A 139,644-nucleotide genomic window follows, 5' to 3' on the forward strand; every position below is an offset into this window, starting at 1 on the left:
ATGAAATGTAAAGGTAAAAGTGTTTTATTACATTAAATGCATTCTATGCTTTACTTTGCAAAGAATACCCAATCACATGCAAGGAAAATAAAAAAACAGCACGATTGGATGAAAAAAATCAGCAGCGTTTCCCCTTATTTCAGAGCTTTACACAGATCTAGAGCAACTGCATTTGCAGCGCACAGTATATTTGCCTTTAGTAAATCAACCCCAGTGTATCATATCCTTCTAATTTACTCTTAGTTGTAAACTTTGTATCACTGGGAACCAAGTCCTGCATCCATAATAAACCTCTAATCTGATATATGGTAAATACCAAACCACAGTGATAAATAATGATATATACCTACAATATGGAGCAGGCTGTTAAAATCTCAACATATCAGAAGGATGTTCAAACACCACCACCATTAGGGACACACAACATGGCTGGAGGAGCAGGAAATGGAGGCCAAAAGCAACCACTTACAAACTCACCCCCCCACCACACACTCATACACACACATAGCCCACCCACTAGCATCATAAATGGTGCCAATGTTGTCACTTACGGCAAAGGTGCCATGACACACATACTGGACCTCACCCCTCAACAGCATGCTTAGCCAAGTAAACAGAATGGCAGATTGATGATCCAACACAAGCATCTGAGGAGGAGGGAGTGGACAAAGCAAATCCCACCAGCTTCCTGTAGGTAGGGAAGAATTGGGTGCCCCAATGGCTCACTAAGTAGGAGCCAGCGCACAGGACACTCCCCAGCCTTAGAACCTGTCCTTCTCTCTATACTCCCTGTGGATCGCAAAAAAGATATAGGAGGAGGGGGACCAGGGGTAGAGTTGCCACCTCATCTCTTTAAAACTGAACACATAATAATTACACAGGTTCTATGGCTGATTAAAGTGTTAATTAAACTCACCTAGTGCCTTATCTGCATTACATTTGCCTCAGAACCTGTGTAATTAATATGTGTTTGGTGTGTTCATGTTTGTTTCCTTAGTGCACTGGTCTAATTTTGTATAAATTAAATGTTCTTCACCTTTGAGTAAGCTACGATCTATCTTTGGTGCTTCTATAAGGATTTAACAGTCAGCAGTAGGATCGGTTCAGGAGGCCTGGCTGGATATCCTAGCTTTGCTACCTATCTATGTACCCCTGGCTACCTCTACTTTTATTACCAGGTGAAGTATATGATTGAGAACCTTCCTGACTTACCTGTGTGGTACATATACTGTTGTAGGCTATGCTTTTTATATACAGGCAAGCTACCTGAGCATAGTATTTCCTGTAGCTGTAGTTTTGAGACTAAGAACATTTCCTTTAACCAACAATTTCATAGCAGTGCATACCTTCTGGAAGAATACCAGGGTAATTGGGGATAATTACAAAAACCTAGGTAACAGTACCTTGGTCCAGAAAGAAAAGCTGCCTAAATAGGACACGTGGCATGCAGATAAAAAAGTTGCAATAAAACATTACAAATTTAGCTTTATTGTATTCATAAATGTAAGAATAGTATCAAAATAACAAAATAAACATACCAATACCCCTCTAATTGTCTTAGGCATAACTATATTAAAGATGTCAAGCTGGTCTTATATTGAGACAAAATATATGGGATCAATGTATTATGAACCTGCAGGTTCCAAAGCCATGAATGCCCGTTGTGTTCCAACCACAGATCACCCCAGATAACTGGGTAATTGCCAGCACAAAACATCATGATCAAATGTAGCATAGAAAACCAGCTATACCTAAGTAAAAAGTAAGGAAACCTTGTATAGTAATAAATATGATGTCAATACTGGCCCCAATGTGCCCTGCAGCACATCATATGACACACATCATACAATCCCACATATATTGGACAATAGGCAGCAATTCTCCTCCAAAGTGAAGTAGCAGCTCTGATTGTTAATAATAAATGCCCCCTATGGCATAAGTCCAGATTTGTGGAAAAGGCTTAGTGGAATATTTCCCTTATCCAACAGATCTGTAACCGTGCATACCTGCTGGAAGTCTACCAGGGTAGGAAGAGATAATTATCATCCTTTAAAATATGTGTATTTAGGTGTGGGGTAAAGTTATACATGATCGTTTATACCATACCTTATGAATAAGTTGATAGAAAAATATTTCTTCTTGTATATAGGTTATATTATGGTAGTAATTTTGTCTATTTTGTTAATTTTTAAATTTCTCCTGAGGAAGCAAGTTTATGCAAAACATGTTGGGGAGAAGGATGCTGGAACTCCCCATGTAATATACACATATACACAGTGACATCAGCGACTGAATGTTACTGAACATCAGTGATATGGGAGTTCTCCTTTCTGTTATTTGGGTGTATATGCATTATGTATTATGTCCTGCTGTTTTAAAATGGTTGATATGGTTTATATTATATTCTTGATGTGAACCATGGGCTGCTACTGAAGTCCTGAAGCCTTTCTAGTAATTTTGTTTCGAATCAAAGTAACCAACTGCTCTGTCCTAAATTTGGGCCATAATACTTTAGGCAGAATCTTTGCAAAGAAGATGGAGGAAAAAAGAAAGGTCACCAATAGGTCTATTTCAATTTAGTGGCGCTAAGCTGCAGTCAGTTTTACTGAATAGATAGTTCAGATTTCTTGGGTTTCTCCTAGGCACTGGCTACTGTTAGTTTCTGTCTGCTTCCAGTAGGTGTTGCTGGTGCCTTCATCAATAAAATGACAGTTGTAATAATCAGAGGTAGGAATGTTTCTCTTTCACTGTCCAACCACTAGGAGATTTTTTGCTGGCGGTTCAGGTTGTGAGAGGGTATAAATATTCTTGGAGTGGCTTTGGGAAGTCAGTTCTACCCTGGGCCTCCTGCCTAGGTGAGGGGTGTGCTTGGCTGTTGAATCCTCTTAAGCCTGCTGCCTGAAAGGGTAACCATGTGGCTGGGGAAAGGCCTGGCTTTGAGACCTAGCTTCTTCAACCTGGGGATTGAGGAGCCATGGTGGAACTCCAGATGTATTCCAGAGTAGCTTAGAAGTTAAGCTTGGACCTCACTGGAGTATGGTGTCTTCTCCCCATGGTGTTGGCAAGCAATAATTGCTTTGCAGTTAAGATCTACAGTCAGGTTGCTGGCACCAAATTAAAGATTCTCCAACTCTGAAGACTGTAAGCACTTTTGTTCCATTTATCTGCTGTCTACTAGTCCATGGGTGTTACCTAGCCTCTCTCCCTGGAGGGTTAAGTGAGAGCCAATAAATGCCTAATGTTTTGCATCTACAAGTTACTGGCACTGTTCTGAACACATTGCTTCACTATTGCTGATGTCTAGATTTTGAGGTGAAATGCTAGACCACCCTGTACCTAGGGGTTCCATCAGCCTTTGGGGGTGTATGATTAAATACAGTATATTCAGTGATCAGACACATAAAAACTGTGAGTTCCCCAAAAAACAGGGAGAAATGGTAATTGTAGCTTGGGGTGCCTTGTTCATAAGGGTAGCTGTAGAGAATCAAAAGTATGTTAGTAAATAAGGTGGCTTATATAACTTCAGCACATATGATTTCAATATATAGCTGTTTGCTTGCAGTTCAGCTTTGAGCATCGTAATACAAACTAATGCCTAGCTAAGTTGCTTCACTTTAATTCCTCCAGAGTTTGTATTGTTCTTTTCTGTATTGTTTACCTCCTTTGGGAAATGCTCTGCAAGCGATGAGGGATTTAGTGAACTCTCATACACAGTTCATGATTAGATGGTACCGCTGTTTGTCCATTTTAAACCATACTCTTTGTGAAAGGTTTTCAGGTGCTTCCAAGAGTTTAAGGAGATATGAGTGTATTAAACGAGGAAAATCAGTTTTGAAATATAATTTTATCTTTGACCAGGTTTTCAGAAATAAATACAGCATAAGTATTGCTTTCAAGTATCTTAATTTTTGTTATTTCAGTCTGATTTGTGTCAAAAAACAATGTTCTGACTTGCAAGATTTTAATATTTTTAGAAAAGCAGGATGGGGTTGACATATTTATGGGAATAATTATTTTGAAGGGTATAGGAAGAGAAATAGACAAGTAAATATCATTAGCAAGTGAATTATATATTTGTTTGTATTCCTTGGCCAATATTTGTTTACCAGGTTGTCATCCTAATTCCAGTCTTTTGGGAAAAAACAGAGAATAAAGAGCAGACAGAGGTTTCTCTACAATCCCCTTGAATAACTTCAGAGTGAATCTGTGTCATATTTTCACATTTAGCAGTTTACTGGCCTAGTTGACAGGTAAACTAGTTAGTATGGAACGTAATTTAAGTAATTGACACCGTATTCTGAGCATATTGATTCATAGCTGAATGCTAGCAATAAAGGAAAGATATGCCTCTGCCACTGACAATTTAGAGAATTATTGTCTCTTGGCTGTCTTACTAGCTGCAAAACTCTTGTAGCCAACATTCAGATCAGAAGTTCTCCTTTTAATCTGACCTTAGTTGCTACATTCTTGTTCAGAGTCAGTGGCTACTGAAGCCAAAGACAGGTAGGCAAGTGCCATTTTTAGAAAGTTCAGCAATGGTGATCTGAATAATTTTCTCATGACATGATTCCTTTAAATTCCAACTCCAGGCTTATGTCTCACCCTCTGTTTGCCTTCTATCTCCCTTAACATTTAAAAAAAAAGTGTGTATGCATACTTTTTTCTAGGCGGGTTTTGATCCATTGATTTCACAGGTGCTCTTCAATGTGAACTCACACTCTGCAGCTGTAGTGCTCACCCCTGCAGGAGCCGCTGGGTATCAGGTCCTTCACCCTGCATGGCCAGGCAACAAACATTTTTCCACTTCCACTCAGAGTCAGTGACCAGTCCACGAGCTTGTTTTTGTTGTTTTGGGGATAAACAACTTGGATAGGGTCTATCGGTATATGGGATGCTCAACTTGACATGCAGTAATAACTTTGAGGACAAACTTCCTAATTCTGTACAAAAAGGTAAGATCCTGGACATTCTACTCCAGCTGAAGTGGCACAGTCTCTTGATAAATCAACAGCACAGTCTTTGTGAGGAACACCTTGTCCATTCTAAGTGACATCTTTTCAACCTGAGACCGGGTAGGAAATACTCATCCACCTAGCTGCCTTGAAGAGTATCCTAGAGCAAGAGATTCCAAGCCAGGAGCAAATGTTTATGTGACTATTTCAGGAAAAAAACCTCAGACACAATGATGAGCCTTCATGTCTAAACGGGTTGGATTTGTTCTGCTATTAATCATTGGTATCAATAAATCACTTTGGACTCTTCTAACTTCAGCTTGTGCAATTAAGCTTTCGCAATAAAACTTGGAAACTGATTAGTTTATATGCAAAGCTGCTCCAGATTTTGCACTCCTCAGTTTTAGTGAATCAACCCTAGAATGTCAGCACTGGGACTAACTACTAGTTAGTGAGACCTTAGACAGGAGAAGTTTCATATAAAAATCTATCTCACCTCTACAATCTACTGGCTGTGAAAATGTTTATAATACTGTGCCAGTGGTGGGAACACCCTCAAAGTTCACTAGATGGGCATTTTTAATAGATACTTTTTAAAATAATTTAACAGGGAACAGCCTTCTTTATAATTGATGTGGGTAATTGCATTTAAGGACCTAAAGCAAAATTTGCCAGGATGGAACCACTGAGATCACTAGGACATACCATGAATATAGCCACAACAGACCATGCAACTGGGGCCAACAGCACAGGGGAACCAGAGCTGTTTGGCTAAACAGTGATGTATGCAGGTAGCAATAGCATTTGAAAGATATATTTTGAATAAAATTAACATGTGTGTACATAGTTTAGAACCCTCTGTGCGATTGCAATTAAAATAGTAAGTGTGTACCACTTGAGAAACTGCTTTTGAGCGGGGATTTAAAGAGATGGGGGAGGGCCTTCATGGATTAGTTATAGGGCTCCATCACACATACTTGCACACCTATGTGAATTGCTCACATCTCAATGATTTTAACCTTGTGCCAATTTGTTAGTTTGGATGATTATTGCTTAAAGAGAAATTCCGGGACAGGCAAAAAAATCACCCATTAGTACACCTACACAAAATACTAAACCGTTAACAAAATGTTGAAAATCCTTACCATTTAGTAGAAAAGTCTAACTGAATTTTTATGCCCTCATCTCTGTAGTTCCAAAGATAACAGTATATGCTCTGCCAAAGAGGAGGTGTAACAGCAGGGATTACATCATATCCTCTCCTCTCTCTCTCTGCAGTAAAAGAAAACTACAGTTCCCATCAACCACAGGGAATTGTAGTGAATGTGGGTGAGTACACTAGGCCTGTACATGTTGAATGTGTCTGACAGTCTCAGTCTGCCCACCACTGCAAGTGGGACTAAATTACATCACTGCTTCCTGGAGAAAGAACTACAGAAGGGACGTGCCAAGCCTCGGGGAATAGGAGGCATAGCAGCCACTGATCTTACAAACAGGAAACCAAAGAGAATTAATGGTTTGATTTAAAAATGAATAGGCTATTTCAGAGCAACTACTGAGTGAACCAGAAGACGGATGATATATTCAGCGAAGGGAAGGAAATCAGCAACAAGACATCTAAAGACTTTTTTGCCTAGAGTTATGCTTTAAAGAAATTGTAGACCTCAGATAATGAAATATGAACAAGGTATATCCCTCTATAGTGTGTACTTGTCTCAATTGAGAGCACTAAGTGTAATTTCTATCAGCTGCCTCATTCCTCTGCTATCTGCATGAATCCCTTCTGACAAGAAGATTGACAGCCTCAGCTCTATCTGCAGATAAATACAACCTATGTAGGAGGATTTGTTTCATCTGTGTATATCATCACCTGAGGCCAGTCACTTCACTGAGGATATGTAAGAGTTTACAACCACTTCAATAGACATCTGCTGTCTTCACTGGGCATAGGTATATCTTAACATCATAAGCTAGTTACACAAACACAGGGACGTGGCCTTAAACCAGAAGGAGGAAAGCTCAAAATTGATCTTGGAAAATATTTTTTTTTGGAAAAGAGTAGTTGATGCTTGGAACAGGCTTCCAGCAGAGATAGTGAGTCAGTTTAATAGCAAGTATATAACAAATATACTGTAGGTCTATGTTCAGTCAAAAAGGTTAAAAAAAAACACACGTGAAAAAAATGACAGTCTCGATGGACCACTTTTTCTACTCTCAATTTTCCAAGTTTCAAAGTGCCAAGCAACGAGGAGAGAATCAGTTCACATATAGTGCAAACTGGACAACTGAAATTCATTATCCACTTGAATGTATGCTCTCTGGTTACACCAAACCAGGGGCGGACTGACCATTCGAGCATTCGGGCACTGCCCGAGGGCCCGGGGTCAGTAGGGGGCCCCATGAGATGCCCCTGGTACCTTTAATTGGCTTTTTCATAGGCTTTTTTTGGGTGTAGGCGAGGACACAGGGGCCCCATGTTCCCCTATTGCCCAGGGGCCCCATGCGTTGTCAGTCCGCCCCTGCACCAAACATAGTTTAACCACTTCAAGTCCAGACACTTTCACCCCCTTCCTGTCCAGTTTTCAGCTTTCAGCGCTATCACACTTTGAATGACAAATGCGCGGTCATGCAACACTGTACCCATATGAATTTTTTAGCATTTTTTGAGACAGATAAAACTTTATTTTGGTGGTGTTTATTCACCACTGGGATTTTTATTTGATTGCTATATAAATGAAAAATTCCAAACATTTTGAAAAAAAGTGTTTTTCTTATAACATTTTGCAAATAAATAATCTTTCTTCATAAAGCTTGGCCAAAATGTATTCATCAATCTTTTTAGAAAAAAAAACCCCAAATTAGTTTATAACGAAAAATGATAATTTTTCAAAAATTATTTTTACATTTTTATTTTTTTTTTTAATTATTTATGTGTTTTTTTAACATCACCCTAGCAGTACAGTATCACCATAGTTACACTGTACTACTTGTGGGGGGTGATGAAGATTGTTTTTTTTTTACACTAATTGCTTTTACACCCATAAAGGCTGTAAATGCAATAATTTCTCCTCTCTGACTGCATTCTTGCAGCCACTGAGAAATACTGTGTGAGCTGTGATTGGTCACAGCTTGTCACATGGTACAAGGCTGTTGTGAATAGTCTTGTACCATGTGACCTCTATGATCATTCACAGATTTCACTAGTAGTAAGCAATGATGTCAGGAAGTGACATCTTGCTTACAACTCTTCATGTGATCATTGATTGGCCAATCAGTGATCACATGATCGGGACCTCACACAGAGGTCCCTTACAGCTACTGGTGTTCTGCTGTGTCCGGATTGCAGTGCTGCGTGCTCCCAGGGAGCACGCACAGGCGGGGAGCACGTTTATAAACTGCCACCTGCTCCTGCAATGCTCCCGTCCGGCCGTTTATATACATGAGCTGGATGGGAAGTGGTTAAAGTTGTAGTAAACTCATTTTTGTGATTTTTACCTACACGTAAGCTTAAAATAAAACTTACCTGTAGGCAAAATGGATATCTTCTAAATGTGCACCGCTTAGGAGATATTCCATTGAGCAGCATGCACTCTGGAAGAATGGCATACCCATGCTGTTCCTTCAGAGCTCTCTGTTGTGCCGGGGGGTCCCACGTATGCGCAGGAGTGACGTCATCATGGCTTGGTCAGTCAGATAGCCGGAGCCTGCGAACCCAAAAGGAAGGCCAAGTGACTGTATTAATTGCTTATTTGTAAAATAAGGATTTTTTGTAAATTATAATACAATTGTGTAACAGAATAAAAACTTAGAATCTCCTATAATGTTGTAGCCATGAATACAGAATAATGTTTGCACGTGTGCTCATAAATATGCACAGATCGCATTCACCTATTGTGACCCAGAACATGAAAATAATCAGCTTTGTGAATAGTACTTATTATCTGTTCTGCTTGTTAACACCGGACAACTTTATTTCACTTATTTATATAGAGTTAACACTTTCTTGGCAAGGATTTACAGAGAGCATCCAACCATTCCTATTAGTCTCTGCTCCCAAAATAATTTCCAATGCAATGTCTCTGCTACAATCATACCCAAACAATGATAATAATGGGCAGAAGACAACAAAAACTGAAGTGACCTTAAGTTTGTGTGCGTCTGTGAAATGACGACAAGCTTCAGTACCCTATATTTTCTATAGGTGACAGTTCAAAATCCCCTGTAGGTCATCGTTTTAGCATTACAGAGGAGGTCTTGAGCTAGAATTATTGCTCTCACTCCAGCGTGCGCAGTGATATGTAACGTGTATCGCAATTGCAATTAAAAAAAATGTACGTAACTTTTTTTTTCTGTCTCCTATGTGATCATTTTTAGGTGACAGGTTCTCTTTATTGGGACACGCAGAGTCTAAAAGACCTTGCATGTCTCCTCTGGGCTCCACTCAATGTATTGCAATGCAGACCGCATTGCAAGCTGGGACAAAGCCTAAATCCTTTTTACTAAGAGAGGGGGACGGTGGCTATAGTGCTGACTATACCTCCTCCACAGAAATGCATGCAAATTGGGCTTCAGATTTGGGTGGTGCTACAGCCAGAATTAATTCTTTCACTGCCAGAGTCAGTTTTGCATTTTTTTTTTTTTTATACTAGTCGAGAAAATGAGAGGAGTGACCCAGAAATGACGTCACAGACACCGCCTTCTGGGTCCCAAAAATAAGTGGAGGAGAGTGGACATTCATTTTGCTGCTAGGGCTCACTGAGGGACAAGCGGGGGCCAGATACATGGCAGGAGCTCGTGTGCGGCGGGGGCACCGATAGCTGGGGCTGTGGAAGCAATCGGGCGGCAGCACAGCTGCCCAACTGCTTTCACCTGACAGGTGGCAGTCTACCTGTAATTTTTTTTTTACACAATTCTGGTGGTTGCAGTTATGGGATTGTGTACAAAACCCCCCACTGTGAGGTCCATATGATGTACAGACCTGGCAGCGAAAGGGTTCAACATGTGTGCAAAAAAAAAAATTGCAAAACAGGCTCTAATCTAATATTGCATTTGTCTCATGGGCACTGTGGTTAGATTGCAGTAGGGGGAGGGGATGAACTGTCCAACCACATAACAGATCAAATTGGGATCATGTGCTTCTATGTCTTTGGTCCCTAGGGGGATTCAGCTAGGATGATTAGAATGTAATGGTATTTCCTTTTTAAATCAGGGATTAAAGTTGTATTAAACCCATAGTTGGTCCAGCTACATCTCAACTCTTCAACCTAACCTCATCTTTTGCATTAGCACAGTGTATACAGTCCTCCACTCACTCTGATGGGAATACATTAGACCTTGTTTTCTACTGTCTTTGCACTCACTACAACCTCACAAACACCCCCTTTCCTCTCTCTGATCACAATCTCATCACCTTCACAGTGTCCTCATCTTCAAACACCTATCCCTCCAAGCAGCAAATAATTACCCGCAGAAACCTTCACAACCTGAAGCCTGCTCCTTTCCACTCTGACCAACTCTATGACAGAATCTCTCCCCTGTCCTGCCCTGACCTGGCCACTACTGTCTACAACAGTTCACTTTCATCCGCATTAGACTCACTTGCTCCTCTAACAACACGAAGCATCAGGCCCCGACTGTTACAACCTTGGTAGACTGACGACACCAGAAATCTTAAATGACATAGTCATGCGCTTGAGCAATTGTGGCGCAAAACCAAATCCCAGCAAGCATTCACCCGATATAAATCTGCTTTCTTAACATACAATTCCTCCCTCCATGCTGCCAAACAAGCCTACTTTGTCACTCCTATTAATACCTTGTCATCTAGTCCTCATTGTCTCTTCTCTACTTTTAACTCTCTACTTTCTCCACCTCCTCCTCCACCCAGTACCTCACTCACTGTTCATAAGATTGCAAATCATTTCAAAAACAAGATTGACGCAATTCGTAGGGGCATCGCCACTGCACAGACATCCATCCCACTTAGCATACCTTATACTAAACCTCCCTCAACACTTTCCTCTTTTGACCTTATTACTACCGAAGAGGTCACAAAGGTTTTCTCAGAAGCCCGTCTCACTACCTGCTCCTGGATCCTGTCCCCTCACAACTACTACAGTCACCCTCTTCTTCCATTCTATGCTCCCTCACTCACATCTTCAATCTTTTCCTCTCTACTGGTGCCTTCCCCACCCCTCTAAAGCATTGACATATCACTCCCATACTTAAAAAGCCCTCCCTGGACCCCACCATCCTGAACAACTTAAGACCCATCTCCCTGCTCCCATTTACCTCTAAACTCTTGGAACGCTTAGTCTACAATTGGCTGAACTCCCACCTCACAGACAACAACCTCCTTGACCCTTTACAGTCTGGCTTTCGCTCACTCCACTCCACTGAAACTTCCCTACTAAAACTCACTAATGATCTAATAACAGCTAAAACCAATGGCCACTACTCCGTACTCTTACTACTTGACCTTTCTGCAGTTTTTGATACGGTTGACCATCCCCTCCTCCTCAAAAAACTCCACTCTCTTGGTCTCAGAGACTCTGCTCTCTCCTGGTTCTCCTCCTACCTATCGCAGCGCTCCGTCAACGTTACCTATAACACTGCCTCCTCCTCTTCACTCCCTCTTTCTGTAGGGGTCCCTCAAGGTTCTGTCCTTGGACACCTTCTCTTCTCCATCTCCTCCTCCCTTGGTCACTTGATAAACTCCCATGGCTTTAAGTACCATCTCTATGGTGATGACACACAAATCTATCTTTCTACCCCTCACCTCACCCCTTCAGTCTCCTCTCGCATTACTAACCTACTAAGCGACATATCGGCATGGATGTCACTTCACTTCCTCAAACTCAATCTTTCCAAAACTGAGCTCTTAGTATTCCCCCCATCCCGTGCCCCCTCCCCTGACTTCTCCCTCAAGATCAATAACACAATCATCAGTCCCTCCCCTCATGCCAGGGTACTAGGTGTAATCCTAGACTCCCATCTGTCCTTTCACCCCCAAATCCAATCACTGTCCAAATCTTGTAGACTTCACCTCCGCAACATCTCCAATATACGCCCGTTCCTAACCACGGAAACCACTAAGCAACTTATTCATTCCCTTGTTATATCTCGCCTTGACTATTGCAACTCCCTCCTCATTGGCCTACCGAATCGTAGGCTATCCCCTCTTCAGTCTATCATGAATGCTGCTGCCAGACTTATCCAACTTACTAACCATTCTGTATCTACCACCCCCCTCTGCCAATCCCTCCACTGGCTTCCCGCTGCCCAACGGATAGAATTCAAAATAGTAACAATATTGTATAAAGCCATTTATAACTCTGCCCCAAATTACATCACCGATCTTGTCTCTAAATATCACCCAAACCATACTCTCCGTTCCTCGCAAGACCTCCTACTTTCTAGCTCCCTTGTCTCCTTCTCCCATGCTCGTCTCCAGGACTTCTCCAGAGCTTCTTACATCCTCTGGAACTCTCTACCCCAATTTATCAGACTATCGCCTACTCTGCTTACTTTTAGGCGATCTCTGAAAACCTCTCTCTTCAAGGAAGCCTATCCTGTCCTCAGCTAATAATGGAATATTCTACTCTTCCAACCAGTCCATCCCCCATAGTTACTACCTTTTGTACCACTAGCCCCTCCCTCCTAGATTGTAAGCTCCAAGGAGCAGGGCCCACCTTTTCCTCTTGTACTGAACTGTATTGTTGCTGTATTGTCTCCCGTTATATTGTAAAACGCTGAGCAAACTGTTGGCGCTATATAAATCCTGTATAATAATAATAATAGTTGAAATCTTTTCACTTAAAGTGGTTATAAAGGCTGAACCTTCTGTGTGCTGTTCTGCCCACAGCCCTATCTCTATCTAGCGATATCCTCTCCTCGTTGACAATCACAGCCAGTGAGCCAAGGAGGAGGGAGTGGGGGAAGGGCCAGTTAGAGCAGGGCTCGGGAGCAAGTATGCACCAGCGCCCCCCTAGCAAGCGGTGTGCTATTGGGGGCACTGGCCAAGGGAGAGGAGCCAGGAGCAATGGCAGGGGACTCAAGAAGAGGAGGATCAGGGCTGCTCTGTGCTAAACCGCTGCACAGAACAGGTAAGTATTTCATGTCTGTTATTTAAAAAAAAAGCCAAGTCTTTAACACCATTTTAAATAAAGCAGTCTTAAACCCAAGAGCAAACATTTATTATATTGTAGCTTACCAATTCTTAGATGAGAAGACTACATTTTTTTTTCTTTAGGCTTTCTTTCTTTTATTTTCATAAGGTGATTCATCCACTAAGTCAGTTATTTCTTAGCAGAACAAGCTTTCTTGCACATGTAGCAGTTGGAGTGTTGAGACAAACTATTTACCACTTACAGGGGTTCTTACAATGATCAGCTTTTATTCATTCATGTAAAATCTTTCACTTTATATAAAGGTTAGTATAGTGTCACTCTTTCATAGATGGTCATTGTAGTGCCGCTCGTCACATTGGTAGTTAGTGTAGTGCCCCCAAGTACCTTGTCAGTCAGTGTAGTGCCCTCGTCACTTTTGCAGTCAGTGTAGACCTTGTTACATAGGCACACAGTGTAGTGCTTCCTGTCAGTTTATGGGTCAGTGTAGTGCCCCCATGACATAGATAGTGCAGTGCCCTCAGCAACGTTGTTTGTCACGTGGTAAGTGTACCAGAGTTAGGGTTAAATGTTAGGGTTAGGACTAGCGGTAATTGTTAGGGTTACTGGTAATTAGAACGCTAACCCTAACAATTACTGCTAACCCTTAACCCTAACCTTAACATTTAACCCTAGCATCAATACATTAGTGGTCAGTGTAGTGCCCTCTGTTACATTGTTGGTCAGTGTAGTGCCCCCATGTACATTGGTGGTCAGTGTAGTGCCCTCAATAACATTGACAGTCAGTTTAGTGCCTCCATTTGCATTGGCAATCAGTGTAGTGACCCTTAGTACATTGGTGATCAGTGAACTTCCTTTCTTGAAATTGGTATACAGTGGTTTGGTTCCCTCTTATTTGGGGTCATTGAGAGCAAAACTAATCATTAGTGTCATTGGATTGCTTATCTGAGAAGTAGTATCACCCCAAAACTATGCAAGCATCACTGGGCCAACCTGCCTTTGGTACCCCACTGAAGTCAAATCATACAAATTCCAAGCAGATATTATCTGTGACAGACCCAACCAGGACAGGGGCTTTTGGGGGGGACTGCAGGCTTGCCTCTTGCCTACTGGCCATGGGCCCTGGCATCTGAGGGGGCTCTATTCTTTTGGAGGTGTGTGCCTGGGGGGACCTTTGGAGTTTCTAGCCATTCAGGAATGGGAGATGAAGATCATCTACAGATGGCTGCTAGACTCTGCTCAGCAGCTGGGCTAGGTTCCCTTTGCCTGGGACTGTCAGAAAGTACCAACTGACAACTCTAAAATCCCAGCCGAAGTGTTGGCAATGGGGCAGAGTAACAGAGTGCTTTGCCCACATCCATCTGCAGCTATGGAGACGGAGCTCTTATGGAGGATGCAGCAATAGATGACTCACCTTGACTAACCTGTTTCTGCACAGATCGAGCTTGGATGGAGGAATGTGTCTGTCCAGCAGCCAGAGGAGAGTATGGGAGATGAAGCAGCTGGCTCATCTCCCCAGCGGCAGTTCAAAGACCTGGGAGAGGGGGGAACCATCCTCACTCTCCAGTTTCAGATCCACAGTCTGGGAGAGGAGGTCGCAGTCCTCCCTCCCCAGTGGCAGATCCACAGTCCAGGAAAAGAGGTGGTTGTCTTCCCTTTCCAGCAGCAGTGTAGAGACTTGGCAGCACAGGATATCGTCCTCGCTCCATAGTGGGAGTCTGGGAGACCAGGAGATGGAGCAACCTGCTCATCTCCCCAGCAGCAGTTCCACAGTCTGGGAGAGCAGGTGGTTGTCCTCCCTTCCCAGCAGCAGTTCCACAGTTTGGGAGAGCAGGAGGCCATCCTCCTTCTCCAGCAGCAGTTCCATAGTTTGGGAAAGGAAGTGTTCACCCTCCCTCCCTGAAGTTTGCTTACCAATGGCTGCTAGAGTGCTTTGCCCTCCACCATCTGCAGCTACAGAAGCGGAGCTCTTATGTGTCACTCTTTCATAGATGGTCATTGTAGATGCAGCAAGTGTTGACTCATCTTGACCTGTTTCTGCACAGGAAAAGCTTGGATGGAGATATGTGTCTATCCAGCAGCTGGAGGAGGGTACGGGAGATGGAGCAGCTGGCTCATCTCCCCAGCATCAGTTCAAAGACCTGGGAGAGGGGGGGGCCATCAATCCCCAGCAGCAGAGGAGGTGGTCGTCCTCTCTCTCCAGAGGCAGCGTAGGGACTTGGGAGCGCAGAATATCATCCTCACTCCATAGTGGGTGACCAGGAGATGGAGCAACCTGCTCATCTCCCCAGTGGCAGTTCCACAGTCTGGGAGAGCAGGAAGTCGTCTTCCCTTGCCAGCTGCAGTTCAACAGTCTGGGAGAGGAGGTGGTCGTCCACCCTCCCCAACAGTCTGCCAGAGTGGAGGATATGGGGTCCCCAGCTGAAGTGATGGCAACAGAGCAAAGTGCTGCTGGCCTCTGTCTGGCACCTACCCTGTCTTCACAGCTCCAAGCAGTTGGACCCTCTCCTTAGCAGCAGGCTGAGCCTCGTAATGGTAAAGACCTCCCAGCTGAAGCACTGGCAACAAGCCAGAGTGCCACTGGCCTCTGCCTAGCACCCCATGTGTCTTCACAGCTCCACGGAGTTGGGACAGCCGGCCCCTCTCCTCAGCAGCAGACCGAGTCCCGGCATGCTAAAGACCTCCCAGCTGAAGCGCAGGTAGCTGAACAGAGGGTCCATAACCTCTGCTCCACACCTACCAACGACAAATCTTCCCTGTGGCCAAGAATGGAGATTGTGCGGATTGACTATGTGGGTCCACTCTGCCCGACTAACACATGTACACACCAGTTGGAGGAAGTTGACCTGGTTCATCTACCTTTGAGGGGAGAGAAATGTGACAGACCAAACCAGGACAGGGGCACTTGGAAGGGACTACAGGATAGCCTCTTGCCTACTGACCATGGGCCCTGACATCTGAGGGGGATCTATTCTTTGGGAGGTGTGTGCCTGGCGAGACCTTTGGAGTAGTTTTACTTTGGATTCAAGTTCATGTCTCCCCAAAACACACAGACTCTGAGAACTGGAGGATCTGGATACAGATTTGGAGTCTCTGTGCCCAAACTAGCATTGACAGCTTCAACACCCTGCTAGACTCAGATACTCAGAGAAGATGCAAATATAATCAGCTCAAAACAACCTGATACTGAGGTCTCCTTTTGTAATCTGTTTATTAAGGTATTATGTGTTTATGGTTGTGTCTTTCTCCCATTGTAAATTGAGTTAATTGAGTCACCTATTGTTTCTGTCTTTTGGCTAGTCCTCCTGGAGATCCTACATGATGGGATTAGTCTTGTGTCAAATTTGCTTTATTATGTAATCATTGTGGGATGTTTATCCCAATATGTAATATTTGTTTATATTGTTCAAGTGGGACTCCCACTATTTCTAAAGTGTATAACAATCATGTATTTCTGTTCAATACAGTAGTTCCTGTTTGCACCTAAGCTAGTGTCGTCTTGTTCTTGGGTGAAATTCCCAGCTATGTTACCTTGTTTCTGTGTTCCAGCGGTGAGGAAGCAGCTCTTTGGTGGATGCACCCAGGTGAAGTGCCAGGAGGTCTACGACAGTGTTCTTTGGTGGAATCTGGACTCAGGACTTCAGTGCTGCAAGGTCAAGCATACAAATGACTTAACCACTTGTAAACTCATAAAACCCAGTGCAAGCCTCCTATACATTTTAGATAAATGCAGGCTGCCAGCTAGAAACAAAATTTCAACATATTCATTGGTTATAATGGACATTTTAAATGTCTGCACGAGCTTGTTGGAACAAGATAACAAATGAATAATATTTACAAAAGCTAGCGGTTTCAAAAATAGCACAATTTCACGTTGCTCCTTTTTTCGCAGAAAAAAAGCGACTGTTTGGTACAGGGATATTACACCAGTCTGATCATGCATAACTGGAATATATCAGCAAGATTCTGTAGTATGAGTGACCTTTTCCCATGCTTATTTTGCCACTTAATCATAATAAAACTTTAACAAGTGAAAGCTATACACATTGCTTGTACCTGGATACACTATTTAGTATTTTCTGGCACTAAAACATTAATCAGTAATATGCAGTGCTCACGTTCATAACAAAAAAGGTTCAGTAATTGCCCCTTCAGTAACTATTATTATTAATTCAGTGTTAACATGACATAAAGGGGTCGATTTATAAAAAAAATTGCTGTGCGAATCCCTCAAACATATGCACAACTGTCAAAGATAGGCTCTGTATTCTGTATTTTTATTTTCTATGATCCTCAGTTCTATCTAGTGGTCATAATGCAGTACTTTTCCTGATTAAGGTATTACAGGAAAATACTGCATTCCAGCCACTAGATAGCGCTGATGTTCATAATGTGCAAACATATTAGAATATTGCTTTCGTACAAGGACATTTTTGTATACACTTTCCAAAGTGTATGATTATTATTATTATTATACAGTATTTATATAGCGCCAAAAAGTTTGCTCAGCGCTGTACATTAGAGTGGGAGACAGTACATGAGACAATACAGTAACAATACAATACACGAGGGCTTCGAGGGCCCTGCTCCTTGGAGCTTACAATCTAGGAGGGATGGGATAGTGGTACAGGAGGAAATGGCTGTGGGGGATGGAGTGGTAGGAGGAGTGGAGGAGTTTGGCAGTTAGGTGAGGGCAGGGTAGGCTTCCCTGAAAAGATGGGTTTTCAGGGTGCGCCTAAAGGTGAGGAGGGTAGGTGACAGTCTGATGGATTGGAGTAGTGAGTTCCAGAGGATGGGGGAAGACCTGGAGAAGTCCTGGAGACGGACATGGGAGGAGGAGACCAGGGAGCTAGAGAGTAGGAGGTCTTATGAGGAGCCAAGAGTACGTGTTGGGTGGTATTTGGATATCAGGTCGGTGAGGTAGTTTGGGGCAGTATTATGAATAGCTTTGTACGTCAATGTTAGTAGTTTGAATTTTATGCGTCGGAAGCCAGTGGAGGGAATGACAGAAGGGGGTGGCGGATACGGAGCGGTTGGTAAGGTGGATGAGTCTGGCAGCAGAGTTCAGGATAGACTGAAGCGGGGATAGTCTGTGATGAGGTAAGCCGGTGAGGAGGGAGTTGCAGTAGTCGAGTCATGCGATAATAAGGGAGTGAATGAGTTGTGTAGTAGTGTCAGGGGTTAGGAACAAATGTATTTTGGAGATGTTGCGGAGGTGGAGCCTGCATAAATTTGCCAGCGATTTTGGCTGGAAGGACAGATTGGAGTCTAGAATGACACCTAGTACTCTGGCTTGTAGGGTGGGACTGATGATGGCGTTATTGGTCGTGATGGAGAGGTTAAGGGGGGGGCGCAGGCTGGGGGGAAAACTAGGAGCTCGGTTTTGGAAAGGTTTAGTTTGAGGAAGTGGAGTGACATCCAATCTGATATGTCGTTCAGTAGATGGGTAATTCGAGACTGAAGGGGTGAGGTGAGGGGTAGAGAGGTAGATTTGAGTGTCATCGGCGTAGAGGTGGTAGTTGAAGCCGTGGGAGTGTATCAGTTGGCCAAGGGAGGAAGTGTAGATGGAGAAGAGAAGGGGCCCGAGGACAGAGCCTTGGGGGACCCCAACAGAGAGGGGGAGAGAGGGGGAGGTGGCAGCGTTATAGGTAACACTGAAGGACCACTGGGATAGATAGGAGGAGAGCCAGGAGAGAGCGGAGTCTCTGAGGCCAAGGGAATATAGTTTTATAAGGAGGAGGGGGTGGTCGACTGTGTCGAAAGGCCGCAGAGAGGTCGAGGAGTAGGAGCATGAGTAGTGGCCATTAGCTTTGGCAGTTAGCAGGTCGTTGGTGAGTTTGAGTAGGGCAGTTTCGGTGGAGTGTAGGGGACGGAAGCCAGACTGTAGGGGATCAAGGAGGTTGTTGTCGTTGAGGTGGGAGCTTAGGCGATTATAGACTAAGCGCTCGAGGAGTTTGGATGTAAATGGCAGCAGGGAGATGGGTCTAAGGTTGTTCAGGTCGGTGGGGTCCAGGGAGGGTTTTTTGAGTATGGGAGTGATGTGCGCGTGCTTTAGGGGGGAGGGGAATGTACCAGTAGAGAGGGAGAGATTGAAGATGTGAGTGAGGGAGAGTAGGATGGGGGAGGAGGGTGACTGTAGGAGTTGTGTGGGGACAGGGTCAAGGGGGCAGGTGGTCAGGCAGGCTTCATAGAAGACCTTAGTGACCTCTTCAGTGGTAGCAAGGTCGAAGGAGTGGAGTGTTGGGGGGGTTTTAGTGTGTGGGATGTTAGGTGGGGTGGGGTTCTGGGCAGTTGCGAGGTCAGAGGAGGGGAGTGTTGAGGAGGTTATCATGGGAGGGAAGCTAGGTGGGGTGGAGGTCTGAGCACTGGAGATGTCCCTACGAATTGCATCGATCTTGTTTTGGAAGTGATTGGCAATCTCGTGGGTGGTGAATGAGGTATTGGGGGGAGGTGGGGGGGGTTGAGTAGGGAGTTAAAGGTAGAGAAGAGCCGGTGAGGACTGGAGGAGACGGGAGATGAGAGAAAACAAGGTCCAGGGTGTTCCCGTTGGAGTGGGTGGAGGACTGTGTACACTGTGTGAGAGCAAAAGAAGAGGTTAGGTGGAGGAGTTGGGATGTAGCAGTGTTATTGACATTGATAGGGATATTGAAGTCTCCAAGGATGATGGTGGGTAGCTCTGAGGAGAGGAAGAAGTGTAACCAGGTAGAAATCGTCGAGGAAGCGGGATACGGGTCCAGGAGGCCGATAGATTACTGCAATCCTCAGAGGGGTAGGAGAGAATAGCTGGATGCAGTGGGGCTCAAAGGAGGACAAGGATAGAGAGGGGGAATTTGGGAGGACCTGGAAGGTGCTCAGCGGTGACAAGAGCATGCCGACCCCACCACCTCTACGATCGCTGAGTGAATGGGTCCAGACGAGACCTCCATAGCAGAGTGCCGCAGGGGAGGTGAAGTCAGTGGCTTGGATCCAGGTTTCGGTGATCGCTAGGAGGTTGAGGGAGCGGGAGATAAAGAGATCATGGATGGCGGTGAGCTTGTTGCAAACCGATCGGGCGTTCAGGAATGCACATGAGAATGGAGGGGTAGTTGTGGGGAGCAGGGGGACAGGTATTAGGTTGAGGGGGTTGCGGCAGTTTGTGGAAGTAGGAGGGTGCCTAGTGGATGAGTGAGGTGGTGAGGAACCAGGGTTCGTGGAGATGTCCCTGGCGGTTAGGAGAAAAAGGGTGAGAAAGGTGGCATGGGAGCGGGATGTGCAAGAGCATGTGAGTCTGCCAGTGGTGGCGTGTGGGTCAGTGGGAGAGTGGAGTATTAAGAGGAGGTGGTGAGAGCTGTAGTGGGGAGATGGAAACAGTGAAGGTGCGATGTATAGTTGTTTTGGAGGAGAACGGGGGTAGAGAGAGGAGATTTTGGGAATGGAGGAGAGGAGTATGAGGAGGAGGAGTACAGGTGGCATTTTAGGAGGGTAAATGGAGTGGCGGACAGGTCAGGGAGGTGAAAGGTTTCTCAGGGCGCATTGTTGTGGATAGTCCGTCGTGTAGTGGCGTATAACATTGAAGTAGCTTCTTGTAGCAGGAGTTCTAGTGATTAGGATCAGGGTGGGTAGGTATCAGTTCGGTAAGTTGTAGGTTGCAAGTTCCAGATTGTATGAATCAATAATCTCTAAAACATCAGTAAACAGTGCTCCTTATATTTTTCTAATCTAATCATGATGTCTCTTCACCTCAGATTGAAAACTTTTTCAATATCAGATCTTCTCAGTTTCTGATTGCCATGTATAAATCCCCATGTAAAAACACTTAAAGGATAAGTGAAGGTCTCCTGAAAAAATAATGAATGCACATATTTTTGCAGAAAACAAATTTTCACTTATTATTTTTTCCTGCAGGAGCCTGGAAAGCATTGCACCCATGATCAATGAATCAGGGGTGCAATGGTCAGACTTCTGCAGACAAGCCCTGAAGCTTTCTGTCTGTACCTTTATGTAGGCTTTCTGTTGAAAGCTGCAGGGTTTGTGAATGAACTATGAGAGGACCCATCAGTGCCCTTGAAGTTCATTCAGAAGTACAAGCCATCAGCCATGGTGACTGATGGTACTTATAGTTAATTCATTCACAGGAAACTGTGAATGAATGGCACAGCTGTGTTGGTGGAGCCCTGCACGGCCTTGCTTTTTTCAAAAAGTGACAGCGGGTGCGGGGAGAGGATTCCTTGCCCGCTGTCACACAAAGTGGGGGGATTGGGGGAACTGGTGGCAGGAGCTCGACCATGTTACATGTTCCACCCTAAATATGTTTGGAACATATAACATGTTTCAAAAGGTGAACTTAGCCTTTATGGTCTTAGGTCATGCCGGACTTCAGTTGTTCAGGTCCTACACAATACTCAGTCTATTTCCATGAAGTGTTACCTCCCTGTATCAGTTAGCATAAAAAGGTGCTTTCCTGACATTGAAGTACTGAAGACACCACTACTCCAGTGATCTCGTTTTGTTTCTGGACCATCTGCTAAGGGGCCAGCGTGATGGATTGTGAATACAAGAAGTTGGCTGCTTTGCACAGGCTCCATTTGGAGAATACTTTGCATTTTCTGAATGAATGCAAAACATTGTCTGATTGGACGAGGTGGACAGCATGACCTCACCGCACTGCCTCCACCTGATCCAATTAGGGAATGCTTTGTATTCATTCAGGAAATGCAAGGCATTTTCTTAATGGCGAGCGGCCATCCTCCTGTATGTACAATGTATCAGGCCAGCCGCACAGCACGGAATCTGGAAGCAAGTGGAAATCACTGAAGTAGGAAATCAGACAGGTATGGTAAATACATAGTTACTTGGTTCAAGGTGAACAAATGTAACCATTTATAAAATATCTATACCTAGAATTCTCCTTTAAGGTGGAACTTCACTCAAAATAGGAAGTTCTGCATCCCTGCCCCCCCCCTCCCCTTAAACCTTTGGATATTTTTTTTGGGGGGGGAGCGGGAACCTGGTTTTGCGAGCTGCTCCCTCCCACTTTCACCAAATTGCCTATGCCATACTAGCGGCAGCTGATCGCATCCCCCCACCCACAGTCTCCTAGGACATGTCAAAGGTCCCAGGAGTCTGCAGGACCATTCACACAGCGCAGTGCTGCAAGGAGTCAAAGCTGGCTTCCTACCATTAGCATGGTGGCTCTGGAGACCCAGCTCAGGTGAGGACAGCACTGGATCCCTGGACAGGTGAGAATCCTTTTATTAGTCAGTTACAGTAATTGTAGATGCTGACATTTAATTTTTTTTTTTGGGGGGTAGGGGAGGGAATCATTGACGTTTTGGAGATTGGTACATTATTGATTCATACACTTTGTGTCATACAATATATTAACATTGTATTATTTTAGTTATTGAAGGGGGAAATCACTGCTCAATTATCTGTTATGACTGAGAGCACTACATAGTTATTGATTTAGGTTTAGAATATATCTAGTTTATCTTGAAGAGTAATTGTAGCAGCTGAGTGTGTTTTCTTCACAAATAGGTGGATGATTAATAAAATAAGAAAAAATATGTTTTATATTTATTTTTTGGCAAGTTTTGTGAATATATGACCGTCAGAGCTTTCGGAAAGATTATTCATAGAATGCTTTGTACGGCCAAGCTATCTGTGGAACTCTACCTCCTGTGTATGTGAAGGCTTACAACATTGCCTTGGTTTAAAAATTTTTATTTTTTTTTCTATTTTATAAGCCAAGACCTAGCGCTGATCCTGCAGCCTCCTGAAAGATGTGATTAAGTATCCCAGGAGGCTGCAGGGCTAGATACACATCATTCTGGCCTAGGTGGCATAGACCAGAATAGCAGCAAAGGGTGGGGCTAAAAATAAAAACCAATAACATTTGCCACAACTCTGCTTGGGGGGGTTGAGTGTTAAAATAGAACAAAATCTTTTTTGGGGTTAATTTCCTCTTTAGAGTAGATCTAAAGTTAAACTTTTTTATCGTAATGCGTTGTGTGCATTGCCCCATTAGCTGACTTATTCCACTCCTCCCCCATGCCATTTCTCCTGCTCCAGTATTGTTCCCCTCACTTCCTGCTTTCACTGGAGAAACTCAGGGCAGTAGAGTAATAGGCTTCTGCTGCTGTCTGTCAAACTCTAGTGAGGAGGGAGTGGAGATGTGGCTTACTGCCGCTGTGTGTGTCTATGGATGCACACAGCTCAGCACAGTGCCCAACAGAAGCTTGCATCTTGCTACAGGAGACATTCAAAGAAGGAAGGAACCTACAGCGCTGACAGGGACTGCCAGAAATGGAAGAAAGTGACATTTATGTGCATCAATGTTGTACAGAGCAGGTATTTTTTTACTTTATTTTATATGTAGTCTTTAAAGTATAAGTTCACCTTTTAAAAAAAAAAAAATAATAATAAATGCACATCTTTACAGGTAAAAGAAATGTATATTTGTTATTTTTTTTTTACTTGGAACCTGTGAAGCATTGCACCTGTAGTAAGCAGATCGCTGGTACCATGCAGGCACCTGCAGACTTGTCTGTATGCTGGCACCTTGTATAGGCAGGCAGATACTCACTGGCAGGAAGAGAGAATGAACTACCACAGCGTTCAACAGTGCCATGGTAGATAATTGAGAACTATAAGCCAGCAGCCACAAAGTTCTCCAATTCACAGAAACATGTGAATGGAGAACACGGCTTGGCGTGTAGAGCCCTGCATAGCTGTGCTTTTTTTCAGATTGTAACAGCTAGCGGGGGAAGAATATCCCCCGCTAGCTGCCACCACGAGGGATTGGGGGGCAGGTGCATTTGTAACATGCTACATGATACACCCTGGATATGGATGTAACATGTTACAAAAGGTGGAGTTATCCTTTAATGTTACTTTAACCGTTTCAATACCGTGCAATTTTACACCTTCCTGCCCAGGCCATTTTTCAGGTTTCAGCGCTCTCACACTTTGAATGACAATTGCGCGGTCATACAACACTATACCCAAACTAAAATTTTATCATTTTCTTCACACAACTAGAGCTTTCTTTTGGTGGTATTTAATCACCGCTGGGGCTTTTATTTTTTGCTAAATTAACAAAAAAAGACTGAAAATTTTGAAAAAAAAACACATTTTCTTTGTTTCTGTTATAAAAGTTTACAAATAAATAATTGTTCTTCATAAATTTAGGCCGAGATGTATTCTGCTACATGTCTTTGGTGAAAATAACCCAAATTAGGATGTATTTTTTAGTTTGTAGGAAAGTTATAGAGTTCACAAACTATGGTATAGATCTGAATATTGATCAATCCTGAAGTACTGACGGCCAATCTAATTTCTTGAGGTCCAAGAATGTCAGAACAGTACAGATATCCCACAGATGACCCCTTTTTGCAGAGTAGACAGTCCGACGTACTTCATAAGAGGCATGGCGAGTTTTTTCAAGTTGTATTTTTATGTCATAATTTTTCGGAAAATGAAAAAATTAAAAAAATTATTTTCACTATTTTTTTTTTTACATACTGTCACCAGTGCAGTACAGCGTCATCATATAACTGGCATGGCGGTTAACAGGGACACTGACTGGTGACAGTATGAAAAAAAAAAAAATATATATATATTTTTTATTTTTTTTATTTTTTTATTATATTTAATTTTTTATTACATTTTTTTAAATTTATTTTAAGATTTTTTTTTCATATTTTACTATGACCAAAGTAGTACAATGTTACCATAGTAACACTGTACTACTTTGGGGAAGTGATCAGTATTTTTTTTTTTTTTTTACACAATTTGCTTATAGCAAAGAATTACTTTGCTATAAGCAAGCATTTACCTGAATGAAATCGATTCATTCAGCTTTTTTTTTTTTTTTTTTTTTTTTTTTGTGCTTAGCTGTGATTTGGTCACAGCTAATCACATGACATGTGCATGTGATTAGCTGTGGCCATTCACAGCTAGGCACTAGTATACAATGGATGGCATCATGAATGAAGCCATCCATTGTATACAACTGTCATGTGACCTGCTGTGATTGGTCACAGCAGGTCACATGGTACCAGCAACGGGAGCCGGTACTCGGATCTGTCATCGGCCGTGTCCGAGGTGCACGGCCCGTGACAGATCCCGCAGCTGCGCCGCTCTGCATTACCGCAAACGGCGCATGTGCGGGAGCACGCCAAATGGAGTGCACCCGGAATGAAGAGGCACATCTCAAGCCGCCAAACGGCCATTGGCCGGGCGGCTAATGGTTAAGGACATGATAGGTACAGGAAAAGTCTTAGGTTCCCCCTATAATTGGTACTTTAACCACTTGCCTACCGGGCACTGTCACCCCCTTCCTGCCCAGGCCAATTTCCAGCTTTCAGCGCTGTCGCACTTTGAATGACAATTGCGCGGTTATGCAACACTGTACCCATATGAAATTTTTATCATTTTTTTTAGACAGATAGAGTTTTCTTTTGGTAGTATTTAATCACCTCTGGGTTTATTATTTTTTGCTAAACAAGCCAAAAACAACTGAACATTTTGAAAAATTTTGTAAATTAGTAATTTTTCTCCTTCACTGATGTGCGCTAATGAGGCTGCAGTGATGGGCACTGATAGGCGGCACTGATGGGCATTGATGAGGGGGCACTGATGGGCATTGACAGGCATCACTGGTGGGCATTGAGAGACATCACTGATAAGCACTGAAAGGCAGTACTCATACATGGCACTGATAGGTGGCACTGATAGGCAGCACTGACTGGCACTGTTAGGTGGCACTGATGGGCACTAATAGGCGGCACTGATAGGTGGCACTCATTGGCAGCGCTTATAGGCGGCACTGACTGGCACTGATAGGTGGCATGACTGGCACTGATAGTTGGCACTGAAAGGCAGCTCAGATGGGCACTGATATGTGGCATTGATGTGCACTGATGGGCACTGACAGGTGGCATTGATTGGGCACTGACAAGTGGCACTGATGGGGCTACACTGATCATCAATGATGATTACTGGCTCTCCTCACGAGCTGTCAGCATAACAGCTCGTGAGGAGAGGAATGCCAATCACCAGCATTTCCTTATTTACATGTGATTAGCTGTGATTGGACACAGCTGATCACATGACAGAGCCAAAGTCATCGGCTCTTTCCGCTGATCAGTGATCCGCTATATCCCAGGGTTAAAGTGGAAGGATGTCTATGACGTCCTCCCAGCCCGTCCATCATTTCTATATATGGCGGTCAGGAGGTGGTTAAATAAAGCCTTATTTTGTTTAAAGCTGAACTCCAGGAATGATTTGTATTGCATAATTACATTTGTCCATGTAACATCCTGCTATGAGTGTCTAATGCAGGATTTTGAAGCCAATACAAGATGACCATGTCCTGCAGAATAGTAGCAGCCACATGTTGAAGAACAGTCATATAGAGCTTGTATGATGAATTGCAGGACTTTACTAAAGAACAATGCATCTGGAAACTAAATTTCCCAGAGGAGCTTGCGTGTGGGTGGGGGCATATATATCTAAAAGCCTAGGAGACTGAGAAGGAAGTGTAAGGGTAGAGATCGAGAGAGGAGGAAGTGTGCTGATGGCCGGAGCACTGGACCAGGCCACGGAACCAGAGTCAGAGAGAGAGGAGAAGCATAAAGAGTCTTGCCAAGCTACCCAGTGAGCCAATCTGTAAGCAGGAGGCCAGTTGGGATGCCAAACCAGGACTGGAGAGTCTGTGGGGGCTCCCATCTGCACAGAAAGATTGAGCGCTAAAACCTGCCAGACACTATTGATCGGGTGAGAGAGTCCCATACACCCACTAACTAAGTGAACACTGATAATTTCATCACATCTGCCATCTACTTGCACATACATTATATTGCCAAAAGTATTGGGACTGTAGCTGGCCAGCTAAGACCAGTCCTAGGTTGCTAATATGGTTCACATATATGTGTATACCAAACCTGCCAATAACCTCAGTACAGTGTATATGTGCACATGTTAAAGCCAAAAGCAGAATCATTGCTGTAATCTATGTCTTTGAATGTTATATGACATTTATATATTCATTGTGTTAGCAGAAGCAGAAAAGGAAAATATGCCTTTAAGAGTTAGTATATAGGTGAGCCAATCACAGCCAGCCTCACACTGTACAGAACCTTAACCAATCCCTGCCAGTTTACACGCACATAAACTTTAATGGCATCCCAGTCTTAGTCTGTAGGGTTCAATATTGAATTGGCCCACCCTTTGCAACTATAACAGCCTCAACTCTTCTGGGAAGGCTGTCCACAAGGTTTAGGAGTGTGTCTATGGGAATGTTTGACCATTCTTCCAGATGCGCTTTTGTGAGGTCAGGCACTGATGTCGGACAAGAAGGCCTGGCATGCAGTCTCCACTATAATTCACCCCAAAGGTGTTCTATCAAAGGTGTTGAGGTCAGGACTCTGTGCAGGCCAGTCAAGTTCCTCCACCCCAAACTCGCTCATCCATGTCTTTATGGACCTTGCTTTGTGCACTAGTGCGCAATCATGTTGGAACAGGAAGGGGCCATCCTCAAACTGTTCCCACAAAGTTGGGAGCATGAAATTGTCCAAAGTTTCTTGGTATGCTGACTCCTTAAGTGTTCCCTTCACTGGAACTAAGGGGCCAATCCCAACCCCTGAAAAACAACCCCACACCATAATCTCCCCTCTACCAAACTTTACACTTAGCACAATGCAGTCAGGCAAGTACTGTTCTCCTGGTAGCTGCCAAACCCAGACACGTCCATTGGATTGCCAGAAGCGTGATTTGTTTCTCCAGAGAACACGTCTCCACTGCTCTAGAGTCCAGTGGTGGCGTGCTCTCTATGCACTGTTGTTGTGCTAATCTGAAGGCCACTCAAAGTTTGGAGGTCTTTAGCTATTGAATCTGCAGACAGTTGGTGACTTCTGCGCACTGTGCGCTTCAGCATGTACCGACCCCATTCTGTCATTTTACGTGGCCTACCACTTTGTGGCTGAGTTTCTGTTGTTCCCAGTTGCTTCCACTTTGTTATAATACCACTAACAGTCAACAGTGGAATATTTAGTAGCAATGAAATTATAGGTGGCAACCTATCATGGTACCATGCTTGAATTTACTGAGCTCCCGAGAGCGACTCATTCTTTCACAAATGTTTGTAGAAGCAGTCTGCATGGTTAGGTGCTTGATTTTATACACCTGTGGCCATGGAGGTGATTGGAACTCCTGAATCCAATGATTTGGAGGGGTGATCCAATACTTCTGGCAATATAGTGTAATTGCAGACATTACACATACTTACCCAAGTTTGTGACCTAGTTCTTCCAGCTGCCATTGTTGGAACATGTTTGCAATACAGTCTCATCATCCAAGCTGACCTCAGGACACGCAGCTACAGGCCAGAATATAGCAGTGCCAACTAAAACAAGAATTTTCCCTTCCCAGCTGAACAGGATCTCTACTACTGTTGCCTTTGGCCCTTGTTACCAAGAGAGAGTTGTTCTTGCTCACAGACACTTATGCCAACTGTTACACTTCACTACTTTAAATCTGTCCTTGTTTCGTCCCCTAAAGGGAACCTTACATCGGTTCACTCCCATGAAGAGAAGTACTTATAAGCTATCATCTACACCTTAGATCATCTTCACACCAATTGGGCCCCAAATAGTATGGAGAAAACTCCATATTGTTCTTAAAAGGACATTGGTTAATTATAAATGAGAGCTCTCTCTCTTTTCATATCTAATCCTTGCCATCAGGTTCTGAGGACCCACAGTGAGCTTACTTGTTGATTGATAGTTGTTCTCGCTTGCTGGGGATTCAACAGTCACCTAAGATTGGAGGCAGTGGATTATTTGTAAAAGCAGGCCTGCTAACAGTTATTGGTACTTTACTGTGGATGCTGCTACTTGTACTTAAAGTCAACAAGAGTGATTATATTTGCTGCATATGCCAATGTTATTTTATGCTTTTTGATCAAGCTAAATTCAAATTCAACATAAACTTCAGAAGAGTACGGTGGTGTCAGCAGAGTTTGGGCTTTCAGATTGGCAGGGAACCCACAAATTACTATGCAACCCTAAAGGGGGTAGTGCTACATACATTACGGGAGCACACACAAATTGCATGCTTTCTTGCAATGCACAGAAGTACACTGTCCTTTGGCAGATATGCAGCAGTGTCATTAATTCTGGGCACCCCCATGCATCTGCTTGCACCATATGTTTCAGTGTGGCACAATTTCTCAAAAGGGTCGGGACTTATTTAGGGCACTTCTTGCATGTAGGGCAGCACATACTGTAGAAATAAATGAGTCGCCTTACATGCGACACACGGAACTGAAAGCATGCTGTGAGCGTGAACGGAGGCTTATAGTACTGACTACTACAGTGATTGGCAGCTTCCCCAGCAGTCTACATATATGAGGTATGCATAGTTACATTGTTCCAAGCTGAACCACTATAAGCATGCAATCCAAATAATTCCTGGAGCTCAGCTTTAAAGAAGATCTAAACAAAAATATAGAAGCTTTAACATGTTCATGTCATTTCAGAGGGTTTTTTTTCCATAATTTTTTTTTTAATCTGCAAATTTCATTTTAAAAAAACGTGATCCTTCAATGAAGGTCCATGTTCAGAAACTTCCTGATCTAGGGTGACAATGTTTCATCCCTGTCTCGAACCATGCCCCTGCTCTTCCACACACTCTCCCAAAGCAGAATACAAGTGTCAATGCCAATACACATTGCACAGGCATGTTACATTGTGGATCCCATCCGGAAACCTTCTCTGAGAAATTATGCTTTAATGTATGTAGAGAGGAAGTGCCAGCAAAGAGGCTGCAGGAGATCAGCAGCACTGAAATGCAACAGAGCAAGAAAAAAGTGAAAACAAGTTCATTTAAAAAAATGCTAATTGTTTATAATACACAGTCATTTAGAAAGCTAAATGTAATTTAGGTAACGATAAATGTATCTTATGTGCTCCTTTTATGCTACTAAATATACAATTAAAAGTGTTATTTCTGTTCAAAAAGTGCAAAAAATAGCTGTTCCTTCAGTCAGGAAGCTTGTGATCTGATAAAATCATCTGTTCTCTGCCTCTGTGGACAGTTATCAGTTAGTAAAGGTTTAGATATGAGGCTAAATTGTTGTGCCTCTGAAAAGCAATCTGCATTCAGGTCACTTTTCAGAGACGGTTGATAGACGGTGAGGAGGTGATATGATGCCTCCTCACCATGTATTTTAACCTTGTAAATGTTCCACCAAGGCGATGCAACTGCATGCATGGAACGCAGCTATGAGATGTTTGTGGCATGTCCCTATTTGCTTGAATGTGACAAGGGGAATCATTTTTGCTGCAGACATGAAACAAAGCATTGTGACCACAGAATGTGAGCACCCCTGTGTTTCCTTTACAACTTATTGGAGGGCTCCAACCACATAATGCAATTTTCTCTCCTTCCGTCATGGATGGAAGGAAAGAAAATCGCTCGATTTCCCCATCAACACAGTCAGTGTTGGTGGGGGAATCCCTTCTGTGGAGTTAAATAATATAATAGTGTAGCGCTTGATAACATATAAAAACTAAAATAAATAAATTAGGTACATAAACCTAGTGACAACGCACATAGTGTCTAAAATATACGTGCTCTTAGCAAGTGTAACTTAACTCATGAGTGAAAAAACCTCATAAAACATAATAGTGTAATTATAACCATACAACATACTATTGGTGTTAGTGCCACTCCTAATTAATGTAACATGTGATCGTGCCAAATCACTAAAGTAAATATATTGTCCAATATCCGAAAACACAAATTATAAAACAGTGAAGTCCAAGTGATGCTTAGATACACATGCAATGTGTTAACATGGTGTCACTCGTGAGATATCCACTCTTCCACTTTGGCTGCAATGCCTCCTCACCTCCTTTCTACGACCCCTAGGGGCCAACAAGCCTTTTGGATCAACTTGGATCCTCAGCACTCCTGGATGGTACCTCTCAGGCTATCCTTCTGTTTTGACCTCCTCCGCACCTTTCCGCCTCACGGAGACCTCTACTCCGATCCTCTGTAAATCCTCACTCTCACAATGGTGAGTTCAAGAAAAGAGATCCTCCATAGTGTAGTAGTTAAAACACCAGCATTTTATTTGTAGAATAGAAAGTCACTCACATTTGTGTACAGCGTTTTCTTCTCCCCTGTATGGGTAAACTGCACTCATGTAAGGCTCTGGGAAAATGGCGTCCCGTACCGGAAGTGCGTCACTCGGGACTCCGGAAACTGCGTCTCTGCGTGCCTACGCGTTACGTCACGTACCTCGTGACTTCATCTGGGTGAAGTCACGAGGTACGTGACGTAACGCGTAGGCACGCAGAGACGCAGTTTCCGGAGTCCCGAGTGACGCACTTCCGGTACGGGACGCCATTTTCCCAGAGCCTTACATGAGTGCAGTTTACCCATACAGGGGAGAAGAAAACGCTGTACACAAATGTGAGTGACTTTCTATTCTACAAATAAAATGCTGGTGTTTTAACTACTACACTATGGAGGATCTCTTTTCTTGAACTCACCATTGTGAGAGTGAGGATTTACAGAGGATCGGAGTAGAGGTCTCCGTGAGGCGGAAAGGTGCGGAGGAGGTCAAAACAGAAGGATAGCCTGAGAGGTACCATCCAGGAGTGCTGAGGATCCAAGTTGATCCAAAAGGCTTGTTGGCCCCTAGGGGTCGTAGAAAGGAGGTGAGGAGGCATTGCAGCCAAAGTGGAAGAGTGGATATCTCACGAGTGACACCATGTTAACACATTGCATGTGTATCTAAGCATCACTTGGACTTCACTGTTTTATATTTGTGTTTTCGGATATTGGACAATATATTTACTTTAGTGATTTGGCACGATCACATGTTACATTAATTAGGAGTGGCACTAACACCAATAGTATGTTGTATGGTTATAATTACACTATTATGTTTTATGAGGTTTTTTCACTCATGAGTTAAGTTACACTTGCTAAGAGCACGTATATTTTAGACACTATGTGCGTTGTCACTAGGTTTATGTACCTAATTTATTTATTTTAGTTTTTATATGTTATCAAGCGCTACACTATTATATTATTTATTTGAACACTGTTTGTGGGTATCAGCCAGAGTGTTAGCGGCTGTTAACTAGGGAAGGGGAGGGTGGTCCATAGCAGCGCAGGAGGACTCCCAATACCTTCTGTGGAGTTGTCGCATTCTGACAGTGGAAGGTTTCCCAGCCCTCTGAATACAATGATTGCTGCTTCAATGGATTGACTTCAGTACAACCAGTCTGTCCATAAATGGATCGAAATTTGGCCACTTCATGCTGAACCAGCAGAATTTCACACCATCTATGGCAGGCTTAAACAAGCCATTAGCATTGTTCCCAGCTATCTCTGGTGTCTACAAGACACCCCTCCTTATGTTATGGAGATAGGGAGGTGTTCTATAGTCCTAACATGCTTCCTTCCTAGGGTGACAACCCTGCTCTTCCTAGTTACTATACAGTTGTCACCCCAGAAGAAGTAGTGTGTTCCTAGCAGGATTAACCTGGTGAAAATAAAGAAGAAAAAAGTGTGAAATAAAAACTAACGCAGCCGTAACATCTAAGAATTGTTAAACTGCAATACATTACATTTTTGTCTTTGAGTTTATGTACACTTTAACAAGGCAAAAGGCAATATAAAAAGTGAAATCAAAATGAATCTATCAGTGGCAATTGAAATCTTCTGGTTGCTGTTGGTCCCGTATAATAAGAGCCCTTAATATATATGAGGAAGTATGCATTAACCATTTCTGGGCATTCAATAAACACCATTCTGCGTCTCCCTCCCTGTGCTCCGTTCCATAGGATGCAGTGCCATGAGACATCAGTGTGCGGATTAGCCTTCTTCTGGTGTTGTACATTCCTGTATCATGTGAGACTACTCTTGTCATCCGCTGGCACTTTACTAGCCTGAGCAGTCAGGGAAACTCGTGCAGTCTTAGTTAATCCCCTCCCTTCACTGAAGAAGGCAGGGTCCCTTAACTCCTTTTCTCCATTCTGTCAGGGAGGGATCCTAGTGTGGTGCTCTCCTACAAAACAGGAATATCTAGTGATGTTTTCAGCACTGCTGCTGTTAGCTTGGAGTGTGCTAACCTACTATACAAAGCTCTTGGACACACAGGCATGCATGGATCAATGGCACATGCACTTGTATATATAGCAGAGTACATGAGACACATATTTCCCTGGAGTCTATTGATCCTGCTTTTGACAATATTGTTCTGCACTCTGTCTGCATTTCTTAACTGACAATTTAAAAAGTAAAATGACTGGCACATTAGCGCTTTACCGTAGAGAGCAAAAGATGAACTTTAGCTGAAGCTGGTTAGTACCAAGCCGCACCAGCTTCCATCCAAGTGGACTTAATCAAGAACTTCCTAAAGGTCAAGATGCCAACTAATGACTCTTTGCTGGCAAGCCCAGAGACCTCTACGGAGTGGAGCCCGTTCCAGGGTCCCCTGAAGTCCATCGAGCTTTGGAACTTCCAACTTTTGACAGCGCTCATGTTCCTGATCACCATCTTGTCCATCGCCGAGAACTTTATTGTCATAGTTGTCACCGTCAAGTTTAAACAGCTGAGGCAGCCTTTAAACTATATCATTGTCAACTTGTCTGTGGCTGACTTCTTGGTGTCCATTGTTGGCGGCAGCATCAGCATCGCCACCAACAGTAGAGGCTACTTTTACTTGGGACCATGGGCTTGTGTTGTTGAAGGGTTTGCGGTGACTTTTTTCGGTAAGGTTTGGGCTTTTTAATCACACCATTTCATTGACTAGTTCTAACTCATCTTTGACCTATTGATAACATAAATTAAAGTACACCTGTCGTAGAAGAATTATGTAGGATGCCGTTGCTTTTGAAAATGTTCGTTCCCTGGCTCCTGTGCTGGTGCTTTGGCTTCAATACTTTCTGAGCCACTGACTAAGAACAAGCATAGAGATAAGGAATTCTGACACCTAGTTATGACATGCTTGTTCTGGGTTTGTGACTATTAAGTATGTTTGGCAGCTAGTAGTTTCAGAGCTGGGACAACTTTGGCAGCCCCTGTACATCTCTCATGGCACGTGTTCTTTAATTTGGCTAAACTCTTTGAGGCTGATTAACCAAGGGAAAAGAGAATGCCACTTTGCAAAGTAACTTCACTTGGAGAATAAGAGCTGTGTCCATTTTCAATACCCAGCCATGTCCAAGAGAAACAGGATTTTGGCTTCGCCATGATTGGATGATTGAAGTTTCTACCCCATTCATTCAGCCAAGTGAACAATCACATTGCAAAGTGAAAGTTCTCTACTCCCTCAGTGATTCAAGGCCCCCTTGTTGTCATGAGAAATTGGTGTTGTGTAGTTTAGCACGTACAAACTAGAACAAGTCCTTGTCTCATAATGTTAGGATTGTTAGTGATATAATTATTTATTAAGCTATATTTGGTTGATTCTATTTACATCATCTTAAAGTAAAATATCTGTTCACTCTGCATGACACAGTGGAGGAGATTTACTAAAACTGGTTCACGCCGAATCTGGTGCAGCTGTGAATAGTAACCAATCAGCTTCCGGGTTTTATTGTCAAAGCTTAAGTCCTCATGCACACTTGACATTTTTACAGCTGCTGTTTTTGGCTTTTGATGTTTTTTTTCCACAGCTAGTAAAATCCCCAGCATGTTCTCCTATGTGTCCATGCACACATAGACTGTAATCAGTGTTTTTTGGCTGGGACGTTCTTTGGGTGGGACGTTTTTTGGCTGGAAAAAAAACCCAGAACTAGTGGATTTCTAGAGGAGTTTTTTAGCTGTTAAAATGCTCTAATGCTGAGAAATGGTGAAAAATGCGGCAAAACACGGTAAAACGCTGCTAACCGGCGTTTGTGGACTTTTTTTGACCCAAAAAATTATTTTTGTAAAAATAAACGCTAAAAAACGCAAACGCGGGAAAACGCCGCTAAACACTAATGCAAAAATGCTAAAAAAAGCTGAAAAACTCAAATTTTTTAATGTCACTTTACACAGCTAACGTTACCAGCATTGTGAAAACGTTCAGTGTGCATGAGGACTTACTGAACAAGCTGAAGTTTGAAGTTGATTGGCTACTATGCATAGCTGCACCAGATTCTAAGTGCACCAGTTTTAGTAAATCTCCCCCAAAGAATTGAAAATGTTTAATGGTGCTGACTATTGAAAGGTAGAATCAGGTCTCTATACACCTGAGAGCTCTGCAAGATCCACTCCATATCAATTAATCATAACTTGCTCCAGTTTGAAAGAAGAAATGGCAAATAAAATATGTGAGTTCACATAGTTAATATGTCCATTGATGATACAGCCATTTCCTGATCTGTGCTGTACAACAAAATTGTGGACCATCTGATAGATATGATGAAGAATTTGTGTGTTCAGTGTTATTATTGCTGAAATCCACTGGGGTACTTAAAAAGTCATTATGTTGTCAGCTGCCAATCACTCAGATGTGGAATTTATATATTGCAGTTCAAATACTTCTACAAACAATCATCTATTTTTTTTACCAAGAGTGAACAAACAAATGTCTTGGGTATTACAAAGTTAAATTCTGACCATAAAAGGGCAATTCCAGCACTTTTTAGTTGATTTATAAGCCATTGCAGCAAAATGATGGGCTGTGTAATGACATTTATTAGCTGTTCTTTGTGAAATCTGCACTTCAAATAATGAAGAATGTGAAGATTTTGCTTGTTGCATGGGAACTGTAAGAAAAAAGTAATGCTGTGTCTATGTGAAATTCCATAATAGTTGTAGACTAACTCTGGTGACATCAAGGAATATCTTTAGTAGGGTGAATGGGATACTTCAGAACCATATATAATAATATAATATGATCTACGAAGTTGATTTCACTGCATTGCATGAATGATGTCACCAATGTAGATATATATATCAGATAGTTTTAAAGATAGATTAGTTAGATAGACAGATTAAAGTAGGATTTTGTTTTAATATCACGATTAATATTTAAATTAAATGAAGGACGCGGTACTACTATTATCATGCACTCCCACAATATAATTTGAATTAGATGGATCTGTCATCCTAAATCATGCATTTATGTTCATTTTTTAAAATTATATAAGACTATATATATATATATATATATTTTTTTTTTTTTTTGGTAAGATGACCATACACTATACAATGTGATTGTACAATCTTCTTTAGAGAAGAACTAAAAGTAATATAAATATAAATAATTTTAATATAATAAAACAATATATTATCTGTAATAATACAAATAAGAACATTCCGTTAATTTGATATCAAATCAAATAGGCCCTTATATTATAAAATTGATGGTAGACCTAGAGGTGATGGTTCAATCAGATTGTACAGTGTATGTTCAGCCTTAAGCTGGCTATACACTATACAATCAGAATGTATGCTTTCCATACAATCTTCTTTAGAATTACCAAAACTATGCAATATGAGGATGAACCTAAACAATCCATCCAATTTTTATCCAATCAGGCAGGCCCTTTATGGTAGATCTAAAGGAGATTGTACAATCAGATTGCATAGTGTGTATGGCCAGCTTTAAAGTGATTACTTGTTATACTACTAGTTCTCAGACAGTGGTAAGGCTTGTGTAGATGGCCAAATACAGCATGCTTTCAGGTACATGCAGTTTATATTTCAGATCAGTTTGAGACACTTCTAATATACTTCAGAAGTTTTCAAATGAGCTTCTGCTGTTCCATTCCCTCTGACTTATTTGGGAGATAAGCACACAAACAAAAGCACCCTTACTAGTACTGCTGACTAGGCAGAAGAAAGGGAATAATTCAGCAAGAGTTGTATCAGCTTAAAGGAGAAATCCAACACTTTATTCCAGAGTGGGAAGGGTTATAACCGTTGTCAGGTACTGCGAGTATTTAAGTAAACACAAAAAAAGAAAAATGGCACTAAAATCGGCTTCTATTGCAATCTGTGTCCCTGCTGGAGTGATGTCCTCAACTTTCCTGTCCTGGTGACGATAGTCAATGGCACCAGAATTAAAAGGATACCTTCACTTTTAAGGACACAGACAGTAATAGAAACCTGAGACTCTAAGCCATCTTCTAAAGCTAAAAGTTCTGGTCGGTGTTCCACTTTAAAAATGAAGATTCTTCTTGACTTTAAACCTCAGTGAAAAATGAAAGAAAGAAGAAAAGAAGAAAAATGTAGGCTGCCATTGCTGACTTCCTTCTGAAGATGCCGGTTACCTGGCTGGTTATTCCGACCCACTTGGTTTAATACTTTCCAAATCACTGACCTGGGACAAGTATGCAGATTAGAAAAGTCAAAAAGGTCTAAAATTGGCATGTGAGCCAGGCATTTAGCAATTTCAGAAAAAGTTAGCAATGATTGCCTCCATGGTTGAAATCACTTTACTTAATTAAAGCAGTATTAAACCCAAGAGCAAACAATTATATTGTAGCTTTCAAATTCTTAGATATGATGGCTGCGCTAATTTTCTTTTTTAGGCATTTTTTCTACTATTTTCATCTGATGATCCAGCCAGTAAGTCTATTGTTTTTCAAAAGAACAAGCTTGCTTCTAGATGTATCAGTTTACAGAGATGAGACAAATCATTTACCACTGTCAAAGGTGTTTTCAATGATGAGCTTTTAATTATTATGTAAAACCTTTATGCCTAAAGGGAAAAAAACTGTTTGCTGTAACTGATTATAAAGTGTGAGCTGGAGTTCAGCTTCAATTTCTTAGTGTATTTAAATCTGCTAGAACATCTAACACTCCCCTCCCCCCAGACTGACCATGCTGCTGTCCAAAGGTGCCCCCTGTGCTCCTTCATCCAGAGTGGGGGCACTCTAATACAGAAGGTGTGTTACTGGCCAGATCACCAGGTGAAAGCAGAGAAAATGGAAAAAGCCTCAAAAAAGAAAACAAATGCAGCCACCACATCTAATGATTGGTAAGCTGCAATATATTACATTTCACAAATGTTAAAGCATTTGTCTATGAGAACTAATGAATGATGCCTTTACATTTCCTGTCTGGTTGTGTCAAAGGGCACTAAAAAACTGTGATTTCAGTCTTGTCATAAAAGTAGTAGTCAAAGTTAGCTCAAAATAAAAAAAATAAATCAAAAATAACAATTTAATTTCATTCTCTAGCCCCACATTTTCTGATAATTCTAATATTGTGTAAAGTAAAGCCAAGGAGGGGAAATTGCTAATTTTGGAAATCAGAAGTATCATCCTTGTGATTGCATTGTACAGGCTCTTGAAGTACCAACTGCAAAAAAGGAGAACCATTAAAAATTGTTTTTATTTTCTGTGTAGGACCTGTAGTTACAGTTATCTGCAGTTATCAGATACTTCATGAATAATAATAATCCTATTAGATACCATGGATACTTAGAGAACCTGCACAAGTTTAAAGAGTAACTCCTCTTTTGTTGAAAAAAAAAGATTCCCTTATAGGGATCTATGTGCATTGCAAAGATTTTAACACGCTTTGTTGCAGATTCCTACCTTTTGTTATTCTGAAGAAATAGCTGTCTGTCTGTGTCCATGTGCAGAGGGAATGTGAATGGGAATGACTGTATAATTACCAATCACCTGCTGCACCTGCAGGGCTCTGATGAGGAAAGTGTCAGGGTCTTCATCCCTTTAGACGTGATTTCCTTTTGAGAGTATTTCACCAGATTTGACATTTTTGTTGCAGGGGATGCCCAAATCTGAATCCCAATTATTTAATTGCATTTTTCTGAAAATTACAGCATTGAGATTACAAAGGAAAGGTAATAAAAACATTCAATTACAATATTATTTGTGTTACAATTGTATATGATATATATATATATATATATATATATATATATATATATATACACACACACTGTTAGCTATTTTTTCCCACCCACAAAAGTGGAGTTACCCTTTAAGAAAACAAAACAAGGCATATATAAGATTTCAGAGATTAATAATTTTTGCTGTCAAATCACTGTGCTATTTTATATTGTAAAACAAAATGTTCCCAAAAACTGAAGGCGGTTCCTTAACTTAAGGGGTCATTTTACAAAACTGAGAAAAACGCCACATTTTTATCAGTGTTTTTTCTTTTACAAATCTAAATGCAAGAGTGTTGTTTTCTATGAGCCCATGCACATAGCTGTATAAAAGTCTGATTTTAAAAAAAAAAAAAATCTGCATCTGAGGTCCTGCTTTTAGACTGCATATAGACCAGGGGCGGACTGACAACTCATGGGGCCCCGGGCAATAGGGGATCATGGGGCCCCTGTGTCCTCATCCACACTCAAAAAAGCCTATGAAAAAGGTACCGGGGCATCTCATGGGGCCCCCTACTGACCCCGGGCCCTTGGGCAGTGCCTGATGTTCCAAATGGTCAGTCCGCCCCTGATATAGACTGTATTGTAAGTTGCACGTAGGTCAAACATTTGGTAAACATTAACATCTGCATATGTACAGTGAACAGTGCAAACCTACTCTATTGCAACAACTGGGAATGCTAAGCAGCAATAGCCGTCTACTTTCTAGCAACTGAAGATGCTAGGCAAAAATACCCTCCTGCGTCCTAGCAAGGAGGGATGCTAGGTGGTAATAGCCCCCTGCATCCTAAGAAAGAGGGACACTGGGGGCAATAGCCACCTGCATCTTAGCAAAGAAGAATGCTAAGCAGTAATAGCCACCTGCGTCCTAGCAACAGATGACACTAGGTACATAACCTGTCTGTGTCCTAGCAACGAGGAGCAATAGGCAGCAAAAGGCTCCTGTAATCTAGCATATGAGGATTCTAGGTGGCAATAGCTGCCTATATCCTAGCAATAGAGGAAGGTACTGTAGGTGACAATAGCCACCTGTGTCCTAGAAACCAACAGACTGCATTCACGCTATATGCCTGTGTGCCTGTACATGTTGCTTAAAGTGTTACTAAACCCACAACAGTAAAATCAATCTGTATACGCAGCAAAGCATGCTTGTTATACTCACTGTGGAACCTAAAGGATTAATCCTCTGCATTGTGTAAAAAGGCTGTTTGATCCTGTCTTCTCTGTCACTCCTCTTGTTGAAATGACCACCTGATGCAGACTGAACCTGTCGTCACATGTACAGGTGAAACTCAAAAAATTAGAATATCGTGCAAAAGTTCATTTATATCAGTAATGCAACTTAAAAGGTGAAACTAATATATGAGATAGACTCATTACATGCAAAGCAAGATAGTTCAAGCTGTGATTTGTCATAATTGTGATGATTATGGCTTACAGCTCATGAAAACCCCAAATCCACAATCTCAAAAAATTAGAATATTGTGAAAAGGTGCAATATTCTAGGCTTAAAGTGTCCCCCTCTAATCAGATAATTAGGCCATAACACCTGCAAAGGGTTCCTGAGCCTTTAAATGGTCTCTCAGTCTGGTTCAGTAGGAATCACAATCATAGGAAAGACTGCTGACCTGACAGTTGTGCAGAAAACCATCATTGACACCCTCCATAAGGAGGGAAAGCCTCAAAAGGTAATTGCAAAAGGAGTTGGATATTCTCAAAGTGCTGTATCAAAGCACATTAAAAGAAAGTTATGTGGAAGGGAAAAGTGTGGAAGAAAAGGTGCACAAGCAGCAGGGATGACTGCAGCCTGGAGAGGATTGTCAAGAAAAGGCCATTCAAAAGTGCTGGGGACTTTCACAAGGAGTGGACTGAGGCTGGAGTCAGTGCATCAAGAGCCACCATACACAGACAGATCCTGGACATGGGCTTCAAATGCCGTATTCCTCTTGTCAAGCCGCTCCTGAACAACAATCAACGTCAGAAGCGCCTTACCTGGGCTAAAGAAAAACAGACCTGGTCTGTTGCTCAGTGGTCCAAAGTCCTCTTTTCTGATGAGAGCAACTTTTGCATCTCATTTGGAAACCAAGGACCCAGAGTATGGAGGAAGAATGGAGAGGCACACACTGCAAGATGCTTGAAGTCCAGTGTGAAGTTTCCACAGTCTGTGTTGATTTGGGGAGCCATGTCATCTGCTGGTGTTGGTCCACTGTGCTTCATTAAGTCCAGGGTCAACGCAGCCATCTACCAGGAGATTTTGGAGCACTTCATGCTTCCTTTTGCAGACGAGCTTTATGGGGATGCTGACTTCATTTTCCAGCAGGACTTGGCACCTGCCCACACTGCCAAAAGCACCAAAACCTGGTTCAATGACCGTGGGATTACTGTGCTTGATTGGCCAGCAAACTCGCCTGACCTGAACCCCATAGAGAATCTATGGGGCATTGCCAAGAGAAAGATGAGAGACATGAGACCAAACAATGCAGAAGAGCTGAAGGCCGCTATTGAAGCATCCTGGTCTTCCATAACACCTCAGCAGTGCCACAGGCTGATAGCTTCCATGCCACTCTGCATTGAGGCAGTAATCGCTGCAAAAGGGGCCCAAACCAAGTACTGAGTACATATGCATGCTTCTACTTTTCAGAGGTCCGATATTGTTCTACGTACAATCCTTGTTTTATTGATTGCATGTAATATTCTAATTTTCTGAGATTGTGGATTTGGGGTTTTCATGAGCTGTAAGCCATAATCATCACAATTATGACAAATCACAGCTTAAACTATCTTGCTTTGCATGTAATGAGTCTATCTCATATATTAGTTTCACCTTTTAAGTTGCATTACTGAAATAAATGAACTTTTGCACAATATTCAAATTTTTCAAGTTTCACCTGTTCATGCTCAGTTTAGTGTATATTGCTAGAGAGGTTTTTTTTCTTGGGAGAGTGCATGTGATCAGCACAGGGCCAATCAGCACTGTCCAGACAGAGGTCAGGGGTTTTGCATCCTCCTAGAGCAGAAGGAAAACTCCTCCTACAAACTTTAACCAGCGCACAGCTGAAGTCACAAGACTGCTGTAACTGCTGATGAGAAAAAGTATTTAGCAGTTTATATTTACTAAAATAATTGCATTGCCATGTTGTGTGTACTGTGGGAGACCAGATATAGTGAATGCAGGGTCTTGGGTTTAGTATCACTTTAAGCATTCCATGCATACAGTGTACAAACCGTTGTTACACAGGATTTTGCTGCCAGCAAGATCAGGCTTACGAATTGCTGTGTTTTTATATAACCATGTGCATGCATCCTAAAGCAGAACTCCAGACCCAGAGCTTTTTGTTAAACATTCATAGAATACATGGTGCATTGTGAATGGCCAAGGGGAGAGGGGGGCAGATGAAAGCCACTAATGCTTCGATCTATGAAAAACGATGCTCTCATATCTGTATTTGGTGCTTACTATCTGACTTGAACGCCTGTTCATACCAGAACAAGCTGCAGGAAACATGTATTTCATGCATTCCAAAAGCATTGGATATGTGTTCTGCTGCTAGTGTCAGTAGATTCTCAAGAACACCCCAAACACAGTTCACAAACACAGTGCATTTCCCTGCATTGGATCACATGGGCAGCACAGTGGCTAAATGGTTAGCACTTCCGCCTGGCAGTACTAGGGTCGTTGGTTCGAATCCCAACCAAGGCACCACCTGCCTGGAGTTTGCATGTTCTCCCTGTGCCTGCGTGAGTTTCCTCTGGGTACTCTGGTTTCCTCCCACACTCCAAAGACATGCTGGTAGGTGAATTGGATCCTGTCTAAATTGGCTCTAGTATGTGTATGTATGAATGTGAGTTAGGGACCTTAGATTGTACACCCCTTGAGGGTGAGGGACTGAAGTGAATGTACAATGTATATGTAAAGCGTAAATTAGCGTCATATGTAAATTAACGGTGCTATATAAGTACCTGAAATATATAAATCACATGATACTGCAGCACCATGCAGTCCAGTTGCGGAGTGTTTTTAAAAGTAGTGCATGCTATACTATTAGCGTGATCAATTGAGTCACACTGAATCGCACAGGAACATGAAGTGCAATTCTGTGCATTTCCATTGTGAACCAGCACAACGTACAGAGCAGTGATTCGGACGCTGCTTACACCTGAGCAGAAGTAACTTGTTTTACAGTCCATTAATTACAAAAAGCTCTGTGTCTGGAGTTCTGCTTTAACTTTGGTGAATTTTTGTAGTTTGAAGAGTTTACAGTAACAATTCTAACATCAGCATTTAGTTTACTCATTCTTTTTCATCTCTTGTCACAGATTTGATCCAGTTGCATTTTTAATGTCTTAGAGCCAAAAAAATCAATAAGCTAAAGCCTGTTATAAACATTAAGTCAATATTTGATTATGACGTCCAATAATAATAACATATCTTTTTACTTCTAAGGCATCGTGGCTCTGTGGTCTCTGTCTATTCTGGCATTTGAGAGGTACGTGGTGATATGCAGACCGCTGGGAAATCTCCGTCTACGGGGCAAACATTCTGCTATCGGTATTCTCTTTGTCTGGGTTTTCTCTTTTATATGGACCATCCCTCCTATTATGGGATGGAGCAGCTACACACCAAGTAAGATTGGAACCACATGTGAACCCAACTGGTAAGGGATGACTAAGATTTGCTCTAATCATTAATAATCTTCATTAGTGTGTTACTGGTTTGATTCCATTTTGATTTTATGGCAGAAAATTGAAAATGTTCCACGGCATATCAGTAATTTCTGGGGGTCACTTAGGGATGCATATCTCATAAGGAAAGATGAGACGTTCACCAGCGCAACAACATGCTATTTTATCATATTTGTATTGATTTCCGGTTCTTTTTGTCAAAGCCTGCTTTTTTAACTACACCCCGCTGACTGACTTGGTAATACAAAGCTGGACAGTAAAGTTGTCAGCTTTGTAGAGGCGGCCTTTATCTTGTTCCGCTATGTCTGCTCAGGCTTTTAATGTATCCGCTGTTTCCAGTGGGATATGCTCAGATTTTACTCATTGCCATGGGGAAGCTCTATTATATGTTTAAGCTATCCATGGACTGTCCATGAGAGGTATTCTGATTAAGACTTAAGTATAGTGTATTTTCAGTTGTTACATATTTCAGCTACTATTGCAATGTACAACAAAGTTATTTTTGATTTGGCTTCCACATTTTTCCATTCAAATCTTTCAGCTTTCTATTATTGTATTAAACTAATTATAAAGGCTTACATTTTTATTTTAAATAATAAACATTTTATACTTACTTTCTATGTGCATTGGCTTTGCACAGAGCAGCCTGGATCCTTCTCTTCTTAAGTCCCCCGCAGGTGCTGCTGGTCCCTCCCTCCTGTTGGGTGCCTCCACAGCAAGCAGCTTGCTATGGGGGTACCTGAGTATGCCTACTACCCAGCCGCTGCTCCGTGTGTCCATTCACAGATTGAGTCGCAGCTTGGCACCACCTCCTCTCTCTTCTCATTGGCTCACTGGCTGTGATTGACAGCAGCAGGAGCCAATGGCCCCTGCTGCTGTCTCAGCAAATGAGAAGAGGGATCCCGGGATAGCCGAGATGGGGCTTATGTGAGTATCGGGGGGGGCTGGGGAGGATGCTGCACAGAGAAGGTTTTTTTACCTTCATGCATGGCATGCATGAAGGTAAGAAACCTTCAGCCTTTACAACCATTTTAAATTAAGAGATTTAAAAATTAGCTACTGCAGCCTTTCTTAAACAGGGTTTCATGGAACCCCAGGCTTGCTCCAAAGTAGTGCTGGATTGTCAAATAGGCAGAATAGGCACTGGTCTTTGGGCCAATAATTCATTTAAGGACCCCAGAACAATGGATCAAAATAATATTGATTTGATCTTTAAAAAAATTGCAATGAAGCATTCTTAAATTGTTTACAAAAGATAGAAAAAAATATATGAATTAATCAGAAAATAAAACTTTACAATGAAGGCTAAAGAGAGAAAATACTGAATAAAAGAGGATCTTCAGCAGCTACAAATACTGACCTTTCAAAAAAGACACTTACATGTCCAGGGATCAAGCACTGTCCTCACCCAGTCTGGTTCTTCACCAGTCTTGGCATGTTTACTAAAGCGTTGGCATGTTTACTAAAGGAAGCCGGCTGTGACTCCTTGTGGCTTTACAGCCAGCTTCCCACTGTACATGCATGAGCTGTGCTGCGCTGTATGAATGGTCCTGCAGCCACCTGGGACGTGTCCCAAAATGTTGCGGGCAGGGTTGGGAGGACTTCTGTTCTGATCACCTTGTTGGTTGCAGCAGGTACCTGCTAATACTAGGTACCTGCCCTCCCTTCAAAAAAACAAACCTCCAAAAGTGGGAGAGGATGGGGAAGGGGGTGTTAAAGCCAAACTTCCCTTTTAGGGTGAAGTTCCACTTTAATATGATGGATCCAATACAGGGGCGGACTGACCATTTGGAAACTCGGACACTGCCTGAGGGCCCGGGGTCAGTAGGGGGCCCCTTGAGATGACCCTGGTACCTTTTTTATAGGCTTTTTTGAGTTTGGGCAAGGACACAGGGGCCCCATGATCCCCTATTGCCTGGGGGCCCCATGACTTGTCAGTCCGCCCCTGATCCAATATCAACTTAAAGTACATAAACCATAGACATCAGGCTCACATTACTGTTTGTCTTTTAAAAGCTCATCTTCTTTCAGCTGTCAGTTTGTAAAAAATGTTGGTGCACCTTACCTACGCGTAATGTAGAGTATTGATGTCATCTCCATCTAGTGGCAGACATGCACACTAGTTAGTTCAATGTTATCCCACTAGATTGTACACAAGAAATTTCCAGGACCTTTTGAGGTGGGTCCCAAGGTTTCAGCTGCCTAGGTGCCTCCACAGAGTTTAGTCTGGCACTGCTCCAAAGGTTGCTAGGGGTTCCTTGAATGAGCAACTCTTATCTGTGCAGTATTCTTCCCAATGAGAACAAGTGTAGGAAGCATTTGTCTCATTGACCATCACACGTAATGTACTGTGAACTGTATAGTATACATTACAGTAGTCATTATTAGCAGAGGTTCCTTAGCCTGGAAAGTTATTTTAAGGGTTCCTCCATGTTAAAAAGGCTGAGAAAGGTTGATCTACTGAAACTGTTCTATGTTATAAAAAGGTCTTCAGTCTCTTGCAGAGCTACACCTGTCGAAGAATGTTTAGCATCTGAGGCACATCCATCTGTGTCCCCTGCTGTGCACACCACTATGGTGCTCCAGCTCTGCAAGGACACAGTAATGATGTAACAGCCAGCCAATGAAATCCACAGCAAATAAAGTCACTTCAAAACATTCACTTGTTTAGTCTCCATTGGGGGGCTCACCCTAGACCACATCCCTGCTCAACAACAATGTGTCCAGATGGAAGGAAAGGGACACTCAACAATGACATCACAGTGTTTAAAAACTTTATTCAGGTAGCACAGATACACACAATGACATCACATCCCACCTGTCATCACTTGCTCCAACACAATTCCCCCCAAAGGGATTAATCACGACTAAGGTTATTAAGCATGTGACATCAGCAGTATGCGTCTATTCCCAGCCAGTTTTATCCAGCAACTGAAAACGCAGCATTTGGCAAGGCAAACATCTGACACCCCTGGAGGTGTTTCACATTCTTAAAGTCCCTTTCATATGGGTGGTGTGATCAGATCTGCCAGGTAGACCTGATCAGAAGCTCCATCTGGCTGGATGTAAATAGACTTAGTCCATTTTCATCCGATTACCTTCAAGTCTGTCCAGATCTATCAATAGATAAAAATTTGAAAAGGTATGTGCACTTTTCTGTATTTTCAGACCTCAATTTGAGGTAGGTAGGCCACCCATAGATCTAACATAGGTGGGGAAAGCTCCAGTATTTAAATGCTGCAGAAAACTGAATGAACACAGGCGTCACAAAAGTGATATCCATTTCATTCAGCTCCGATTCAGCATGGTACTGTTCACTGATGCATTGCTAGTTGGACTGGATGGTGCCCATAAGAAAGAGGTCAAAGTTTTTCTTCTGGTGTAGCTCTGCAGCTCTGCAAGAAAGCATTCGGGCTTGTTGCCGATATAATTACTTATTGCAGGATGCCGTTTTTAGTTTGTTTTTTATTTTTTTTGTCTGTAGTCTCTTGTTTTTTCTACTGTTGAGTTATAATATTAGACACACAGAGAGTGCATTGTTTTCAGTTAGTTGACTGACTAATAGGAGTTTATTTAAGGAACAGAGACTATTTACTTAGCAAAGTAAATGCTGCTTCAGTGCAAAATGTGAAGCTGTGCTCACTTTAATTGTCCAAGCATGTGCCTGCAGGTATTCTGTTTTTATTTTTAATTTCCCATGCACATGATTTGGTTGACAAAGAAAACACATCTTAACTTTACTTACTGAGCTAAGTGAATATTCACTTTTCTAAGTGATTAGCATCTACTTTTAGTAAATGAAGCCTAATGCTTGTCAATGTAAGAAGGAGGAGTAAAGCAGTGCTATTGTTGTAGAACTACAAAGTAGGAAGCAGAACCTGCATATGCAATTAAATAACCACTTCCGGACCAGCGACATGCCCGTACATTGCTGCACTTGTTTTTTAGAACCTTATAGAAGCAATCCAAGCAGCTGTGACGGACCACCAGGTACCCCAACTGGCTGCCTCTGCCAACCAGTGCCTCCTGCCCTCCAAACCCTTCTAGCAGATCGATAGCTAATACCAGCCCTTTATCCCAAGCCTCATGCACAGACAAGATGTTGAGGCAAAACCAAAGGAAAAACTGCTTATTAAAACCTAGACACATACTTTATACTGCCAGGAGCTCATAACTCTCTTGGGGATATTAGCATAGATAAGATAAGACATAACAACCAGTAAAAACAAAGACAATGCAACCTTTATACAGGCCACAGATGGCTCGTTTATCGGCCGAATTTTCACCTGAACGAAAAATCGTACGATATTCATGCCGTTAGTGAGGCCAGCCCATCGGCTGTTTTTCACAGATCTCCTCATTTATTTTTATCAGTCATGCTGGAAAATCCGCAAAAAAATGGCCGTTTTTCATGGACATTGGTGGCAGCATCGGCAATGGGGCTGACCGATTTTTCATTTATCGGCCGAAAATGCGTCTATGGCCTGCCTTAAACATTAATCTAATTAACAGCTAGGCACCTAGACAAATCTTATCGGTCGGGCTAGTAGTCACAGGAATTCCCCACCCTGCCTCCCTTGTCTATGTGCTAGAAATCATGTCTACAATAAGTCTTGATTAGCCAGGGCGTGCCCACCAGGATATCCAGAAACAGTTCCACAGCCCCAGATACATAAAGTACATTACACCACTCTTTTCTAAATGTCCCACCCCAGATCCAGCTTTGATCTAGGTTACTAAGTGGCACATCTTTGGCAGAAATAGTATAAAAAGTTAATACTACAACGGTAGTAGCCCTGGCAAAATGGGCAAATGCTGCATTATGCAGCTCTCGAGGACCAGCCGGGGCAAGATAAGAAATATGCCTAGGAAAGGTTCCATATTCCCAACAGGTGAAGGTGCATCTGCACGATCTGTCCAACACAATGTTCCCACAGACATTCTAGGGAATTCCTGGCTGCATTATCTCGGTAGATACTTCCAGCCAGTCAAAGGGTTTCAGGACTCTGCTCTCCTCCGTGCTCTGACCAGGAGAAGCAGACAAAATCCCCAGTCTCCTCCATTGGCCATAATCAGTGGGTAGAAAGCTAGCCCATAGTCTCCTCCAAACGTATCTGTTTCAGTTGGGTCTGTCACAGTGGCTTGTTAGCAACTGGATTGCTTTTACAAGCAGCTGGAGTGGACGCCCCCCACCGCCATCCCAGCAGGAGACCCAAGCGATCAGCCAGTGCCTCCACCAGCTGATCATAGGAGAAACAGAGGCTGGACTGGCTCTAATCACCTCTATGATACAGGAAACCAGAAGAAATGAGCATTCATCACTTCCAGTTTTCCCAGATGTAACAGAGCCATTTTTAAAATGGTAAAGCATTTGATTGCGCCGATCTTGGTGTGATCAGACGCTTTTAAGGGCAGAGGAAAGATTTGGGGTTTAATAGACTCTAGATCTCTCTATAAAAAGTACCTGTCACTGCCTATTGCTGTCACAAGGGATATTTAAATTCCCTGTGATAACAATAAAAGTGATTAAAAAAAATTCAAGCAACAGTGTAAATAAATAAAGGAAATAATTACAAAAAATGAAAGCACCCCTGTCCCCTCGTGCTTGCATGAAAAAGGTGAATGAACGCATCAGTCCTGCGATCTTCCCACACATGTGAGGTAGCACCACAAATGTCAGATCGAAAGCAGTAGTTTCAGACCTCCTGTGTAAATCTAAAGTGGTAACCTGGAAAGTCTTTTAAAGCATTGCCTATGGATAATTACATTTACATTGTTTGTTGCTGATGCGCAGGCGTGCGCAGTTTTAAAGCATGACATGTTTGGCATCTATTTACTTGGCGTAACATCATCTTTTAAATTTTACCAAAGAATTGGGTATTACCGTATTTTTCGCTCCTAAAAAAGGGGGGAAAATGTCAGTGCGTCTTATGGAGCGAATGTAAAGTGGCCGGTCTGGTATTTCTGCCACTACCATGTCAGAATATCGGGCCGGCTGCTCAGCTCTTCTCTCCTGAAGGACCTTACCTGTTCCTCGCTCCAGCGCTGCAGTCTTCCCGCGGCGGCTTCTGTGACAGCCGGGTGCCCACTGCGCATGCGCGAGAAGCACTGCGCTTTGTGAATGGTCCGGCGTCTTCTGGGACACGACAGGTCCCAGAAGGCTCTGGGCCATTCACAAAGTGCAGCGCTTCTCGCACATGCGCAGTGGGCACCCGGCTGTCACAGAAGCCGCCGCGGGAAAAAGGAAGGGCAACTCTGTGGAAGTGGGAGCGGGTACCTGTCAAATTCAGGTACCCGTTCCCCCTCCCTCCCCAAAGGACCGCAGTCTCTGGTAATCTCCTTTACTGTCTGCAGTCTCTGGTCATCCCCTGCACTGTCTGCAGTCTCTGGTCATCTATACTATGTCCGCAGTCTCTGGTCATCTCCTGTACTATGTCCACAGTCTCTGGTCATTCCCTGTACTATGTCTGCAATCTATGGTCATTCCCTGTACTATGTCTGCAGTCTCTGGTCATCTCCTGTACTGTGTCCACAGTCTCTGGTCATCACCTGTACTGTGTCCGCAGTCTCTGGTCATCCCCTGTACTGTGTCCGCAGTCTCTGGTCATCCCCTGTACTGTGTCTGCAGTCTCTGGTCATCCCCTGTACTGTGTCCTCAGTCTCTGGTCATCCCCTGTACTGTGTCCGCAGTCTCTGGTCATCCCCTGTACTGTGTCCGCAGTCTCTGGTCATCCCCTGTACTGTGTCCGCAGTCTCTGGTCATCCCCTGTACTGTGTCCGCTGTCTCTAGTCATTCCCTGTACTGTGTCCGCTGTCTCTAGTCATCTCCTGTACTGTCTGCAGTCTCTGGTCATTCCCTGTACTGTGTCTGCAGTCTCTGGTCATTCCCTGTATTGTGTCCGCAGTCTGTGGTCATCTCCTGTACTGTTTCCGCAGTCTCTGGTCATCTCCTGTACTGTGTCTGCAGTCACTGGTCATCTCCTGTACTGTGTCCACAGTCTCTGGTCATCTCCTGTAATATGTCTGCAGTCTCTGGTCATCTCCTGTACTGTTTCCGCAGTCTCTGGTCATCTCCTGTACTGTGTCCGCAGTCTCTGGTCATCTCCTGTACTGTGTCCACAGTCTCTGGTCATCTCCTGTAATATGTCTGCAGTCTCTAGTCATCTCCTGTACTGTGTCTGCAGTCTCTGGTCATTCCCTGTATTGTGTCCGCAGTCTGTGGTCATCTCCTGTACTGTGTCCGCAGTCTCTGGTCATCTCCTGTACTGTGTCTGCAGTCACTGGTCATCTCCTGTACTGTGTCCACAGTCTCTGGTCATCTCCTGTAATATGTCTGCAGTCTCTGGTCATCTCCTGTACTGTTTCCGCAGTCTCTGGTCATCTCCTGTACTGTGTCCGCAGTCTCTGGTCATCTCCTGTACTGTGTCCGCAGTCTCTGGTCATCTCCTGTAATATGTCTGCAGTCTCTAGTCATCTCCTGTACTGTGTCCGCAGTCTCTGGTCATCTCCTGTGCTGTGTCTGCAGTCCATTGGTTCAGAATATTTTTTTTCTTGTTTTTCTCCTCTAAAACCTAGGCGCGTCTTATGGTCAGGTGCATCTTATGGAGCGAAAAATACGGTATATTGTGTTTTTATGCATTACAATTAAAAAAAATGTGTATTTTCAAAACAAATTGTGTTTGAAAAAAACAAATACCGTGTGACATTGCAAAATTGCAACACCCACCATTTTATTCTCTAGGGTCTCCGCTTTAAAAAATATATATATAATTTTTGGGGGTTTTAAGATTTCTACAATAAAACCTTTCCCATATACAATTACAGGTAATACATCAAAACAAGGTGATAAGCGCATTTACATCATCTTGATCTATTTAACCACTGTCCCGCTGCCCTATAGGAGATATACTGCTACAGGGTTGCAGGGGTGGGCAAAATCACGTATATATACACGATTTTGCATTTCCAGGTAGGGGGCACGGGCTGCTATTCGTGACCTCGGCTGTCACCCAGAGGGTCCCAGCAGGTGATTACTCGCCGGCACCCGGTGATCGACAAGTAGTACCAACTAGGGGCGAACTGACCATTTGGAAACTTGGGCGCTGCCTGAGGGCCCGGGGTCAGTAGGGGGCCCCATGAGATGCCCCTGGTACCTTTTTCATAGGCTTTTTTGAGTTTGGCCAAGGACACAGGGGCCCCATGATTCCCTATGGCCCGGGGGCCCAATGAGTTGTCAGCCTGCCCCTGGTACCGACAGAGAGAGAGAACTGTATGCAAACAATACAGTTTTCTCCCCTGTCAGCTCCTGCACACAGCAGAGCCATGCAAAGCAGTGTGCTTTCAATTGAAAACACTAACACAGCACATAGTAAAACAGCACACAGTTAACCCTTTGATCGCCCCACATGTTAACCCCTTCCTGCCCAGTGCCATTATTACAGTGTCAGTGCTTTTTATTAGCACTGATCACTATATTGGTGTCCCTGGGGATGTCAGTGACACCAAGCCAGTTCCCCCCAGTGTCAGAATGCCTGCCGCAGTCCCGTTATAAGTCGCTGATCGCCTCCATTACTAGTAGACCTAAAAAAAAAAAAATTCCAGTATATATACCGCCATTTGTAAACGCTATAACTTTCATGTAAACCAATTAATTTATATGAATTGGGATTTTTTTTTAGCAAAGACATGTAGCAGAAAACTTAGATAAAATTAGATTTTTAAAATTTTTTGCTGGACGTGTTTAATAGCAAAAAGTCAAAATTATTTTTTGTTTTCTCAAAATTTTAGAACTTTTTTTTTATAGTGCAAAAAATAAAAAATACACAGGTGACCAAATACTACCAAAAGAAAGCTCTATTCGTGGGCGTTGCATGACCGCGCAATTGTCAGTTAAAGTAAAGTAGCGCTGTAACGCAAAAAATGGCCTGGTCAGGAAGGAAGGAAGTCCTCTGGAGGGCAAGTAGTTAATATCTACAGTATACTTAAAAATGTTTGATAAGGCTATACATTCCCTTTGACCCATAATAGATACCTTGATAAGTCACCCAGTGTGCCAAATTTGACTTGTACTTTAAGAGTGCTGTCTGACCTGCACATTCTGTTCTTCTTCTTTCCTCCGCCATGACACCATTACCATCTTTTATGACAGCTTCCCCTTTACTCAGCAGTTGCCTTGCCCATCACACACTGAGGAAAGTCCTGTCAATACTCTGTACAGGAAAGAAGCTCTCCATGATTTCCACTGATTGGTAGGGTAGTGACTATCAACATGGCATCCAGAGCTCATCGCTAGAATAACCATTAAAGTAGATGTAAACCCTGAAAGGTGGACCAAATATAGTGTTCACCATTTGACAGCAGAGGTGACAATGCCGGAGCACAATTGGGAGACAGTGGTCACCCTATAACAGGAAATATCTGAACAAGAACCTTTAAAAGGGATCGATCGTGAAGTATTATTTCAACGAAAGCTGCAGAATATAAGGAAAAAACTCTTTTGAAATTACATTAAAATGTTAATCCTTCTGTGAGATTTCAGTGATTGGGTTCAAATCTTTAAGCAAAGTAAGCCCATATTTAGGGCAACAAAGGAAAAGGGTAACCACAACGTCTTCCTCTAGTTATCTTGCCATGAAAACCCAACTCCAGGAAACTTGAAATTCCTCCTTTGCAGTGGGACTGCTCCCCCATTGCAAGGGAAAACTGCTCATTTATGTCTAAGGAGCATTGAAAATTAGATTTACTTACACAATCCTCCACTATTTCATGCTACTAAACTGGTCCCCACAGCATCTTCTTCCCCATACTCCAGTGGCCAAGGCATTGATGTCATCAAGAGCAATGCAGGGTCCATAGCCCTGCACTGGACATAAGGATACCAAGGGACAGACCACTGCCGGTTCATGAGGGAGTGCTGTCTGCCAGGAATCAGGTAAGAAAATGTGCTTTTACTCTACCCTAAACCTAAACAAGCAGTTAAACCCTGCCGTGCAGGTGCAACCCTACTGCATGGGGGAATTTTCAGATTTCTTGGAGTTGGGTATAAACTCTTACACTGCATGTTTAACTTTAGTTTGTGTCATTGTGTCCTGTATTGGGAGGCATTGGGCTTGTGTCGATCGACAAATGCAGCTTTCTCTCATGTACATTCCACTTTCATTTGAGATCAGTTTGAAGCTTATTCCTAGTTCCTGTACTTGACACCCATTAAAGATACATCAACCTTTTTTTGAGCTTCTTTTGCATTCCTATTGACCTGAATGGGCCCTAAGAAAGAACAAAAACTTTTCTTTTGACATAAAGTTGAAAAGTTGGGGACAAATCTTATTTTGTCTTATATTCTTCGGGCTAATTACAAATAGCTTTCAGAAAGTTTTGTATTTGATTTTTTTTTTCTTTATAACATGTTTTAAATACAAAAAAAGTGTAACTTTCAAGTCTAGAATTTACATTTTCTATATGTTACGCTACTTATAAGTAGACTATTCGCCTATTGCTTTTTAGTGTTAAATAAATACAATTTTAAGTTATGTGATGCAGCCTGGAGGCTGGCCTGGAAGGAAACCGAATTTTCAGTTTCTTATTTTACCTTCAGCACTTACTGCCTTGGCAGTTCAGCAATGGACGGGTCAAGGGGGCACCTTTGCTGAGCTGTGCTTGGGGCATCGCTTGGCTTTAATTTGACCCTGTCAAAATTTCTATCTATGGCATCTCAGGAATGGTGACCACATTATCAGCAGGGCATAATGGGACAAACCCAAACTCTATCTGCTATCTACACTATACAAATAAATGGCTGTGCTTCTTTTACTGCATGAAACTTCTAAATTTCTCAAACACATTGGTCAAGTAATGTTTAGAAAAATGTATACATGTATGGCTATTCCATCAGTTTTTTAATCAAAGAGATTTTATTGAACAAAAACAGATAGAACAAAAATAAAATCCATAGTTCCTGAACAAAGAGAGGAAAGAATGCAATATATCCAGAACAAGTACAGACTCATTTTCGCCACCAAATCAGATTAAACAGTAGTACAACAGTTATACTGGACTGATAGTGGACTAAGCAATTAGTGTGTCATAGGGTGAAACAGCTGTTATCAAAAATCACTGCAAAGTAAACAGAGATAGACATAAATGTACAGTATGTCCTTCGGAGGTGTATATTATCCAAAGAGAGCTCTGTTCATTACCAGATCATGTGGACCTATACCTGGGGTATTCATCCATGGACCTCAGAGGTTCTCAAATTTATGAGGGCAACTCCTATGTTCAGAAATATATTTCTCCATTCCAAGAGCATCCCCCATACATTGTGACCATTACTTTTGGGTGGGGGTGGCTGATGACTTCCAGTGTCTTAAGAGAGTTCTACGTGCCTGGAATAATACCCTAGCCTTCCCTCACTATAGCAGATAGATGTAAAGTATTTAGGATTCCAAATAAACAATATTTGGAATAATAGGAAAAAAGGAGTGCCCGATGTTCAAAAGAATGCAAGTTTGGATTGGATCAGATCACTTTGGATTTGTCATGTTATTATTTCATATGTTTATGGTTTATGTATTTTTATTTATATGTGGTATTTAGATTAGCACTACACTAATTTATTTTTACATTTTGTGCTTACACCTATAAGGTTTAGGTTTTGGGTGTTAGCAGCTTATATAAAGTTCATCACTAATATAATAGGAGCGCAGGAGGATCACAACATCAAGCCAACATGTTTAGGAAGAAATGACTCTCCCTTCTTCAGGGCTGTTGTTGCATGCTATTAAATGGGAAGGATTCCAGCCACAGGTTTTGGGGAAAAACTGACAGAGTGACAGCTGAGGATCCAGGTGCAGCAAATGATATTTGGGATCAAGTGAAATGGTGACCTGGAATGTTGCGTTCAGGGTATGTACAATTCCCTCCCAATATAGATGCAATTTAGGGCATCTTCATTAAAGGTGAATTAAATCACCGTGATCTTGGCTGTATTTGCTACAGATCTATTCCTCAAGGGAGTAAAGGGACCCTAAGAGGCAAGTATAACTGCATACCTTTTTGAGTTACGTTCTACATTTTCATATTTAAAGATATTCTGTCAAGAAAAGAACCTGCTGCAGATGCAAAGTACGAGCATTTAGTGAGTCCTTCAGCCACCTGACTGTCAGATCTTTCCACTACCTCCTGCATCCACATGCCTATGATGGGTTGCCTGCCTGGCAAAAAGATGCACAGGAAGGGCTGGGCAAGCTTCAGCTATCAGGAATTGCTTGTCAGAATGACCCAGTATTTGACCCTTTCTGCAGGGTTTGGGAGCCTGTTGCAGGTGATACATTTATACTTGCAAAAATGTTTAAACCTGCAGAAGCATTAGTTTCCAAAAAAACTTCAGTGAACAACTGCATTTATTCGAAGAGGTGTTTGATCATGTGGACAGGGGAAGAGGTACTTTATTTACTCTCATTTTTACAGTTCATTTTTTTTAATGTTTTTAAAGCTTGTTTTTTGCGACCAAGTCACTTTAATTTTAGATGCCCTACATGCTTCGTACCCCTTGGCTGCAGTATTCCTAGTTCTCAGGAGCATATGGCTCTACCACACGCGATTCAGATTTCTAAAAGTAATAAATAATCCATAACTTTTTTTCTTTGTCTTTTTGCCTTTCTATATGTTCAGATAGGACTGAATCCACTTGTACATGAGCAGAATGGACAAATCCAAGCCACTGAGATAACGTGCTGCCTATCCCATTACAGTAAACACTACACTGCAAGTACATAGCCTTTTTTGACAAGGACAGGACAGTTAATTCGATTAGACACAAGCACCTAATACGGAACATTATACTGTCACTTTCGGATTTATAATACCTAAAACACTCAACTGATCTGATCTCGTACTAGAAAGTCATACAGCAAATCTAAATTAGATTGTACAATCAGGTTATAAAGTATCCGGCTCTTCCTATTCTGGTAGTGTTATAATTTATCCCAACCCTGTCACTTGACAGCCTGGTCTGCATGTACTGTTTATGTTGGGAAAATATATACAAAGGCATGTAATATAAAAAAAAAATGTTATTTTATGTATTATATAATTTTTTATTTTAGGTATTAAAGCTTGAAAAAAACTCCAACAGATGCAGCTATGTATTCAGTAAAATAAAAAAATTGTGATCATTTTTAAATGCAGCTAGTGTAAATGCCTGGATTTTGCATTCAATCATCTTCACAGCCGCATCGGACTAGGCAATGCCCCTTTACAAGCCGCATTGGGCTGGGCAGGGCCCCATACAGCCAACCACATGGGCCCCCCCATCCTGAAAATATTAAATTATATTTTTGCTAAAAAACACACTAAAATTATTATTAGTGAACACAAACACATCAAAATTCATGCTAAATGTTAAAGATAAAACTGCATTGAGTTAATAAATAAAGCTCTGTGTGTGAATGAGGTCATGGAGCTCACATGGGTGCTGTGGCCTGTACAGTGTAAATCAGTGGTTTGTTTATGTGGCTGGAGCCTCCTGGAGCTGTGTGCAGTTAGCCTATGTTACACTATAGGGATGCAGCTACTGTACACATAATTTCACAGGTGTATGGATGCAGGTCTGTGGCCCTGAACACAGACAGTGTGCATTCAGGGCCACTCACCCACACCTGCACACCTGTCAAATTAGGACCTGTGGCTCGTACAGCTTCCCCTTAGGATAATCTGTGGCTCCAGCTGCATGAACAATCCACTCATTCACACGGCCTGAGTAACTGGGAATCAGCCCTTAGGGCTCATTTACACGTGAGGTTGGGGAGGGTGGTAAAACCACACAGTTTACTATGCTTCAATGATGAATGGATACTGGAACAATTGTGTTCATTCAGAAAACAAAGGGACCAATAAATATGATATATTTACCGCCCCCTTCCCCCCCACTCCCAATCCTCCTGTGCACCACAACAGCTGGCAGGAGAGCGGAGAAGCACTATTGGAGAAAGGGCACACAGGGGGGCCCCGTTAGAGGGTGGGAAGGGGCCACAGATACTTGGGTGGAGGGAGGGAGAGGAGGAGAAGCCAGCAAAGCTGTAGGAGGATCCACAAGAGGATGGGTGTCAGGCTGTCAGCAATAAGGCAGTATAGCAGTCCCTTCTGCTCAGCAGGTGCGGGGCACCCTTTTTGAACTGATAGGGCCCAGTACAGGAGGGCTGTCTGTACTGCCTTTTAGAAGCCCTAAGCATGGGAGAGGTTAACCAAACCAAGCAGTCAAATGGGTGAGCTGCATGCACATGTGCTCACAAAGAACATACTGACAGGAGGAGAGATCAGAGTGAGCAGATGGGTGATCTACTGCTTGCCTTTTACTCTCTGATCTCAGGTCACAGATTGGGAGAAGGGACATGACCTAGCTTTATTGCTTAGCCACAGCAGTAATAAGTCAGTTCACAAGCTTTGCTGTAAATCTCAGGAATTCATATACTAAAAACAAAATCTAATCCTTTGGTAGGTAAAACAGCTTCAGTATTTGAACTGTGTTTTAGCTGTTAGCCTGGAGTCTGCATTAGCCACATATAGCTATCAAAATACAATACTTTAACTGCATCATACAGCACAAGCACAGCAGAGCTTTTGGCTGTGTCTTTGTTTTCTCCTACTGTGTGTTTTTCTGTTAACATCAAAGCATGTTAAAAATGTTTAAAGATCATTAAACCTAAATTATGTGAGAGAGCTGCTGCTAACATTAACAACTGTGCATGTGAGGGTGCCCAAAACTGAAAAGAAATTGAGATGTTTGCCACTTCCGTTCCTACGCTGTGCAACTATTGTTCCATGTTAGCAGGACAGCAGCGAAGATAGGCAAAAAAGCAACAGTTGCTAGTTTCTTGCTGTGGGTACTGTGCATGGGAAGAATTGCTCCCCAGATCCTACTATACCACTTTTATTTTATGTCTCTTTATATCATTTTCTGAAACTTTTACATATTCATGAACATTATTAAAACCTAATTTACATAAATCAGTTTATTGAAAGCTTGTGCTTTGGTCCGTGGGTCTCTTTTAATATTTTTTGAATATGGATTTTTTTCAGTGCTCTGGGTTTGAGTTACTTTAAAACCAATTTAAATGTTGGGATTAAAGAAGCTGTAATTACCTTTAGTCAAGAATAATGGCTCTCCTTTGGAGCCACCATAAAGATATTTTCAAGACTCTCAAGTCAAACTCTTTTCATTGTGTGCTTGTTATTGACATGATGTAGTTATGACTATGGAATTTAATTGATGTTAAAAAGAATCCCATATCCAGGATTCCATGTACCAAAAATGACCATGATTATAGACCAAGTGTCACCACAGCCTCAAAGTGGATCTATGAACAGCTGTTGAGGTGGACATTGTAATGTGCATGAATGCATGTTGGACACATACATTTTGGGTACCATCTTATTCATTTCTAATGGGCTTTCATGCACATTCATACATATAACAATGTACCTGGCTCTCAAAATAGCACAGTGCATACCTCAAAAAAATGTTTGTCCCTGGACTGGCATAAGGACTCAATGGGCACAGGTACAAAAATGCTGGGCAACATATCACACAACCTGTGTCAACATGTGTGATTATGTATGCATATACGTGAGATGGGGCTTTAAAGAGTCCAGGGCAAGTACCCCTTTTGCATCTCTTTTTTAAATCCCTGGTCTATTACTGAAATATCTTGTTTTTTTCTTTGCACTTCCTGGCTAACAGAGATTTCCCATACTTTCATGCAATGGGCCCCTAATATTTTCATAAGGTGGCACAGGCCAGCAGATGTTGAAAGTATACAGATCATGAGATCATGCAGATCAAAGGCAGAGAGGCAGTCTGCTTAAGCCAAAGAGATATCTGGCCTGTCTCAAAGTGTGTAAATGTATGCCCAGTTATTGGCAAAATGGACAACAGAAACAAACCTCATGTCAGGGTTGTCCTGCTGTGAAATCTGTTACAGGGTCAGTCTACCCAACAAGTGTATTGGCATTGTGGAAATTTTGTGCATTGGGTCACCTGTCAACGTGCATTGTGTTGAGGCAGTCCATTCATTTTGAATGTTCTGCCGATGCTCAAGAACGAATGCATGTATGTACGCACCCCCTCATAATGGTCTCAACAGGTTTAAAGGTCTGGAAAGATCATCAATAGAGCCCCTGATATATATATATATATATATATATCTATCAAATTTATTTATTTTATTTTTTTGTAAGGTGGTTGTCAGTCAGCATCTACCAAAATTTTAATTTGGGGAACAAGAAACATCAGCTTATTTCAAACTGGCACACTGGAGGCATGGGGATGAACAACACACTGTATGTATGTTCACTGATCCCTGTCTAGTGGACTTCTTAAAAATACTAATTTGACATGCTCCCTACTATAAAATTATAAGGATATCCAAGTTCCCAGAAGAGTTCCATGACCATAAAAAAGCAAGAGGTCATAAGCTGAATACTTTGAAACACATCCTGGAACCTTACACAGACATCTAATATACTTTTAACTCCACAGAGGAGATACATTATTTCTTATGCTTCACACTTCACATTGAAACAAAGATATTCCCTTTGTGGTTTGGTTTTGTCAAGAGATTGTAAAGCTTCTCTGACAACTATGAATTCCATTATAGAATACTTTTTTTTTTTTTAGAGTAGTATAGTTTTCAGGAATATATTTTAGAGAACATGGAACACATGTTATACAGTCAGGTCCATAAATATTGGGACATCGACACAATTCTAACATTTTTGGCTCTATACACCACCACAATGGATTTGAAATGAAACGAACAAGATGTGCTTTAACTGCAGACTGTCAGCTTTAATTTGAGGGTATTTACATCCAAATCAGGTGAACGGTGTAGGAATTACAACAGTTTGCATATGTGCCTCCCACTTGTTAAGGGACCAAAAGTAATTGGACAATTGGCTTCTCAGCTGCTCCATGGCCAGGTGTGTGTTATTCCCTCATTATCCCAATTACAATGAGCAGATAAAAGGTCCAGAGTTCATTTCAAGTGTGCTATTTGCATTTGGAATCTGTTGCTGTCAACTCTCAAGATGAGATCCAAAAAGCTGTCACTATCAGTGAAGCAAGCCATCATTAAGCTGAAAAAACAAAACAAACCCATCAGAGAGATAGCAAAAAACATTAGGCATGGCCAAAACAACTGTTTGAAACATTCTTAAAAAGAAGGAACGCACCGGTGAGCTCAGCAACACCAAAAGACCCGGAAGACCACGGAAAACAACTGTGGTGGATGACCGAAGAATTCTTTCCCTGGTGAAGAAAACACCCTTCATAACAGTTGGCCAGATCAAGAACACTCTCCAGGAGGTAGGTGTATCTGTGTCAAAGTAAACAAGCAAGAGAAGACTTCACCAGAGTGAATACAGAGGGTTCACCACAAGATGTAAACCATTGGTGAGCCTCAAAAACAGGAAGGCCAGATTAGAGTTTGCCAAACGACATCTAAAAAAGCCTTCACAGTTCTGGAACAACATCCTATGGACAGTTGAGACCAAGATCAACTTGTACCAGAGTGATGGGAAGAGAAGAGTATGGAGAAGGAAAGGAACTGCTCATGATCCTAAGCATACCACCTCATCAGTGAAGCATGGTGGTGGTAGTGTCATGGCGTGGGCATGTATGGCTGCCAATGGAACTGGTTCTCTTGTATTTATTGATGATGTGACTGCTGACAAAAGCAGCAGGATGAATTCTGAAGTGTTTCGGGCAATATTATCTGCTCATATTCAGCCAAATGCTTCAGAACTCATTGGACGCCGCTTCACAGTGCAGATGGACAATGACCCAAAGCATACTGCAAAAGCAACCAAAGAGTTTAAGGGAAAGAAGTGGAATGTTATGCATTGGCCAAGTCAATCACCTGACCTGAATCCGAGTGAGCATGCATTTCACTTGCTGAAGACAAAACTGAAGGGAAAATGCCCCAAGAACAAGCAGGAACTGAAGACAGTTGCAGTAGAGGCCTGGCAGAGCATCACCAGGGATGAAACCCATCGTCTGGTGATGTCTATGCGTTCCAGACTTCAGGCTGTAATTGACTGCAAAGGATTTGCAACCAAGTATTAAAAAGTGAAAGTTTGATTTAGGATTATTATTCTGTCCCATTACTTTTGGTCCCTTAACAAGTGGGAGGCACATATGCAAACTGTTGTAATTCCTACACCGTTCACCTGATTTGGATGTAAATACTCTCAAATTAAAGCTGACAGTCTGCAGTTAAAGCACATCTTGTTCGTTTAATTTCAAATCCATTGTGGTGGTGTATAGAGCCAAAAATGTTAGAATTGTGTCGATGTGCCAATATTTATGGACCTGACTGTACATACTTTTCAATGTCAATTATATAGTTTATAAGAGTTTATTTTGAGTGATGCAATACACAAGTCCAGTTTTAGGTGCCACCTTATTCAGGATTGTTGTATGAGTCTCCCACAATGTAAGACAACCCACAGACATAAGAAGACAGTCTTGAAGGATCAGTCTACTAAATTCTAAAATTTAAGTTTTTCATAGATGCTAGAAAGTTAAATCACTTAGAGGTGTATTTTATCTTTTATGGACCCCTAACTTGCATTTCCAGGTCTGCTTATCTGCTGTGGTACCATTTACTTAATTGTAGTGTATTACACTAATCCTTAAACTTTGTGACTCTTGCTTTAATCTCCAGACAGGGAAAACTCTTTATTGCAATTGCCAAAACTGGTATAAGTCATGCAAGTTTATCAATGTTTGCTGAAAAACATTGCTAGACACAAATACCTTACACGTTTATTCTAAGTTTTCCTTATATTATAGAAAATGCAAAAGGAGACCATGGAACAACAAAATGTGAACAGCTAGCACTACAAGATAGGCAGAAACACAGCCCAGAATTACAGCAGGCAGTTCTCTCTATCTGAGTCCTCTAGAGATTTAAGGTATTGAATGTTGGCTTCTACATATTACTTATATAGTAGAGTTCAGCGCATAAGTTAGATATACAATTTCTAATTTCCTTCCACAGTCACATGAGATCTCCTATGCTGGAAATGTCCATCAGTTCTTCATATGCTCTCACCAGAGTTGATCAAATCCTTCAATCTATGCATGAATGTGTAAACATGTGATCCCATCTTCCTCTTCTCCTAAGATGATTCTCTCTCCGCATGCAAAAATACATAAAAAAGCCCATATAGTGCATTATCTCCTTAAATCAAAATTTGAATTATGTATTAAACTCTCAGAAACTGTGCAAATAATGTGCCAAATGCATCCTTACTCTTACCCTCCAATCAAAATTATTTCTCTTCTATAAAAATTGGCCGTGCATCATACTTCCTTTTTCCTTGCTTCCAAAATGACTCTCCCAAAAAAGAAAATCGCCCACATAATGTAACATTTTTAAACACAGTGGAATGAGTTTAAAATTGTTGTATTCACACTCTTTCCAACTCTGCGATCACCCCAAACGTACTCCATCCACCAATAGTGTTACGGCACCTTATAAATTATGCACCTTACCAAACTCTCCTATGATATAGAGCATAAAAATCCCATGAACCCCCACTCTGACTCCTATGGTTATTTTTGCCTCTGGTCCTCCAATCCTCCAATGGATAACTATCCATGAAGAACCAAACAAAAATGTACCACAGTGTAGTAACATAAAATCAGAACTCTTTATTTGCTAAAAAGATGCTTACAGTGTGTGAAAGAAAGCCACCATAAAACACCTGGTCTTAGACCTTCTCCAAGATGGCCGCAGCTGTACTTCTGGTTGACGTGTTTGTGTAATTATTTATCAATTTATTACAGGTATTTATATAGCCCCATCAATTTACGCAGCACTTTATATATATATATATATATATATATATATATATATACAGTTGTGTTCAAAATAATAGCAGTCAGACATCACTAACCTGATCAATCACTGTTTTTGGTAGAAATGATATTTCTACATGGCAAATAATTTACTAGCAGGTGTAGTAGAGTAATAGAAATCCAACAGACCCAACAGTCATGACATGCATGCTGCTGATTCTGTGTAATTGAATCACTAATTGAAAGGGGTATGTTCAAAATAATAGCAGTGTGGTGTTCTATTATTGAGGTCATTCATTCTTTGAAAAACAGGTGGCAATTATTGCCCTTATTTAAGGAAGGAAGGCAGCAAATGTTTTACATGCTGGTTACAGTGCATTTCTCTCTGAAATTCTGAGGAAAATGGGTTGTTCCAGACATTGTTCAGAAGAACAGCGTACCTTGATTAAAAAGTTGATTGGAGAGGGGAAAACATATAAAGAAGTGCAGAAAATGATAGGCTGCTCAGCTAAAATGATTGCTAATGCTTTAAATTGGCAACCAAAACCTGAAAGACGTGGAAGAAAGCGAAAAACCACCATTTGAATGGATAGAAGAATAGCCAAAATGGCAAGGACTCAGCCAACAATCAGCTCCAGGAAGATCAAAGAAGGTCTAAAGTTACCTGTGAGTACTGATACAATTAGAAGACGCCTATGTGAAGCCAAGCTATCTGCAAGAAGCCCCCGCAAAGTCCCACTGTTGAAAAAATGATATGTGCAGAAGAGGTTACAATTTGCCAAAGAGCACATTGACTGGCCTAAAGAGAAATGGCGCAACATTTTGTGGACTGATGAAAGTAAGATTGTTCTTTTTGGGTCTAGTGGCCGGAGACAGTTTGTCAGACGACCCCCAAACACTGAATTCAAGCCATAGTACACTGTGAAGACAGTGAAGCAAGGTTGCGCAAGCATCATGATATGGGGATGTTTCTCATACTACGGTGTTGGGCCTATTTATCGCATACCAGGGATCATGGATCAGTTTGAATACATCAGAATACTTGAAGAGGTCATGCTGCCTTATGCTGAAGAGGAAATGCCCTTGAAATGGGTGTTCCAACAAGACAACGACCCCAAACACACCAGTAAACGTGCAACATCTTGGTTCCAGAACAACAAGATTGACGTTATGGAGTGGCCAGCCCAATGCCCGGATCTTAATCCAATAGAAAACTTGTGGGGTGACATCAGAAATGCAGTTTCTGAGGGAAAACCAAGAAATAGAGAAGAACTGTGGAATGTAGTCCAATCATCCTGGGCTGGAATACCTGTTCACAGGTGCCAGAAGTTGGTTGACTCCATGCAACACAGATGTACAGCAGTTCTCAGAAACAGTGCTAATACAACTAAATATTAATTAAGTGATTCAAAGGAAAGCAAAATCTTCAAACATTTTTCAGTTTATATAGTGAATGTTTTAGTTTGTATAGAAGAATACAAACACTGCTATTTTTTTGAACAGTCTAATATTCACTTTTCTTCACTTTTTTTAGAGGAACGACACAAATTTGTTATATTTTTCTTCATGTTTTGATTTAGAATAGAATGTGTAGTGTTCCCAATGCGTTTGTGTGTATGGAAATAAAAGCTATTAGAAGGATTTTGAGATTTATTCACTTTTTTCAACACACTGCTATTATTTTGAACACAGCTGTATATATATATATATATATATATATATATATATATATTACATTCACATGAGCCCCTAACCCTCAAGGTGCGTGCAATCTAAGGTCCCTAACTTACATATACTTGGGCCAATTTAGACAGGATCTAATTAACCTACCAGCATGTCTTTGGAGTGTGGGAGGAAAATGGATTACCCAGAGGAAAGAACAGGGAGAACATGCAAACTCCAGGCAGGTGCTGCCATGTGTGGGATTCAAACCAACAACCCTAGTAATGCCAGGCAAAAGTGCTAACCATTTAGCCACTGTGTTGTAATTATGAGTCAGTAGAAAAAAATGATTAATACTCTTACTCAAAGCTCTCTATCATCATATATCAAAACGTGATTAGAGTTCATGCACATAAAAGAGATGGGAGTGTAACACATAGAAAAGAGAGTGGAGGAGTCCCTCCAGTAAACATTATGAATAGGTATAGGTCACAACGATAAGGTATTTAAAGTGTAACTGAAGGCAAAATTTTTTTTCAAATTTTGGAAAGAGTAACCCCCATCCGTTTTTCTTTTTGCCATCTGTGTCCCATTGGGCACTTTACTTTCTGCCCCATAGCCAAAACAGGAAGTGAGAGGAAATCCCCCTCCTATGTGATGGAATCCCGATGTGTCACCAGGGTCACCAGAACTAGTGTCCCCATTGGAAGATTTCCTCTCTATTACTGTTCCGATGTCAAACCCAACATTTGGAATTTTATTTTCTCTTTTGACGATAACAGTAAACAGGACAAATAGAGAGAGTGAATCTCCTTAAAGGGGGACAGACAGCTATCAAAACTGACAGATGTTCTAAGTCCTCTCTACTCTATCCAAAATTAAAAAAAAATAAAAAGGTTTTGTCTTTGGTTACACTTTAACACAACATGAATTACTAATTCCAGAAAGCAAATTTAAAAATACAGGTACAATTAATTGGTAATTTGCGTAATTTAGGTGATTTTTAAGTCAGTTGCTGTGAAGGGATTTCCTATTGCAACTTTCCAATGGTCTGTGTCACTCATCTGCTCATTTAACACTACGGAGGTGCTCCCTCCTTCTTCCAGCTTCTATCTGTTAAAAAATGTTAGACTGACAGCAGTGAGCAGTGAAGATGAGTTCGAATGGCTTATGACACATGTCACCTCTACATAGTTTGATTTTTGATGTGTAGGGATCATGGGTGGATAGTATAAAGAAGGATTTTAAGCAGTATGCTAGCAGTGTTTTTTTTAACATCCATTAAAAGGTTTTATTTATTTGCCTGGAGATCGACTTTAAATCAGATGTATATTCTCATAACAACCCCCCCATCCTAAATCTCCTGCCCTAGTTTCCTGATATATGGAGAAAGTTCAGCTTAAAATACACCTGTCAGTCCTGGAACAGTACTGATAGGCTCTGGCAACAAAATGTAACTGCTGAATGATGCCCTAGATCTACTGTTCTGCAGCCCTGATATCCTAAAACCCAGACTGCTAAAACAAGCAATTATCATTATTTTCCATTCATTTTGATTTCTGGATCTGCTCTCTTCCACCTACTGCTTGTTTCTATTTGCCCATTACTATGATAAGCAACTTTACAGGCTAACAGGAACAAATGAGAGGCAGAATGGGATGAGGCCAACACTTTAACACTCACAGTGTCTAAACTTGCCTATTACAGCACCCTGCAAATCGGGCAGCAAAAGAATATACAGTATCTAGAGGTATTGTTGGGTACGATTTGGTTTCTGCATTGTAAAATCTCTCAGTACTGTTTTGGTAATGACAGGTGTACTTGTAGTAAAATGCAAGGTTTTATTTATATATTAGGGTCCTCCTCCCCAATCATACATAGCAGTGTATACTTACTGCAGGGCATGAAGTCAAGTTTTTTCCAGTGAGATTCTAGAAAATGTTGAGTAGCCTCAATCTCACAAGATGATACCACAGCATAGTGCAGGAAAATATTTTTTTATGAGATTTGGGATACTTGGTATTTACTGGGATCCTGACAGAGGGATGGTGACATTACTTCAGCCTAGGCAACACAGGTTTAAGTTTAGAGTATATCAAGTATATTTAATAAGTGTTTAACTTCCCCCCCCAACAGTTTTTTTTACTTTAAAATGGCTATTACTGATTGGTTAGGAGGCCCACATATATTCAGGCAGAACTTCAACCAAAAGGGGAAGTTCCGCTTCTCTGACTCCTCCCTCCTCTTTAAGTTTTGGCACTTTATTTTTTTGGGGAGGTAGCGTGTACCTGGTTTTGACAGGTACCCACTCCCTCTTTCTGTCAAATTGCCAAGGCGATCCAAGCAGCAGTTTTCCCTCCCTTCCCCCGCAGCCTACTTGGACATCACAGGTCTCCAAAGCCTGTGGGACCATTCACAAAGTGCAGCACGGCTCACATGAGAATAGTGGGAAGCCACAAGCAGTTACAGCCGGTTTCCCAAATGAAACATGCCGACAGCGGGGACCTGAAGAGCTGGATCGGGTGAAAACTGCACTGAATTCCTGGACAGGTAAGTGTCTTATTGTTAAAAAGTCAGAAGCTACAGTATTTGTAGCTACTGACTTTAATTTTTTAGTTTGTAGGGTGAAGAAACACATTAAGCAGACCTTGCTTTTATACTGCAAAGTCTGGTTTAAATATTTAAAGCAGAATTTCACCTGAAAAAGGGAGTTTCCCTAGTCCTTCTTCTCCCCCCCTCTTATTATAGCAAACATTTTTTTCTGTGATAATCCTCGCCCGCAACCTCCTGGGACACATCACATGTCCTAAGAGACTGTGCCAGTGCCATAGAGAAAGTGCAGTGTCTCTCATTCATGTGCAATGGGAAGCTGGCTGTGAAACACCAGGAAGTCCCAGCCAGCTTACCACAAACAAGATGGAACCCAAAGACCAGCGTAGAACCAGTCAGAGTGAAGACAGCATTGGATCCCTGGGCTGGTAAACGTCCTCTTTAACATTTCAAAATAACCTGCTGCTTTGGCGCTCCTGGTGTCAATGACATGACCAACTCCCATGGTCACTTGGCGTTCCTACCTGAACACCTACCTTCCCCTTCAGCTGAAACCACATGGCCATATTTAGCTGCTCTTCGGCAGGAATAAAATGTGTTACAGCTCAAATTTTGCTCATTCTTTTTCTCTGGGTTTCATAAATACAAAGGCAGCCTGCATAAAGTCAGTTATGAAACTGTACTGAAATTTCAGCAACAATAGCACTTTGTCAAAAATATACTTTTTGTGTTATTTATCTTCCAACTGATCAAAAGTATACAGGTATGTGATAAATAGTACACTTCAAAAAATGCACATGCTTGTAGAAAAAAGCAGCATAAATTGCTTCAATGCAAGGCAATGGCAGCCTCATAAATATCCTCCATGATCCGCTAAGTACCTGATCACTCTGTGAACTCCTTCCTTTCACCACTAAGTTTGACAGTCGTTATGTGAGCTGAACGAACATTCTTAAGCAAGCCCTACCAATTCATTAGGAATTGGAAATTGTGATTATCATTGTATTTAGATGATCCTTCAGGTGCATGTATTCATGATGTCGTAGAAAAGTGCACAAAATGATTGTTCAGCTGGAATAAATGATTCATCAAACCTGGCTGAGGAGGAGAAGTGTTGGAACGAGAGGTCATGCTCTGAAGCTGGAGGTGAGAGTCTCAGGGGAAGTGTTCTCTGGTGCTACTTCATGAAAATGGAAATAAGGTCAGGGGGAGAGGAAGTGCTCCAAGTACAGCAAATAACAGCACGCCAATAACCAGCTTTTGAAGTCACAGAGAAAATGAACAGATTAGGAGAGCTGACTATGGAGATCTGCTGGGAAGATGCCCTTATGTGTCAACTGAATTCGACTTTTCAATGGTTTCCAGCAGCATCAAGTGTTCTTATCTGAGTTTATTAGTGCATGCAGTGGAGTGAAAACCTTGAAAGGGCTTTTCTGTTTCTATTGAGCAATAGAAAATTATTGATCCTTTTTTGTAGTGGTTATGTATAAAAAAGTCCTAGCAATCCTTGTAATGATTGCAAATCATCATTACCTGCCATGGCTCTGGCTTTTTTTTCATTTAAAAAGTATCTCTAGCCCAAACTTTTTTTTAGTTTTGATAGTTTGGGGGATTGTTTGAACTCCTGACAGGTTGAACTACCATCTATGGCTCCATTAGAGATATTTCTTCACTTCCTCTCTGGTAAAAAGATTGCCCCCAGCACAGGAAGTGAGGGGAAATCTCTCTAACAGTTAAGCAGACAGAATTCAACATGGATTGACTATTAAAGTGATTGTATAGCTTTTTTTTCAATTATTAAAATAACAAACATGTTATATTTACCTACTCTGTGCAATGGTTTTGCACACAGCAGCCCTGAATCTCATCTTCTGGTTTTCCCCGCCAGCATTCTGGCCTCCATCACCCATAAGACACACAGAACAGGGCTTGTCCCTGCTTTCTCCCCCCGCTCCTCGTCACTGGCTCTGATGGCAGGGGAAGCTGTATGCAGAAGGTTTTTTTACCTTACCGCGTAGAATGCAGTAAAGTAAAAAACCTTCTGCCTTTGCAACCACTTTAAGGAGCATGTATGAAACCTATTAGGAATTTACTGTAGCCACTTATAAAATCCCCCCAAAAGACACTAAAACTGTTCCTTGTTTGAAGGTAAAGGCATACCTCCCAACTGTCGCTTTTTGGTACCAAATCCTCCTGTTCCTCTTTCCTCAGTTTTATCACTTTTTCGTCTAATGTAAAAATACATTTTAAAATGTTCTATTCAACTACTAAATGTGTTAATGTACACTATAACTCCATCACATATCTTAATAATCTTGTTTGCTATAAAGGAAAGGTATTTTGGAAAAATGTTGTCTTATTTAGGGGAAAACAACTTGGATAGGGATTAGGGGTTATGGAATGCTCAACTTGACTAGAAAGAACAGATGAGGACAAACTTCCTGCAACTATGTACAAAAACATTGTCAGCCCCCCAAAATACGTGCCTCAGCCCGATCTCAAACCAGTACTGTGCTTGAGAGTATCGGCAATGCTCTCTCTCCCTCCTCAATGGACTCCATTGGCTCCTGCTGCTGTCAATCAAATCCAGTGATAAGGGGACAGAAGGCAGGGCAGAGCCGCTTTGTCAATGAACACACAGAGTGCAGCTCAAGATATAGCCACGTGTGCCACCCAGGGGCAGACTGACAACTCATGGGCCCCCGGGCAATAGGGGATCATGGGTCCCCTGTGTCCTTGCCCAAACTCAAAAAAGCCTATGAAAAAGATACCAGGGGCATCTCATGGGGCCCCCTACTGACCCCGGGTCCTCGGGCAGTGCCCGAGTTTCCAAATGGTCAGTCCGCCCCTGGTGCCACCATATGTGGCCACTTCCTATAGTGGCACACGGAGAAGAGGACCCCAGAAGAGGAGTAGGGCTGCTCTGTGAAAAACTATTGCAGGTAAGTATGACATATTTTTTACATTAAAAAAAACTGTTGCCTACTTACAAAAAGAGAGATTTTATTTTATGGCCAAATTAAGTTTAGGGCTTTATCCATGTAGTTTTACCCTTGTGAGGGCAACTGTGTTTCTAGGTACCCCTAAGCTCTGCACAGCCAGGCAACATTCATTTTCCACACTTGGAATCCCAGGAATCCCAAGGTGTGCTGATGTACTCACTCTGTCCTCCTTGCTCCCAGTCCTTGATCCTGTTCATACCCTACTACTGAATAGATCCACCTGAGCCAGTGCAAGCCCTACCTGGAGGCCAGGCACTTATAGACCTAGGGGACCCCTCCCAGGACACTGACAGTCTCCTCAGCACTCCATCTCTCACCCGACTCCCCCAGCCGACCTGAATATCCCATATGTATTGGCTGGTCAACCACTCTACCTCCAAACCAGGGATTGGTTATTATCCCACAAACATTCAGAATGGGTCTCCACCTCTTCTGCCCACTGGCGTCTGGAAAATTCCAATGGTCCTCCAGAACCAGGTGGAGGCAATACAGTCCCAACCTGTTAAGCCATCCAGCTTGACTGTCAGTAACCTGACCTTAATCACTCACTCACACAAATCCCATGAGTCTTGGATGATAGATTTGCCTACACTATTCTAGTAGCACACTAGAGGGTGCTAAACCCACTTCCATTAGACCCCTCCCTCTGGAACCACACCTTCCCCAGCCTCCGCTTAATGTTTAAATCTTTTTTCCATACATACTGTGCTGTCCTACTAATGGTTAGCTGACAGCTAGCTAACAAAACTGACAGAAGCAGTGTTTCATTCCAAAAATGAATTTACTTCTGTGAATAGTTCTGTAAAACTGCAATACAATCACATAAACATAATTTACAATATGCTTGTATACATATCTCTCACAATGCATACAATGAACACATTTCTTATAAACAGCTACCTACAAATCACATTGAATATATTGAAATGCAATCTAGCTATGTACGTGACTTTAACAAACACAATGAAAGAACTTAAAGGCACATGTGTATCGAAGGGAGAATGGAGATGACCTTCACTGGTGTTCTTCTGGAAGCTGAAATGGCTGCAGTGGTTAATGGAAAACCTTTTTTCTTAACAGACATGAGACACTTCCTGTTTTTTTTGAAGGGAATAATAAAAACAGGTGCAGTTGCAGTGAACACCCAATATTTGCCCCCTTCTCAACACAATGATGATATGCAGAAAACCTTTTTTCAGTATCAGTGGTGGATGGATCTCTGCATTATAGAGAACAGCATTCATGTTGATGTGTGAGCTTTGTTCTCTACCATAGTCTACTGTTAGCTGAGGCTGCCTGACCCCCCAGGAATTTAGTTAATGACACCCTGGAATCTAAAGACGTGGGTTGAATGACTCTGGATGAAAGAGAAAAAATGACCATTAGCAGTCTTGGACACGAAAAGGCAATTCTAGAGTGGCAAAGAGTGAGTGGTAAGTTAAAGAAATTGAACATGGGAGTGAAGACATAGGGGGCAGTCTTATTTTTTATATTTACTGAGACATTTGAAAACCATATTGTGTTTGTGTGCAAAAAAGTGCATTTTCATTGTACTAAAAATATAGATTTCATAAACATCTGAATAAATATTAAGCAACATACAAAATCATAACTACAATCTTTTTATTCTATAGGTCTTCTGCTCTCAGAAAGTATTTAGCTTTGGGAGGCTTTAGTCAATTTTCAAGTCCATAATGTGCATTTTAGCATTTGCAAGAAAATTGTAGACATTTGTATAGCAGTCAGTGTGTTAAAAAGCCAGCGAATGAGACACTCACTTATGATGTCCAAGTTGACATCAAGTCCTCCACCCCCTAACATTCAACAGTCATAGGGAAAAACATTCAGAGGGTAGTTGAGGCTGTGGCATTCAAGACTTGAAGGAGGTCAATCTTAATCTTGACCTGTGCAGAAGCCAAGGCCCCCTTTAAAGGATGAAAGGGAGGTTTGCAGGGATCAGCTTGAAGACTTGTACTCACAAGCACTAGAAGGTACCTGCACTTCAGCAGTATTTTAGGGCAGGTCAGGTTCACTTTAATTAAAGGAAGAATACACACTTACCACTTTTATACGTTCTTTGCCAAGCCTGCCCTTATGCTTCTTTAGAATTTAGATACTTCACAGAGATTGGGATAATAATTACACAGAGATTGGGATAATAATTAGTAATTGAATACATACTTGCTGTAACTCTTTTCCTGACCCATACATAGAAGTGCTTTGAAATTAATAGTAATTTTAATTCTGGGTTATATTCAACTGTAAGTATCAAGACTGAACATGGGAAACGTGTATGAATATAAAAATAAACATTCTAAATTAATTTCTCCAAACACGTTGATGCTTAACTAGTGTACCTGAGATGTTTGCTTTGTAGCTCATAGCTGTCTGAGACAAAGAGTAGGACTGCTGTGTGCAAAAATAAGGAAGAAAATATTTTCCTCATTTTCATAAGTGATGCTTAAATTCTTGCAAGGGTCTTGCATTTGCTGTGCAAAGTTATTAAACTATCATAAAGCACTAAACTAAATATATATATAAGTAATTCCAAGTAAGGAAAAGCCATAACCTATGCAGATGGCAGTAGAGAGGATGCCAATGTAGGTTGTGCACAGCCACATGTAACAAAAACTAGAAATAATGATCTTGCACCGGACTTGGTGTTTTTAAGGGAAATCTGCCATTAGTCAATTTTGCTTCCCATGCTTTCCTACCCAATTCATCTACTGGTGTTGTGTAGCAAGGGAGCACAACTGTGTTTCACTCATTCCTGCCAGGACTTTGCTTAAGTAGCCTGCCATGAGCACAGGGCCCCCAGTGAAGCATTTGGGGATGCCTGCAGAGCAACCCATCCTGGTTTAACTGGCACCTATACCTCTTTGTTATTAATAAGTACTTATTTGTGTGAAATATGTCAACGATACTGCTTATCCTGGTGCTGTCAAGTGGACACAAATAAATCTGACATTGGATTGGCTCCAGCAGTGGTGTGACAGTCCACTGCTCGCCTGCTGTATGCTTTACATCAACAGACCCCACGTTGCCCCTGCGGCACATGTTTCACTTCCAGGGGACGAATATCATATTTACTTGTTTTAAACTTTTTTTTACGTCTTTAGTTACTACCTGGTTTCTAGGCCTAGGAAAATGATGTCATACATCCCAGGAATCTTCAGACGGGGAGGGTTTCTCAACTAAGCACACCCTCCTGCCTTCAAGCCTGTGCTAAGGGCAGATGGATTCCAAGAAGTACTTTAAATGCTACATGATTCATCTGCCCTTACTCAAGATGGCCACGACCAGAAATGCTATGGGGTGTTTTTCAAAGTGACGTCTCTGCAAAATAACATATGGAGACACAGAGGGATGGGTGAGCTTTCTTTGAATATTAAAATGAATTAAATAGCTTTTTTGGTTTGTGGTACTCAGATGCAGTGTAGTTACACTTTAAGTTACAAACAGTACAATGTAGTTGAGAGAGAGACAGGGCATGAGGGATGAGAGGCCCTCTACTCACAGGAGTGTCCCAGAGTCTGGCTATCCAAAGCAGAGCATAAGAAAAAGGAATGGGGGGCCAAGGGGGCCACCCTTACAGGGGCTTTAAAAGAGAACCAACCGCGGTGTAACCAAACTAAACAGCTTTATTGAGATCAACATTACATATAATTGGTCAAATGACCAGCAATCCTCCAATCACCATTGAAATAAGACAATTAACCTTATCCCTTAAAAAACAAGTTTGCATATTGACTTAAATCTCGATAGGAGGTGGACGTGGGGAGATGGATGATGAGATGTGGGAAGAGGTGTTGAGCTCAAGCAAACTGGTCTCCCCAAAATTGTCGGATCGCCTCACCCAGCTATATATACTACATAGAACCTATTTAACGCCTATTCGGTTATCTAGATTCAGACCACAATACAATCCACTCTGACCTAGATGTGGGGTTTCAGATATTTTTTTTTCATCTCATATGGTCTTGTTCTCTCATTCAGGGATACTGGATTCAGGTGATTCGGTTCCTCCATGAATGGGTCCCCCCCTTACTCTATGCCCTAAGCAATGTTTACTGGGTCTTCTCCTTGACTCGGAAACCAACAAATTTCAGACTATTTTCTTACAGGAAACTCTCTTTATGGCCAGATTACGAATTGCTCGAACTTGGCTGCGAGCACTGCCACTTACATTCCTACAATGGGTTGGTGCAATAAATAGTATATTACCATATAAGAAGGTTATTTATATGCATAGAGGATACACTGCAAAATATCATAACATTTGGGATAAATGGCTTGACTCCACAACCACCTGTGATGTGGAGGAGGACATGTAATTGTAGTTTCTTAATTTTGTCCTTCCCTTGTTATGTGCATTTATCGCTTTGGTAGTGGTGCCATGTTAGTTGAACTCTGTTAGCTTTATTTTACTTGACTACGGCAAGTATTTTTCTTGTCTGTGCACTTGTAATATTTTTTTGACACTATACTGACTTTGCTCTCATCGGCTGTATGTTGTAGTTACATGTCTTCTTCTCTCAATAAAGAGTTTGCTTGTTAAAAAAAAAAAAAAGTCCAGTCTCCGCACACCCACTCACACACGCTACCATACATACACTGGATCTAAGAGTAAATATATAAATATAAGACCTAGGCCATCAGTCTAGGGAATGGGCAACCATGTAGACAGCAGTCATTTAACAGACAGATTGATTCAACCCGTAGCTACCACTCAATTAGTGGTGAGTCTAGTCTTGTCCGTAGCATGATGGCCAGACCTTCAATAGGTCGCCAGGGTTACCCATTGCGTGATTACACCAAAATCTATACATGGGTAGATGTCCAAATGGGCTCCGCTCTCATATACAACATAAGTTGCGTATGCCAATTCTGTGATTAATGTGAAGCATGGAATAGGGGTAAATGCCCCAACCCGTATATAGTATGGAGTTGGTCCACGGTGAGGGACTAATGGACCTGGCAGAGAGAGCAATCATTAAATGTAGTGTAGTGGTAGAAAGGCCAACCACCAGATGGATCAATCCCTATGTTTAGTCCATGTACAGCCACAGAGTTACTACCGTGTAGTACAGGGTTCCGGTAACCGCAGAGAGCATTCACTTATATAGTGTATAGATGTAAATAAAGCATGCCAATGGCACAGTGGTGAGGCCACAGAGGTCGTGTCCCATAATAGGGTTATAAAGATGGCATATGTGCCAATAGAAATTCACGTATAATATACCTATGAGCTCTCATCACTCCCGTGTGTTGATCGGTGCTGGTGCCTAATTAGGCTCGCAAGTGTCCGGTTCTCCAAATGGTATTGTGTGGCTACATTGGGGCAGGCTTAAGATACTATCCAGTCCTCCACCTGATGTACTCAGACTCCTGGTAACAGGCTTTGCATGTGGCATTCTGCTTCAAGATCCACGTGTAGTTTCAAACAAGTGGAAGATCCAGAATTGGAAGTCTGAACAGAGGGCGGCTGGTAGCTATGCCACCAGTGGGGGCAGGACCCTCGGCTCGTTGACACTGTCTACGTCAACGTGTTTCGCCCACGTGACTGTGAGCTTCGTCAGGACCAAATTTCAAAGCAGAGCAGTATGTGCAGTCCCATAAAGTGGATACTGTCCTTCCACAGCTACAGGCTTCCTCCCTAAGGGGAAGCTAAACGAATAAGGCCCAACAGTTCTGGTCCGATTCACCTGCAGAGTTGCTCAGCAGATTCCTGCCAACACTGTATATTCAAGGCCCAGTTTCTGATAGTGCCCCTATACTAGCAGGGGAAGGCTAATATTAAGTCTCTATAGACTATTAAACCTCCCGAGAATCCTGACTATGGGGATATCTAGTGGCCAAAGAGGGAGTTACAACAGATCCCTTTTGTGCCCTATCGTACTTTAAAAACCCTAAAAAAAATCTCCCAAGTAAGTTGCGAAGCACTGTGTATCATTGCCATCTACAACAAAGTAACAGTGAAGGAACTCTGCCAAGGTGTAAAATGCCTCTACCTGTGAACATGACCTATTTTTCTTAAATCTGCTTCATCCACAAATTAGAGGGCTTTAAGTGACCTTTATTAAAATTCATACACATCAGTAAAGCTTGTGTCATCAAATTATATATATATATATATTTAAAGAGGACAGGAACTTTGGAAGCTGTTTAAAAAAAAAAAAAAAAAAAGCAGCCACAGGGCAATGGACTAGTCACTAGTGTTGTCTGTGGTATTCCAGCTACTGATTTTTCCCCATTACTGACTTACCATGCCTAGTTCTGCACTGTCTCTGCATGGAGGCAGCCACATACATAGGAGAGCAGTTTCAGAGCTGCCACTTCATCATTGGTGCTCTGATAACTGGATTCACCGCATGAGAAAACTAGAAGCAGGCAGATAGCTTGCACTTCAACTCCTCAGGTACAGATTCTTCTCCAGCAAGGAGAAACTTGAGCAGCAGGCTAGTGGCATCAGCAAATCTTACTCCAAATCTTGTGACACTAGCAGTAAGAGCAAAAATGCTTTAGATATTACCTTGCATATGTACAGCTATAAAGCTCAAAGCACAAGAAATGCACAGCTATGTGTAGAACAAAAGGTAAATATTTCAGGGTACCGCTTAGGTAAAATTAACATGATGATGATCTTGATGTTCCTTATAAAATAGCAAATCTTAATTTTTTTGAGCTTAGATCCACTTTGTCAAATCATAAGTTCTCTGGCTTTCCATCATTATGGACTGCAGAGTCTGTTTTTAGTGGCACAGAGCCTGCATGTATGATGAACCAATACAGCTGCCCCCATATACATAGATTTTTTAAAAATGTATAAAGAAACAAGGTTTTTAATACAGTAACATGTTGATAACACCTTTTACATTCAGTGGATTTCCTTTACAGAGCTTAAAAACATTAAAAAACTTGCTTTGATCTATAAAGCGTATATAAACTCTAATTCTATTATTATTAGTATGTTTGGCATCATGCCTCACTTTATAATCTTTTCATTAGCAAATGGTTTTTCATGATTTATTAATTTTTTTTACTTGGGGATCCTGCCAGTAATTACACTTCCTGTTGCAAGCTGACATTGCTAATACTCTACCTTTTAATTAACATCAGTATTCTCAGCCTTCCATGTGCACTGCTTTGAGTGTTGGGCTGCCTATCTGATAGACTTAATAAGCAGTGCAATGAGCAATTGAATGAGTTGCTAAAGGGAAGGCAGTGGATTGATGTTGTCAGCCTACAACAGGTATTGGTGTCACTGCCAGGAACTCCAGGTAATAAACTTTTCAACAGTTTCACACAAAGTGATTTGCTTAAGAAATTTAATATTTATTTATTTTTATTTATTCACAATTTTATTATTGCACTTGGTAGTGGAGCGTGACACCATTTCACCAGATTTTGGGTTTAGGTGCACTATAAGCAGGTTTGCTGCCAGAAAAAGATGGAAGTACGTTGTGCAGCAGGGGAAACCGGCATCCCAAACACTTGAAAGTGTCTAAGATATTCTTCAGCCAGCATGGCTTTAAAAGTTATCAAAGAACAAAGTCCCCAGACTTTAAGTATAACTTTTTTTTGCAGTTTGCTTATTAAAACAAAAAGTACATGATATTTGCTGCCAGTTTACATGCCTAAAAATGGACCATTAGATTTTTTAGAGCAACTTGCCATTTAAGTAGAGTTCCTCTTTAACAAACAGCAGTAAATTTTATCACATCTGGTACCATTATTGTGTGCAACGTTTGTCAAGAGTCCTCTGCATTACATTTGTATATTCCAGAAAAATCATGTAAACATAATAATTACAATACTTAAAGTGATACTACACCCAGGAGCCTACATTCACTATATCCGGTCTCTCACAGTACACAGATCATGGAAATGCAATTATTTTAGTAAATATAAACTGCTAAATACCTTTTCTCATCAGCAGTTACAGCAGTCTTGTGGCTTCAGTAGAGCACTGGTTAAAGCTTGTAGGAGGAGTTTTCTTTCTGCTCTAGGAGGATGTGAAACCTCTGACCCTCTGTCTGGACAGTGCTGATTGATCCTGTGCTGATCACATGTACTCTCCCAAGAAAAAAAAAACTCTCTAGCAATACACACCAAACTGAGCATGTGCATGTGACTACCAATTCAGTCTGTATGAGGTGGTCATTTCAACAAAAGGAGGGGCAGAGAAGAAAGAATCAAACAGCCTTTTTACACAATGCAGAGGATTAACCCCTTAGGTTCCACAGTGAGTATAACCAGCATGCTTTACTGCATATACAGACTGATTTTACTGTTGTGGGGTTAGTAACACTTTAATAGTTAGGACTTCCATTCATTAAACCTGACTAATGTCAGGCAGAAGAGCTTGAACTCCTTCTCAAGCACTCTGTGTGACCTTATCATTTATTTATAACATACGTGTATCTCCGAGCTTAGATAAGCAGCTTTCTGTGTCCCAGGTGGTAAAATTCTAGCGATTTCAAGGATATGGGTTTAATTGAATAATGCCATGCACTTTGTCTACATTGGGAAGTGTCTGGAGATATATAGCTGTAGAGGACTAATTATTAGACTGTATTTTTAAGTCTAAAACTGGCCATAGAAAGTTTGAAGCAGGGACCGAACCATGTATAGGCAGGGTGAATGTACCCATCTATTGATCAACTTGGGTACAACCAGCCTTTCGGATTTTACGTGAGATTATTGCTAGCAGCTATTAGAGCTGCTAGCAGTAATCACTGTGTTCTCCCTGTGTTCTCCCACATTAGCTCAGTGGGAGGGATTCCTCCTTCAACACTGACTATGTTGATGGGGGAATCGAGCGATTTTTCTTTCCTGCAACCTGTGGTTGCAGAAAAGAAAATCACTCCATCTACGCCCGGTTTTGGAGTCATTCACTAGCCACTGCATTACAGTTGCAAGAAAAAGTATGTCAACCCCTTGGGATTACGTGGAGTTTTGCATGAATTGGGCATAAAATGTGCTCTGAACGTCATCTAAGTCACAACAATAGAAGAACACAGTCTGCTGAATATAATACTACACAAACATTAGATGTTGCCATGGTTTAATTGCACAGAACATGTAACATGTAACATGCAAATCTCCACGTAATCCCAAGGGGTTCACATATTTTTTCTTGCAACTGTATAATGCCGGGACTAGTGTGCGTTGTGGTGTTAGCAGTGCTGATGCACTGATCCCAACACATGGCACTGTTCACTTTTTTTAAAAACAAACTTTATTGAAATGTCACACAGTGACACTTCCTAAAATTCTATCTGCCGGCATTCTGTGACTGTGTTGTCTTATTAAGCTAAAAAATCGCTAGGTGTAGTTTTTAGTGTGTTGCACTGTGCACATGTGATAATGCACTGCAAAGGTGTAAAGAGGCCCTAAAGAATGTCAGTGCTGAGACACTGAGCTAGTACAGGGACTGGAAGCTGAGCTAACAAAGGACCAGCCTATGAAAGGGATTTTCCTATGTGGGTCCCTGCTGCTTGGAGGGTTCCTCCCTACAACACTTTAACTCCTCTGCCCCCCTGGAGAGAAACAAATGTCTGCCTATAAAGGAAACCTGTCATGGAGAAATAAGAAAGCTGCTGTTGCTGGCTGCCTTCTAAAACATTTCTTTGGATGTTTTGCTGATCCTTTGGCATCAATAATAGGAGGCATGGAGGGGCTCAGCTATGAGGAAAGATTAGAGCAGCAATGGGCAAACTACGGCCCGCGGGCCGTATACAGCCCGGCGGACCTTTTAATCCAGCCCGCGGAGCGTGGCAAACATCGGCTGTCAGAATGTGTGTAGGCGGGGCAGCGTGACGAACGTGAGGGGAGGGGAGCTAGAAGACCGGAACAGCGCGGGAACATGGCGAGAGAAACGTGCGGAGCAAAGGTAAGTGAATTGACACAGGGGGGACTTGGGGACTTAATATGGGGGATGAATTAATATGGGGAATGAATTACTATAGGGGGGATGAATTACAATAGGGGGATGAATTACTATGGGGGATGAATTACTATAGGGGGATGAATTACTATGGGGGATGAATTACAATATGGGGGATTAATTACTATGGGGGATGAATTACTATGGGGGATGAATTACTATGGGGGATGAATTACTATATGGGGGATGAATTACTATGGGGGATGAATTACTATGGGGGATGAATTACTATATGGGGGATGAATTACTATAGGGGGATGAATTACTATGGGGGATGAATTACTATATGGGGGATGAATTACTATATGGGGATGAATTACTATGGGGGATGAATTACCCAGGGGGGATGAATTACTATAGGGGGATGAATTACTATAGGGGGATGAATTACTATGGGGGATGAATTACTATATGGGGGATGAATTACTATGGGGGATGAATTACTTTGGGGGATGAATTACTATATGGGGGATGAATTACTATATGGGGGATTAATTACTATATGGGGGATGAATTACTATATGGGGATGAATTACTATGGGGGATGAATTACTATATGGGGGATGAATTACTATGGGGGATGACTTACTATATGGGGGATGAATTACTATGGGGGATGAATTACTATATGGGGGATGAATTGCTATGGGGGATGACTTACTATATGGGGGATGAATTACTATGGGGGATGAATTACTATATGGGGGATAAATTACTATGGGGGATGAATTACTATGGGGGATGAATTACTATATGGGGGATGAATTACTATGGGGGATGAATTACTATATGGGGGATGAATTACTATGGGGGATGAATTACTATATGGGGGATTAATTACTATGCTTACTATGGGGGAATAATACTATACTTACTATGGATGACACATACACATCATTCATCTACTCCTGGTCCGGCCCCCGGGTCCAATATATGAACCCATTGTGGCCCTCAAGTCAAAAAGTTTGCCCACCCCTGGATTAGAGGAACTGCATTTATTCTCTCTTGAGAAGAGGAGATTAAGGGGGGATATGATCACCATGTATAAATACATCAGTGGTTCATACAGTGAACTCAGTGTAGAGCTATTCACCCTGAGGTCAACACAGAGGACAAAGGGGCACTCTTTACGTCTGGAGGAAAAGAAATTTAATCTCCAAACACAGAAAGGTTTCTTCACAGTGAGAGCTGTGAAAATGTGGAATAGACTCCCTTAAGAGTTGGTTCTGGCCAGCTCAGTGGATTGCTTTAAAAAAGGCCTGGATTCTTTCTTAGATACACAGAATATAACTGGATACTAACATTTATAGGTAAAGTTGATCCAGAGAATATCCGATTGCCTCTCGGAGGATCAGGAAGGAATTTTTTCCCCTGCAGGATCCTCTGCATCAACTGTGGGTATAGGATTATAACTTTTTTTTTTTTTTTTTTTTTTAATGGTTGAACTGGATGGACTTTTGTCCTTTTTCAGCCAGACTAACTATGTAGCTATCAATCCTTTCCTTCAATAACCCAGAAAGTACAGCAAAAGTCAATGGCGTTCATTTACTAAAGACAAATAGGCTGCTCATTTTGCAATAGAATTTTCCCATAGCTTTTTGAATGAGATGAAATTTCATTTTGCAAAGAATACCCAATCACATGCAAGAAAAAAAAAAACATTATATTTGCTTACACAATTGGATGATGGAAGTTAGCAGAAGTTCACCTCATTCACTAAGCTCTGGGGAAAATAATTCCATTGAAAAGTAAACAGCCTACTGGGTTATAGTAAATCAATCCCAAAGTGTCAAAATTCTGGATCTACATTTAGTGACTTGGATGGGTAGCACTGAAGCCAAAAATGTACAGCATCTTGTCTGTATGTCAGACTGTCATAGACATCCTTGTGAAATGACTGCTAGAACCAAGGACCTTACAGGATAAAGCATCTTGATTGAATAACATATCCTAGACTCATTGTGGCTCAGTCTGAAAAGGCTTTACACAGTGACAATAGGAAGGCTTTACACAGTGACTTCACATGGAAGGGTGTCTACTGAGAGAGCTTTGTCCATAAAGCTGCACTAAGACAGCCGCTACATTAAAATGTAATTGCTGTGCTGTTAATGTAAGTAGGCAGCGCACTCTGCATATGCAATGAGAACATCTGGTTATCCACATGTATTGCTGTCAATAGAAATAAATGTTGACCTGACATTAAAGAAGAACTCCCATCAAATAAAAAGCAGCAAATTGTTTTAAAAAAGAATACTGCTAAGCTTACAAAATACAACCTATTAACTATTTTGCCACCTTTCCTTGTAAGCGGTTTAAATTTTACAGGTGAAACTCGAAAAATTAGAATATCGTGCAAAAGTTCATTTATTTCAGTAATGCAACTTAAAAGGTGAAACTAATATATGAGATAGACTCATTACATGCAAAGCAAGATAGTCCAATCCGTGATTTGTCATAATTGTGATGATTATGGCTTACAGCTCATGAAAACCCCAAATCCACAATCTCAGAAAATTAGAATATTGTGAAAAGGTGCAATATTCTAGGCTCAAAGTGTCCCACTCTAATCAGATAATTAAGCCATTATACCTGCAAAGGGTTCCTGAGCCTTTAAATGGTCTCTTAGTCTGGTTCAGTAGAAATCACAATCATGGGAAAGACTGCTGACCTAACAGTTGTGCAGAAAACCATCATTGACACCCTCCATAAGGAGGGAAAGCCTCAAAAGATAATTGCAAAAGAAGTTGGATGTTCCCAAAGTGCTGTATCAAAGCACATTAATAGAAAGTTATGTGGAAGGGAAAAGTGTGGAAGAAAAAGGTGCACAAGCAACAGGGATGACCGCAGCCTGGAGAAGATTGTCAGGAAAAGGCCTTTCAAAAGTGTTAGGGACTTTCACAAGGAGTGGACTGAGGCTGGAGTCAGTGCATCAAGAGCCACCACACAAAGACGGATCCTGGACATGAGCTTCAAATGTCGTATTCCTCTTGTCAAGCCGTTCCTGAACAACAAACAACGTCAGAAGCGTCTTACCCGGGCTAAAAAAAAACAGACCTGGTCTGTTGCTCAGTTTGCATCTCATTTGGAAACCAAGGACCCAGATTATGGAGGAAGAATGGAGAGGCACATACTGCAAGATGCTTGAAGTCCAGTGTGAAGTTTCCACAGTCTGTGTTGATTTGGGGAGCCATTTCATCTGCTGGTGTTGGTCCACTGTGCTTCATTAAGTCCAGGGTCAACGCAGCTATCTACCAGGAGATTTTGGAGCACTTCATGCTTCCTTCCACAGACGAGCTTTATGGGGATGCTGACTTTATTTTCCAGCAGGACTTGGCACCTTCCCACACTGCCAAAAGCACCAAAACCTGGTTCAATGACCATGGGATTACTGTGCTTGATTGGCCAGCAAACTCGCCTGACCTGAACCCTATAGAGAATCTATGAGGCATTTGCAAGAGAAAGATGAGAGACATGAGACCGAACAATGCAGAAGAGCTGAAGGCCGCTATTGAAGCATCCTGGTCTTCCATAACACCTCAGCAGTGCCACAGGCTGATAGCTTCCATGCCACGCCGCATTGAGGCAGTAATTGCTGCAAAAGGGGCCCAAACCAAGTTCTGAGTACATATGCATGGTTATACTTTTCAGAGGTCCGATATTGTTCTATGTACAATCCTTGTTTTATTGATTGCATGTAATTTTCAAATTTTCTGAGATTGTGGATTTGGGGTTTTCATAAGCTGTAAGCCATAATCATCACAATTATGACAAATCACAGCTTGAACTATCTTGTTTTGCATGTAACGAGTCTATCTCATATATTAGTTTCACCTTTTAAGTTGCATTACTGAAATAAATGAACTTTTGCACGATATTCTAATTTTTCGAGTTTCACCTGTATATCCAGTTCTGAGCCTAGCATCCCAAAACATTGCAGGTGAGATTTGCTAAAACGGTGTACAAAATCTGGTTCAGCTCTGCATGGAAGCCAATCAGCTGCCAGGTTTTATTGTCAAATTTTAAAGTGGTTGTAAACCTTAGACATGAAATATGAACAAAGTACAGGCGTGCCTCATTTTACAAAATTAAATTTGTTCTGTGGGACTTTTCATATTGCGAAAATTTCATAAACTGAAATGCGGTTTCCCATAGGAATGCATTGAAAACCAATTAATCCGTTCCGGAGGTCAGAAAAAAGTTTTAAAAAAAGTCTTTTATCTGTTCAAAACTCTTTATAAAGTGCAATTTAAAGGCATAAATACTGTACAGGGACAAGATTAAAAATTAATTCATAAATGCATTGAAAAACAATTAATCCGTTCCGGAAGTCAGAAAAAAGTTAAAAAAAAAGTCTTATCTGTTCAAAATTCTTTATAAAGTGCACTTTAAAGGCATAGTACTGTACAGGGACATGATTAAAAAAAAAATTGTAAATGCATTGAGAACCAATTAATTTGTTGGTATTTCAAAAAATATTCATAAACTGAGCCATTATTTTCAATGGATTTTCATTCGTAAACCGAAAATTACATTAACTGAGGCGTTCGTAAACCAAGGTATGCCTGTATGTCCCTCTATAGTTGTCTCTTTCCAGAGCATTAAGTTTCATTTCTGTCTGCTGCTTCATTCTTCTGCTATCAGCATGAGTTCCTACTGACACCAAATTTTCCTGACACCAAGAGAAAAAAGGTGACGGGAGGGAACTCCAGCAGATTGACAGCCTCAGCTTTGTTCCTGTGAGCTTTGTGAAAGGGGGGGGGGGTCCCTTCCTCCAAGCAGCTCTCAGCTCTCCTCCCTGAGATCTGTGATGTGTAATTCTAGCATTCTGCCCCCTGTTTTCTGACATGTAAGTTTAGTAAGTTGCTTATGATAACCTAGATAGGTGTTGTCCCACATGTGAGGATCAGAGTTAATGCTATTTCCCAGGTTTTCTTTGACAGCCTTTCTTGGGTCCAACCCACTGGTCTTGTGCCTAAAAAAGGGACAGTGGTCCGAAGCCAAAAACGGAGGAGGAAGAAGAGCGATAACAGTACCTGAATCCTGAAAAATCTGGATTCTGGAGTTCCCAGCCTATAAACTGGATTTCACTACCAATGCCGGAATCTGAGGTCACTTACCTTTTAAAGCCTTCCACTATGTAGGGGGACTGCTAGTCTTCCCCCTATAGATACCAACTGCTGTGTTCTGCCAACCATGGATTGTGCCACGAAAGTACTCTACCTATGCAGGTATGCTGGAGCAGCACCTGAGATAGGGACATAGGGATACAACTGTATTGTACTTTGAACTCTGTTCTGTTCAGAATTTTTCAGTAAAGCCTTTTAAACCTTGCTTTTTGCCTGGTCTGAAGTTACTAAAGAGGTGCAATGCAAGTAACTGGCACACATAGTCTACAGCTCGGGTCAGTTAAGACACATTAGAGTATGAAGACACCAAGTGGTTACCAAGGGTAACGGAGGTCCAGCAAGCAGCATGCCATTAAGTGTACTCATGTGACAGGTGGGACATTTTCTTTTATAGAGGTAGCGTTGTCGGCATATCTCCCCTGGCGGGCCATCTCCCACAGCAAGGGGAGTAGATCAGTGCTCAGAGGATCCTGACCTGTACACTGTGTACAGTAGTGAGAGAGTTAAGTGAGTGCATACATGGAGCTTGAATGGCGGGGTTCCATTCCACTACTGGGTGAGGTGATGGAGATGTGCTGGACAGAAGAAGTAGGCATGTGCTCAGCGTCTCTTTCCTAAATGCAGCAAGTTACAGTTAAGGTGTACATTGACACTGTGAACAACACAAAGCAAAGGTGCCCCATGCATAAGGCAGTGACTGTGCTCAAGGTGCCTGCTGTGTCGGGTTGTATGATGGCAATTTGCATACACTCCAGAATGTTATGAAGAATGATCAGATGAATTGCAACTAATTGCAAAGTCCCTCTTTGCCATGAAAATAAACTTAATCCCCCAAAAAACATGTCCACTGCATTTCAGCCCTGCGACAAAAGGACCGGCTGACATCATGTCAGTGATTCTCTTGTTAACATGAGTATTAACATGGGTGTTGACGAGGACAAAGTTGGAGATCACTCTGTCATGTTGATTGAGTTAGAATAACAGACTGGAAGCTTTAAAAGGAGGGTGGTGCTTGAAATCATTGTTCTTCCTTTGTTACCCATGGTTACCTGCAAGGAAACACATGCAGTCATCATTGCTTTACACAAAAAGGGATTCCCAGACAAGGATATTGGTGCTACTAAGATTGCACCTAAATCAACCATTTATCGGATCATCAAGAACTTTAAGGAGAGAGGTTCAATTGTTGTGACAAAGGCTTCAGGGTACCCAAGAAAGTCTAGCAAGCGCCAAGACCATTTCCTAAAAGTTGATTGAGCTGTGGGATCGGGGCACTACAAGTGCAGAGCTTGCTTAAGAATGGCAGCAGGCAGGTGTGAGTGCATCTGCATGCACAGTGAGGCGAAGACTTTTGGAGGATGGCCTGGTGTCAAGAAGGGCAGCAAAGAAGCCACTTATCTCCAGGGAAAACGTCAGGGACAAACTGATATTCTGCAAAAGGCACAGGGATTGGACTGCTGAGGACAGGGGTAAAGTCATTTTCTCTGATGAATCCCCTTTCCGATTGTTTGAAGAATACGGAAAAAACTTTGTTCAGAGAAGAAAAGGTGAGTGCTACCATCAGTCCTGTGTCATGCCAGCAGTAAAGCATCCTGATACCATTCATGTGTAGGGTTGCTTCTCAGCCAAGGAAGAGGGCTCACTTACAATGTTGCCATGAATAAGCCATGAATTCACAGGCATGAATAAAGAATGGTACAAAAACATCCCCCGAGAGCAACTTCTTCCAACCATCCAAGAACAGTTTGGTGACGAACAATGTCTTTTCCAGCATGATGAAGCACCTTGCCATAAGGTAAAAGTGGCTTGGGAAACAAAACATCAAAATTTTGGGTCCATGGCCAGGAAACTGCCCAGACTTTAATCCCATTTGAGAACTTGTGGTCAATCCTCAACTGGCGGGTGAACAAAAAAACCCCACAAATTCTGACAAACTCTGAGCATTGATTATGCAAGAATGGATTGCCATCAGTCAGGATGTGGCCCAGAAGTTGATTGACAGCATGCCAGGTCTTGAAAAAAGGGTCAACGCTGCAAATACTGACTCTTTGCATAAACGTAATGTAATTGTCAATAAAAGCCTTTGACACTTATGAAATGCTTGTAATTATACCTCAGTATACCATAGTAACATCTGACAAAAAAATCTAAAACCACTGAAGCAGCAGACTTTGTGAAAATTAATATTTGTGTCATACTCAAAACTTTTGGCCAGGGCTGTACTCCTTCTTTAGGTTTGGTGGGTCAGAGGGTGTGCCATTGCTGAAAAGGGCATTTTAATCTGGAATCGAGGAACCCTTACATCAGTGGATCCTATAGGGGTAAGCTCTACAGCCATTTGTCCCCAATGAAGATTTTCCCTCATCTCTTGCTCTTAATCTACAATGTTAAACTTTAGGATTATTACTTACTTTTTCTCTTACCGACAATAGTCACCAAGCCAAATAGAGAAGGTGAATATCCCCAGCAGGGCACAGACCACAAAAAAAACTTGGCAGAGGATCTAAGTCAGCCTTTCTCAACCACTTTAACCCAGAGGAACCCGATAATTTTTATCAAGTCTCAGGGAACCCCTGCAAAAAACAATTCTTCAGAGAAAAATGTCCCTTACATTGGTGGTCTGTGGGACCACCAATGTGCTTCTTATAGTGGAGGTCAGAATGCCAGACAGCTAAAAAGATCATTGGTGTTCTGCTGGCACTGCTGAATTGGGTTTGGCCACAAAATATGTAGACACCATCAAACTGGAGATCGTTCAGCTCAAGGAATCCCTAACAACATCTAGAGGAATCCAAAACTAATCAAAATGATGGTGACAGGGTCACTTTAAACTTATCACACTTAAATATATATATCTTATATAAAATCATGGAAGCTGTCAATTCCCCAGGGGCGGACTGACCATTTGGAAACTCGGGCACTGCCCGAGGGCCCGGGGTCAGTAGGGGGGCCCATGAGATGCCCCTGGTACCTTGTGTCATAGGCTTTTTTGAGCAAGGACACAGGGGCCCCATGATCCCCTATTGCCCGGGGGCCCCATGAGTTGTCAGTCTGCCCCTGCAATTCTCATAGAACTTTTAAATCCCTCAGAAACCAAATAGTGCACCCATTCAAATGGCAAATGCACAATTATATTATTTGTTATCCTTTTGTAGTTTCAAAGGGTGGCTTGACAAGCAGTCATGCTTGGGGATATTACTGCATTAATATACAGTGTATATTAATATTAAACAGCCTCTCTTCCAAAGTTAAATACTACATCCTCCTGCAGTTATAAAGATGCATTCCATGGTGCACTAATATTTAAATAATGTATTTGGTTCATCTCCTATCATCATTTTGTCATTGCAGTTATGATTAGTCTTGTTATGAGTGACCCATGTGTGACCCATAAGTGGCTTCCAGAATTAATGCAACAATTGAATAACAAGTAAATTGGTGCATCCTTCAGCTCACATATGAATGAGCTAGTTTGTACTTGGATTTAATGGAAGCTGGCAGTATGTCAGTGTCTTTATATAGGTGAAACATAGCAATTTTAGAATATGAAGGTCAAAGAGAAAGAAGTATCCGTTTATTCATTCTAGTCCACGTGATGTCACTAATCCTTCTGGTTCCAATGTTCATCCTTAAGAGATTAAAACGTCTCCAAAATATCAAGCTCATAACCAGGGGCGGACTGACAACTCATGGGGCCCCCTGGCAATAGGGGATCATGGGACCCCTGTGTCCTCATCCACACTCGAACAACACCCAAAAAAGCCTATGAAAGGTACCAGGGGCATCTCATTGGGCCCCCTACTGACCCCGGGCCCTCGGGCAATGCCCGAATTCCCAAATGGTCAGTCCGCCCCTGCTCATAAGTGCAATAGCCCTTGGGTTAGGTAGATGATTATATGGCACGCTGGCTACTGGAGCATTAAGAATTTCAACACACGTTTCACACAAAGGGTCCGATCAGGTCCACCTGTCAATTTTTCAGTTGGACCTGACCGGATGGTCCATTCACCCCTATGTACAGGTATTGTGTCAATTTACACCCACCTACCTCCAGGTCCAATCTGATTCGCTAAAAAAACAAACAGAAGGGGATTCGTCCTCTTCCTTTTAGGTGGATTAGTTCCGAGAGTAGTCAGGTGTAAAGAGATAGCAGAGTCCATTTACACCTGGCTGCCCATAGAGCAGAACAAATCTTTTTGTTTCCACTTTGCATTAACTGAGCAGACGCAGGTGTGTCATCCACCCACTCTGCTCTGATCAGCAGGGGATCCAGGGACAGAGTCCACCCAGTGTGAAAGTGGTCTAATTGTCTTGAAACAACTAAACTTTCAAAATAATTTTGGACTGGTTCAACCAAAAGACGTGTTTGTAACTGAGATGGGAACAAAGTTAGGGACATGTCATAGAGCAGGTTATGGACTATTTGAAGCTAGTCGAGATTATGACTTTAAAGTTGAAGTCTAGTCTGCATATATTTTGCGTTCCTCCCCTTCTACCTTTACTGTCATCACTGGGTCTGGGTCTTGGTGTCTGTCCATGCTGGCACATTGTGGATGGTGGAAGGTGTCAGCAGGGCGCTGTATATAGCTTCCTGAAAGTATCACAGCATCCTGCCTCAGTACTCCTCTTAGAAGCCCCTGGTCCTTATGCAAGCACTAGCCTTGCTCTTTGGGGGAGACATACAAATATCTAAATGCCTTGATAAGTGCATGCGAGTCTGGAGGAAAGGGCAATCCTAGGCAGGTACATTTGCATGCAGACTTCTCTAGGTCATGGCCATATGTGATGCTGAAACACCATGATTGAATGAACTGAAATCCAGTGAATGAAAGGGGCAGTAAGGCTGGGGAGGAAAGCCCCAGATGATGATGAACATGCTTCAACCAAGAAATTAGGCTTTATTTGCAGCATGTAACACACACTGTGTGCTCACAGTGTGCAGTGAAATCAGCTTAAGCAATTTAAAGGAGGAGCCTGTACAACTGTGCAAGTCTGAAAGTATGGATGGAGTTCAGCTTCAAGAATATTTCTCTTGTAAGTGGGCTGCAATTTAGGTAGTTAGGTGCTGCCCCGGATGAGAAGGTTAGGGTTAACTCTGTTCCCAGGTTTTTTTGTTTTGGCGGGATTTTTCGGTCTGACCCACTGGTCCTTTGTATATAAAAGGGACAGTGGTATGGAGCCGAGAGTCGTTGCCTGCTGGATGGGAGAGAAAACACCACAAACCAGCAAGATGTAATCCCCAGCTGCTTCAGAGAGCTTCCACCAGAAGAATTCTGCTGAGGACTGGAGCAGCACTACATCTGCAATGTAGGGGGACTGCTGGAACCTCTTGCACACCCTGTAGAAACAAGCTGCTGGATTCTGCCAAGGCATGGATTTTGCCACTAATGGACCTGAAAGCACATGGACTCTGCCTTTGCAGGTATACAAGAGCAGCACATAGCCTGGTTAGGAGTAGGGACTTAGGGATAATTACTCTTCCCTTGGAGTTCTTGTTGGACTGTTTTGTCTGTTTGGGACTTTCTTTTGTACCGAGCATACTTTTTCTTAGTGAAGCGTTAAGCTTTGCCTTCTGCCTGGTCTGTAGTCCTTTAAAAAGGGGTGCACTGCAAGTAACCGGCACTATTGCACACTAAGTCTACAGTTTGGGTTAATGGTACATGGCGCATGGAGAGATAGCATGCTAAGAGTTGCTTTAATGCAAGTTATACATGAGGTCGCCACAAGCAAGAGAGGTACAGTCAGCAAGCAGCCTGTCGTAAACGTGTACCTGTTAGAGATGGCATTGCCTCTAGCAGTGAGGGAGATGTTGTCAACACTCCCTATGCCGCATTCCATCTCCCATAGCAACCAGAGTGGAACTGCACTGCAGAATTCCCCACCCTGTACAGAGGTACAGAAGTTCAGGAGTTGAAGTCAAGTGTATGTTGGCGCCCGTGTTATGTGCACAGCAGAGTTCCATGTGGCTACTAGGACTGATAGTGGGAAACGCTGAATAGTTGGCTGTGGTCAGTGTTCGGCGTGGCCCACCTAATTGCGAGATACAGTGGGAAGATCTACATTTATATGGGGACCCAAGAGTAACTGGAGGACAGCTGTTGTGCAAGTGTACACAGTGTATTGGTCATCTCTAAAGTCAGAGGCCCGTCTTAAGGTCAAGTATTCTCCCACAGATGTCTCAGCCTAGCCCCTGGGCATTGATGGAACGACACTAAAGCAAAGGTACCCTATGTGTAGGAAAGTGACCCTGTGTCTGATGCCTAGCATAGCCCAGAAGAACCCACCCTGGGAATAGTGCTCTTACTGTATGTGGCCAGACTTGGTGCCTAACAACTTTAGCAGGAAACAGGGAAGAAGGCACACTACCACCTGCTTATACCCCCAGCGAGTCCCCTACACCTTGGTAGCTATAACCTATGCCAGCCAGTCCTAATTTTCCCTTAGCAAATGTCTTAGCAAGCCTTTCCTGTGGGCGGTAATAGTTTTCTTAATTGAAGACATTTTAGAAGAACATATAAGACAATCTCAAGGCAAAGTCACGCCTCTATCCCATCTTTCTATTTCATCCTCATCCCACCCTTTCACCATTACCACCCTTACACCATGCATTACATGACCATAGATTTAGATAAGTGAAAGACTTTCAGATTAATTTTTTCTTAAATACTAACTGAGTTATGGGTGGGAGTAAATCAAGGAAGTGGGGAGTTGCCCACAGAAAAGGCTAAAAACTGAACTCGACTAAATTATCTTAATTTTTTTTTTTGATACAGTGGGAAGGGTACGATCTTATGGCAATTCCTAAAATACATATTTCACCACTCCAACAGGGCACAGAAAAAAATGCAAATGCATTTTTAATAGATTAGGAAAGGGTAGAATCTCTGACAGCATTTTTGCTGTACCTCTTTATTTCCTTTACTTGTAATTACTGCAGTTCTTATACAGGTATCAGAGGGACAGGAAGTGAAAAATCTCTCCAAATGGGGTGACAGAGAGAAATAAAAAAACTTTTACCCAAGCTGTCCAAAGCTAACAACAATATTCATCTGGATTTAGACTATAGACAGTGTTTTCACATTTAAAAAAATATTTCTGAAGAATACATTCTTAAAGCTGGCCATAAACAGATTTTTGTTTGAACGTTCATTCACCAGAGCATTTCTTCTTCCCATCATTGAGTCAAAAACTTAATTTAAAGGATAAGTTCACCTTTGGAACATGTTACATGTTCCACCCGTTTTTAGGGTGGAACACGTAACATGTTCTCAAAGCCGCAACCGCGCCCCTCCCTCTGACAGATAGTACAGGGAGAAGTTTCCCCGTACTATCTGTCAGATTTGAAAACAGCGCAACTGTGCGGGGCTCCACTCACTCATTCACGGACTTCACAGTGTTCTGTGAATGAGTGCCTACAAGTCCCAGCAGCCTTAGCGGCTGAGGGCTTGTAGTTTTCTATGAATTACCACAGTGCTGTGTACATCTTGTACAGCAAGCAGATATTCTGACAGGTCTGCAGGAGACCTGCATGGCATCATTGATCTACTGATCACTGGTGCAATGCTTTACAGGCTCCTTTGGACAAAAATAATAAATGCACATGTTTTACCTGCAAAAAAAATGTGCATTTATTATTTTTGTCCAAAAAGTGAAATTATCCTTTTAAAGCCTTAAAATGTTGTCCAGACCTACTATTTTAATGGAACACCAGATGTATTAATAAGATTCATTACAATATGTATACGTTTTCCCAAACAAAAGCCACATCCACAGTTGAAAATGTGTTAGTTTGAAAAATATGCCCTCTAGTACCTTCACATTTTTTTCCAACTATAGTTGAAAATAATCATGCATTTGACTCCAGCGACTGTCAGAAAATCGAATAACATTCAGAAACTGAAAATTTACGAACAAAATTCTATTGGTGTATGACCATCTTCAGGCCTTTATGATGCAAACTTGTTCTGATTGGTTGACCTCCTGGAAGATCATACCCAAAGCTCTACTTTCAGAAGGTGCTAGTAAATGCATTGTTAATATTTTCTAAATAAACATGACCATTATAAAAATTTAGATTAATATGTAATAAGGTAAATATAAATACAATCAAGTTATTATGCTGAATGTGATAATTATTTCCCTTCAGGATTAATAAAGTATTCTGAATCTGATAAGTTATATTTCACCCTATAATCTCCAAGAAAAGCTTGCTGCTGTGGGCTAAGGTTAGATTTTCACTTTTATTAGTATGTAAAATTGAGTTTAAACACTACTGAACATCCTATGACATTTAAAGGAGACATTTACTAAGAAGGATATAGAGGCTGCCATGACTGACCTCTTCTGCTAAAATTCTTGTTTCCTTGGCTGTCATATTTATTCAACGGATTTAATAATTTCGGTGTTGCTATCAATAGTTCACACTGACTTTGCAAGTCAGCTTGTATTTTTAGAACAGGGTCAACAATGGCAGTCTTGTACTTCTCCTAGTACAGCTTTTTTTTTTAGCTGAATTTCAGACAAACAGCTAAATAAACAAAATAAAATGTCAGTAAACCCTGAACAATGAACTTCGTTTCACTTCATTTTGGTCTGATAGAGATACCATTGAAAGTTTTTCATTATATCTTTCTGATAAGGGCGAAAATCACCTGTTAATTTTGGCACAAATTCTCATCACTGACAACTTTCTGTGCTCTCTGCCTGTACACAAGGAAGGGTTATAGAGACAAGGAGGGGGGAAGAGATGAGGAGATGTCTGTGTTGCTTGTAATGCATTAGAAATGAAGTAGGCAGAGCTGACAACATGTGCTTAGAAATTCAGAGCTCAAAATACACTGTTGTCGCGTCAAATATGAAAGTAGGAGCATATTTTATTTCTGGCACATCAGCAGCTATTTTTCTGTATTTGCAGCATGCTTAAAAGGACAAAACATGGAAATGTGCCTGTATTGCAGAAATGTACTTAATATGGAGGGGGCGGGGATCTGATGTCACACACACTGCAGATCTAGAGCACAGAGCTGAAATCTGATAGCTGATTCTATGGGTCACCTGCTGTGCTGAGGGGACGGGCTGTCTCTTGAAATGCTGCGGTGTCAGAGTTATACTAGTGACTCATGTAGATAACAGAGGGATCATGGAGGAACCACATTCTGTGTTTTGGATTCAGGCTAGTACACACTATAGAGAGATGTGCTTTGTTCACTTTTTATGTCTGAGGTTTATTACCACTTTAAAGAATCACATCCATCCATGGGTGTGTAGCACCCTCCTAGTTGCTAGGTGAGGTAAATTAAGTTGGCCCCTCTGCAGGCAGGGGAGCAGGGGTTAATTGCTTTTGTCGACTGTGCAGTGCTTCAAGGCTGTGGCTCTGTTACCTCCTCCTGGCTTCAAGAATTCACTGGATAGTTCTAGAACTTAGAGGTGGACGAACAGAGGCTACAGCCTGAATATTTATGGAGTTCCCACCAATCCCTGAGGAGGCAAGGCTCAGTAGGTGGGGGGACAGTTCCAAAAATGGTCAGAAGCCTGGCAGGCAGGGAGCAGAGTCCAATCACCTGGGGGAGGAACCCTGTGTTGGGGGGGGGGGGGCTCTGCTCCTGGGCAGAAGGAGATCCAGGAGAGAGCAACTGAGAGAGGAGAGTGAGAGAGAGAGAGAAGCAGCAGCTGGAAGCCTCACACCCTTTACCAGCCTCTGCTAGGCTTATCTGAGGACACCCGGAAATCAAGTCCAGGCTTGTACAGCAGTGTGTCTCTACAGCAGTCTCTTAGAGATCAGGATTTGCGTATAGAGTATGATAACCCTAAAAATGGGAAGGTAGACTCAACAAAACATTCTCAGCTTGTTTAAAGGTTTTACTGGTACCACATCCTCTAATGAAAAGACACTGAGATGCACTCAGTTCCATACCATAGAACAAAGTAACAGGATTTTAAAGGTTCCACACCATACATATAAAAAGGTTACATTTTATTATACAAAACATTAAACGTTGCAATGACAAACTTTGAAATAATGTTAAGAATAAAGGCAGTCATATATTGTGCCAGAAATTGACAATCACATCCCACAATGGTCCTGGGGAAGGTCTTATATAGACATCTCTGACGCCTTTCGCAGGATAGGCCTGCTTCTTCAGGGAAATCTGGCATATATATTTCTGATACAAAGAAACCCACATGACTTCATGAATCAGTTCCCAGATTTAGAGAGCCAGAAACAGCGTATGGATTGAGGAACTTGAACTGTTCAAAAAAATGTTTGGAATCCAAAATCATAGAGCAAAAAGGAGCAGGTATGTGCCCTCCATGCTCCCAAGTTCTCTCAGGGTTCCCTCAACCCTCAAGTAGATGTCAGCAGTCCTGAAATAACAGGTCTCCAAAAATATCCCGGTGAACCAAGCCATTCATAAAGACAGGGAGACTGTTGGGGGACCCTGAGAGATCTTGGGAGCGTGGAGGGCACATACCTGCTCCTTTTTCTTCTGTGATTTTGTATTCCAAACTTTTTGAACAGTTCAAGTCCCTCAATTTATATGTTATTTGGGACAGCAATAGGGGGTGCTTTGGCATTCCTGCAAGAAGCAGCACCTCCATCTTCAGTTTTGGAACTTTTTACATGTTGCTAGTTTTTTGCACCATCATTCCTACGTGAGGACAGCACATTTGAAGTCAATTTGCAGTAGCCAGGGACATTAGCAAGTCCTCAAGAGTTATCAAAGTTCTTCAGTTCTGGGCATCCCATCCATCCCTATTTCCTATCTAAGTTCTACCCAAAAATAAAACAAAACATAAACCAAATCCCCTGGACTGATTGAGCCTGAGAAGAGAGTGTAGAAATTCCTGTTGCCAGGACGTGGGTGCGATGCAGGGGAAAAGGCACGAAATCCAGTGGCTCCTACGGGAGTGAGCATTACAGGTGTAATACTCCTAGTCTAAAAATGGATTCCTGTTCTGTTAAAAAAAAAAAAGAGAAAAAAATGGATTCCTGTGGATTATCATCATTAATCTATAAGAACATATAAATTATGTACAGTATATTAAGAAAATGTATGAATGTAGCACCTGCACTCCTTTTTCACTTGTCCTGCCAGGTTAACCCTTATCAGTAGCCTTGCTTCATACCCCAAATGTGTTTTACTGTCCCAAGTTCTTTTTATATGCCAGGAACCAACATGCACCCCTTTAAAGTAACTTCAGACCAGGCTTATAACATTTAATGCAACTTATTTATTGAAATGCAGCACAGTTCAATATGGACATTAGTGATAGCATTCCCTAACTTTCCAAATAAGTACCAAGGAATACCTCTACAAGGAGTTAGTCCATCTCTGAGAAAGCCATAATGTGGAGTAGGGACTGCCATACACTGATCAAAATTTGGCTGGTCCCTGCTGAACCAGACAAATTTCAATCAGTGAATGGCCAGCTTTACTTCGTTTGGTACAGGAGGCTGATATCAAGTCAAATTCAAGTATTTACACTGGATGCAATTAAAAAAATTTAAATGATTTTTTTTTTATTATTTAATTTGTGTTATTTTTATATGTGAGTTCAGATTTAGCTAGAATGTTCAGTGCCAATTTGGAGTTGCTAATTTTATTCTGCGTCTCTTCCTTCTGCATATTCTTACCTGCATGGGAGAATCAACACTAAGCAACTATTAATAGATCAGCTAAAGCACTTGTCTGTCAACATGAAGGCACTAGACAGATTCCACATGCTATAATGTAACATAAGGTACAAAACAGTACATTTTACTTTAGAGTATCTATAACTAAAACTTTTTTTAATTACTTTGGTTTGCTTGGGGTAGGGAACAAGTAATACTCTAGTCCAACCTGTGGAATCCCTAGGGCTCTTCTAGAGGCTGCTTGATCAAACTGTAGTAGTAGATTGATTTCCTGCCTAATGGTGCCTCTATAGTTCTGGTACCAACACTACTTGGCTGAGCCATCAGCCTTGGAACAGTGGAGCTTTTTGTCTTTTCTCTAAAACCACAGACCCCAGTGATAATGTTGGCTGTCTGTAAGTGGGGCATTCATCCTACTGCCCACCATTTAAAGGAATGTTCTTCCTAATTTCCACCAATGTATGGGGAAATCACTTTTGTAATCACACTAATCACTTTTGTAATCAGAATTCAGTCTGCTGATAATTAGCTCAGTTTTATTGACCACCAATGTACCATGAGCTGCAGATATAATCAGGGGTTCTCTGAGACTTGAACAAGGTTCCTATATGGTAAAGGTTGATAAAGACTGTCCTAGTCTTTTTTTTTGCATTACCTATTCCGGGTACATAACAAGAATTGTGAGCAAATCTTTCTAAATCTTCTCTTAGCTGCCACTACAACAGGCGTGTATTCTGCTTATAATGTCATATACCTTCAATGCTAGCACATTCATTATTTTCAGGTATTTTCCCATGCAATGACAACAGCTCACGTTTGCTGGAGCAATGATCAGTGGTAGATTGAATAGGTAGGTAGAAAGAGTTTTGCACTCATGTGGAAGATCCTAAAGAAGTAGTTAATACTAACCTGTACAGTCCAGAAACAACTGGGAAAGTAAACTTTAGAATTTGATTCATTTTGATGGCCTGCTTAACTTTTCTTTGCTCCGTTTTTAATTAATCAGTTTTCTTTGACATACAATGGAATGCATTTATGGAAGACTCGGCACTGTTCATTCGAGGATTCTTGAATATTTTTCTAAAAAATATTACATATTTAGTATTAGTTGGTTTGGTTCCTGGCTGCAACAATTGCGCATTAACCTTTAAGAAATGACAGTATGCTTTATAAGGTAAGGAAATTGGCTGCAGAGCACACTGAAATCTGGATGATTAGTATTAATACTGTATAAAACTTTTGTATTACTTGCTTCTTTGTAAACTTGTCAGCAATGTGAGGCTGAAGCATTAAATTTCATGTTGCTGCTCAGTTTCCCGGGAGGCCTACGCATCCTGTAACAAGCCTGATATTTAGCAACTGCAGAGGCATATCCTATATAAATATATTTCTAATCTAATGTTGTGCATAATGCATTGCCCCATCTTTTGTTTTGCTAACAAATGATGACTCCATACCCAGAGGCTGAGATCCATTTCACGTCTTTTGTTATCAGCATAGTGCCATAGTCGAAGTATGGGATGAACAGGGTTCTCTTAGTTAAACTCAGATGATGTTAGAATTTTTGTGTTCAAAAACTACAACTTTGCAAACTGTGCTAATTTTATATATTTATATTTCATTCACAGATATTGTCCTACAAATATAGGCTACCTAGGTACAATGGGAAACTTGGAAGGCTGAAAGCCACTGAGAAAAATGGCAGATGTCTACAGTATTTTCAATATATGAATCAGAGCATTAAGAATGGACTGTCATGGTCTGTTATGGACCTGTCTCCAAGACAGCAAGGGGCTGTTTTACTGGTTCCCCCTTTCCAAAAAGGGTCCTTGTCAATTGTGGAGCATTAACAATGGTACTACCATGTTCTTTCCTGGACCTTTCTCTGAAGCAGCAAGGACCTATTTTCCTGATCCTCCCTGTTCTGCAGTTTCTTTTATGTTGCAGTATTGCAGCAACTATCTGAACTACAAATTTATAATAGAGTGAACCAGCTCCACAGCCATATAGAGTATTAGAAATGTGAGAGCATTCTTATCTGCCATGACTGCTAGTTAGCATGCCATTTTCCCTTTAAGGTTGGAAAGTGCTTGGCTGCAATGGTTGGCCAGAACACAAGGGCATAACTAGAACTATACAATGCAACTACTTTGAGGCTCATTGCTGTCTGGCTATACAATAATTTATGCAAGTTACAATGGCATTTGATTTGCCCTTGAGGGTGCCCTGATGTGGCTGCGCTGACTTGAAGAGTTGCAGCTGTGCCATGGGTGCTGGAAATCTCTCCAGCCTTTAGCACTGAATTAAACCAGATGTGATCTCTACCCAACAGTAGTACTATAGTCCCAACCTGACTGGGAGAGAGAGGTTGGCGTGGGAGCATTTGTTCATGTAAGTAAACCCTGACCATCACTGCTGGAGGTGGTGTTTGTTGTTATTGTTCTAGCCAGCCACTAGCCATCAATGCTGGGGGAGATAGGAGGTATTTATTGTTTCAGCCAGCCACTGACCACCAATACTGGCTTCCTGCTACACACTACCAATGATGGGGGGGGTTAATGTTACTACCATTGACCGCAAATCAAAGGCATATAATTGCAGCCACTTAGACCAGCCACGAGGGTTAATATTGCCATCAATGACACCATTGCTAGAGCCTATTTTACTTCCAAACTACAAACCCTACACTATAAAGCAACACCCATTCTATTGGTCATGCCTCCAGGGGATCAGGAAGTGGACGTGATGTCTTCAAGGAATCCCTCCTAACTATTTTTAAATGTATTACCAATGCAGAAGATAGCTTATCTGGGCTGCAAAAAGTTGCAGCTGTATTTACAGCTGTTTCTGTCTACCCCCCCCCCCCCCCTCCTCCCCCACCAGCTATTTCTGCTCCCTGCTGTGCTTACTGTTTAACATAATGGTTATTACTGATAATTATTTTGATGTATGGGAGCAGGTTGTTAAAAAAAAAATAATTCTCCAGATTTTAAACATGCTAAGTATGCCACTGTCTTGTGTGGCTTTTGGGAATGTATCTGGTTGTACAGACTTCCAACTAATGAAGAAAACCATGAAGAAGCAGGTTAGGGGTTGATCTGCACTGGAGAGGTTTGGCATATTACTTAACTGATGGTGCCTCTAGTTTATACTTGAGGCTGAATGTCTATCACCACTGACTTACATGTTTTTCTCTTTATTCACTTTTACTTTTTCTGCAGCATCTTCTCTTCTTTCTGGAACTGTGGTGATCCCAGTGGTTTTTTTTTTTTTTTTTTTTTTTTTAGCTTATTAAGTTTTAGTTCAAATCATCTTAATTGACTTCCTTTAGCAATCTGAGAAACAACCTCTTCTATTCTTCCCATTTTAGATCTATAGTATATTTGTAGAGTTTTGATATTATTATACTGTTTTACTGTTTAAAATTTTCTCCTCTTCTAGTGATGGAGATCTATGACTCCACAGTGGAAGGGAATTAGTATAATACTGTAATAAAAGTTTCCAGCAGTTTCTTTTCATGTCTATTTAAATTAGACCTAAAGTCATATACTGCCTCCATTGCTGCCTGCTATCTTTAAAACTAATAGGAGCAGATTAACAATTACCTGGTTCTGGGTATATCTGTTCTGGTATATTGTTATTATTAATAATACTAATAATAATAAACAGGATTTATATAGTGCCAACAGCTTGTGCAGCGCTTTACAAAATGAAGGTAGACATTACAGTTACAATACAATTTGATACAAGAGGAAACAGAGGGCCATGCTCGTTAGAGTTTACAATCTTTCTGTACTACTTCCAGCTATCAGCCATGAATTTTATGTGAGGCAGAGGCATTGATTATAAGTAAATGGACATTAAGCAGCAGCACTCTCCCCTCATGTAAGCATGTTCATTGTTAGATTGACAACACTGTACTTTTGTAAAGACTAATTGTGTTCTTTTTTTTGTTTTCTACCTCAGGTATTCAGGAACAGTGAAAGACCAAACCTACATTATTACCTTCCTTATAACATGTTTTGTGCTACCTCTGCTGCTTATATTTGTGTCCTATGGAAAGTTAATGAAGAAGTTGAGAAAGGTGCGTAAATCTTGCTAAGGGAATAAAAGTATGAGAATACCCTGAGTAAGACTCAAATGGACAACTGATACATTGTAACCCTTAATTCCAGTATTTTGCACCTGCAAATCTTATGTATCACTGACAGATCGTGTTTTCAGCATTTCCCTTACTGCTGTACTGATTTAGTGACTTGGATGCAAGACTAAGGAAATCTGGAAACCGTGATTCTTTTACGTGAGCGTTGTCAGCTCTGTCATGAAAATTTTTAAAAAAATGCATGACAACTGAATCCTTTAATATCAGTTCACATCATTTTACACATCTGTCTTCAGTTCAGTTTACATTAGTTGTGATATTCTGGGTTCTGGATCGCCAGCCAACTGACTTTGTAAAAGCAAAAAGTCTTTTTTTTTCCAAAACAGAGCAAACATAAAAAGCTTTCTTTATCAGAAAAAAAGGCAGTTCACACACTGGAACAATGTAAAAACTTTGGCTCACCTCCAGTAAACCTTGTTTAAAGTCCCCACCTGTGTCAGGGGGTCCAAAGAAATGGGCACCACAGCTCAGCCACAGCTCATGAAAAGATCTCACCTCTTCCTGCAGGCATGCCCTGTTCTACATCACACCTCACTGTCACCTGCTGACTGCTTACTTGCCTTTTTCAGACCTCTCCTTTAGGTGGATTAACCCTTTCAGGACCAAGATACACATAGTCAGGTTTAGAGGCTCTTTCCCATCCAAAATCTCTGTGTGCCTCAGATTTCTTGGTCCCATTTAGGGATTTACCAATCCTGGGGAATCTGCAAGCCAGTTTTTCTCTTTTACTTGCCTTCTGGAACCCCTCACCCTGCAAAGGTGATATACCCTGAGTACTTGTCATCCCCTAAAGGGACCACAACCCAAACAAAAGAAATGCATACCTACCATCCATGTTGTCCTGTATACAGTATACATCTGTTTTTTTACATGTCCATTTTTTTAGTTGTTGAAGAAACAAGTCATGTCATAAAAGTATTATCAAAAATGTTTCTTATAAATAAATACACTAGGTGGCGCCATCCACACCTACAAATTCATAATAAAAAATATAATATGTGTATAAAATAGTAATAAGGGAAGCAGCTCTTAATAGAGTGTAAATATTCTTTTGATACTAATATTAATAGAAAGGCGCTAAAGCCCTGTGGCTAATAACTAGTCCATATTAGAAAAATGTATGAAATAATATAGAAATAAATACACACTTGAATAAACACTACAGCCCAAAACATTGTAAAGTACCCATACATTTTTTTTAAACGCCCTTTCAAAATATCAGCGATTCAACTATTTACCCAATACTGGTGTCCAATGTAATAAACAACTCCTCACCGCCAATGTGCAGTAGAATGAGAGGCTTACTAGATCCAATCACAATCCACGCTTCTCATATAATCAAATGATAAAGGGAACTGGCACCACCAGAATCTCCAGATCTAGTTCAGGCAAACCATATAGACCAGGCAATGGTGAAAAAAAGCGCAATCTCTCCACGACCCCCTTCTCAAACTCATAGCATGTATGACAATACACACATAAAAAGAGTGACGTTCAGTGGGAATTGGAAGTGACGTCAACGGCCAGGCCTCAGTGCATTTTGCAAAATCACATTATCAGGAAGCTCAGAGCTCCCTGATCTGTTCCCATTGAACGTCACTTCCGGTGGTCTGGAGTCTGCTCATGAAATGCACTGCGGCCCTGTTAGAAAGAGTGGTGACGTTGCGGTTCTCTCACATTCTGCGATTATCCAGTGCCTGGAGTGGCACTTGTTCATTTAATTGGATTTCGGTCTTGTTTTGCACAATTTTTAATAAAACGTACTATGCTATGGGAGGAATTTGTTCTCTTTTTATGTGTGTATTGTCATACATGCTATGAGTTTGAGTAGGAGATCCTGGAGAGATTGGTCTTTCTTTCAACATTGTCTGGTCTATATGGTTTGCCTGAACTAGATCTGGAGATCCTGATGGTGTCAGTTCCTGTTAGTATTTGATTATATGAGAAGCCAGGATTGTGACTGGATCTGGAAAGCCTCTCATTCTACTGCACGTTGGTGGTGAAGAGTTATGTATTACATTGGACACCAATGTTGGGTGAATAGTTGGATTGCTGATATTTTGAAAGGACTTTCAAAAAAATGTATAGACACTTTACAATGTTTTGGGCTGCAGTATTTATTCATGTGTGTGTTTATTTCTATATTATTTCATACATTTTTCTAATATGCACTGTAGGAGGAGTTTACTTTCTGCTCTAGGAGGATGCAGGACCACTGACCTCTGTGTGGACAGTGCTGATTGACCCTGCGCTGATCGCATGCACTCTCCCAAGAAAACAAAAAACTCTCTAACAGGGGCGGACTGACAACTCATGGGACCCCCGGGCAATAGGGGATCATGGGGCGCTTGTGTCCTTGCCCAAACTCAAAAAAGCCTATGAAAAAGGTACCAGGGGCATCTCATGGGGCCCCCTACTGACTCCAGACCCTCGGGCAGTGCCTGAGTTTCTATATGGTCAGTCCGCCCCTGCTCTCTAACAATACATACTAAATTGAGCATGTGCAGAATGGCTATAGGATCAGTCTGTCTTATCAGGAGATAGGATGAGGACATTTGACGAGGAGGAGGAGCAGAGAAGACAGGGTCAAACAGCCTTTTTACACAATGCAGAGGATTAACCCCTAAGGTTCCACAGTGAGTATAACAAGCATGCTTTACTGCATATGCAGACTGATTTTACTGTTGTGAGTTTAGTAACACTTTAATGACAAAACTCCAATAATCTATAAATCAATATTTACTCTGCTTTGTGCTAAAAGCTTGGTCAGTGGATTTGAGTCGAATAGTTCTATACTAGGTTTATTAGGAAAAATCTCAACACAGAGGAACTCAGTACTACAAGTTTGTTAGAGGTTGGATAGGAAATCAATGCTTGTTAATAGCTAAGGAAGTCTGTGCAGAGTTAATGCTGTTCAGCTAGAGACGACATGTTATCCCTATAGTATGGTTCTACTTTTACACTAGACAGTGTGCCCTTTACCATTGAGTAACCCCCAATCAAAACACAAGCCCACTGCCCATATGAAAGAAAAATATATTTGATGTATATTTTAAAACATATATCTGAAATGCTACAATTTTGGCCATATTCAATATATTTCAAAATATATTTCAATAAATAAAAAAAGATAATATATATATATATATATATGTAAATATATATATACTGCATGTTGAAATGCATTTTTATTACAGCGTATATGTGAAAAATATTTTTAACAATACATGTCAAATATACAGTATGTCTTTAAAAATACAAATCTACATTTTTTGGATGCATTTACAAATATACAGTATATGTAAAAATATTTGTTAAAATTACTTTTTTATATGTTAAAAAAAATCTGAAGAATATATTTAAAAAATACATATTTTTTAAAAAGCAAATGTAAGTGTGCATGTGCTATACCTGACCAATCCATGTAGAAGCCTTGCATTTTTTTCAATAAATTCAAAGTGTTCCCTGACTGGACAAGGTGAAGATCATGACATCACTGCCCTACTCTCCACATTATCCAATCAAAAATGCTTTCCATTCATTAGGAAAATGAGAAGTGTCCTTTGAATGGTGCACACCAAGCACTTGGCACAGAACCTGGAAGCTAGCAGCAATCACTGGAGTAGTAGTGTCTACTACAGTGATTTCCAGCATTCACAGTTATCCCACAGGTATAGCACACACATTTACATTGGTTCAAGTTGGATCTACTGTATGTAATCATGCAAAAAAAGCAATAGTTGGAAATTACAGTAGCTTTATCACATCATACAAATCTATTTTTTAATGCAAGCAGGATGAATACCTGAATATGATTTGGTATTAATGCCCTGTACTACAGAGCTCAGTTATTCAGCAATGATCAGTCAGTTGTGCTGCTGTGCTCATGTGCTTGTTTTAGTGATAATTTCATGGTGGATCATTTTTCACAGAGTAGTGCATGCACAGCCAACAGGCATTCAGGAGACGATACAGCCACCTCCTAAATGCCTTTGTTTTTTACAGCTAAACTGGCTGTTTGAATAGGAACACCAAGCCACAAGTGCAAGCCTAGCATTTGGATTGTGGATCCAGAGCAGCCCTATTCACTTGTATATGTCACATTCGGTGGTGGTCCTACTGAACATGAGCGGGGGGATAATTTTAGCTGTACCAAAATGCAAAGCAGCATAGCTGCAGCATGTGTACATCCCTACCTGGCTGCCTTTGCAGCTTAAGGGGAAAGGGGGTACAAATGCCAGAACCCAGAAGTGTTTGGTGCAGGACATTACATGGCAGGTCAGCAGAAAACATTTAACTGAAGGTTTGCTTCAAGCATCGTGACAGTAAAGAAAATAAGAATCATGACATCATTCAATCTTTTCATACAGGTATCAGACACTCAAGGCAGACTGGGTTCTACAAGAAAACCAGAGAAAGAAGTCACTCGAATGGTAGTAATAATGATCCTGGCCTTCCTTGTCTGCTGGTCACCCTATGCTGCTTTCTCTATCCTCGTCACAGCACACCCAACGATAGAGCTGGATGCAAGACTATCTGCAATCCCAGCCTTCTTTGCAAAAACCGCTTCCATGTACAATCCCATTATCTATGTCTTCATGAACAAACAGGTATGGCATGTATGTTCAGTACTAGTTTCATATATAGTGTTTCCTTTTGCAGAAGAATGGAAATACCTACTCTATGCACATGTGACCACTAATGGACCTAGATGCAACAAAGTCCTCCCTCCCCAGAGAGTACTTCAGAAAGTGTTTGTGTTGTATTAGTATGGTACTTCATGTCTGCACACATCGGTGTCAAGAAACTCCATGAAATAAATCTGAATTGTATTTTTTACATTTGTGTTCAAAAGTCTGCATACCCTTGAAGAACTGGTAATATACAGTGTGTACCATTTTAATGAAACATGAGTGAGCAGGCAAAAAACATTTCTATTATTTCTTACGTGATTCATATTCAACTGTAGGTGATAACAGAATGGCACAATCATAAAACAAATTGTGGCAACAAGTAAGCAAATGAAATGACCCCTGTTCAAAAGTGTCCATTCCCTTAGTTCTTACCACTATGTATTGCCCTCTTCAGCATCAATGACAGTGTGCAGTCTTTTGTAATAGTTGTCTATGAGGACACAAATCCGTGCAGCTGGTATAGCTGCCCATTCATCTTGGCTAAAATACCTCCAGGTCATGCAAAGTCTTTGGTCGTCTTGCATGAACCACACATCTAAAATCTCCCCTTGATGATATTAACCACTTGCCCTCCAGAGGATTTACCCCCCTTCCTGACCAGGCCATTGTTTGTGCAACAGTGCTGTGTTGCGTTAAATGACAATTGTGCGCTCATGCAACGCTGCACTCAAAGGAAATTCACGTCCTTTTTTTCCCACGAATTGAGATTTCTTTCAGTGGTATTTGATCGTCTGTGCATTTTTAATTTTTTTCACTATAAAAAAAAGACCAACAATTTTGAGAAAAAGCAATATTTTTGACTTTGTGCTATTAAACATGTCCAGTAAAAAAAAATGTAAAAAATCTAATTTTGCCATAAATTTAGGCCAAAATGTAATCTGCTACATGTCTTTGCTAAAAAAAAAAAATCACAATATGTGTAAATTAATTGGTTTACGTGAAAGTTATAGTGTTTACAAATGACTGGAATTTTTTTGTATTTTATTTTTATTGTAATGGCAGCAATCAGTGACTTATAGCGGGACTGTGGGGGGCATTCTGACACTGGGTTAACGGTGTGCAGTGTGTGTTTTACTATGTGCTGTGTTCGTGTGCTTCACTGTAAGCACACTGCTTTGCATGGCTGTGCTTGGTTTACAAACAGTTCTCCCCGTCGGAGATGCTCGGCAATCACCGGGCACCAGCGAGTAATCACTGGCTGGGACCCGGTGATTGACAGCCGCGTCTGCGAATGGCGGCACAGGTAGGGCGCGCTCCCCCAACCGGAGATGCAAAATCATGTATATACACATGATTATGCACACTCATGCCACCCTGTAGTAGTATTCTGCTATAGGGTGGTCGGGAAGCGGTTAAGAACAGGAGACTGTGATGGCTACTCTGGAACCTTACCTGCTGTAACCACTGGTGGGTCAACTTGGCCTTGTGCGTAGGGTCTTTCTTGTGCTGGAAAGTTCAGGAGCCTCCCAGGGGCAGCTTTCGTGCTGAAGAATGCAAATTGTCTGCCAGTATTTTCCGATAACATGCTGCATTCATCTTGCCATCAATTTTCACAAGATTTCCTTATGCCTTTAGAGCTTACACACTCCAAAACATCAGTGAGCAACCACCATGCTTCATACTGGGGATGGTATTCTTGCCACTATAGGCCTTGTTGACCCCTCTCCAAACATAGTGTTTATGGTTCTGACCATAAAGCTCTATTTTGGTCTTATCACTCCAGATTTGAGGTGTGTCAAGGTGTTGTTGGGCATGTTGTAACCGGGCTTTTTTGTAGCATTGGCGTAGTAAAAGCTTCTTTCTGGCAACTCGACCATGTAGCTCATTTTTGTTTAAGTATCGTCGTATTGTGCTCCTTGAAAAAAACACTCTGTTTCCAGAGCAGTCTGTATTTCTCCTGAGGTTACCTGTGGGTTTTTCTTTGTATACCAAACAATTCTTCAGTCATATATTTTTAATATCAATGCCAAAATTTCACGATTTCTACCAAGGTATGCAAATTTTTGAGCACAATTATATATGCTTTGTCTTATTTGGTGAGGAATGTTAGTTATCCTAATTTTATTCCTTATTTTTATACTTTTATCACTCACCTTATATGGTTAAACACACTTTTTGCAGAACTATAAGGTCATTATGCTCTAGATAAGGATTTTTGATGTGAAGTTTCCAACTATGGCTTTCCCTGGAATGTCAAAGTTTCTGTTGCCTGTTGCAAAAGCACTGCAAGTGCAGGCCAAGAAATTCTAAAATACCTAGACTTTGCAGTGGTTGCCAATGATGACTTATGGCTGAGGCAGTGTACACCCATGGATCTTCACCCAAGGACTTTGCCAAGCACCACCCCACACTATCTATCCTCTATTATAATGGCTGATGCAAGATCAAAGTATATTTGCTCCAGTCACAATGGGGTTGATTTACTAAAGGTAAATAGGCTGTGCACTGCAAGTGCACCTGCAAGTGCACTTCAAGTGCGCTCCAAGTGTAGTTGCTTTAGATCTGAGGGAAAGCTCTGAAAAGAGGCGCAGCTCTGCTGATTTCTTACAGCCAATCATTTGCAAGCAAAAATGCTTTTTTTAAATTTTCCTTGCATGTTCCCCTCAGATCTAGAGCAACTGCACTTTTAGTGCACTTGCAGTGCACTTCGAAGTGCACTCCTGGTGTACTTCCAGTGCTCAGTCTATTTCCCTTTAGCAAATCAACCCAATTGTCTCACTAGTGGACCCTGAAGACCTGCACAAACCTCAATAATGTTCACAAGCCTTCTAACCACCTTTAGCAGTAAGCAATGTATGTTACAGATTCAACCTTATTTAATCTAAGGGTCCCTGTGTAACTGCAATCACTGTATTGCTATGGGCTCTCCACTGGCCATATCACAGTCAGTATCAAACACTTTATTAGTAGCACGCTACCTGTAGACTTTTCCATTTGAAAGGGATTTCTGAATGTTTGCTAATTGCTCCCAAGTGTGCATGTCTCAGTAAACATGAAATGCTGAAGAATTAGGATTTGCAGCTAAGTGTTTGAAAAAAATAAAATAAATCAAAGTATTGATCAACTCTTAAGTTTAGACTATTATAGATTTTAGATACTGTTATGGATGGTAATTACCACTGTAGAAAGTAAGTGATTAATAATTTGTTCAAGTCATTAGACAGCTTTGTCTACAATTACTTTTTTTTTCTTCTAGGTTTTTCAAAAAGGAAATATGCTAAAAAACTCCAGAGTAGCACATTGTCAATAAGTGACATGGCAGTAGCTTACAGAAAACACCATGCCAACCTTAGTCTAAGCTGTAGAGACAGGGATAGATTAATAACACAAGCCATTTACAATATATTAGTATCAAGGATCTGTTAAAATGAGAAGGCAAGTTTTGTCTGAAAAAAGCATCCAGTTTCTAAAGGGATGAAGGGGTGACTACCCACTCTAATTTCCCGCACTTCCCCCCAAAAAATCATTCTAGTGTTCAGGGATTATTATTAGAGATGAGCGAATCGAACTTGGCGAAGTGGAATTAGTTTCGAATATTAGGAAAAATTCGATTCGCACCGAATCCGAATATTAGCAAACTTCGGATGCGCGAATCGAATTTTTCCCGATCGGCCGATTTTCATCCCTTCTACAGCCGGCAAAAAGTGTCCCTGCAGAGAGCTCCGCTATTTCTGACAGTTCTCTGACAGTTCCTTCACATTTACAGCGGTTGAAACATTGTATCTATTTGTTTCCATTTAGGATACAGATATTTTTATTCGGAAACAAATAGATACAATGTTTCAACCGCTGTAAATGTGAAGGAACTGTCAGAGAACTGTCAGAAATAGCGGAGCTCTCTGCAGATACACTTTTTGCTGTACTGGAATTCTTCTTTTCATTCTTCTTCTTCTTCTTCTTTTCATTCTTCTTCTTCTTCTTTTCATTCTTCTTCTTCTTCTTTTCATTCTTCTTTTCATTCTTCTTCTTCTTCTTTTCATTCTTCTTTTCATTCTTCTTCTTTTCATTCTTCTTCTTTTCATTCTTCTTCTTCTTCTTTTCATTCTTCTTCTTCTTCTTTTCATTCTTCTTCTTTTCATTCTTCTTTTCATTCTTCTCATTCTTCTTTTCATTCTTCTTCTCATTCTTCTTTTCATTCTTCTTCTCATTCTTCTTTTCATTCTTCTTCTTCTTCTTTTCATTCTTCTTTTCATTCTTCTTTTCATTCTTCTTCTTCTTCTTTTCATTCTTCTTCTTTTTATTCTTCTTTTCATTCTTCTTCTTCTTCTTTTCATTCTTCTTCTTCTTCTTTTCATTCTTCTTTTCATTCTTTTTCTTCTTCTTTTCATTCTTCTTTTCATTCTTCTCATTCTTCTTTTCATTCTTCTCATTCTTCTTTTCATTCTTCTTCTTTTCATTCCTCTTCTTCTTCTTCTTTTCATTCTTCTTCTTCTTCTTTTCATTCTTCTTCTTCTTTTCATTCTTCTTTTCATTCTTCTTCTTCTTCTTTTCATTCTTCTTCTCATTCTTCTTTTCATTCTTCTTCTTTTCATTCTTCTTCTTCTTCTTTTCATTCTTCTTCTTTTCATTCTTCTTTTCATTCTTCTTCTTTTCATTCTTTTTTTCATTCTTCTTCTTCTTTTCATTCTTCTTCTTCTTCTTTTCATTCTTCTCATTCTTCTTTTCATTCTTCTTTTCATTCTTCTTCTTCTTCTTTTCATTCTTATTCTTCTTCTTTTCATTATTCTTCTTCTTCTTTTCATTATTCTTCTTCTTCTTCTTCTCATTCTTCTTCTTCTTCTTCTTCGTCGTGCCCCGTGACTGCCCAAATGAGTGAAGTGTGCGGTGATTCTAAGATCGACGGCACTCATCTGCATGTCATACTGACTGACAGTATTATTTCTCTTCCCCAGCAGACTCCAAGGGCATTTAAATTAAAGGTACAGTGTTCTGCACTAATATAAAGGCTCTCTGAAGCCTAGAAACCCTTTTAATAAGTTAAATTCGCAATGAATAAATTCGCATCGAATCGAATTTCTTCCGCAAATTCGGCGAATCAGCCGAATCGAATTTTTGAATAATTCGCTCATCTCTAATTATTATTCTTGAATATGGGAATATTGTGAGGGAGCACTTTCTGGACTGTAGGTGCACCTTGACAATTTACTCATATTCCATGGCCTTTATACAAGCATGCGGTGCTGTCACTGGACCTTTTGTCTTCCACAGGATGGATGCTCATAACATTATGGATCCTGCAACATGTTTACCACCTGGTCAAAAGTATGACTTTCTCTAAATATGAACCTATTCAGCTGCAGTAAAGATGACTATCCAGATTATATTATTCTAACAATCAGTCTTGAGCCTTCAAACTCTGCTGTTACTAAGCAAAGCACACTTCAGATCTCTGCAGTACACATTTGCCTTAATCAGGGAGGTGCCTACATAGACTGCTGAACATGCAGCCTTCATCCTACCAAGAAGGTAGTCTGTTTGCAACTGCTCTGGCTAGGGGTCTTTCTGAGTTTGACCTATCTATTAATGCCCTAAATTTCTGTAGATGTGTCCATAAAAAAGGAAGGAAGATAATAAAAATACTTTAATACAGATTTTACAAGCCTGGAAAAAGAGGTAAAGAAAAGGAATATTTGCAAGGGAGGACTGGGGACATTTGGCCTGGGGGGTAAACACAATCAGCCAGCCTTTTCTTGGTAGAACAGACTGCTGTGAGCTCAAAAATGTGTATCTCATCACAGGTCAGAACAGGGATCAGGTAGCTGTATAATGAATACTTAGTATGTGTCATGGGCTGCAGGTCCTACTCTGATTGAAGTCTAAACAGGGGAATGGAAAGTGGGAAAGGTCGACGCTCAGGATAATATCCAACCATAAGCTTCTTTATCAAATAATAGCACATACAAAGCTAAAAATATCTGACGTGTTTCAGACAATCAGTCCTTAGTACAATTAGCTTTGTAGATGCTGTTATTTATTAAAGAAGTTTACGGTTGGATATTATCCTGGGTGCCAACCTTTCCTGTTTTCCTCATTGATTTTGGGGGCATCGTCCGCTTCCAGGTCTGAGCACCGGGTGGAGCAGTAATTGAGGGAGGTTTGTAGTGTCCTTTATACTTGTTTTTCCTTAAATAGGGGAGTATCTCCACTCACTGGCAACCAGCCCAACATGTCTTATTAGTGTAGCTCTACCTCCTTAGGAGTCGCTAAAGTTTTGGGTCCCCTATAGTTCTGCACAGCCAGGCAACACACATTCCTCACAGACTTGCATCCAGGAGACAGTAACCAGTCCTTGAGTTTGTTTTTTTAAAAATTGTATTAAGGGGTGTTTGAAGTTGGATAGGGTAATAGGTGTAGGGGATGCTCACGGAAACTGCAACTGAGGACAACTTCCTGGAACCATGTACAAGACTTTACACACCAAAATCTCTTCTTGAAGAGCTCTCCAGCCTCTCCTGCCATACCACCCCACATAATTCTCCTCTATCCAGCTGTCTGAAGGAATCCCTCAGCAAGGGGATCCAGTGCCTGCTTCTTTAAGATAAACAGTCCTGGGTAAGGAACTAATCAGGTTCTCCACCAGAGTGTTCCTTTTCCCTTTAACTGGCCCAGGGGGTGTACGATTACTCATTCAGTCCTGTTCCTAGGGTGGGTTGGTAGCTGCTTAAAGGCCTTCCACTGTGCTGGCTCCTTCCCTGCAGCACAGGTGGCCCTTGCTCTGGAGGCCAATGAGGTCTGAGTTTTCCTCTTTTCCAGCATCCCTGCCTGGAGGTGGGCCCCTTCCCACTACTTCTAGAATCTTCCTCAAGACTCTAGAGCAGGGGGAGGTATCAGGGAACTGACCTGCAGAACCTTTCTGCCCTGACCCAAATTCAACCCTGCTAACTATTACACCCAGGCTGCTACTCAGCCCTCCTTACTAGAAAATGAACACCAGCTCCCTCTGGCTATCTAGAGGGGCGCTACATTAGTATTTACCCATGAGCAAATGACCACCTAACCCCTAGCCTAATTCTTCTCTGAAATTTTGCTTCTAGCCTGCCCAAGTTGTGCATTTATTGATTAGAGGCAAAGAGGAGATCTTTCAGGTGTATCAGATGTTAAGTGGACATAATAGTTTTACTATTAAGTGGACCGAAACCTAACCAGATGACGTAGTTTGCTAAAGCATTGTTTGTAAACAATTGTATTTTTTCCTAAATAGCAGCTATCCCTATTTGTTTATCCTTTCTGTGCTTTTAGGTACTGTTCACCAGGCCTTTTCAGCTACTTCTTGTGTGCATGCACTTACTCAAGCGTCGACTGTGCACCATTGCTCTGGGCCAACTTCCCTATATTGACTGGACTGGACCAAGCAATATGTGTTGGCGCATCCATTTATAGTGTCCGCCAGGGATGTATGTGACAATTCAGGGGAACAGTTGTGAGACAGTTGTTACCTCATAGCAGGAAGTGCCTGGACAAGGGCTGTAATGGCAAAAGCACCAAGTAATATATTAAACAGATTTTGACAATTTTTTAAATTACATCAACATTTTAAACATTATATGAGATATGCAATTGGATTAATATCCACTTTGCTGGCCAAGGTATAAAAATAAAGAGTAGCTCTATTTATGAAATGCAATTTATTTTAATTTGTATAAAGAGTCATATGGTAGGGCTGACTTAATTTGCCTTCAAAGATTCTTTCAGGCCTGCATAGTAGTCTAGAGGAGTGGGATAGTTTCCACATCTAATAGGAAAGAATCCTTGTCAGTATGTAACATAAAACTATTAGATTGAGGAGAAAAGGAAGTTTCTAAGCCATGATTAACTCCATAAATATGACATTAAAAAAGAACATACAGGGACTGTCATTGCTGACCTTCTTTCTGAAATGCTAGCTCTGTGCTTGTCTTGTGTCTTTTTGGAAAGATTTCTTCTCATATCCTGTCATGTCTTCAATGGAGAGGAAGACATAAAAAAAATCAGAGATTCTATTCTAGCCCTTTCTACTCTATCAAAACTCTTTAAATATTTGCCTTGTTCATAGTTTGATCAAATTCTTGCATATTTATACTTAGAGTTAACACTTTCCTTCTTTTCACAGTTCAGAAGATGTCTGCTTCAGATGTTCCATTGCCACGACCTGGAACCTAAAGAGTCCAACAATGCAACCTCGGAAAGAGCAGTGCTGAATCGCAATGGTGGAGAAATGCATGCCATAGCAGCGCACATGACATCCAACAGGAAGACTGAGGAGGAACAGAGCAGCTGCAATTCTTTTGCTCAGCTGCCCATAACGGAAAACAAAGTATTCCCAATGTAACCTGCTTGGGTGCAAAGTGTACCACACCAACAGAGAGCTGCTACATGCACCATCTTCACAAAGGAAGACGTGGTCAGGAGAATACATAAGACAAGATAAGGCCTTATATTGAACAAAGATTTGTGGAAACATTTTGGCAGTTTGTGTTCATAATTAGTGCTCAGTTGTGACTTGGATAGTTAGATAATCAACATGCATTTGAATGCCATTTGCTATGAAAAAAAAAATCACGTTTAAAGGTCAATTTTGTAGATGACCCTGAAAGGAATCATAAGTAGATTAGTTATTTCATATATACATGTGGTCTTCAGAGTTTTCTAAATTTGGTAAAATTTCTACTGTTCTTTTTAGAATTCCACTTCAACACAGTTACATCTTCTGTGGACTGCACCAGCAGGTAGTTTTTGCAAGTTTTTTGCTCTTTGGGTCTCCATTAGGGAGATTTGCCGTTACTGCCTTAGAGACAGCAGACAGTAATTAAAACTTACTAGGGGCTCTAATCTTTCAATACTCATTACTATTTATCTACCATAGAAAGATCGCCTGTAGGGCTCCTTGAACTATGGTGAAAAGGCGCTCTGGCTGATGAATGCATGACATAATTTTAAAGAGGTATTTTTCCAGCTTTATAAATAGTTTAGAGTAAAGGGGAAGCTATTAGCTATCCCTGCCTATGGGGGTAATTTAAGGATCTATACTGAAAACTGGGCTTCATTGCAAAGCCAAAGGCTTGCTTTAATCTCCCACTCTTCCCCATTATATACTTACTTGTCATGTGTTCCTCTGCTGCTCCATTCAGTGACAGAAGCCAAAGGAAATATCAGGTAATTCCAAGTATAGAGATGAAGGAGACCAACTACTTTACTGGCCCAATCATTGCATGGTGTGTCCATAGCCCTGTGTAAGCTGCAACTCCTAGGTCACACAGGACTTCTCTTGGCTGAATTTAGTGGAGGGCGTGCGAAAGGAAATATGAAATATGCTGCTGTAAAGGGCTATGGTAAAGTGAACCTTTTGCTTTTCCCTATATGGGCAAAGCACAGGTTCATCTTAAGTAATGGCTGGGGGTGCAATTACTGATCTTGAATGGCTTCCATTCATCTGGCCCTAGACACCTTCTTTGATTATGTTTATTGTCATGGCTTCATTGGAGGGTTTTATCTTGGAAGCAGTTGGCCTCTGTTGACTTTTCTGCGGTCTGATGCCTGTTCGGAACCTATGGTTAAGATAGGCATTTAGGAAAGGTTATGATAGCTTGATGTTCATGTTAAGTTCAGATGTAAGCTGTTTGTTAATATGGCATAATATGTATAGTGTTCAGTAACTCTATACGTGACTGTCTTGCCAGTCACTGAGTAACAGATGGTGAGGGGAATTGCCCCTGGCTGGGACACAAACAACTATAAAAAATGTATAGAAGTTCTAACTGCTCACAACTATTAAATATTAAGGAAAGGGTTTAGGTTGAAGGTTTGCTTTAATTCTGAAACTGGAAGTTGTACGGTCATGGAAAGTTGCACATCTCAATCCATTAGTTTTGTGAGTATTCATTCCACTTGTTCGAACATTCAGTAGTAACATCTACCAAGTATGACCTTGAGGTAACAAAAGCGAAACCAATATAGGGACAAGTAAGGATGGATGCACACATTTACAATTTACTGTTTGCAAGAAGGGATCCAGACTCCATCCCATCTGTTCTGGATCCGGAGCTCAATCATACAAATAGTGAGCTTTATCCCATGTAAAGAACATGCCAATTTTAACTAGACAAAGACTGTTTAGACCTAAACTGGGGACTACATGAGTGGTATATTGTGCCATTGAAAGGCTTTGTTCCTTTAAAAATGCCAGCTGGTTTCTGTTATGTGTTTTTTGCAAGTGGGATCATGTTTATATCTCGTATGCTGGCTATACACCTTGCAAACTTATTGAACAATCTTCATTAGAGCTATGAAGAGTTATGTAATACAAGAACCCACCTAAGTAGACACAAATATTTTAGTAAATATCAAGGATAATAAAGAGATTGTGTATTTAGATTGTAAGGTGTATGGCCAGCACTAGCTATTCTCGTGGCAAAATGAATTTCATTAAAAATTTAAACAATATTATTCCTTTCTTCTAATGACTCCTCCATAATGTATATTAAACACATCCTTTGAGAGTGCAGCTGTAATGAAGTAGACAAGAAGCATGCAGATAAATTCTTGACAAGTGATTCAGTTGAAGGGAGCTACATAAACCTCCGGTAAACTTCCTTTAGGCTGGTAGTATATTGACTGTATTGCAGAATCTACAGTATTTCAAAAAGGAATACTCTCCGGCTCTTATACAACCTTCCACACCCATCCAGCATCCAGTGTATGCCACACAATTCCACAATATTGATTAGAATGTAGTAATGTGAGGTCATCTGTGTTTTATTTTCAGATCTGAATGAAAAATCAGACAATAGGGGAGATTTACTAAACTGGAGCACTCAGAATCTGGTGCAGCTGCGCATGGTAGCCAATCAGCTTCTAACATCAGCTTTTTTAATTGAAAGAGAAGAATGGGAATTTGTTTAATTTTAAAATTAAACTTACTTAGATGGATGCTGCATCTGTTCCCCGCCAGCTCTAAGGGTGAGAACTCAGAGGTCACATGATTGCTGATCTCTGAGTTCTCCTCGCTGCTCTGAGCAGAGAGCAGTGACTGTCAGTCACCACTGTCTGCTCTGGCCCTCCCTGCACTCTCTGGAGCACTGGGCTGTGGAGGGGGAGGGAATGGCTGGCTCAGGCTCTCAGCGGCTTGCTGAGAAGCTGAGCCAGGTGCTACTCCAGACTCTGGGGTGGATCCCGACTTTAAAGTCGGGATCTTTCCCCAGCAGTGTATGGGCTGAGTGATCTCAGCCGACACCGGGCTTCAGCCTAGTGTCAGCTGAAAAAAGGTCACAGGGGTACTTTAATTTCCTTTAGATCTATGAAAAACTCTTATATCTACTAGGATGGTCTGCCAGATTGCTGTTTGCCATTAAATGGTCATACGTGGCTGGCAGGTTTTGGGAATTTTACATATTTTTGTAGTTTTATTGAAAGATGTTTCTGAACATTAGAAATTGGTTAATGTGTATGTATAGCTGAATTTTTTTTAGAAAAGGGAAGGGTTAGTACCCCTGTAAAAATTTTATTGCTGTCTATGTCCCTTCTGTTTGTCCAGGTGACTATTATAACATGAACTGAACGTGAGGGGAAATTCTAAATATTAGAATTGTCACTATAACAAGAGATAATAGTAAATGGGGACACCTTGTTCTGGAGACAGTTGTCTAAGAGGGGAATTCCCCTCACCTTGTAGAATTTTCCTTTCACTTCCTGTTGGGTCTCTAGGACAGGAAGTGAAGAGAAATCTTCCCAATGGCAAAAAGACAGCAACATATAAACGGATAGGTTTTAATTATTCCCTACTCTACTCAAAACTAAAAAAAGTTTTCATTCTATAGACACTGTATGGTCCAAATCAAAGTGAAAACCACAGAACTAATGCCCAAAACATCTAAGCCATATTCAGTTTTTAGTCTATACCCTGCACAGGGAAATCGACAAAGAAATGGTCAAATGTTAGTATGTGTAGTACCTCCCCTCCGTGGTTATAAATTGGTCCCAACACTGTGCAACTGTATAAAAAATATAATGAACCACTGTTCCAAATTTTTCAATACTTTGATAAATTAGGTAATGGAGGTATATGTACTGTAAGCTAAGGGATGGTTATGGATGAATTCTGATTTGTATAGCTTTTAAATTGGCTTCTAGAAATTTGGATGAATAAATGATTCCTTTTATCATTCAGTACCTTTTTATCTGTGATTAATGAAACGGAGGGTTGTGTAATGTCCGTGGTGATGTTGCCAACAATTAATGACAATTTTCATGACTTATACTGCTATTTTCACACATCCATTAGCAAAGGTTGATTCTACAACTCCTGCATGGGCAAAGCTCTGTTTGCCTTAATCTCTTCCATAGCCTAAGACACTCAGGTGAATATTGGCTTGCAGGGCTTATCTATGGGCTATGATAATGAACAGTTCTGTCAAAAGAACTTGTAGGAAAATCTCTGGGTGACAGGTACCAGTTCCTCACTTTGCTGATTGGATATAGTTACATGATATTAGCTGACACATTTAAATCTACAAAGGACCACATCAGGTTTGGGGATGGGTAGATGTCTTAACATCCTGTTTTCTTGGTGAAACATCTATCTGTCCTAATAACTGCATGTGGTCAATTTAATCACAGTATGGGTTATTTACTGATTCAGAACAAATGAGGAAGGGTTGTAACAGCGCAAACACTGCAAAGTCCTGGGAAATGGTAGTACGGGGTGATCGAGTTATTAGTGGCTACTGTATGAAGGGCGTAGGATTCCATGTGGCACTGAGGGCAAGGCTTCCAAATAAGCTGTAGCAACCTCTGTAGATGAGAAAAGGAGAGAAGCGCCTCTAAGTGCAATAAGTCTTTTTATTCGTCTAAATGTAGAAACACTCACATGTGTGAAGTAATCATAAGCTTAAAACCCGTGGTTAACAATAGTTAACGGTGGGGTGGTAACCCGGGTGAAGAGCCGTCATCTTACTGCGATGTGGGGAGGTCAGCTCTCGGCTGGAACAGCGTGCTGGCTGGAGGGGAACAGCGGTGAGGCCGGCCGGCGTGCACGTCCTCCTTTAGAGCCGGATGGAATGCACGCTGGAACGTAGCAGCGGCGTGGCCGTGATGACGTCAGATCCCAGGGTGCACTGCGAAGCGTTTCGGAGCATGCGCTGGCCGTGGAAGGCGGAAGTGCGCTCCTTTTTCAAGCAGCTGCTTCATGATCTGACGCCATCACGGCCACTCTGCCGCTATGTTCCAGCGTGCGTTCCATCCGGCTCTGAGGGAGGACGTGCACCCCGGCCGGCCTCACCGCTGTTCCCTTCCAGTAACCACGCTGTTCCACCCGAGAGCTGACCTCCCCACATCGCAGTAAGATGACGGCTCTTCACCCGGGTTACCACCCCACCGTTAACTATTGTTAACCACGGTTTTTAAGCTTATGATTACTTCACACATGTGAGTGTTTCTACATTTAGACTTCAATAAAAAGACTTATTGCACTTAGAGGCTCTTCTCTCCTGGGTTATTTACTGAAACTGCAATATGCTAAATCTGGTGCAGCTCTGCAAAGAAACCAATCAGCTTCCAGGTTTTATTGTCAAATCTTAAATTAACTAGCTGATGTTAGAAACTGATTGGCTACCATGCACAGCTGCACCAGATTCTGAGTGCACCAGGAGAAATCTCCTCCAGTGTTTCCCTCTACAAATCCACAGTAGCAATGAAGACTACTTGAAGGACAAGTGAAAGTGAATCTTTTGTTACAATAGTCTTTGAGTGTCTGATCAAATAACTGCTATAGACAAAGTGCTACTGAATGTAAATTGTAATAGTTACAGTAATGTTCTAACATTATCATTATTACAGGTATATATATAGCTCTGGCAATTTATGCAGAACTTTACATAAATTGTACATTCACATCAGTTGCTGCCTTCAAGGAGCTTACAATCTAAGGTCCCTATCTTGCATGCATACATGCTGCAAAATATAGTGTTATAAAAGACTGAGGCTACCATAGCTGTTTTGGACATTTCAGTCTGAATGGCAGGGCAAAACAAAGTTAACTTAACAGAGAAAAGTTAACTTAATTGCCACCCCTTGTCACCACTAGATTTATTCACCTTCCATTTGCTCCACAGCTACTCCATTTGCCTTTCAAAGCAAAGAGATATCCACTACTTCTGGGTAAGGGGGATAATATAACTTCCTCCCTTTAGTGGTAGGAATGGGGTGGCAATTAGGTGAACTTGTTGCTTTGCCATGCACATGTTCACTTTAAGCAACAAATACCTGAAGTAACAATAGATAAGAACCAACATTCTTCTCCAAAGATCAAGTGACAAGAAATGTTTTACATTTGCCCATATTCTTTCAGTTCTGCTAATATATTAGGTAATTAATTGCTTGAATCTGTTACGTAGAACAGTCTGCATAGGCCAAGATTGTGTGCTCAACTGTGCCTGTGTTGATCCTGTGAATATTAGGATTTGACCTAACTCTCCTAAGTAAGGGCTCTAAGGTGAGTACAAACAAAAAAAGAGGACAGTGACACCCCATGCTTCATCCCATTTCGAATGAAGAATTGATGAAGTAGTGTGCTATTGACTCTGGGCCCCCACATAGAAACAATATTTTTTTTCATTTGGTCATTGGGCCTAAAGAACAAAAGACATCATATTACTTGAGGGAAAACACATTTTGCCCATTTGTTACCAATGCAGAATGGGAAAAAGAAATGCAGAATCTGGATGATATAGGCAACTGGAACATCTGTGCTGTCAGCCACTTCAATGCAAAGTTTTTTAATCCAGACTATTTATTTAATTTTTATGAACATGAGTTGAAGCCATCTTATTACTATAGAATACTCTATGTTTGCAATATTTCATTAGATAACATAAACCCCACTTTAATTTCCAGTTCTGCATGTTGGTTTGGTCTGTCCTATTTATGTGTAAAAGTCAACATTGGAAAACATCATTTGTCTTTTTTAAATGTTGAATTTGCTTATAAGCAGATACATTTCCAAAACATGTCTTTTCATTTTATCCTGTATTTTCTTGCTTCTTACTGGTGTTATCACATATGCACATACAGCTCAATGTATATGTAATGGTGTATAAACTCATTTTCATTGTCGTTCGATCACACAGTTGTGTCCTATGTGTTCTTGTAATGTATTTGTGTATCTACTGTTCACAGATGAATACCAAAGCTCTTGCACAAATGTATAATAAAGTGTCATTTTATACAGTAATCAAACAGAGCACCATTAATATTGTTTAGCAAGTACATAGCACCACAATTCCAGTCTATCGTATACCATTTCTTTGGTGTGTTTGTCTGTATAACTTATACGCTAATAAAAAATACACTGTCATGAGATTTAGTCGTGGAGGTTAAATCAATTAATAGACAATTTAATGCATTTATTTAACTTTCGTCCATGTTCTTGAATATTGGCACTCTCAGACAGAATTTATCGACTGCTGATAACATTCAAGATTCATCTTTTTCTTCACGAAGCCTTTCTTGGTGGGTTTGGGTTTCTGGGTACTGAAGATAATCTGTCAGAAAGTATAATGCCCATGTGGGAGATGTAAGACGAAATCTGCTACTCTTTGATTCCTGTGATGCATATTAGCTCCAAGGCCATCACTTATATTGAAGCAGAGCAAGTTAAGTGCTACTGGCATGGAAGTCAGAAAATGTAAATTACCATTGGAGGCTTCTCACATAGGTATTTTACTTATTTTCAGAAGCTGGTCATAGGCTTGTCCTAATGATCCTGCCTTGACTAACCAGTGAGTCAATGACATGGAGCAAGTATGAAGGACAGGTTCTCAGTCTTCTCAGCCATTAAAGTTGACCTCAATACCATTTTATCAATATCATTGGAGAACAGGATGAGTTCCCAGCACAGCCAGAGAACTGACCAAGGTGTGTTATCATGCCTAGTGTGGTCAGTTTATAACAGGAAAGCAGAGGAACAGGCAGGAACACTAGGAATTTCACACAAAGGAAGCAATACAAAGGGAACAGGATACATTTTCATATAAGTACATGGTACAGCAGGCACATATCAAGAATATGAAATGTTGTATTTACATATTCTTTAATTGGATTTCATTTTTTAAATCATGAAGCTCATTTGTGGGTGTTACCTATGACAATCTGCATACACATGCTGCCAGCTTAGGAATGCCATTCCTTCAGTCTGAAAGACGTCCCTAAAGGCATTTTGATATTTCTATAACTCCCAAGATCCAGCCCACTTGCTTCAGGGCTGAGGGCAAACATTTAAAACAAATAAAAAAAGCTACCTGATGTATACTTATACTGTAATATTGGTCATTACATGGGAAATAATAATAAAGAAACAACAGCAGGGGTGCACTATACCCATGCACCAGATCCACTATAACCTAAAACCTCACTTTTATTCATAACTGTCTAAAACACATAATGTAGAACATGAAATGAAGCCATAAGGATGAAAGGTGTATAACCTTATAGGGCAAGAGTTAGTGAAAAAATTCAAAATGAGGGAACAGATATATAACTGCCTTCATTATAGGGAGATAACAACCAGACAGCAAGTATGACTTTAGCTGCCGTTGGTCAATTTATCTGTTTAAGTGGAGATGTGTATAGTGTAGGGTCACTATCCTGGCCACATACCACAACCCAAAGGCATGGATTGATACTGAGGATTACTGTGATTACTAAAAGGCTCAACTGCCCATCAAAATCAAATATATCACAGTATCCTTCCTGCTTGGGAAAATAATTCACTTCTATCAATCCACTATCTCCACCAGTCCACAAAAATCTCCCTTTTCCTCCTACAGCTAAACCCACATTACCCTAATAAATCTAAGTGCCAATAATGTAAAATAACAAAAAAGATTTAGAGACTACAAAAAACCCTTAACCCAACATGGTTCAGTTTAAAACAAGGCTTCATCAGGGGTGTACAGTGCAAAAAGTGTGTTTAAGAAAAGCACATAAGAGCTGAGGGCTCTTAAGCGGAGTATCCTGTTGGTCCTTCGAAACCATCCATAATCTGCATTTCACAGAGACTTAACAGTGACATCAATTGGTCTAAAATAAGGTAAGTAATGAAAAGGGAGGAAAGAAAGAACCAGGGTAAGCAACATTTATACTTCAGCTTTAGCTCTAATCACCTGGAAATGTAACAGATTTATTCTAAACTACATGCGTAAGTATACAAACCTAGTACTCTAACCTTTCCTTTTTTCAAGGGGGCTTACATTATCAGACTATTGAACCTATTAGCCAAGTGTTTTCCACTGGGGTAGTTAGAAATATTATGCTCTTGGGCAGCTTTTATTGACAAATGGCTCCCTTAAATATAATAAGCTGAATAATAATTTATCCAAAGGTTTGGCTTGGAGGCTGCAATTTAAGTTTACTAAATATCTACCTGAAGTAGCTGGTAAAAGAACACAGTTTGATCCTTGACCAATGCTCAGTCAAATCAGACTATCATTGATGTAGGGCTGTGTTGGAGCAAAGAACAATGTCTAAATAATTATATGGTGATACTAGACACTTTTAAACAGCCATTCTATATGAGAGTAACATTTTTTTTAATATATATAGAAGGATCTTATCGAACAAGCTAAATGCACATTCAACAACTCCCAAAGTATAAGGTGTGAAAACTTGGACACTGTGTAGTAGTGACTTGTCCAAGGTTACAATAGGATCCTACAATCTCATGAAGTATCCCATGGTCTCACTGCCCTTTAGAGTAAAGACCTAAACTGCAAGCAATGGTACATTCCCCAGGAGGACCAACATAGGGAATGGAACAAACACTTTTTAAGAATTCGTTCATTTGTACATTGTCTTTCAGAATACATAACCTGTAATCTGTGGTAGTTCCCCAGGAGCAAATGTCACTTTTTGATTTGTAAATATCATTGACAGCTGCATTTAGAGAGCATGTATGTTACATAAGCTAGTGAAAAGTGTTGGCAACTGAAGCAATGGCTAAGCAGTTAAAGCTTGAGTCTTTAACTGTCTACCTCACAGTGATGTCTAAGTTCAAATCTTGCATAATTCCCTACTATTGTACTAACTGATTTAACAACATCAGTCATAAATCAACCAGCAAAAGGTAATCACATCCAAAAGAGTTGGTTTGGAAGTTAAGCTTTCAGATTATAAAGTGTAGCCTCTGTGGTGTCAGAATGAAGCTGGTGGTTCAATCCTTGATGGGTGCTCAAGTCAAGGTTGTGTGAATGATGGCTTTGGCCTGTATATAATAGTTATATATATGATGAATAATAGTTTTAGAAGGATAAACAGCCACTTTCTATTGCTCAGAGTGGCTTTTCTTGTATATACAAGATGAACACATATTCAGAAACACAATCATATTATTCCTACAGTCTAATGATTAGAAGGATGGGACATAGTGTGATAAATTGACTTGTCCAAGGTCACAATGTAAGGTTTAAACTCCACATCTTCAGGAAGTCTCCCATGGCTCTCTGGCCTTCAGAGTTCTTAACCTGCAAGCTGTGGCCCCTTCATTGGTAAGAGCCGGCACAGGGATTTGAACCCATGCCCTTCAGGTAGTCTCACATAACTACACTGGCCATCAAAGTACTTAACCTGCAAGCTACAGCTGCTTTACCAATTGATCATGTAATGTTTTGGTACATGAATGTCAGTGACAGCTGCCTATAGGGAGCATGTATGTTACATAAGCTAGTGCAGCTAGCTTGGCAACTGAAGCAATGGCTAAGAGGGTACAGCTTGAGTCTTTAGAAGCCTGCCTCACAGTAAGGCCCTGGTTTAAATCTTGGAAAATTCATCAGTTTGGCCTTTAATCCCCTTTTATATTTCTAATTGATTTTACAACAGCAGTCATAAATTAACCAGTGAAAGCAAATCACATCAATAGAGTTGGCTTGGAGGTTAAGCTTTCAGATTATGAAGTGTAGCCTCTGTGGTGTCAGAATGTAAGTTACTGGATCGATCCTTGATGGGTGCTCAAGTCGAGGTTGTGTGAATGATGGCCTGGATGTAATAGTTGCATGTAACATGATGAAAAATAGTTTTAGGATAAACAGCCACTCTCATAGATTGGCTGTCTTTGTACACACAAGCTGAACACATATTCAGCAACAACAATCATCTTATTCCTACAGTCTAAGGATTACAAGGCTTGTGTGATAGTATGATAAAGTGACTTGTCCAAGGTCACAAGGTGCCAATGTAAGGTTTAAACCCCACATCTTCAGGAAGTCTCCCATGGCTTCTCTGGCCTTCAGAGTACTTAACTTGCAAGATGTGGCCCCTTCACTGGTAATAGCCGGCACAGGGATTTGAACCCATGCCCTTTCTGAAGTCTCCCATGGCTACATTGGCCGTCAGAGTACTGAACCTGCAAGCTCCAGCTGCTTTATCACTTGATTATGTAATTTTTTGGTACATGAATTTCAGTGACAGCTGCCTTTATGCCACGCCTTGAAATTTACACTCACCACAGGGCACTGACAACAATAAAGACGTTCCATTGGTTCTAATGCTTCAGTTTCCTGATGGAGACAACAGTAGAACATACTGTATCTAAGTTGTAGGTGTCAGCACAAGCGCTTGTGATCTCCACCAGTGAACACATACAAAAGGGTGACAATGCAGGAACATAACTGGGAAACGGTTGTCACCCCATAACATGAAGTAGTGGAACTAGGACTGTCATGAACATGGTGCCAGCCTTCAGTCTAAGGTACGCTGTCTAGCTAATACGCATGGGCATGCACATTTCTATGAGCATAGACGATAGAGTACACATTCATTATTGCCATGGATGTGTGTGCGTGTCTACTGCTACCAAGCAGTCTATTTAAACTTGAACTCTTTGCTGTATGGTCTTCAGTCTTGTTCCTGTGATCCAGTCTTGATGCACATCCTTGATCCTGTTTCTGACTTGGCTTTCTCTTGGATTACCCTTGCCTGCTCGTGTTTGCCTCCACTACCAACCCCAGCCTGGACTACTGAGCACTCTTCTGTCCAGTGACTCTGTACCTCACAGCCCAACTATTGTACACTTCTAAAATGTCAGTAGAAACAGCGCCAACAATCTACATAGAAAAAAAAGCAGCACTCCTGACCAAAGAAAGGTCCGTAATATAAGCAAATAAAGGAATGCGCTAAATAGTGAATAAACACCAAAAAATATTAAATAAAAATAATAAATAATAAAAATTCAACATAATGTCCGTGATTATATAAGTCCATCCACCATCACAAGTGATAATTGATTCTGCAATCTTGTATAAATCAAACAAAAAACACCGTGCAAAAAATCCACCACCGAATGAAATGGATAAACTCACCAGAGCTATATGCTGATCAAATTATAAATCAGCAAAATAGCATTTGCTCTGGGAGCGATGATCTGCAGAAGTATGCAAAGTGGGAAGCAACATACTGCAAGTAGCCAATCAGCACAACATGGAACAACCTTAGCAGCAGGTAATCATCATGTCTCTATAATCACAGGTAATGCTCGGGGAATCAAAAAGAATATAATGGTGCAGTACGTTTAAAACAAGTATGCTTTATTTAAAACATCGGGTATGCACTCACAAACAGGGTGTCCAGCCGACACCAGCATTGACAGCCTCGAGAAAGCAGGGACGAGCCTTGCTCACCGCGATAACACAGCCGACAGTCTCGAGGAGCGTCCTGACGTCACATCCACTAAGCCCCGCCCTACGCGGAGACGTGAGGACTTTGGATGACGAAATGCGTAGGACGGGGCTTAGTGGATGTGACGCCAGGACGCTCCTCAAGACTGTTTGTGAGTGCATACCCGATGTTTTAAATAAAGCATACTTGTTTTAAACGTACTGCACCATTATATTCTTTTTGATTCCCCGAGCATTACCTGTGATTATGGAGACATGATGATTGCCTGCTGCTAAGCCTGTCCCATGTTGTGCTGATTGGCTACTTGCAGTCTATTGCTTCCCACTTTGGATACTTCTGCAGATCATCGCACCCAGAGCAAATGCTATTTTGCTGATTTATAATTTGATCAGCATATTGCTCTGGTGAGTTTATCCATTTCATTCGGTGGATTGGCTTCAGTGTTCAGAAATCAGTTTTGTACACATTATTCTGTGAAAAAGCATCTCAGTATTAGAGGTATGGTTGTTTCCATACACTAAACATTATATTATTGTAACATTCCACTTATAGCTGCCTTCCATTGCCCCCTGTTTCGCCACCGACACTTAGAAAAAAAATACTTGGACTAGTAACCGCTATAAAGGTGGTGAAAATATATAAATACATCATTTAGGTTTTTTTTAATAGAAAATATTTAAAAAAAACAAAGTTATATAGGCGTATCACAAAAATATGTTTTTTGTTAGAGATATGTATGTATAACTGAAATTTGACATTTTATTAACTAGACTAAACAACACTAATGAAATGCAATACCGTACCTTTTACAAACTTCAGGTGTCACTGTTGCAGTTTATATATAAAACATGTGGCTAAGAAAATGATCTCTCATTTCTATACCAGAGATATATTTTTGCAGATTAAAATGGAAAGATAAAGATGATATGACTGTTTCTGAAGAAACACCAGAGGTGCGTGCATGCATGTAATAGCCTGGCATGTATGGTGTCCTTGTACTACCTTAGCTGCCCTACAAACATTAATGGATTTGAATCTAGGTTCCTTAAAGCTGAAGTCCAGAAATGATCTGTATTGCATACTTACATTGGTTCGTCATGGCACAATGTAAATATGCATATCTCATACCTAATGGGCCACTGGGGAAGCTGAAAATCACCATAGTAGTCAGTGTTACTACAGTGATGGCTGCGATCTTCCAAGTCCTGCTTGGGTTTTGTGCAAGTGGCATCCCTTTTGTACACTGACCACAGGGGTCACTCGTTTGGTGCTACCGCCATTCATAGAAAGCATTGGTTTTTTTTTTAAATGAACACAAGGCATACTCTGATTGGACAAGGTGGAGATCAAGAGATCAACACGCCTCCTCTCTACCTTGTCCAGTCAGAGAAAGCCTTGTATGCATAGAAAGTTCTATTAATGGTGGCATTGGAAAAGTGAGTGAACCCTGAAGTCAGTGAGCAATGGGGAAGTCACTCACACCAAACCTAAGCAAGACCCAATCAAACCAAACCAAATCAAAACTATGACTGTAGTAGTAGCAACTACTACTGTGATTTTCAGCTTCCCAGTGGCCCCTTAGGTATGAGATATGCATACTTACATTGTACCAAGTTGAACCAATGTAAGTTTGCAATACAAATAATTCCTTGTGTTCAGCTTTGAAGTACATTTAAAGCCTGAACATTTTTAAGTTTTGAAAAGAATAGTTGATGTCAAGTTATTTTTGGGGAGATTTTCCTCACTTTATGTCTTTGTGGCACAGGAGGAAAAGAGAGACATTTTTTCTAATAGTAAAGCTCTCCTAGATAGTAGACACTAGAATAAGTGTCCCCATTGGCAGATTCTGCTTTTATTCCTGTTCTATTGACAACACACATTTTGGAACAGTATCCACCAGGCCAAACAGAGAGAGTGAAGCCCCCCATTGGGAACACAGACACAATAAAATCCTAACAGAAGTTTTAACCTTTCTCCACAGTATCCAAAAAAATAATTCACTGCCATGAAGATCTTTGTTCAGACACTTTCTGTTATAGTGTGAACATGCTCATTCCATCTCCCAATCTTTCTGCTGCATTGTCAGCTTGGCTTATGTTCTGACAAAGGAGATTACAAGTGGCTGGGCCATTGTGGATTGCAAAGACATGGATAGTTCATGGTTGTCACCATAAGAAAACATGTTCTGGGAAATTATGTGCAAACCCTTCATATGCAAAGCAAAGTACGCATTTCCTAAAAGAAATATGGGGACTGCCAAACTAGGGTCAACATTAAAGCCAGTCAACTAGCATTTGCAGAATGAGAAGTCAGCAGTGGCAGTCTTCACATTTCCCTAAGGAAAGGTTTCCTTCAATAGTTAAACTTCAATGGCTTTTATATTCAAATAATAAGAAAGAGAGAACATTTTGGCAAGATGAAAAGACAAAACGTAGTATAAAGGATTTTAAGGTTCTGTGCTCTTACCTAATCCCCTTTCTTTTAAATGAGCACAATTGGCAGCTACACGATAATGCAGATTTACAAGATATGCTGAGACAGTTAAAATAAGGGGAGAGTGAAGAAAGAACAAGTCCTCAACTCCTGTGAATCCTCAAGCAATGCCTTTTATCTACAACCACGCGACTGCTGCACACAGGCCTGTATTCATGGGGAAGTCAAAGGTTTGGATTTAACAGTGTTTAAAAAGCAATAATATCTTCTGAACACATTTATGTTATAAAGTGGAAGGGACAGAGGGCAACAACCTTTAAACACATAATACTCTATGGCTTATGTGTTACACCATACTGATCTTACTGCAGTGAGTGGCTGATAAGGTCAATTAGGCAATCACAAGCACAAGGACCTATTTATTGGATGAAAACTGGGCAAACATGTGGTCTAAAATACTTTATAAAATAAATTAACCTGATCAGTCAGGTTTTTTTACCATAGTATAAATCTTCTGGCAGTATAAAAGTTCTTTGAATCATGAGATGTTTTCTTGTGAATCCTGATAAATAGTGGAGGGATAAGGCAATGAAAGACCTTAGCAGACTGATCTAAAGACAAAAGGGGGTGTTTATTGTGTACTGAGGTATGTGTCACAAGATTAAAGCCCAAACTACAGGCAAAACATTTTAAAATCACCCAGCAGGTGCTTAAAATTAAACAAACAGCTCTAGGTGCAATAATTACATCTATCTTCAGTGCGCTCCCTAATAGTAAGTTCTTTTCTCAAACGGATGTCCTCAGTATTCCCAGACTGAAGACTGAGGACCAGGGCAACTGACAACTCATGGGGCCCCCGGGCAATAGGGGATCATGGGCCCCTGTGTCCTTGCCCAAACTCAAAAAAGCCTATGAAAAAGGTACCAGGGGCATCTCATTGGGCCCCCTACTGACCCTGGACCCTCGGGCAGTGCCCGAGTTTCCAAATGGTCAGTCCTCCCCTGCTGAGGACATCCTGTGAGTGTAGGGCATCATAGACCTGTACCCTAAAAGGGGTTTCACTACGGCATCCTACACTCACATACAGCGATACATAACTGAAATCAGAGCCTCCCTCTGCATCACTGAGGCCCATCCAGTGGCAGAAGATGAGGCAAAGAGTAAGCAGTCACTGCGCATGTGACTGGGATGAAGACATCTAAAAAAAAGGCAAGTAAAAAAACACAAAAGCAAAAAAAGTCATAAGGGTAGTGGAGTTATCTCTGGGGGGGTAGGGTACTAGTGGCAGGACAGATGAGCCCAGAGTTGTGCTTTAGGTTCAGGTGGTGCTTTGCAGTTTCATTTAAATGACTGGGCCTGACTGTTTTTCTTCAGTACAAAGTCTTATATTAAAATGATTGTAAATGCATTTAAAAAAAAAATAACAAACGGGTTTATACTTACCTGCTCTGTGCAATTAAATTGCACAGAGCAGCCCCAAACCTCCTCTTCTCAGATCCCCCACCGGTGCTCCTAGCTCCTCCTTTTCCTGCTTCCTGCTGGGGCACTTTTGCAGGCTCACTCCGGAGCCCTGCTGCCTGCATCTATAGAAACAGACAGCAATACTCAGCCCCAACCTTCGTTCTCTCGTCACTGGCTTTGTTTGAGAGCCAATGGCACCTGCTGCCTTAGCAAAGCCTGTGAGACCAGGAAGTGAGGGAGAAAAGAGCTACAGACAGGCATAGTGCTGGATCGAATGGGGGCTCAGGTAAGCATAAGAGTGAGGGGGAAATACTTATGCCTAAACATTTTTTTACCTTAATGCAAGGAATGCATTAAGGTAACAAAACGTTTAGGCTTTAAAACCACTTTAAAAGCACTGGGATTGTTACATAGCAAAACCTCTGCAATTTAAGATATATTTGGAATACAACATTTTATTCTTAATGATTTTCTTAAAGGAGATCGAAAACCATAATAAAACATTATTAGAGATGTGTTGATTACAGGACTAGCAAAAGTGTGCCATGTCTAGGACAGAAAACAATTACCAATGGTATTAAAGTAGAACTGCACTGCATCTGAGCACCACAAACCAAAAATGCTATTTAACACATTGTTAATATTCAAAGCAAACTCACCTATTCATCCATCCATGTCTCCATGCTTTATTTTGCTGAGAATGGCCATCTTGAGTAAGGGCAGATGATTGATGTAACATTTACGTCCTGGAATCCATCTGCTCCTAACTCAGGCATTGATTGAGCTGAGAACCCTCCTGCCCTTCTTGAAGGCTCCTGGGATGTGTGACATCATTTGCCTGGGCATGGAAACCAGGAAGTAACTGAAGAAATGGAAACAAAAACGTTTAAAACAAGTAAATATGATATTCTTTCCTATCAATTTACTAATGCTAGCTGCATAAGGATTAAAAATAGTCAGTGTTGATTGAGAAAGTGAAGTTCCACTTTAATGTGCAATAGGTGTAGAATTCAGCAGCATATGGAATGTGATGTATAGCACAGCATGGTATAGTGTAGTGCAGCAGTTTGTGGTATGTGCTGTGCCACATTGGCAGCAGTCATTGCCAAAGTACACTATAAACATACCAAAGCAATGCTAAAGATAAGAGAGGAAAGGTAATGTATTGAGCTTGTAGCTAGAAGTCTTGGGGTACAGGAATAAACTTTAATACTCACATTATTTCTCACTCTGGCAGGCTTTTATCCAACCTGCATAACCGGTCTACCAAAACTTTTCCTCTAAGTTGCTCTCGTTGGCAGTCATATTCTGATGTCATCACATAAAATGCAGGACCAATAATCCTGCATTGTACATGAAGATGGTGAGGTCTCACCCCCAAACCAGAGCTTAGGAGAGAACTGGTTACCACTGGAAGCATGCCAGAGCAAGGAATAAGGTAAGTATTACACTTTACTTCACTACCCCTAGACTTAGAGTGGAACTATACTCACCACTGCTACAGTGATGTGGCATCTTGGAGAGCCCCACTGGCTCCTGATATCTTCTAGCAACTGGCTTCCGGGTGCCAACCGCTTGCCGCTTTTACTGGCCATGCCAAAAAGACGTCACTCTCGTGCATGTGCAGGAGTACAGTCAGATTCCGCATTGCCAGATAAGTGCAGTAAGCTGTGCATGTGCAGGGCAAACAGGCAGGGGGTAATTTTAATGCAGAAGAGACTAAGCATGTCTCTTTTGCATTACAAATCCTGCCTGTTCAAGCTCAGAATTGGAGGAAATATTAAGACATCGTGTGGAAAAACATACCTCCATCCAATATACTCACCTTCTTTGAGTGTGCACCCGATTTGTCATTGCTCCACCACCGTTGGGCCTGTGATGTTCCAGGGTTGGACTCTAAGGATTGGGATGATGTATGGGAATTTCCCTTTAAAATACTGGTGTCCTAGAGATACCGCCTCATACAATTTAAAAGTGTCCATAGGGCCTACCTTACCCCTTACAGGTTGCAAAATATGAACCTCTCTTCTTCTCCAGAGTGCTGGCGCTGTGGCTGATGCTCGGAGACTTTATACATATTTTCTGGACCTGCCCAGCAATTGCTACTTTCTGGATGCAGATAATGTCTGTTGTTAATCTTATAGTGGTTATCCGTTTAAACCCATCGCCTCGAGTCTGCTTGTTAGGTTTAGTGGAGGACCTAGTTCCTAGGGTGGCGGACAAGACGCTTGTGGGTCTTTTATTGTTTTACGCCAGAAAAGCCATCGCTCTGTACTGGAAAAAGCGGGCTCCCCCTTCCCTCACTTTCTGGAAACAACAGGTTAATGCCATCTTACCTTTGTACAAAGATACTTATCTGCATAGAGGGTGTCCTAAAAAATATAATAGAGTCTGGGCAAAAAGGTTAGCTCAACGCTCAACAGCTACCGACACCTGATCCCTTCTGTCCATCCTGGAGCCTCATTTTGATTGTTTAGGGGGGCCTCAGGTACTGGGTATGATATGTCTTATTGTCTTAACTTGATGGTCACGAACAGTAGCACCTGTTTTATGTTTCTTTATTGTTTTACTGTATGTTGCTATGATTGCAGGCGGAAACTCTGACATCCAATTTGTTATGCTTTTTACTGAGATGCACCTATGTGGGTTAGTGCCTAAAAATGTACATGTTTTTGTTTAGTAAATGTTTCTTGAAAAAAAAAAACAGTAAAAAGAGTTATTTAAAAAAAAAAATCCTGCCTGTTCACCCAGTTTGGTTTTGTTCATAAAGTTCCACTTTAACAGGCATTTAACATTTGCAGCATGGGAGGGCCCAACTGAAACGGTATCCTTTTTGTAATTTCCATAGTCCAGCTTTACAATAAATCCTACCTATTCCAGCAATGTTCAAAACTTCCCTACTGGTTCTTTTTTTTTAACTGTGTATCCCTGACCCATTCATGCCTCTAGGTGAGATTTATTTTACTGGAAAGCTGGAGGCTGCACTAAGTAAGGCTTACCCAAAGGACCCAATGGGGCCACAATTGGTATAGATAGTAAGCAGATGACACAGCAGGGGCATTTTTGTTAGAAAGGCTGTGCAATGCTGGGTGGGGCTCTACAGTGAAGATAGCTGGAATGGGGAGAAAGGCAAGGATTTTACCAAGTGGGCTGAACCCAAGAGGGTTGGGGAATTAAAGAGCTAAGAAGGCACAATTATTCTTTAAGCTGTCCAAATGTTGATAGGACGATGGCTCTGCAGGCACAATCCAATTGCTCTGTGAGTAAGCTATTTGAGAAAAGCCACAAGCACACCATGAGTTTGTTAGGCTGGTTCTGCTGAGCTTACATGTGAATGGCAAAGGGGAAGGGGGGGGGCACAGAGTGGGTTTATAAGGAGGTTAGGAACATTAGTGTTTTATACCAGGATTGCCAACCTGCATAAATGACTGCTCCTCCAGGCTTGAGGACCACTCACAGACATGGGATCCTCATCAGATCCAGTTGAAAACTGCCAAATCAGTGACCATCATCACATGTCTATAAATACAAGTTTACCAGGCTGCCCAGACTAAGTGAAAACAAGAAACTCTTTGTGTATCTCAGACACATGGTAGGCTTGGTGACTACACTGTCTGCTATACTTATATCTATATCAGGAAGAATATACAAATGTATATCAAAGCATTTAAAGCTAAACTCCAGGGAAATATAAAAATACATTTATTGCAGTTACTTAGTCATTAAAAAGTCACTGAATGTAGTTCTAAATGCAACTAGGCTAAGGATTTGAATTTGTCTTGACATAAGCCCCTTTACATCAACACACAGGATGTAAGGGGAAGGACAACGCTAGTGACCACTCAGTTTCTGCACATGTACGGAGAGCAAACATTCTTACAGAAGAAGGAAGTGTGAACACAAGGATGACTTAATCAGTAAGCTTCATTGTGGGTTCTTGACCAAGCTTTACGTCTTCACTGAGGGCTTAGCTGTGCTGTCTGTTAGAGATGCCTGAATCAGAAGACTGGCTGCACAGAAATACAATTCCTTTAGCAACTAAAACAGCTCTGAAAAATATGTATATCAACTGAGTATCTTCTGTTCCATTTTAAACGTGGCTATGAAATTTAGAACAGTAAGCATGTGCAAATAAGAAATTTGTAAAATTCACATAACACATAATAGTTTTAGTTAAACTTTGTAATAGGAACTTAGTAATTCACTACAGTCTCCAAAAAAAAGCAGCCATTTAGGATTGTTGGGATAGGATGCAGAGAAGTACAGTTGTATAAAATATATAAATATATATGTTAGATCAGTGGTGTATCATCCAAGGGTGCAGGGTGTTCACTGCACATGGGCCCCGATGGTTAGGGGGGCCCACTGTGCTGTGAACACCTTGCACCCATGGATGAGATGTATCAGGAGCAAAGTCCCTTACAAGCAGCGATCTCCCTGTATGGCTTTCAATGAGGCAGCTGGAAGCTGATTCTTCTCCTCCCTCCTGTGGCTTCCAGCTGCTTCATTGAAAGCCATACAGGGAGATCACTGCTTGTAACTGCCCCACCGCTGCACCAATCATTTCCTGCCGTCCACCATATTTCCCTTCTGAGCCCCCTGTGTACACCTCAGGCCCCCCCAGGTCTCTGATGCCTCACCTTCTCTGACGCAGTGCCCAGCTTCTCCCCCCATCCTCCACAGCAATGGCAGAGCAGAGGACAGAACCTGAATCTGCTCTGCCTCCCCCTGTGTACACAGCAGCCGGCAGCTATGTGATGCTTCTGAATGTAAGTAACCTGGGAACCATCCATGTGAGTCGTTCCTTCCCTCCTTCCACCTTTTCTTCCTTCCCCCATACATTTTCTCTCTCCCTTTTCTTCCTTCCTTTTTTGCTTTCTTCCTCCATCCATTCCCCTTCCTTTCTTTTTCTTTTTCTCTCTCTCTCTTTTTTTTTTATTTCTTTCCTTCCTTCCTCCATTCCCTCCCTTTTATTCCTTCCTTCAATCCCTCCGTCCCTTCCTCCATTCTCTCCCTCCCCTCCCTTCTTTCTTTCTTTCTTTCCTCCCTCCCCTAGTTTCCTTCCTTCCTCCATCCATTCCCTCTCCTCCCTTTTTTCTCCTTCCTTCCCTTCTTCCCTCCTTCCTCTATCCATTCCCTCCCCACCCTTCCTTCCTCCCTTCTTTTTTTCCTTCCTCCCTTCATGCATTCCCTCCTTTTTCTTTCTTTCTTCCTTCCTCCATCCCCTTCCTTGCTTATTTCCTCCCTCCCTTCACCCTCTTTTCCCTTCTTCCTTCCTTCTTTCCATCCCCTTCCATCCTCCATCCATTCCTTCCCTCCCTCCCTTTTCTTCCTTCCTTCCTTCCTTTCTTCCTCCATCCATTCTCTCACTCCCTCCCCTTTCATCCTTCCTTTCTTCTATTCCTTCCCTTCCTTCCTCTATCCCTTTCTTCCTTCCTTTCTTCCTCCATACAAAAAAAAATTTAAAAAAATGAATAATAAAAATGAAAAAATTCTGACACCCACTCCATTGCTCTACTGATACCATCCACTGGCCACCAAAAAGCATTTAGAAAAAATAAAAATAATAAAATATTAAATTGTAAAATAATAATAAAAATAAAGAACTACTGACACCATCCACTGCCCTACTGACACCATACTGCACATACTACCCACCTACATGCCGCACTCCTCTCCCTGCTCGTACTACCCGCTGCCGTACACTCCACACTCCCCTCCCTGTACATACTACCCACCACCATACACTCCACACTGTACATTCCCTATTTAACATTACCACATTCTGCACTATGTAAGTCATCTCAGACACTATTTAACCACACCCCTTTTAGGCCACACCCAACTTTAAAAGCACCATTTAAACCACTCCCACTTTTCAGGAGGGGAAGGAGAGCAGAGGGAAGAGGAGAGGACAGAATAGAGGGGAGGTGTAAGGGACCGCCCGGCGGTACTACTAGCACTCCACTGAATAGGCGTCCCCAGCGCACGGAGTCTAAGTCCCAGGGTGCTTGTTCACCAGGGCCCCTGATGGTGGGGATGGACTTGGAGCTCCCTGAGACCAGGTCGTGACTACCGGGTGCGTCCGTCAGTGGTAGTAGTATGCGCAAGGGGCTCCCACGGGGAAGAGTCTGATGTGAGGAGGTCAGAAGACCCCACTGCACGGGATGGATGGATGGATGAGCAGGGTCAGACGGGCCGGGTCGGTAACAGAGAGGGCGGCAAGGTACAAGGCAGCGGGCATAGAATGGTCGGGTCACACGCCAGGTCAGCAACAGCAGGTCAAATCCAATAGGGGGCATTCAGGAGAGAGGTCAGGCAAAGCAAGGGTCAGAACAGGAGAAAACAGCAAGGTCAGGTACAATCCGGGTCAATAACTTACAGGGTACAGGTTCACAGGATTCAGAATGCAGGAAAGGCCAGAAGGCACTGAATGACAGTTCAGGGTCGTTTAAATATCCCGCCCTGCGCTGCCATTGGTGCCCAGCGGGCGGCCGCGGCTTCTACTGCGCATGCGCGAACTCGAACGCCGCGGCCGGCCCGGAACCAGTGCTCGAGTCCCTGCGCCGGGCGGCATACTGCGCCTGCGCCGGGACCAACGCGGCGGGGATCGAGGGGATCCCTGACAGGAGGGGAGCATTTTGGGAGATGAACGGGAGAGGGTGTGTGAGGGAGAGAGAAAGGGAATAAATTAAACAGAGTGAAAACGGTTATGCTGTAGCTAAATGCAATAGCTATACTTTCACTTGAAGAGGAACATCGTGTTTTAAATCTTGAAACCATTCTTCTAATGACACATTCCCTTTCATAAACATATAATGTGGTTTGTGGCAGATTCTCACAGATAAAACAGCCACAGGTATTTGGCTTAAGGCCACTGCTTTCTTTTGCAATTAATATCCCATATATGGTCCTGGTATATTGTCATAAAACAATACTTGCTGAGGAAGAAAATAATTATTGAACTTACCCAATTTATTATGCTTGTATAAATTCAAGGAAACTGCAAAATGAAGGTTGAAAAGTATTGTGAACATCACACCATTGTAAAGAAGGAGGAGGTTTTTTTTTATCTTTGATGATTGACAAGAGAACTATAATTTACCTTTCTCAATAATACAAAATTGCTGCCAAGCATAACCAAAAATATCACATAATCACCATATTGGGCAGGTCATACAATGTGTAGTTAAATAAGGACGAGTCCCCATCTGGTAACAATGGATTATGCGGACTTGTTAATTGATTGCATCCTTCTTCTGAGAATGTAATAGCATGTAACACAAACATGTACCTTCTAGCTGCCACACACAAGAAGAGAACACCTTTGCATATAAATGACACATAGTGAAGAAATGTACAGCGCCATTCCATCCAGTAAAGATGAGGTCAGAAAAATTTGATGTTAGAGACAGGCAGGCAAGTAGCATTGTCAGCAAAAGGTGCACAATGGTTGAATAGTCATCTGGAAGTTTCCATTGTCTAACTTGCATGTTATACCTAGTTCCAAGGAAGGCGGTCACTTCACTTTCAGCAAAACTGATCAGATACTTAAATATCCTGATATTGGCATACAGTTTGGGAGTTAGACAATGGCATCTCAAAACATATACTCTTGAAGACAGATTCCCTTTAAAGCCCAACTCTAAGTTTGGCAGACCTCAACAATGGAACACAACCTCTTTCTTTGGAGTAAGCCCCTGCAGTCCTTTTTTGAAATTTTTTTTTCTATATGGACCTTTTTGGTTTGGTCTCATGACTTCCCGGGGTTCTCTTTTTCCTGAAGCAGCAGAGGGCTTTCCACTGTGATGAAGAAAACAGCACTTACATAGTAACATGGGTGCTACCCACTGCATCATTCTCATGTGAGTCCAGGATGGCTTTATGACACAGCCAAAGAGGGCATGTCTTTGACAACCTGGTCTCATAAGTGAATTGAATGACCTGGGCTTTATAGGATAAGTCCACCTTTTAAAAAAATCTACATACATGCACATATATTTCAATAAAAAAAATGTACAGTAGCATTGCAACTGCGATCAGTGGATGGCCGGTTCAAAGGCAGGCTCCTGCAGATTATTCCTCCAGCTATATGTCTATAACACGGTACAGACTTCCAGTTAGCGGCTGAAGGAAGAGTCAATGAACTACAAGTGTGGTGATTACCGTTTTTGAGTTCCATTGGGAACTATATGTCCATCTGCCAGGCAGACGGGGCTTGTAGTTTATTAACACTAGAAATTCTGAAGGACCCTCTGCACACTGCTATGTACCCTTTCAAGCAGACTCTGCAATAAATAGGAATATTTAGTTCACACATATTGCAATACATGCTTAAGCTGGCCAACTGTGTCAAAGTAATCCCTCTATGGCCAGTCCTACTCTGCCTACGCAAATGCTACTGTGGACATCACTCATATACCTGCTGGCAGCTGGTATTGGAGTCCAGAGGGAGATGCACTGTCGCCTCTCCTGTTATGATGCGACAGTGCTCAGATCTAGCTAATGACCGTAGGCTGATGCCCTGCATCATAGAAGGAGGTCACATGCTCCCCCTTACCCAGTTACAACAGAGGAAGAAACATCTGGAGATCACTGGAGAGTTAAAGTGAAATTAAAGTATTACTAAACTCACAACAGTAATATCAGTCTGTATATGCAGTAAAGCATGCTGGTTATACTCACTGTGGAACCTAAGGAGTTAATCCTCTGCATTCTGTAAAAAGGATGTTTGATCCTGTCTTCTCTGATGCTCCCCTTCTTCTACTGTCCATCTGCTGATAGAACAGAGCCTTGGGGGCAAGCTGCACATGCTCAGTTTAGTGTGTATTGCAAGAGAGTTTTTTTCTCTGTCTTGGGAGA

The 139,644-nt window shown here is 41.4% G+C and overlaps 1 protein-coding gene across 1 annotated transcript; it reads left to right on the plus strand.

Annotated features, from left to right (window-relative positions):
- Positions 1-33,128: 33,128 nt before the first annotated feature.
- LOC149451693 (opsin-VA-like) lies at positions 33,129-119,068 on the plus strand. The gene is made up of 5 exons (XM_089690277.1): positions 33,129-33,849; positions 43,375-43,585; positions 101,362-101,479; positions 105,928-106,167; positions 114,341-119,068. The coding sequence occupies exons 1-5, from the start codon at positions 33,504-33,506 to the stop codon at positions 114,557-114,559; spliced, it is 1,134 nt and encodes a 377-aa protein (XP_089546403.1). The 5' UTR covers positions 33,129-33,503; the 3' UTR covers positions 114,560-119,068.
- The last annotated feature ends 20,576 nt before the right edge of the window (positions 119,069-139,644 follow it).

This window comes from Staurois parvus, unplaced genomic scaffold (assembly GCF_062004578.1).
Source record: "Staurois parvus isolate SC_StPar_1 unplaced genomic scaffold, SC_StPar_1.0 ptg000525l, whole genome shotgun sequence".
NCBI lineage: Eukaryota > Metazoa > Chordata > Amphibia > Anura > Ranidae > Staurois > Staurois parvus.

Coding starts and splice junctions, on each gene's coding strand:
- LOC149451693 (XM_089690277.1), top strand. CDS start 33,504: ATGCCAACTAATGACTCTTTGCTGGCAAGCCCAGAGACCTCTACGGAG. Junction 43,586..101,361: donor ACCACATGTGAACCCAACTG/GTAAGGGATGAC, acceptor TTTCTACCTCAG/GTATTCAGGAACAGTGAAAG. Junction 106,168..114,340: donor ATGTCTTCATGAACAAACAG/GTATGGCATGTA, acceptor TTCTTTTCACAG/TTCAGAAGATGTCTGCTTCA.